The following is a 144,179-nucleotide window of genomic DNA, read 5'->3' on the forward strand; positions in this document are numbered from 1 at the left end:
GGAGGTTAGTGCTTTTATCTCGGACACTCTCCTAGCCGATGTGATGGCAACCAGGAATGCCACCTTCCACGACAAATACAGAAGGGAGGAAGTCACCAATGGTTCAAAAGGGGACCCCATTAGTCTGGAGAGGACCAGATTAAGGTCCCATTCAAGCACAGGTTGTCAAGTCTGTGGATATAACCTTTCCAGGCCCTTGAGGAAACACCGTACCACAGGGTTGGCAAACACGGAATGCCCCAACTCTCCCAGGTGGAAGGCCAAGATAACAGCAAGGTGTACCCTGATGGATGACCCTGCCAGGCCCTGTTGTTTCAGATGTAGGAGGTACTCCAGGATGAGTGGTATAGGCGCCTGGAGTGGAGGTGTGCAATGCTGGGCAAACCAGCAAGTGAACCTCTTCCACTTAGCTAGGTAAGTGACCCTGGAGGATGGTTTCCTGCTGCCAAGGAGAACCTGCCTTACCGGTTCTGAGAACAGGAGCCCCCAGTGGGTTTAACCATGAAGCTTCCAAGCTGTGAGATGGAGGGAATGGAGGTCTGGGTGGTGAAGGCGGCCATGGTCCTGGGTGATGAGATCTGGGTAAAGCAGTAGCAGGATAGGGGTGTCCACAGACAGCTCCAGAAATGTGGTGTACCAATGTTGGCATTGGGGCCAACAAAATTATTTCTGTCTTGTCTCTGCAGATATTGAGCAGTACATTGTGTATGTGTGGGACCGGTGGAAATGCATACACGAGGTGGTCCCCCAAGGGTAGCATGAACACATCTGAGATCAAGCCCAGGCTGTGTTTCTGGAAGGAGCAGAACATTGGGCACTTTCTGTTGCCCCATGTGGCAAACAGATCTACCTGGGGAAACCTCTACCTTTGGAAGATGGAATGTATGACATCCAGCCGGAGGTGATCCGCTAGTTCGTTCTGCACTCCCGGGAGATATGATGCCTCCAACTCCAGGTGAATGGAGTGGGCTATGCAGAACTCCCATAGTTGATGGCTTCCCGACATCGGGGGAGGAACGGGCTCCACCCTGTTTGTTGATGTAGAACATGGCAGTGGTGTTGTCGGTCATCACTGCCACGCACTGGCCTTGTAGTTGGGACTGGAAGGTCTGGCAGGCTAGTCACACCACTCTGGGCTCCTTGATATTTATATGGAGTGAGAGCTTATCCTGTGACCATAGGCCTTGTGTTTGGAGATCTCTCAGGTGAGTCCCCAACCCAGAGTTGACGTGTCCATTACTAGGGACAGAGAGGGCTGTGGGCTGTTGAAGGGGACTCCCTCACACACTGACCGAGGGTCAAGCCACCATTGGAGAGTACTTGCTCTGGCACAGTGACCACTGAGTCCAGGCTGTCGTGCCCTGGGTGGAGACCAACACAAGCCACGCTTGGAGGGGTTTGAGCCTCAGTCTGGCATGTCGGACCACGTAAGTGCAGGCTGCCAAGTGGCCGAGGAGACTCAGGCATCCCCTTGCTGTAGTGGTCGGTTATTGCCTGAGGTTTTGAATAATGTCTGTTATGGCGTGGAACCGGGTCTCCGGCAGGAACGCCCTTGCCTGTACTGAGTCCAGTACCGCCCAGATGAATTCTATTCTTTGGGTCGGTGATAAGGTCGATTTGTTCACATTGAGGAGGAGTCCCAGTCTCTCAAAAGTGAATCGGACTAATCGGACTTGAGACTCTACCTGTTCTCTGGAGCGCCCCCTTATTAACCAGTCATCGAGGTAGGGATATTCCTGCACCTGCCTCCTGCGGAGGAAGGCTGCTACAACTGACATACACTTGGTGAACACTCGGGGAGCCGTTGATAGACCGAATGGGAGGACCGTGAACTGATAATGTTTGTGGTTGACCACAAACCATAGGAACCATCTGTGCGCAGGCTGAATGGCTATGTGGAAGTATGCATCTTTCATGTCAAGGGCTGCCTTCCAGTCACCTGGATCCAGGGAAGGGAGACCATGTGGAACTTAAACTTCACCATGAACTGGTTGAGTCCTCGCATGTCTAAAATAGGTCTGAGACCTCCCTTTGCCTTGGGGATTAGGAAATAATGGGGAGTAGAATCCCCTGCCCCATAGCTCCCGAAGAACCTCCTCCACTGCCCCTTTGGTGAGGAGTGATTGCACCTCCTGGATAAGGAGTTGCTTGTGAGAGAGGTCCCTGAAGAGGGACAGGGAAGGGGGGTGGGAGGGAGGAGAGGAGCAGAATTGGAGAGAATATCCCACCTCTACCATGCGAAGGACCCAGCAGTCCGATGTTATTTGGGACCACGCACGGTAGAAGTAGGATAGACGATTCATAAAACAAGGGGAAGGATTAGGGTGACCAGATGTCCCGATTTTATAGGGACTGTCCTGATATTTGGGGCTTTTTTTTATATAGGCTCCTATTACCCCCCACCCTCTGTCCCGATTTTTCACACTTGCTGTCTGGTCACCCTAGGAAGGATCCGGTGCTGTGGCAGGTGCACAGTCCTCGGGCATCCCTTCAAAAGGCCTGCTTAGAGCCCAAGGAAGGTTTGGTCGGGCCCTCGCCCTGACCTGACTGGGGGTGCGATGATCTGCACCTGCCATTCCTACCCTTCATTCTATAGAAGTCCCGTCTGGGTCGAGGAGGGTAAGAACACTGCTGTTGAGGCTGTGGTTTGAAGTGTTCACGCTGGGTTGCAGGGGTGTGCATACGTAGTGACTTCATGGTAGCCCTGGGGGTCCATCAGGCTGTGCAGCTTGGAGTCCATCTACTCCGAAAATAACCCTGTGCCCTCAAACAGCAGGTCCTGAAGGGTTTGCTGCACTTTGGGGGGCAGCCCAGATGCCTGCAGCCATGAACCCCTTCTCATGGCTAACCCCAATGACAGGGTGTGGGCGGCAGAGTCCGCTGCATCAAGGGAGGCTTGAAGAGAGGTTCGTGCCACCACCTTCCCTTCGTCAACAATGGCTGTGATTCAGCCCTGGAGTCTGATGGAATTAGCTCCTTGAACTTCAACATGGAGGCCCACAAGTTGAAGTTGTATCTGCTGAGGACAGCTTGTTGGTTAGCTAAACTCAGCTGCAGGCCCCCCGTTGAGTAGACCTTTCTACCAAAAAGATCTCAACTTTTAGACTCATTGGATTTCAGAGTCAGTCCTTGCTGGCCCTGCCTCTGGCTGGCTGTCGGGGCTGTAGTTGTGGTTGTGTTGACAGTGTCCTGGACAGGCTGCGGGCCCTGTGCTGGCGTTGATTCTGATCCCCGAGGCACCGGGCAATCTTTATGTGGCCGGGGTGCTTGGGCATCAGAGGCTACTGACTGGGTGCCCCTGGAGAACGAGCCCTGGACCTGGTGATAAGCCCAGGGAGTCCAAAAGGGCCATTGAGGCTGTGGCTACCAATGTGGAGGCCAGGCTGCCGGTGCCTCAACTTTGCACCGATGCAACCTGCTGCGGCGTGACTAAAATGAGTCTGCGTCCAAGTCAGACGACACTGATCTAGATCGTGACGACCACGGCGGCGCCAAGTGATATTGAGCTGGGGACCGGTGCCGATGCTCCCGCGCCGGGGATCGGTGCCGAGGGGCCGATGATGGGGACTGGTGCCACTCCGCTGGTGCTGGAGACTGAGCCAGGGAACCATGCACTGGGTCCCGAGCTGGGGAACAGTGTCTCGGGAATGGTGAACCCGAGCAGTGCCAAGGTGAACGGTGCTGTGCCAGGGAAGGTGATTGCCGCATCATGGCTGGCTTGCCCCTAGATGGCCCCGGGCATGGTGGTACTGGGCGCTTGTCCCTGATAGCCAGAGACTGAGGAGCAGTCATTGCTATCAGGTCCCTGGCAGCTTTGAAAGTGTCCGGGCGGGCTGTGGACGGAGAGCAGATGCCATCAGAAGTTGTTTCAGACAGAAATCCCTCTCTTTCTTTGGAAAGACCAGCAGATTTTGCACCTGTCTGTTTGGTGCTCTTCCCCCAGACACTTCAGGTCCCGCAAGATTTAAACCCTTGGCCCCGAGGCATGCCCCAGAGCCGAGAGGAGGTAAGGGATATGGGATGACTCTGCACCCTAACCCAAACTACTATATACACTAAACTAAACTAACTACTAACTGAAATCTAGACTAGAAAACTACAAGCTAAAGAAGAAAACTAAGGGAAGCACTTGCAAGGCAAGCGAATGCAGTTCCAACGTCTGTCACGGATGGTAAGAAGGAACTGAAGGGGGATTGGGTCGGCACAGTTATATATTGAGCACCATGAAGGCGCCGCTCCAGGGGGCTCCACAGCTGACCCAATGGGAGCTACTAAGGGAAAACTTTCCTATGACTGCACGCGGCTCGTGCACACCTGATTGGAATCGACATGAACAATCACTTGAAGAAGAACTCTTGTTATAAAAACAAACACACCTTTTACCAAATAGTGCATTTATGTAGCTTTTTTCCCCCTTTCAAATTTTTTTCTGTATCAATTTTTGGCATCCTCCTCTCCAGTTATAACACATCCAGAAATCACTGGGAACGTCTCCATCCAATATTTTTAGTCCTAGCCCACTGAGACACTGGTCAGTAATCATCACTGCAGCTGATCACACTGCAGGTAAAATAATCATGAAGAAGTGCTAATAAAGATGTTAAGTGGAATGTACCAATATGATCACTGGCAAGAGGGGAGAGTGACACTAGTACAAATTACAATAAAAAGGAAAAATGACAAATCCTTCCCAGTGTAGGATGTTATTTGTCAATTTACTATTTGTGTTAGGAGGTAAAAGGCCAAATAAGCCACTTCACAGATGTAATAAAGAAATGTAATGGCAATAAGCAGAACAGGTATCTCAATGGGGGAACAGCTAACTTCCTGATGAGCTATTTCAATAACCACACAATATGACCAGCATTAAAGGATTACCACAAAGGAACACCACTGTTTTCAGTCCAAGTTACAAGCAGGCAGTATAATTTTAATTATACAAGGCCAATCAGTAATGTGGGCTACAGAACTGGGAGTCATGTCTAGTCCTGGCTCTGCCACTGATCTGCTGTGTGGCTTTGAACAAGTCACATCACCGCGGTTTCTTTTCCCACCCCTTATCTGTCTTGTCTATTGATTGTCAGTCTTTTGGAACAGGGAGTGTCTTTTATTATACTTATACAGAGCCTGCCTCAATGATGTCTTGATCTCAATTGGGTTTCCAGTCGCTACTGTAATATAAATAGATAATTTTGTATCATACACTCACATTATATATATATATACACACACACACATATATGGCCAGTAGTGAAATCAGCATCTAATTGAACAAGCACTAATATGTTACGGGTATATCTACATTACCGCTGCTATGGTGCTGCAGCTGTAGCCCCATAGCATAGAGGCTTCCTACATTGATGGAAGGTGATTTTCCAGCCATATAGTTAATCCACCTCTTTGAGAGGCGATAGCTAGGTCAATGGAATAATCCTTCCATCAACCTGGCCACGTCATCACCAGTGGTTAGGCTGACCTAACTACAGTGCTTGGCACAAAATTTTTCACAAACCCAAGTGCCATAGCTAGGGTGATCTAATTTTTAAGTGTAGACAGGCCTATATATTAGTCTGCAGCATGGGAAGGCATGTGTATAGTTTGGTGCTATGCCAACTCTTGCCACAAGCTGTATTTCTGGAAACAGTGACTAATATGCAGGGTATTTCTTTTTATTGTGTAAACCAGTCACATGAGCTGCTCCCTAAATGGTTTATCTTCTGTAAACTCAAGTGCAACTTACTACTATGTGTCCTGTTGCTCTTGTACATTCCACAGCCTCATAAGCATAGATATTGGTGACCCTTGCTACATACAGGCAAGAGCTCCTGCCAATAAGAGTTGTGGTGTCATTTTGATGGAATAAGTGGGCCCAGAGAGTCAAAGAGGTTATCACGACCTTGTCACTGTGCAACATTACACAGTTCAACATGGTTCAGGGTTTTAAATATAGAGACCTTGGCCTGCTTAGTCACATGGCAAATGCACTAGAAAATTCATGCCAAAGTTTGAAAATGTATTGATTAAGATACACAAGGATAAAAGAATAAAAAAACAAAACAATTCAATGCTTTTGAATGGTTATGCAAAGCCATCAAAACTTATCAAAATCCCCTTTTCAGAGGGAGGATATCAATTAGAGTCTCTTATTCTGTCAAACAGTCCTTCTTAGTGGGGAAGAAAGGGTTCTGTTGAATTTTGAGTTGACCACTGTGAACGGTCATTACTTTTCCTGCTTTTGACACTCACTTGACTCACAGTGGAACACTCCAGAATACCATTCCAACACTTTTTTTGGTTTTTGGCACTTGAATGGCTTTTTGGTACTTCTGCTTGTCCCAGGCCAGGCAGCTCCTTTCCCCTCCCTGGCTGCAGAGCATTCCCTGAACTAGGAGGGGGGGTTAGTGGTGGGTCAGTGTGGAAGGAGCTGGGGATGCTGCAGCTAGGACTAAGCAGAGGGATGTGAGGACTGCAGCTGCTGGGAGCCTGGGGCAGAGCTGGGCAATGTCAGGAGCTGGGTAGTGAGGCCACCTGGACAGTGGACCTGCCCCCTGGGGAGCAGAAGCCAGGCACAGATAGGGAGGCAGGGATGGGATGGGCTCTCTGTCAGGCTGGGTTGTAGCTGGCCAGCCTAGTGGCTGGAACCAGATGTCAGGAATTGGAATCCTGGGTCAATCCAGTCAGGAACCAAGGACCAGAGTCAGAAGCCAGAAATTAGAAGCGGGGGACAAAGCCAAGTCAGAAACCAGCCTTTGGAGCCAGGAGATAAAGCCAAAGTCAGGAACCAAGGATCAGAAGCAGAAGACAAGCTGCATCAGAAACTAGGTATTGGAGCCAGGAAGTAGAGCCAAGGTCAGGAACTAGGTATCAGAAGCAATGCAAGTAAGCAAGATCTGTAGTAGCAGCTAGCTGAGGTTCCACCTATGTGCACAGACAAGTTTCCTGTAGCATCCCTTGGCTTAAATAGTGTCTGGGCCAATCAGGAATGGCCTATCATTTGGGCCATCTGGGCGGTGGCATATCCTGCAATGTGTGGGGTTCTTAAGGCTCATGACCTGCCAAGTGTTTCTGCTACCAGGCCTTGTTAGATGGCAGTGTGGCAGTAGCTGCTGCCTAGGGAAGCTGCAGGCCTAGATTCTAGATCTGCTGCTCCTTGTCCTTTGCTGAGCCTCTCACTGCCCTGCATTCTAATACTTTTTTCCTTTAAGACCCCAGCACAGCTTTTGACAAACCAGAGGGGCAAAAAGGGAGAAGAAATAGGATAGTAAAGGTGGTGGAAATATGGATTTTGCCATTGCTCTCGGGCAGCTGGTCAGTCACGGATGGTTGGTCTGGGCTGGCAGATTGGCCATGACAGCTGCCGTTCTGGACCCTGGCTCACTTCCTAGGCTGGGACTCTATCAGGCTGGTCTGGTTAGGTCCCTCTCCTTCACTGGTCATTCTCGGTCTGAGCTGAGATGGATGGCCATTTTATCCCACTACATTGGAGACCTGTTGTGCAGTTGGTCTCAGGATCAGGTGAAAAGACAAGAAAGAGAGATGGACAGAAGGAAAACAGTGGGTGATGGAAAGGAACACATGAGGGAAGGGAAGACAGAGAAGCCTCTCACATATATTGGACTAGGGTCCTTGCTGGTCTAACAGTGATGGTCAGGCATCCTCATAAGTGTGCTGGTCTAGACATCCCACTGACCAAGGCTCAACAATATAGGACAAAGTCTTTGGAGCAAAGCAGAGGCCTATTGCTCTTTCTCCAGGGAATCCTCCAGGAGTTCAGTCCCTATCCCAGAGTCTCTCTAAGGACCCCAAAAGGTTGTTGTTAGTGGGTAGAATAGCCCATCCCCTCATTATTTTGTCCACCAGTTAGGCCTAATTTTTGACAGACCCAATTTTGGTCCATTAATTCCTGATCAATTCTTTTCTTGTTTGCTAATCATGATCTCAAAACAGTCCTTGGCTTCTATCATCAGACTTTTTGTTCAGACTATTCCAGTTTTCCTTTCTCCCTTTTAAATACCCTTTTCTATCATAATCTGGAGCATGAGAGCACAGTGAGATTGTAACATTTTATGAATTTCCACTCACTCTCCAACAGTTGAAGTAGGCACAAATCCTCCTAGGGTGCATGAGAGACATTCCTCCCCACCTCTCCCAGTTAGCTGTGTTGTGCTGGAGGGTGTTAATGGCTACTAACAAGTGAGTCTATGATCTATGGGCAATCATAGACCTCACTCGGTGTGCCTACCACTTTTCATTCAGGTTAAATGGAAGAAGCAATTAAGTTCCTTTATGGACTAAGATATCTGAAACCATCGCCCAAGGCGTTGGACTACATGGGAAAGCCTGAGCAAGAATTAACTCAAAGAATAAGGAAGGTTTCCCTGGGGACTGATTGTAAACGCAGGGCACTAATTGGTTGCTGTGTGGGTGTGGGTGTGTCAGAAGCAGCAAGCAAGCAGAAAGTGACCAGAAAGCCAGGAAAAGGCCGAAGAAGCACTGGTAGTATGACCATGAGAGGGAGCAGAGACAACTCCTCAGTGCACAGGACTGGGTGGAGAACAAGGCTTGGATTTCCGAACAAGGAACCTACCTCTTGTTTCTTTCTGTGTTCAGGGAAACAGGACTTTGTGTACATTCTTTGTAAACACAGGGTTGCACCAAAGAAAAACCTGTCTCCTTTCATCAGTTTCTCCCCTTAATGGAAACAAGCTGGCAACCACTTAGGTCAAACTGTATAATCAGTTCTACTATTCTGGGAACGTGCTACTACATACAGCAGTTATTCTGACTTGTTCCTTTATTCCTGACCACGCTCCCTCTTGACCATATTCAGCAGAGTGCCTCTATAGCAGGTGAGAGGGGAAAGAGATGGTTATAGGGTGGAGAAGAATTTAACACACAACCATCTTCCCCTCCACCACATACCCACAATCTCCCTTTATGGAGTTAGGGACCTTCCGTTTCCCCTCTACTGGCTGTACATCGAGAATGACATATGCCTTTGGTGAACAAGTTCCATTAAAGAAAAAAGTTTACTAGCTCACTGGTAACTTAATCCAAATAAGTAAAAATAAAATGAAAGAGCTTATAGAGAAAGGAATATTTTAGATTTCCGGAGCTGGACTGAGTTAATTTATCTGTAATAATTGGCTTTGTTTTCTGAGCATTTCGACACTCACCTAGTGTTCCTTTCCCAAGAATAATAATAAAAAAAAAAAAAAAAAGAAAAGAAAAGAAGAAAAAAAAAAAGAAAGCACCAAGTGCTCTTGTTCAATGGTTTCTTACTAACCACACAAACAAGTTTAGACACCCTTGGAAATTTGCCAGTGAAGATTGGGAAACATGCACAAAAGATACAAAGAAAACAAACAAATGGAGACTAAGTTTTAATTTGTAAAAACACAGCCTGAACAAATAGAAGTGATTGGCTGCAGGTGGTATTCCAAACCCTGATGAGTGCTAAATTATTACAACTATTTGATGCTGCAGTTTGGTTGATTGTGAGTTGTCACAATACATTTAATTAACACAGCTGATTAGTTATTCCTGGTTCTTAGCACCAAAGAATTAACACTACCCTTCCCACCAAGTACACAAATTCAATCAGCTGGATGATCAATGCTGACTGCTTCCAAGTTTCTCAAGTGTATGGCATAAAAAAATTGAACTCTAATTTTTCCTGAGAAGTACATAAGGCTAATTATGTGTTCTCCTAAAGATATCACTATAATGTTTTCCCTAAGATGACTTCTTGAGCCTGTTTCAAGGCCTGATTTCTGCTGTGCAGAAGACATTTCAAAAAGAGTTTTCAGTGTAAGTTGCTTATCTTGAATCTAGCACTGATTTTGTTAGTGACTGAGCTTGTAAGGAAGGGGTTTTCACCTGTAGCTCTGCCTTGTGTAAGACTCTTAACTGAACAGAGATCTGATATGTTTAAGCTACAAAGTGACCTTTTTTAAAAAAAGAAAGAAAAGGAAAAAGAATTTGAAATACAAATTGACTTGAGAGACTGTAAATGTAACATGTCTTGCTTACACATAGGCTATACCAGAAAACAGAAAATACCGCATGGAATTGGGAATCTTACTCACACACACAAGTTAGAGCAAATTCTTCTGCTAACATTGAGACAGAGAAGCCACTGATGAACTACAGAGACTTGAGAAGCGGGGCACAGATGATTAATTAAATTAAGATTATATTAAGCGAATTGGAAATTCAAAAAAAGACTTGAACTGAATATCAACACAGAGGTTAGCACTATAAGGACTTTCTCCAGTACTTTATGAAAATACATCTATTAAAGGCAGTTTGATTTATAGATGGAAACAACCCCTACTTGTGCATCTCAAACTGAAACTGATGTTTTAAGATTCTGGTTAATACACAATAGTATTACAGAAATATTAGATGCTTTAGCTGGGGTCTGGATGGCTATGAGTATTGGTAATGGGATAACAAGCTTTTAAGTTTAGGTCACTCGTTGAAATCCAGCTCAGGCCACTAGTCACTAACAGTTATCATCATCTGATGACTATTTGGTGACCTCTATGAACCGATTTGATGATTTCAATTCAATTCTCAGAGGACAGTTGTATGCATAATTAGGGTTGGCACCCTCATTGCTGGCAGTGTCAGAAGAGCAGAACATGGAAACGGAACTAAGATCTTACCCCAGAGATGGTCCATCCAATAAATCAGGGGTGAGACATTGCTGGGAAATTTGCTATACTGTTGTCTGAGCTGTAGATAAAAGATCTCATTGTCCAGTGCTGTTCATTTGGCACCTTGTATGAATGAAAACAATATGCCTATGTCCTTAAGAAGAGAGTGTGCTGGAGGTGGCAAATATACAATGTGATGATGAGCCGTGTCAGATTTGGTGTCTCCAGGATGGCAATGTGAAAAGACAGAGTTTTAGTTTGGAATTTGATTTTGATTTGGAGAATGGAAGTCTGGCTGTGAAGATGGTGTAAGGACTGGGAAATAAAACTATTCACTGGGTGAATGGCTGTTGCATCTCCTGACTGTGCCTTCACCTTGTGGCTAACAGTCACTGCATATTGATTTTATCCTTTGTTCATTTTCTCCATAAGCTATTGTAATTGCTATATGATAGGTTCAGGTGACACCCTCTTCTCACAGTTCCTCAGCCTGTCATTTTCTCCATAAAATCTTCAAGTGCATTCAACTTGCATATGCTTCGTACACAAATATTGTATCTAGTAGCAGAGGTGCCAACTTTCTAATTTCCCCGGGGGTGCTAGACTCCCGTTCCGCCCCAGGCCCTGCCCCCACTTCACCCCTTCCCCAAGGCCCCACCCCACCCCTTCCCATCCTGTTCTGCCCCCACAGCGCACCCTGCCCTTGCTGTGCCTCTTCCTGCCCCTGCTCCTCCCCCTACCACCTCCTGCACGCCACTGAGCAGCTGATCATGGCAGGCGGGAGGCGCTGGGGAAGATGGGAAGGAGCTGATTAGCAGGGCTGCCGGTGGGTGCTGAAGTGGGTGCTCCAGACCCAGAGCACCCATGGCGTCAGCGCCTATGTGACAAGGAGTTGGTAGGGGAACCCAGGCCTGCCCACTCCACTGGATTCCAGTTCAGGGCCCTCAAGCTAGACAAGAAGGACCAGGATTTGCCAACTCTGACAGTGACTTCCTTCCCCCGGGCCTCTGCAGCTCTCCAGCTTGTTGGTCTGTTTCTAGGGTGTTGTCCTTGGGCGGCTCCCTAGCAGTCTGCCAACAGGAGTTCCTTCCTCAAGCATGCCCACGCCTCTAGTAGCCACCTCACCCCTCTGCTTCTGAGCCCTTTTATCCTCCTGCTGTGAGGCTGTGAATCAGCAGTGGCCAGCAGTGCCTATATTAACCCTTTGGTTGCTGGGCTACCCCATGACAGGCATTTTTTGCCAAAAAGGTTTTGTCCAAAAATTCCTGACCAGCTTTAGTTTTTATCTGTCTGTCAGAGGCAATGAGCCTGAGGAACTTGGAATTATCCCAAGGATAATGGAGGAGGTGGTGCTGGAATTCTCCAGGGTTGTTTCTTCCAAAGGGTTCAGAGAAGATGCAGCTGCAAGTCTTGACTCACTAGTTCTTTCACATCCTTTCTTTGACACTGATTATTACAAACCATGCATCAGGAATAGTATGGGGAAAGGCCTGAGTTATGCTTTAAAATAGTTGTAGTAGATCAGCAGCATGTGAGATAGAATTGCACAATAACCACAACTCTGGGGGTAAGAGCTGATCCTGCAACAGGCTCAAGTTTGGAAAAAAGGGAACTAAAAGCAGATGTTACTAAGGCCTGGTCTACACTATGACTTTAATTCAGATTTAGCAGCGTTAAATCGAATTAACCCTGCACCCGTCCACACAGCGGAGCCATTTATTTCGAAATAAAGGGCTCTTAAAATCGATTTCTGTACTCCACCCCGACGAGCGGAGTAGCGCCAAAATCGATTTTGTCAATTCGAATTAGGATTAGTGTGGCCGCAATTCGATGGTATTGGCCTCCGGGAGCTGTCCCAGAGTGCACCATTGTGACCGCTCTGGACAGCAATCTGAACTCGCATGCACTGGCCAGGTAGACAGGAAAAGCCCCAGGAAAATTTGAATTTCATTTCCTGTTTGCCCAGCGTGGAGAGCACAGGTGACCACAGATACCACAGATACCTCAGCTCATCAGCACAGGTAACCATGCAGGCTGATAATCGAAAAAGAGCACCAGCATGGACCGCACGGGAGGTACTGGATCTGATCGCTATATGGGGAGAGGATTCAGTGCTAGCAGAACTTCGTTCGAAAAGACGAAATGCCAAAACTTTTGAAAAAATCTCCAAGGGCATGATGGAGAGAGGCCACAATAGGGACTCAGATCAGTGCCGCGTGAAAGTCAAGGAGCTCAGACAAGCCTATCAAAAAACAAAGGAGGCAAATGGTCGCTCCGGGTCAGAGCCGCGGACATGCCGCTTCTACGCCGAGCTGCATGCAATTCTGGGGGGGCCGCCACCACTACCCCACCTGTGACCGTGGATTCCGGGTCGGGGATAGTCTCATCAGCTACACCTGAGGATTCTGCGGATGGGGAGGAGGAGGAGGAGGACGAGCTTGCAGAGAGCACCCAGCACTCCGTTCTCCCCAACAGCCAGGATCTTTTTCTCAGCCTGACTGAAGTACCCTCCCAAGCCAGTAGCCAAGACCATGACCCCATGGAAGGGACCTCAGGTGAGTTTACCTTTTAAAATATAAAACATGGTTTAAAAGCAAGCGTTTTTTAATGATTAATTTGCCCTGAGGACTTGGGATGCATTCGCGGCCAGTACAGCTACTGGAAAAGTCTGTTAACGTGTCTGGGGATGGAGCGGAAATCCTCCAGGGACATCTCCATGAAGCTCTCCTGGAGGTACTCCAAAAGCCTTGCCACAAGGTTTCTGGGCAGTGCAGCCTTATTCCGTCCTCCATGGTAGGACACTTGACCACGCCATGCTTGCAGCAAGTAATCTGGTATCATTGCCTGACAAAGCCTGGCAGCGTATGGTCCTGGTGTTTGCTGGCATTCAAGCAACATCCGTTCTTTATCTTGCTGTGTAATCCTCAGGAGAGTGATATCGCTCATGGTAACCTGGTTGAAATACGGGAACTTAATTAAGGGGACAGAGGTGGCCGTTCCTACTGGGCTGTTTGCCTGTGGCTGAAAAGAAATCCTTCCCTGCAGTTAGCCAAGCACAGGGGGGGGGGGAATTGGCCCTGAGCTTTTCGCGTTTGGCTAGCAGGGATCTTCCCTGTTACCAGCCACGCGGTCGGGGGAGGGGTACATTGATCATCCCAGGGAATTCATGGCGGGAGGGTTAGTTTGGTTTCTGCAGGGATCTTCCCTGATACCTGCCACGCGGTGGGGGGAGGGGTACATTGATCATCCCAGGGAATTCATGGCGGGAGGGGGGGGCGGGGGGGTTAGTTTGGTTTCTGCAGGGATCTTCCCTGATACCTGCCATGCGGTGGGGGGAGGGATAAAGCGATCATCCCAGAGAATTGGATGGTGGTGGGGGGGTTAGTTTGTTTTCTGCTGCTGAAGGTTAACAGGAAAACCGCAGCAGTCAACAGGCTTTGCTTGGTATGTGGGAAAGGAGGGCGCAGAAGCCGAAAGACAATGGCTTACCATGGCTGCCTGCAAGCTGAATTCTGTTGCCTGGACCTGCGTCTGTGATCTCTAACACCAAAGCCACAGGCACTCAATATTAAGATGGAAAATGCGACCTTGTACTGAAATCACATGTGCTATGTAATGTGAATAGTGTTTTTCACCATGAAAGAGTATAAGCATTGTTCTGTAAAATGTATCAGTTTAAAAACTTCTCTCCTTTCTTTCAACCCTCCCTCCAGCAGCTGCAAATTTTTCAAGCCTCCCTCCTCCGTCCCGAAGGCTATCTCAGATAAGGCGGCGTAGAAAGAGGACGCGAGACGACATGTTCACAGAAATAATGGAATCCACCTGCAATGAAAGAGCTCATTTGAATGAGTGGAAGGACACTGTATCTAAATTTAGGAAAGATGCCAGTGAACGTGAGGTCTTGAGGGATGCTCGAGATGAGAGGTGGCAGGCTGCAACGCTGGGGCTGCTGCGTGAGCAAACGGACATGCTCTGGCGTCTGGTGGAGCTTCAGGAACGGCAGCAGGAGGATGACAGAGTGCCGCTGCAGCCGCTGTATAACCTCCCTCCCCCCTCACCATGTTCCATATCCCCCTCACCCAGACGTGTAAGAACGCGGGGGGGGGGGGGGGAGGCTCCGTGCACCCTCCCACTCCACCCCAGTGGACAGCCCAACCAAAAGGCTGTCATTATATTGAATTTATTCAGTGGCCTTTTACTTCCCTCCTATCCTCCTCCCAAACCTCACCCAGATTACCTTCTTGGTTCTCTCCCTATGTTTATAATCACTTAATAAAGAATACATGATTTTTAAACGATAGTGACTCTATTTCCTTTGAAAGAAAGCTGGGGGAAGGGGGAGGGTGGGTTGCTTACAGAGAATGAATGAGTCAATAAAGGGGGCTGGTTTTCATGAAGGGAGAAACAAACAGAAATTTCACACTGTAGCCTGGCCAGTCATGAAACTGGTTTTCAAAGCTTCTCTGATGCACAGCGCTTCCTGGTGTGTTCTTCTAATCGCCCTGGTGTCTGGCTGCGCGTAATCAGCAGCCAGGCGATTTGCCTCAGCCTCCCACCCTGCCATAAAGGTCTCCCCCTTACTTTCACAGAGATTGTGGAGCACACAGCAAGCAGAAATAACAATGGGGAGATTTCTTTGGCTGAGGTCAGAGCGAGTTAGTAGCGATCGCCAGCGACCTTTTAAACGGCCAAATGCACATTCTACCACCATTCTGCACTGCTCAGCCTGTAGTTAAACAGCTCCTGACTCCTGTCCAGGCTGCCTGTGTATGGCTTCATGAGCCATGGCATTAAGGGGTAGGCTGGGTCTCCAAGAATAACTATTGGCATTTCAACATCCCCAACGGTCATTTTCTGGTCCGGGAAGTAAGCCCCTTGCTGCAGCCCTTTAAACGGAGTAGTGTTCCTGAAGACGCGAGCATCATGAACCCTTCCTGGCCAGCCCGCGTTGATGTTGGTGAAACGTCCCTTGTGATCCACAAGTGCTTGCAGCACCATTGAAAAGTACCCCTTGCGGTTTATGTACTGGGTACCCTGGTGCTCCGGTGCCAAGATAGGGATGTGGTGGATCTATCGCCCCACCACAGTTAGGGAATCCCATTGCAGCAAAGCCATCCACTATGACCTGCACATCTCCCAGAGTCACTAGCTTGTGTAGCAGCACCTCAGTGATTGCTTTGGCTACTTGCATCACAGCAGCCCCCACAGTAGATTTGCCCACTCCAAATTGATTCCCGACTGACCGGTAGCTGTCTGGCGTTGCAAGCTTCCACAGGGCTATTGCCACTCGCTTCTCAACTGTGAGGGCTGCTCTCATCCTGGTATTCTGGCGCTTCAGGGCAGGGGAAAGCAAGTCACAAAGTTCCATGAAAGTGCCCTTACGCATGCGAAAGTTCCGCAGCCACTGGGAATCGTCCCACACCTGCAACACTATGCGGTCCCACCAGTCTGTGCTTGTTTCCCGGGCCCAGAATCGGCGTTCCATGCCTATAACCTGCCCCATTAACAGCATGATCTCCAAAGCACTGGGTCCCACGGTTCGATAGAATTCCATGTCCATATCCTCATCACTCTCGTCGCCGCGCTGCTGTAGCCTGCTCCTCGCCGCCTGGTTTTCCAGGTTCTTGTTCAGTATAAACTGCACGATAAGGCGCGAGGTATTTACAATGTTCATGACTGCTGTCTTGAGCTGAGCGGGCTCCATGCTTGCCGTGGTATGGCGTCTGCACTGTTCACCCAGGAAAAAGGCGCGAAACGGTTGTCTGCCGTTGCTTCCTGGAGAGGGGGGAGGATATACCCAGAACCACCCTCGACAATGTTTTTGGCCCCATCATGCATTGGGATCTCAACCCAGAATTCCAATGGGCGGAGGAGACTGCGGGAACTATGGGATAGCTATGGGATAGCTACCCACAGTGCAACGCTCCAGAAATCGACGCTAGCCCCGGTACATGGACGCACACCGCCGAATTAATGTGCTTAGTGTGGCCGCATACAATCGAATTTATACAATCTGTTTCCCAAATTCAAATTATATAAATTCGGATTAATCCCGTAGTGTAGACATACCCTTAGTAGTAACAAATCTGATCATATACTAGAGGGAAGCTGAGCTGTTGTCAAGGCTGCTTCCCCACTTTGAACTTTAGGGTACAAATGTGGGGGCCTGGATGAAAACTTCTAAGCTTAACTACCAGCTTAGATCTGGTCCGCTGCCACCATCCCAAAGCTAATTCCCTTCCCTGGGTAGCCTTGAGAGACCTTCACCAATTCCCTGGTGAATACAGATCCAAACCCCTTGGATCTTAAAACAAGGAGAAATTAACCATCCCCCTCCTTTCTCCCACCAACTCCTGGTGGATCAAGATCCAACCCCCTTGGATCTAAAAACAAGGAAAAATCAATCAGGTTCTTAAAAAGAAGGCTTTTAATTAAAGAAAAAGGTAAAAATCCTCTCTGTAAAATCAGGATGGGAAAATAACTTTACAGGGTAATCAAACTTAAAGAGCTCAGAGGACCCCCCTCTAGCCTCAGGTTCAAAGTACAGCAAACAGAGATAAACACTCTAGTAAAAGGTACATTTACAAGTTGAGAAAACAAAGATAAACTAACACGCCTTGCCTGGCTGTTTACTTACAAGTTTGAAATATGAGAGACTTGTTCAGAAAGATTTGGAGAACCTGGATTGATGTCTGGTCCCTCTCAGTCCCAAGAGCGAACAACTCCCAAACAAAGAGCACAAACAAAAGCCTTCCCCCCCCCAAGATTTGAAAGTATCTTGTCCCCTTATTGGTCCTTTGGGTCAGGTGTCAGCCAGGTTACCTGAGCTTCTTAACCCTTTACAGGGAAAAAGATTTTGGAGTCTCTGGCCAGGAGGGATTTTATAGTACTGTACACAGGAGAGCTGTTACCCTTCCCTTTATAGTTATGACAGCTGTGGAACAAGTTCTCCCACATATTATGTTCCCCTAGGGAGCCAGTAAAATTTCTGAGTAAAAATTTGCATGCAGATATCCAGCTTTAACTGTCCTGGTGGCAGTAGGGCATAGACATGTGTCTTGTGAGAGAGTTGCACGATAGAGCCAGTTCTCTTAATGGATGTCCTGCAAGGTTTAAAGCCATAACTCCTTCTCATCCCTGCAAGACTTCAGGGAGAATTTCTTGGAAACTGGCAGCTCAGTCTTGGTTTTTGAGAACTCTCTCCCATGTTGGTTGTTTTATGGAAGGGAAACATTTTATCTTCTTCTTCACATGATGGTTAGCAATAAAGATGGTTAGCAACCAAGCGCAGAATGGAACTGGCTGTTACAAACTATGACCTTATGGTCTAGGACAATGTCTGTCAACTGCTTCTGGTTGGTGACCCCTTATTTGAAGTAAAAAATGTTCACGATCCTCTTACATTTACTATAAAAGTAGAAGTCAAGAATATAGCAATGATAACAATAAGCCTATATATGAGTGTTTCCAGTGGTTGACAGAGAATACTTGGCCTTTAAGAATAAGTGTGTGTGGGCAGTGGAGAAGCGAGATTTTCTTTACTTTAGATTGTATTAAAATGTTCAATACCTTGCGACCTCTCTGATCACCTTTTGGGACCCCCCCTCCCCCTTGGAGGTTTTGACCCACTGGTTGAGAAACACCAATCTAGGAAGTCAGTGAAGTCTTGTTTTCCATGGTAAATGTATTTTGAGAAAATAAGGAGGCAGATTTATTAATTGAAAAGGGACCAAGATAAGAAATCGTAATTGTGTTCCAGAGCCTTAAGAGCCCCTCACAATTCCAAACACGTAATAAACTGTGTCAGCTGCCTTCTTGGTTGAACCACGTGTGTCTCAAATAAAAGATGGGTTAGGTCCTATCCCCCCAATACTCCACAAAGGGGGCATGCAATTGCCTTAACCCTGCAAATGGTTTTACCTGGTGTTGGGGAATCCCTTGGTGGTGGCATAACCAGCTCTAACCCCCTCTCTCTCCATCTCTCTGGCAGAGAGGACATGTGTGCCCAGGGGTGCTGGCATGTGTAGAATGCAGCAGTGCTCCCATGATCCTTGAGTAACATAATGGCCTATGAGGGCCATTAGTTGCTGGCATAACTATAGGCATTTTGAGGCAGTTCTGATTTACATTGGTCAGCCCTTGGGAATATCAGGGATGTTTTCCCTTCTGCTCCCTTTTAGGGCTTTGTGCTGAGTGCAGTGTGGCCCTATGGTTCAGAAATGGTAACCTTAATTAAACTTCTCCACTAGGATAGCACAACCTCAGTACTGCCAATGAATAGTGCTTTCACTTGCAAAAGAATGAAGTATATCTGGGAGAAAAAGACCCTAGGGACAGTGATAAAGGATTATATAGCTTTCTAAGCCATTGTGGTATGTGATTCCTCATGTGTACTGAAAAATAGCCACACTGAAGATGGAAAAAAGATGGAATGAGGACATACTTGGAAAACTGTGGAAAGACATTAGACACTTTTATTTTTTCAAGAGAGTCTGAAACCGCAAACTATGAATACATTCTACACTACGACTTCTAAAGATGTTCAGCTACTACCCAGTAAGGGCACCAGACACAGAACACCATAAATGTTTGTAAGAGTTCCATGGACAAAGCAGAACTACCCCTTAATTGGGTACATGAAGAAATTTTAACAGTGGGAAACTTTGTCTGTAGAAGTATGTATTTTTAGTGTGACTTTTAAGATTTTGCTAGTTTGATTTTAAGATCTTTTTAATAGTCTTCTCTTCCCCTTATTTATATGGGGCTCATCTACAAAACATAGATCCAATACTTGGTAATTTTTCAATTGTAGCAAAATCCTCTTGTACCTCGAAAAGTTTTCCCTCTTCATACCTTTCAACATGCAGCCTTATTTTGGAGGTTTTTTTAGCATATAAGAAATCAAATTATGTTCCAGGTGAGCCAAAGCTTCAGCAATAGCAGGTGCGTTGCACCGTAAAGTCACCTCCTGGAACTAGCATCAGAAGGATGAATGACTAATTTAGGACCTGGTCCTGCAAGCTGCCTGTTTTAAAAGCATGTTTCAATGTGGTTGAAATGAGGTTACTACAAAACCAACTTAGAACATGATTTGTCCAGCCTTGTATGGAGGGAAGTTCAAGCCATGTAATAAACCAGCTTTTCTCCAACTGTATTTGAAACATATTTAATTACCGGGGTCTACCCATTCCAGAGGAACCTGCAGGATTGAAAACACTTTTGATTATTTTCCTCAGATCTCTATGTTTTCCTTTACTTTTGCTCGTAAGTGCAAGAGGCAGAGCAGTTTGATTTTGTGGTTGGGCATTCAAGATTAAGATCTAAATCTGGTTCTGATCTAGGAAACCTGGTGCAGTAGACAGTGTAGTTCAAGGGCTACATGTCCAGTATAAAGGGCATCCTTCCAGTGCAGGGGAGAATGGATCAATGTGGGCCATTGTAGTACAGGCGAGTCTCATCTTACGCGGGGATTCCGTTCCGCGGTTAGCACGTAAAGCGAAAACCACGTATAGTCAAAATTACATTGAGTTGAATGGCGGGCAAAATCACCCGCACTACAGGTACAGTATTAAAATTGTTATTTTTCTCTCTCTTTTTTTTTTTTTTTTTTTTTTTGCCTACTGCGTAAAGCTGAAATCGCGCATGTTAAATACGCGTAAGATGCGACAGACCTGTACATTGCAATATGCTGGTCACGGGGTGACCACTCACCGTTGGACTGGCTTCTCCTCCTGGTACTCCGAGGATTACTCAAGGCTGATGCCCTGTCTGCAATTTGCATACCATCACTCTGTCACTGCTATCCACCTGTGGCCCCTCTTGCAGCCTCAGAAACAACAGTGATCTTTTTGTGGCTCAGCCCTCTGGCCATGTCACTGTCTGCATTCCCCCCTTGCAGAAGAGGTTTAGCTCCTCGACAGCCCTAGGCAGTCTTCCCACCCACTGCCTCGGTACCGTTTGCCCAGTGGCTGGCAGGGGAACCTCTCCGGGTTCCAGCCCAAGGACCCTCAGCTCAACAGTCTGGGCCTTCTCTCTCTGACCTCATTGCTCTATCCCTGGGCTGCTTCCTGCCACTAGTTCCCCTTTTCTGGGCCTACTAGTTCCCTAAAGCCTTCTCCCTCTTCCCAAGGAGCAATTGCAGTTTCTACTCACTCCTTCCTTTTCCCAACAGCCCCTTTTTCTTTCAGCTCCTGGACTTTATAGACCACGCACATTCCTGCCCAGCTGAGTCTCCTTAATCTGCTGCCAAATGGATTAATTGGACTAGCTGGTCTGTATTAAACCCTGCAGGGTGAGTGTGGGGTAGTCCCCCCATCACAATGCATATGGCTGCTCCTCTAAGCCTATCTATATTCAGGTTAGTGCAAAGCATAAGGCAATCAATATCAAGGTTCCAACATTTCAGAAATGACTTGTCTACTATGAAGGCACAATTAGAATGCTCCAGTGTTGTGGGAGTAGTAAGCTTGGAGTTGTAGGACTCTTCTATAGCAATAAAAAACAAGTATAGCGGATAAACTGCAACCTTTAGTTTGGACTTTTCCCACAGACAATGCTGAGCCTTCATATGAGCAAAGATATCACGCCAGAGCCATCGCGTCTTCCAAAACTATGGAAGATGGGAAATCCCTATTGACCTGTGTTCAGCCTTAAGGAAAAGAAACAAAGTACAAAGGGACCTTGGTCTGTAGTTCCTAAGGCTCCCACCTTTGCTGGCTATTCAACCATCTGTGATGCCATGTGCTCTCCACACTTGCCCTGAATGGGGCTAATGTAGGCCAGATGGACCAATTAATGTAATAGACTGAGAGGAAAGCCCTAATCAAGGGAGGCTCACCTGGGCAGGAACAGACATGGCTTCTATAAAGTCAAGGAGCTGGTAGTAGAAAGAGGGCTGCAGTTACTCTTCTTGGGATGAAGGCAAGAAAAGGATTTAGACTGTGAGGAAGGGTTTGGCTAGAAGAGTGGGGAATGTGAGCCTGTGATAGGCAGGGTAGGAAGCACTCCATGGGAGTGGCAGGAAGGTTTGTGGTAGTATAGACCTTAGCTGCTGGCAATAGGGCCCTGGACTGGAACTCCGAGTAGAGGGTGGGCCTCGGTTTCCCTACCAGCCACTGAATGAGTGGCACAATCTGGGCAGTGAACTTGAAGACTGTCTGGGTTTGTTTGCTCTAGTCACTGAGGGAGTGGCTCAGCCAGGGCAGAGGACTTAAGGATTTCCTGGGATGGTGAGGAAGACTGTGATAAGACCCTGGAAGAGGAGGCCTATTGTGACTTGGCCGGAAGACTAAGCCATGAAGACAAGGTGTGGCAGCTCCTGAAGAGCAAGTGGGGGGCCAGAGAGTGAGGTGACAGGCTGAGGAACTGTGAGAAGAGGGTGTCGGGGTGCCAGAGCTAATCCCTAGATATGGCCAGAGAGAGGTGCTCCTGTGGTGAATAAAGGATTCTGTGACACCATCTTTAAACGTGGTTCAACAGCAGTTGCAGCAAAACTGGTCTAGCAGCAATCTGGGTCCAGCTCATAGAAGGCTGGCAGAACCATATTCTAAACTGGTTTTGCTGCAACCTAATTTCAGCCATGCAGAAATGTGATTTTTAAAACACATTTCCGCAGCCACAGAAGAGAGCAACCTAGTGAAATCCTAGGTAATCTAACTTACTTTTTTAGGTATTATAGTATGTTCGCTACTATGGTAACTGAAGACTTTTGAATGAGCATTCATTCCCCCAAATACCAGAATTTTTTTTTTTTTTTTTTTACATCAGGCTATATGAGGATAGTTGCACAAACATCATTTTACACATGAACATTTTTTTTTCTTTAAACAATCATGACTCCAGTTAAAACATCCTGCACAATATAGTGGAAAGGTGGAACTCTGCATGTGGGGGTAAATATATTACTGGGTGGGGGCAACGGACGAAATACTTAGGCAGATTGGAGTGCATCTTATTTTCAAAAGAAAACGTTTTTTGAGAGGAGTCAGTCTTTGGTTCTACAAATCTATTGTAAGTGTAAGAATACGTTGAATGTAAACTATGTTACAGTATGTAAATGCATTTGACCATATTGTATTTTGGTTGGTAAATATTCCATACGTGTATACATTCATTCCCAGATCCCTGCACTGGGCCAAACTCTCCTCTGAGTGATACTGCTGCAACACCCAAATAGTTATATTGGTGTAACCGACAGGAGAACTTGTCCAAGTCATTTTACCCATTAAATAAATAAAACCAGTTGTGCCTGCCTCCTCAGACATTTCTTGGCAGCTAATAATCAATTGTGTTAACCTTAAATACTCCATCTCGTCATTATTTTCCAGGAAAACTCAGGCCACAATGACCTCTTGGGGTTGGAGTAATTACTGGTTCATTTATTATCTTATATACAGTATTCTCAAATGAACAATATGTTCCCAGTCAAAAGAGAGAGATTGTAAACTTCTTGTCTTTTTATTTATTTACTGCACTGTTATTACTAGCTTTCATTGCCAAAGAGGTCATGATAGTTCCTGGTGAGATTGCTTCTGAGAATAACATTCAGTGCTTTCTCAGACCATGTTCTGGATGTTTTCACATTCAATGTTTGGCTTACTTCTAACTGTATAATTACCAGAACCTCATGGAAACGCATCAAAATACCATTTCAAAAATGTATATGACCCTGATTCAGGAAAGCACCTACGTAAGTCCATCTCTATTCAGGGAAGAACTTAAGCATATGCTTAATTTAAAGCATGTGCTTTGCATTTACATCCTGAAATGAGATGCTTTCCTGATTTGTGGACCACCAGAAAAGAAAAATGATCTTTTGGGGAAAAAGCATACAGTATGAAAATGTCAATTGGCTGAGGTCGCCTGGCTAGCATACAAAACACTGTACATTATTATAGTGAGGATGTGTGATACAGTGCTATTATAGAGACTAACAAATTTATTTGAGCATAAGCTTTCGTGGGCTAAAACCCACTTCATCGGATGCATGGAGTGGAAAATACAGTAGGAAGATATATATACACAGAGGACATGAAAAAATGGGTGTCGCCATACTAACTATAATGAGAGAAAGCTTATGCTCAAATAAATTTGTTAGTCTCTAAGGTGCCACAAATACTCCTCGTTCCTTTTGCTGATACAGACTAACACGACTACCACTCTGAAACCTGATTGTTATTATAGTGAGCAATGGTGCTTCCAGCTTCAAATTACTCCTACTTGAATTCTACATAGTTTGGATTTTATGTGGTCTTTGGAAGAAAGTATTTTCTTTGATCTAGACCTCTTTTCAGCTGAAAATGGCTGGCAACATTAGTTCATTACTCAGCTTTGTCTGTGCAAGACTGATAAAACCTTTATGGACAGGTACATTTGTTACCTGATACTTTATTTTCTGGGAATGACCCGACCCCTAGCCCAAGCTTGGTCGTGCTGTCTCACTCTTCTTAGAATATTGGAGGCAGTTCAGACTTGTCCAGGGGTCTATTGGCTGTGCCCCTGATCCACATGAGTACTCCCAAAGCTGTAAGGAAACATTCCATTCTTATTAGTAGATTATATATAATGTTTTAGGTAGTAATGCTTTTTAATCTGAAGAGATCACTTCACAGATACCTGAAGAACTTGTCTTAGGTGGGGAAGGCTAAGCAAGTGGTTAGTCCAGAAAAGAAACAATACTACTTTATTCACATTTACAGGTAATACATTTTCCATTCTGGATCCTGACCTCTCTCCCAGTCTCTAGATTAAGGCGATCCAGGGCCCTAGAGACACCATTATATGGGGCTGCTGTGACCTTGCCCCCACGTGGAATCGTAGAGAAAAACTACATAACAGCTACCTGCTGGACTGGTAGGCGGCCAGACACCACTTCTCTATGGGCAGCCTAGGGTTCTCCTACTCCCTGGACAGGCAGTGGCAACAGCTGGGAGGAGACACTTCCCCCTGGAGTAGGAGCTGAGTCCCCATTCTTCGCAAGAGCAGCAGGGGCAGTGGCAGAAGGATTCCCCTTGCTTTCCAGAGAGGCAAAGGCCTTGGCATGGGGCTCCTTCTCTCCTGGGAGAAGGAGTAGAGTCCCTCTCCCTGCAAGCCAATAGGCATCTGCTTCTTTCATCCTGCAAAGGACAAGAGTGGCAACAGGGGGTCATTAAGTACTTACCCAAAGAGCCGGGCTGTATCTGCTTCAGTGAATGTTTGGTGGGCCAGGCCACACACAGTGCCCCTTTCAGGCTGGCCTTAGAGTTCACACCCCATTGAGAGGCAGGGGCAGTTCACATGTCTCAGAGCTATTGTTTCAGGCAGCGTGCATACAGAGGCAGACATCACTCTGGTAACACTTGGATCACCTTCTCAAACTTTCTGTGCAACTACGAGGGCTAGAAACTTACTTTTTTCATGAAAGCTTAGGTTCTGATGTAATAACATCGCTCCAGGAGAGTGGGTCTTGACACTGTCATGTTCACATCTGTAGAGCTTTATACACATTCATAGATGACCAAGTGGTAGGTTTGCAGATTTCCTCTGTAGTGGCTGCCACCCTTTTTGCCCAGGAGGCTGTTGTGCAATGCATTGAGTGGGCTCTGCATCCTTGTGGGACTGGTTTATCATTGACTGAGTGTGCTTCAGTGATACAGCTTTTTATCCACCTAGCTACAGAGGATTTGGATGCTTTCAGGCCCATGCATTTAGGGCCTGATATTTGGATCAGGTGCTTAGGTGCAAGCACAGGAATCAGGAACCCATTTATGTGAGTTCTTTCCCCTCTACTTTCCAAGAACAGTTCTTGACTGTTAAGTGTCCTGAGACAAAAAACTGCTGTGCTGGATTTGGCCTCTACTGTGAGGCAATTAAGAAAGAATCATGTAGCTAATAAAACATGTATCTAGAACTACTTGGGAGTGCTTATTCCATTCTCATTGGCAGAGTGGGATTTGGAGCTAATCAACCCACGTATTTGACTGGAAATGGAGAAGTAGATTGTTAGCTGAAGACTATAATATGGGAAAGTAATGAGATGAGCACCCTGAAGCAATCATATCCTGACTAACTCTGTCAGCCTCCAATGAAGTACAGTGTTAATAAATGTTTTGCAGAAGACCATAGAGCATGCCCCCATATAATGCAACTCAAATTACTGTTGATTAAAAGGCTTTCAGTTTTGATTTTTTTTAATTTGTAGATCAGAAGGATTAAATTGATGAAATAACAGCTAATAACACCAATCTGATTGAATTATCCTTGTTATATGAAAATAATACAGTGTCTTGTTATTGAAGAATATAAAGTATTAAGTAAATCAGATACATAAATTAATCTGTGCAATCAGCAAACATTTTGAAAGGCCCGTGGTATGTCCCTGTCTGTCCTGCAAAGATTTGTTTTTTGTATTACATTTTTTTTGGCATGTGGAGATCACAAAAATCACAAATTCACAGTGTAGAAAATGTGTTAGAAATAAATTGGAAAATAACAGCTGATTTACCAAAACTGATGTTTCTTTAGAGTTCAGAATTTTAGTTTAAAAAAAAATTGGTTTTCAGCATCAGAGCCTTTGCTTTGTGAACTACAGTAAAACCTCACAAACTTATGTTTCACTTATCCAAACACCTTATGACTCTCACACAAATCCTGGCATTCTAGCCCTACTTCTCAGCAAAGATTTAATAGCACAGTGCTGTAGTGGGGTTGTATATTAGGGTCTCCTTTCACAAAATATACTACAGTATATTTACTACTTACTATCAAATTAATAATAAATTAAAATGACACTAAAAATGTCAAAACAATGTACAAAATACTGTGTGTGATGCAGTATCCTTGCTTTTTAAATTGTTTAATCATTAACAGTCTAGTTCACATCAGCTTTCATTAGTGTGAATTAGTGAGGTTCTACTGTATAGTAATCTTGTAATAAAAAGCTTAGAAATATTTCCATCTATGTGTTTGAGGCCAGCAAGATGAGCTAATTTTCACTGTCTGATTTGCTGGAAGATTTCTTAAAGTATTCCACTGTGAGAGTGGACCCCTTCTGGCTCGGGATAGCAGGCAGGACACGGCTTGTTCTGAGAGAGTCCCCTGATAGAACAGGTAAGAAGGAATGCAGTGAATGACTTTGAGAAAGTCCTCCTCTCTGGGATTTGGAGGTAAGTGCTGGTGGGAGTATAGATGTGCCAGTCCTTAAGGAGTTTAAAGACAGAGACTTTGACTTCTTGACACCCTGAGAAACTTCAGTAGGTGGTAGCTGGACTGAGGAAAAAAGAGAAAAAGAGTGCCCAGAAAGTCAGAAACAAATTCTATAATTTGTCAGTTTGTCACTTTCTTATTCTTGTACGTTTATCTTGTATCATGTGCATTTAAATTGAACCCATGAAACTTAGAAACAGTATAAAAAATGAGCAAAGAATTACTAAAGTAATTTAAAGCATATCCTGGCAGAACTAATCATGTGTGGAAATACTTTTCTTTGTGATAACCAAGCAAACAATGCCAATGACAGATGATTTACAAGGAGTTTTCCATGCTCTGTGAGCCTGCATAGCTTCACTTTTGATAATCACTGAAACACATGGATACATATCCAAAACTTATCTGAACATGAATCTTCATGACTCCCTCCCTTCCTTTGACAGTTCTTCAATTCTTTGCTCCTTCCTCGCAACCCACCTGATTGGGATTTTCTTTGCACAAGTTTAAAATAAATTCTACAAGCCAACAAGGAGGAGATTCTCCTCTCTTAATCTGATGTAAATCTGGTGTAATACCACTGAAAACAATAGAATTAATCCAGATGTAGATTGATTGACTGGGGTCACCAAATGAAATTAATAGGCAGCAGGTTTAAAACAAACAAAAGGAAGTATTTCTTCACACAACGCACAGTCAACTTGTGGAACTCTTTGCCAGAGGATGTTGTGAAGGCCAAGACTATAACAGGGTTCAAAAAAGAACTAGATAAATTCATGGAGGATGGGTCCATCAATGGCTATTAGCCATGATGGGCAGGAATGGTGTCTCTAGCCTCTGTTTGCCAGAAGCTGGAAATGTGCAACAGGACATGCATCACTTGATGATTACCTGTTCTGTTCATTCCCTCTGGGGCACCTGGCATTGACCACTGTCGGAAGACAGGATACTGGGCTTCGTGGACCTTTGGTCTGATCTAGTATTGCCATTCTTATGATTTAATAGAGGAGAATTTGGAGCAATTGTTGTTAGAATCAACAGGTCACATCCTTAGCTGGTGTCAGTTGAGTATCTTCACTGAAGTCAATGGAGCTATGGCAATTTATATCCACTGAGGATCTTGTACTACAAGTCCACTTTAAACAATCTTTGAATTTACCTGTTAAGAGTAGATTTGCTATATATGAAACACTGTAGAATCCATATTTACTGATTAATTGTACCTTTAGAAAGAACAGCAGATCAAAAAATGTGCAGACAAAAGAGTGGCCTGTTTGTTACACATCTAAATCTATTGCACTTTTTAAAAAAATGTTTATTTAGGATATTTTAATAGGTTTACAAATCCTAGCCATATAAATATTAGAGACAATACAATAAATGTTACGACAGTGAGCTTTGGTTTGGCAAAACATGTTATTGTTGGATCTCTCTACTTAACATGCATCACACACACGGAGTGAGCATCTTTACACTATCCATGACATATTGTTTCTAGTGATTTACTGAATTATATTTAACAAACAAGGCATGTCTACTGAATGTTAATAAAAAAATTATCTGGTGTGCTTTTTTTGTAGAGGTGAATGTACTTTGAGTATTGAATAAATGGTAACCAATACCATGGGAAAGTGAGCCAGTTAAAGCTAGTTTTGAGCTGTAATTACATTAGAAAAGCTTTTTTGATGAATAGCTGGTCAACTGTTTGTACTCCATGGCCTTTTCAGTCTTTAGACTTTCTGATTCATAATTTGGGTTAAAATCTGGAATGTTTGCAATGGGGGAAAGGGATTTATTTTACCTTTAGCTCTATCCCAACCTATAGAGGAGTCTTCACTTAAGGATGAGTATAAATTTCTGGAGGGCGTGTTTTTGTTTTTTAATTGGTCCATGGTAGCCTAGCAATGTTTATACTGCTCCAATTTTCTTGTTAAATAAAAGACCCGGTGTTTGGCTGGGTTAGAGTGCTCTCAATCCACTACTGCTTTGAGCGGGCTGGCTTGGTAGTGCCACAGAATATTTGTAATAGCTAACACACCTTGTTCAATGGGTTTAAAGAAAGTATCTGCACTCACATTTGATCTTTTCTTAGTCCATATAAATTCTAACACCATCCTCTGTATTTCTGCTAGGCTTTTTATCCAGGATGATTACAGGAAGACTTTGAAAAAAGAAAGATATCTTTGGCAAAATGTTCATTTTGACTGTGACTACTTCTCCCAACCAAGAAATGGCATACTTCCCCCAGCACTCCAGATCTCTTTTCATTTGCTGAAGTAGAGATTTGATATTTAAATTATAAAGCTCTTCTAGGTTGTTTGAGATGTGAATTCCCAGATATCTTTGTGAGTCTTTCTTTGAGTGCCCAAAATCATAAGCCACTGTTACCCCACTACTTCTATGAGCGAGAGCTTTACTGGAGCTTAAACTGCATGTGTCCACTCCTTGCCACACCATTCTGCCTGTCTCACCAGCAAACTCCTTGAGACTCTGCCAGTCTTACTCTTGTGTGATAGGTGGCGCTCACTGGCAGTGTCGCTAAGTGGTTAGGATGATAGGTCTCTACTTGCCCCACTTCCAATGTCTCCCACTGGCTACGGTCATGTCCTCTGGTGGGTGTCCACTCGACCCTCTGGTCAGGTCATCCATAGCTGCAGATCATCCAGGGGACTGGGCTTGGCATTCAGTACCCCAGAGGGCATCCCCCTCGCTGGGCCCATAGATCTGCAGTCTGTGATACTCTGGAATGAGCATATTGAGGCCTCAGTGTTCCAGTGGCCAGGCATGTGGTCACCATATAATTTTCTGACAGCCTTATTGCATCAGTCGATGTCTCAGGCCTATGTCACAACACTCACCCATGTCTGCCAGCTGGGAGAATCTGCGTGAATTGCTTGAGCATGACCTGCTCAACTGGAGCCACAGCCAACAATGTTCTTTAAGGCTCTGAGCTACTGCTTGAGGCTGGGATCCCGGTGGAAAGTGCTGCTGGTGGGTCTCAGCCATGATATCAAAGATGTCTAAAATGGCTGCCTTGACCCATGCACAGTCTTGCACATCCATGGCATCGAGGCTCTGATATGCTGCTTGAGCTGTCCTGGTAAGATAAGGTGCCGGCGAAACAGCCCAGAGTTCAGATGGCCATTGAGCTGCTGCCACGATCTTCTCAAAACTAGTAAGGAAAGCATCAGAGTTGTCCCCAAACACCTTACCAGAAGATTTGGGGTTGGGGCAGGGTTTGGGGTCCTGGACGCAAGATTTGCGCTTGCCCCTGGTGGTTGTGAAAGGGTCACCACCTGCTGGACCAGGTGTTGTTGCTGCTCTAACTGTTGTGCCATCAGCTCCTGGTTGAGCTGCTGCTGCTGTCATTGTGGTGCTTACTGCTGTTGCTGGGTAGCCATTTAAGTTGGAACATCTGGTTCTGTTAATGCTGGCTGTCCATCAGCCACCTCAACAGTTTGTCTATATCCATGATTTTTTTCTTTCTTTCAAGGCTTTACTGCAGAGCTGTGATGAGTGCCCGCCTTTTCCACCAAGTTGTGAAGGATGACTCACTGGTGATGTTGCCTAGTGGTTAAGATACTAGGCCTTTACTTACCTCACCTCCAAAGTCTCCCACTGGCTACTGTCATGTCCTGGGGAGGCCTGCCTTTTGGTGGGTGTTAACCTGACCTTCTGGCCAGGTCACCAATTAGCCATATCCTCTGTGGGGAAACAGAGTCTCAAGAAAGATATTGGGCCCCACACCCCCATGAAGGGGTGGCAGGGAGATGACCTTCAGTCTGTTAAGGGACCCCTGGGGGTGTTGAATTCCAGCCAGGCAGTTTGCAAAGTCTTTACCCTCTCTGGCTTTCCTCAAGGGAGAAGAGAAGAGAAGGTTTTCGTGCCCTCCATAACAAGGTGGTTGGTAGGGGAGCATGGACCCTCCCACTCCACTGGGCTCTGGCACCCAGGAGTGCCTTAAGGCTGCCTCCCGGGGCCACTTCTTATCACTCGCTTACTCTGCAAAGTCTTACAGTTTGTCACAGTAGCAAAGGAAAGGAGAATAATTGAAATTTCTGCCCCTCTGGGCTCAGCAGGCAGGGTCTTTCCCCCAGGGAAAGGTTTTTGTAGCATCCTTCAGGACCTTTTAGGCTAGGTCTCTCTCCCTGTCCTGTCAGGCATCTTCTGAACTGTCTGGCTCCCTTTTAAACTCCACCTCCAGCTGGAGTATGCTCTGCAGGTGGAGATGGGTAAGGCTGCCTGAGTCCAGGGTTACTCCTTAATCCCTTCAGTTCTGGCGCGGGATAAGTACATCCCATCACACTTTGCCTTGCAGGTAACATTCAGTAAACCCTAGTTCCTGAACCTCTGGAAGAACATTCATTTGCAGTATCCAGCCCTTCCAACTGGACAATCCCAGAAATTACCAAGTCAGCTGTATCCAAAGAGACAGAATACACCCCAGCCTGTGGTCTCAACTGAGAATGCACCCCTCACTTTAGTATAACAGTACTGAGATAAATTAATAAAACAAGAATAAGTTTATTAATAAAGAACAGATGTAAGTGATGCTAAGCAGAGCTAATACAGGCAGAAAATACTTACAAATAAAACACGTTTTCTAGAGTCTAAAATTTAGATTACAATCCTGATGTCAGGAAATTTCTCACCTACAGTCAGTTCTGTATCCTCAACCCACCACATGGGAGGGGGAACCACTTTTCACAGATTCCAGGAGTGCTGGCCCCTTTTGTCCCTTAAGTGATAGGTAACAAAGGAGTCCCCTTTCTTACCTTTTATAGTCCAGAAAACCTTTGAATTGTATTTTTTGAACAGTAAGCCCAGATAAAGTTCCTCTCCCCTGCTGCTTGTTCTTTGGGGTGTAGGTACCAAGTCTTTTTATCATCCTCCAGTCAATTTGCTCTTTTGATTGGCTTGAGTACATTGTTTGTAACCAAGCCATGCTGTTTTTTCATCTGCCTGTGAACTGGGTCCATGCAGACAGGTAAATCCACATTTCTTTTTCTAGGGCAGGCTTGTTTATCAGCTGCCTCCACACCATACTTTAACAACTTATTTCCAGCATGCTCACATATCTCTGTATACACAAAGTGCACATACATCACACAATGATATTCCTGATCAGTGTGACACCAGTTTTCATGAGATACCTTACAAGACACTGTTTGGTAAAATATTCTGACAACTGTGTGTTGGGTGTACATTTTTCCCGTTGGCATAAATGGTTCTTCAATCCCCAACTAAATCATCCCAGCCAGGACTTTGTCAAGCCTGACCTTAAAAACCTCTAAGGAAGGAGATTCCACCACCTCCCTAGGTAACCCATTCCAGTGCTTCACCACCCTCCTAGTGAAAAAGTTTTTCCTAATATCCAACCTAAACCTCCCCAACTGCAACTTGAGACCATTACTCCTTGTTCTGTCATCTGCTACCACTGAGAACAGTCTAGATCCATCCTCTTTGGAACCCCCTTTCAGGTAGATGAAAGCAGCTATCAAATCCCCCCTCATTCTTCTCTTCTGCAGACTAAATAATCCCAGTTCCCTCAGCCTCTCCTCATAAGTCATGTGCACCAGCCCCCTAATCATGTTTGTTGCCCTCCGTTCAACTCTTTCCAATTTTTCCACATCCTTCTTGTAGTGTGGGGCCCAAAACTGGACACAGTACTCCAGATGAGACCTCACCAATGCCAAATAGAGGGGAATGCGCTGGCAATGCTCCTACTTATACAACCCAAAATGCCGTTAGCCTTTTTGGCAATAAGGGCGCACTGTTGACTCATATCCAGCTTCTCGTGCACTGTAATCCCCAGGTCCTGTTCTGCAGAACTGCTGCCTAGCCATTCGGTCCCTAGTCTGTAGCAGTGCATGGGATTCTTCCTTCCTAAGTGCAAGACTCTGCACTTGTCCTGGTTGAACTTCATCAGATTTCTTTTGGCCCAATCCTCTAATTTGTCTAGGTCCCTCTGTATCCTATCCCTACCCTCCAGCGTATCTACCACTCCTCCCAGTTTAGTGTCATCTGCAAACTTGCTGATGGTGCAATCAACGCCATCCTCCAGATCATTAATGAAGATATTGAACAAAACCGGCCCCAGGACTGACCCTTGGGGCACTCCACTTGATACCAGCTGCCAACTAGACATGGAGCCATTGATCACTACCCTTTGAGCCCAATGATCTAGCCAGCTTTCTATCCACCTTATAGTCCATTCATCCAGTCCATACTTCTTTAACTTGCTGGCAAGAATACTGTGGAGGACTGTATCAAAAACTTTGCTAAAGTCAAGGAATAACAGGTCCACTGCTTTCCCCTCATCCACAGAGCCAGTTATCTCATCATAGAAGGCAATTAGGTTAGTCAGACATCCTCTGTCACTAGGTTGCCTCTCCCATTCAGTAAGGGGCCCACACTTTCCCTGACCTTCTTCTTGTTGCAAACATACCTGTAGAAACCCTTCTTGTTACTCTTAACATTCCTTGCTCGCTGCAACTCCAATTGTGATTTGGCCTTCCTGATTTCACTCCTGCATGCCTGAGCAATATTTTTATACTACTCCCGGGTCATTTGTCCAAGCTTCAACTTCTTGTAAGCTTCTTTTTGGTGTTTAAGATCAGCAAGGATTTCACTGTTAAGCCAAGCTGGTCGCCTGCCATATTTACTATTCTTTCTACACATAGGGATGGTTTGTTCTTGCAACCTCAGTAAGGATTCTTTAAAATACAGCCAGCACTCCTGGACTCCTTTCCCCTTCATGTTATTCTCCCAGGAGATCCTGCCCATCAGTTCCCTGAAGGAATCAAAGTCTGCTTTTCTGAAGTCCAGGGTCTGTATTCTGCTGCTCTCATTTCTTCCTTTTGTCAGGATCCTGAACTCGACGATCTCATGGTCACTGCCTCCCAGGTTCCCATCCACTTTTGATTCCCCTACTAATTCTTCCCTGTTTGTGAGCAGCAGGTCAAGAAGAGCTCTGCCCCTAGTTGGTTCCTCCAGCACTTGCACGAGGAAATTGTCCCCTACACTTTCCAAAAACGTCCTGGATTGTCTGTGCACTGCTGTATTGCTCTCCCAGCAGATATTGCAGTGATTGAAATCCATGAGAACCAGGGCCTGTGATCTAGTAACTTCTGTTAGTTGCCTGAAGGAAGCCTCATCCACCTCATCCCCCTGGTCTGGTGGTCTATAGCAGACTCCCACCATGACATCACCCTTGTTGCTCACACTTCTAAACTTAACCAGAGAGATACCCCAACTAGTTGAGGATTCACTGCCTCCATGCCTATTCTTCTTCAGCCAATCTCCTGACTTCCTTCCAAGCTGATGTCTAGGGAAGCTCTGTGATTTGCAGAACCCTACGTGGAATCCCTGAATCCCACCTGCCCCTGCAGAGTGGAATCAGACCAGTATTGTCATGCTCAGGGCCCTCTATGCCTGCAGAATTACACAGGGGGTAGGGAAGCAGAATTTTCCCTTGTGCATCAAGGACCTGATTCAACTCCTATTGAAGTCAATGGTAGTTTTCCTGTTGACTTCAATGGACACTGGAACAGCTCCCCTCCCCATACATAGATAGATTTTTTTTTTTTTTTTTTGCTGTATGCATTATACAACAAAGGCTGAAGTTCTCCCAACCATCCCCTTGCAAAGCCACATCCCTATCTAATAATTCTTCATTTGCCATGAACAATAAGTCCAGAATGGCCACAGGGGTCCTGTTTGTTGCAAAGCAGATTCTTATAGAAAGGATTTAAAAGTACTGGAGGTCTTTTTTTTTTTTTTTTTTTTTTAATTTTTACTAGCTTCTAAACACACAAGTCTATTCCAAACTCAAGCTTGATCAAAGCACACAAACCATGGTGTGTAATAGGCAGTATTGTAAGCTAGCTGCCTGGTCTTTTGCAGTTTAACGTGATTCATAGCTCAGATTCATGGTTCATTAATATTTAATACTGTAATTCAAGAAACATTTTTAAAAGAAAAAAATGCACCGATTATGGTTTGAATCACTTTGTACAGAATTTGCCTGGATGACTCCTGGGACACATGCATTGTGATGTTCTAAAAAGGAAAGGGTCAGGATTGCTGTTTTATGGTATGTGGTAGAATTGGTTTAGTGGAGACTTTTGCACCAAACACATCCAGAGGAGCATTCACTCATTTCTTAAGAGGACAGCACTAATCTCAACATTTGCAGATTGTTATTCACCTAAGTGAAATTCACACCAGTGCAAAGGGTCTGCAGAAGGCCCTAAACACCAAGAAAGACCCACTTAAGCCCTTAACTAAAAGTGTAAGTGGTTTAGAGAACCTTGCACAGGCCTGCTGCGCTGTGGTGATTTCACCACCAAGCATCAGAAGCCACTATATAGTAACATTCTTTCAAACAGGCAAGATGAGGTGGCCAGAAGTCAAGCCCTGTTTGTCTGTCAGATCCTGAATAATGCAAACCTCCCTCTAGGACAGTGGATTTCAAACTTTTTTTCTGGGGACCCAGTTGAAGAAAATTGTTGATGCCCGTGACCCAACGGACCTGGTGATGAGGGGTTTGGAGTGTGGGAGGGGCTCAGGGCTAGGGCAGAGGATTGGGGTGAGGGCTGCAGGGTGGAGCCGGGAATGAGGGGTTCAGGGTGTGGGAGGGGGCTCTGGGCTGGGGCAGGGAGTTGGGGTGTGGGAGGGGGTCAGGGCTCTGGGCTGGGGCCCAGGATGAGGAGTTTGGGGTGCAGGAGGGGGCTCTGGGTTGGGGGGGCTCAGAGCAGGGGATTAGGGTGTGGGACGGGGTCAGGGCTCTGGGCTGGGGGTGCAGGCTCTGGGGTGGGGCCAGGGATGAGAGGTTTGGGGTGCAGGAAGGGGTTCCGGGTTGGGGAATGCTCAGGGCTGGGGCAGGGAATTGGGATGCGGGGTTGGGGCACAGGCTTACCTCTGGTGGCTCCTGATCAGTGGTGTAGCCAGGGTGCAGAGACAGGCTTCCTGCCTGTCCCCTGGCACCGCGGACGATGCTGCACCCCGGAAGCGGCTAGCAGCAGGTCCGGCTCCATGGCGGGGGCACGCAAGCGGCTCTTGCCCGCAGGCACTGCCCCCACTGGCTAAAGGGAGTGTGGAGATGGTGCTTGGGGTGGGGGCAGCGTGTGGAGCCCCATGGCCCCCTGCCTAGAAGCCGGACCTGCTGCTGGCCACTTCTGGGGCACAGTGCAGTGTCGGAACAGGTAGGCACTAGCCTGCCTTAGCTGGGCAGCACCCCTGGAGGGACAGGGCAGGGTCAGTTCTCTGGAGAAGAAAAAGACTCCAGCAGCAACTCTATGCCTGTCCAGCCCTGCGTTCCTCAATACTCAGGTATGACTATTGTGAACTGCTCATGTCTGCAGAGACAAGAGGAAGATTGTCAGAGAGGTGGTGCCCAGGGGATGCTAGAAGAAAAACTGTGGAGTGAGGACAAAGGCATCATAGGTAAGATTTGGAAGGAGAATGTATCAGGATTAGTCATGACAAAATGAAATAATACTGGTTGGAAAGGCAAGGGTTGGGGAAATATTTGGAACAGTGACTGGCACTTCCATAACTTAAAGGTTGAGATTTTCACTTAAAGCGGAGATTCAACCACTTTGTTACACATGAAGAAAGTGAGAGTAGAGGGCTAACCTTTCAAAGATACCCTTTTTCAAAATGGCCATTGACTCCCATTTTTCTCAATGAGAGTGATGCCAACCTGCCCTCAAAGAAGATGGCGGCCTGAGTCCACAACTTCCCTGAGTGCAGCTTGGCTTCACTCTCATTGAGAAAAATGGGAGGCAGTGGTCATTTTGAAGGAGGGTTTCTTTGCAAAGGGCATTTTTAGCCTCCTCCCACTGAGACCAATAGGAGATGGCAGCCATTCTGAAAGAGGAGAATTCTTTGTGAAATTCTCTATAGTAGAGCATTATTCTTCAGCCCATGTTGATGAAGAAACTTTCAGTTATAAAGAATAATGGCAAAAATCACCATTATTCCTATTTTCAAAATTGACCTGTTGAACCAGATCTACTCATATTTATATTTAAGAGGTGAGAATTTCACCACAGTTCTAGCCCCTTTATGCCACATGAAAGGGCAGAGCAGTATAAGGGGGCCTTAAAAGCCCAATATTTTGCCAGGGGAGAACTCCTCCATTGCAGGAGCTGTGAAAGTCAGCCCTACGGCTGTCTTCTGAGGACCCTTTTGCAAGCCTTGGTTTAGGAGGTATATACCAGGGGCAGGAAGGGTGTGTTGGGGGTGGGACAGCAGCACTGAACACTGCAGAGATTTCAGGCCAACAGGGCAGCCATAGGAGGTTAAAAGAATGAGGAGTACTTGTGGCACCTTAGAGACTAACCTCTCCAGCTCCCAGAAGAAGCCCAAGATTGGGAGGTCAAAATGATGGCTTAAAGCCAGCCTAGTACCTCCTCCCACCATATGTTTTTCTTTTCTTATGTTCTTGCTTCAGTGCTACTTATAAACTTTTTTCTAAAAGGTATTTTTAAAGTTGTTTTAAGGCAAATACATCTTCCTTTTTTTGCTTCACTTCCTTTTTTTGAGGGGATGTACTTTTTTTCTGTTTACATTCATAGAGGTTTCAGTTCTCTAATTATTTTTATACTTTTATTGTGTTTTCTTTCACCTTTTTATTCTATGTATTTAGCACTTGTTTCAATTTAATTAAAAAATCATGGAATCTTGTCTTTTCTATTTGAATCCTAACATTCTTACTCAGGTAAACTTCCCTGGGAGTAAAACTTCAGGAGTGGAAACCTAGATCTATTGAAATCAATTTGATTTCAGTAGATCTATGTTTCCACTCTTGAAGTTTTACTCCCAGGGAAGTTTACCTGAGTAAGATAAACCCCAACAGTGTTGGATTTCACCCATCATATTTAAGTTTTTCTCTGCTGTTTTCTACAGCAAGTGAAACATGTAATCAGTTTTGCAAACAGCTTTTCTTTTTATTATTTGTATCTGCCCTAAGAAAGATGATACCCTGTATATGGCACTGCTGCTAAACATTAATACCTCACACCTCTATCTGTCAAGTATCAGAGGGGTAGCCGCGTTAGTCTGGATCTGTAAAAGCAGCAAAGAGTCCTGTGGCACCTTATAGACTAACAGACGTATTGGAGCATGAGCTTTCGTGGGTGAATACCTACATGACATGCATCCGACGAAGTGGGTATTCACCCACGAAAGCTCATGCTCCTATACGTCTGTTAGTCTATAAGGTGCCACAGGACTCTTTGCTACCTCTATCTGTGATGCTTAACAGTAATATGCTGCTTGTAGCTGAAAATACCCTGGTTGCTTGTGTGAATTAAGTGTACATAAATACCGATGACTATGAAATCCACCGTTGAAAGTTATACCTAACAACAGTATGCTAATTGGGGATGAGCAGAGAATATTTAAACATCAGAGTTTAAAATTAAAGAGACAACTTGAAGCTCTGGTTCTGCAAGTAGCTAAAGAATTTTTCCTTGACGACATGTAGTGTCAATTAAGCATTCTTCATGTCCTCACTTCAAAAGAGAAGAGGTGAACATTAGTTTCTCTTTTACTTTCTAGACAACAGCAGAGTTTAGGGTTCTGTTTTCCTATCACCCTGGCTGGAACCATCATTAATGTGCAGAGCAGTGTAAGGAGTCCAGCTTCCTTTATTTTGTTATTGTTAGCAATGTGGTCAACTTCAGCTGCAGACACATAGATTCCGGAGTGGTAGAACTCAGGTCCTAATGGGCAAGAAGCCTTTTGCTTAGCTCTAAAACGTTGGTGTTGTAGGAGCTGGCTGATTTGTGCTTTTGTAAATGGCAAACCCACAAATCCTCATTCAAAACAGATGTATGGACTTGGAGCTTAATGGAGCACAGAAATGTGAGACCATGCTACTGTGCTGAGAGTGGGGCTGGCATTGGTTGCGTCACACACCAAGTGTCTCACCGTGTCTGGCTCCAGCTAAAGCTCTGACACTGGCCTATGGTCTTCCTCCTCTGTCCTGACTTTTTAAACATTCTCTCCCCTGCTGGTGCTGATAACTGGGGCAGGGACAGGCTCTCTTTGCTCTTGCAGCAGCTTTCTTGGGGTTGTCATGGGAATGAAGAGGAACTGGCTGGCAGTCTACAGCAAGAGAGGCCCTCACTATCTTCCTGCTCCCCTTGATTACAGCAGAAGCTACCAAGACAGCCATAATTGCAAGCACCGAGCCGTAGAGAATGGGTGAAGGCAACTGCCACCAGCTTCCTGTGAAGGAGGAGACAGCCTCAAGTTCCACCCCCCGTCCTTTCACTTGCCGATAGGATTGTGAGTCTTTGGCCCATAAACTGTACACATTTGTAGCTGTCTATGATGAAATAGTGACCCAAATTACCTAGCAGCTCCGACACCCTGGTAATGTACACACTGTCAAAACCTTGACACCTAGGTTACTGTAGACAAACTAATGCTTTGAAAGGTCTGTTGTAGCAATATATAATACAGCACATTAGACTGACTGAGGATATAAAGTTATATGCTCTTGCTTAAGATCAAGTCTAAGCACCAAACCATAATACAGAGTAAAAGATCAGCACAGACCACCTTCTCACTTGTGCACCGTCTTTCTCTCAAGAAAACGACTTGGTGTGTGGTTGGCACCCAAAGTTCGAGATCTAATTCTCTTTCCTGCCATGATCACAGACAAGGACATATGGGAGATGATGGATTTTTTTCATATTATCTATAGTAGAGCCATTGTGTATCCATGTTTTTATCGCACACATCAAGCATTGCTCCAAAATGCACCAAGCGGGATACATTTTCACTTTTCAGTGGCACTGTACCTATCATAAGGGTCTACAGCACATTGTATATACATCCCTGCGCTTCAGTAGTAAAACATTGCTTTGGAGTATCTAGGAAGGGCTGCTACCAGAGTGGTACAAGGCACTTTCACTTCTACTGGAGGATGCGCATACTACATCTGCAACATATTTCAGCCCCTGCTATCCTAGAATTAAATTCTCCTATATGATAATGCTGATAACTGCTGCTAGACCAATTATATCAAACACATCTGGGATAAAATAAAACAATCCCAATGCAAATGCTTTACAGATTCACATAGGAGTGCTACAGTAATTTAGATGCTCTACTTACTTTTCTGAACACAGTGGTCTGGTATGGGAGCTAGATTGTTCCGTACAGGAGTAAGGTCTTTTACTTTGGGTCGGTCTAGGGACATCTGTTGAAAACTTTTCCCTGTGATAGAAAAATATATACATACTATATGTACTTGGAAATAATATGGAGCATGACAGTACTCTACTTGCTGGTAGACTAACAACTTCTGTGTTAATATTCAGAAATGGGTACCTTCATGTCTACAGAAAACCAACTGAAAATGGCTAGACAGAAGGTCAGTGGTGATTGCTGATATTTATTTATTTACATTCATTTATAAAAATGAGTTCACATCATTAAGTTGTGCACGTAGAAAGTCTACATAACAACATGACCTTGTTACTGTCACTCTGGTTCCCATTCTCTCATATTGTGCGTAACACTCATTTGTACTGTCTTGTTTAAAACTGGCCCAAAATTGTGTAACTAGATCCACATAGGAAGCCAATAGGGCTGAACACTTCCGTGTGCGTCCATCCGTAGTATAGACAGTTTGCTGTTCTCACTTCTGAAATGAGGCATTGAAGTCTGTGTTTCTTAGTTACTCTCCTCTATGTAGACAAGTGTAATTCATCTCACCAGTCCTGGACCAAAGGCCTGATTCAAAGCCCACTGAAAGCAATGGGGATCTGTCCACTGGCTTCTATGGGCTTTGGATCAGGCCAAAATAGCTTTGCTAAAATATGAAGAACACCTGTGGAAATCAGAGATTTTGCCCCATCACTAGAGTCTAAATGCCGGTGAACTCCCTAGACCTGCTTTTCCTTTGGTTGGCATTCTGTTTAGTCCCTAATACTTATGCCAAACGGCTGTAAAATGCTGTCACTATCTTACATCCACTTTGCACTAGGATAAATGACTACATAAGCTTCAAGGTAGCAGAGAATGTCCATCTGCTTCCATTACTATAGTCAAGTTGTGTTTGCTGTGTTGCGATGCTTTAAATTGGAAACTGTTGATTTTGCTTAATTTGTATGTATGCGTATGAGATTGACTGTTGGATTTTGTTATTTCTCGAAAGAAAAGGACTTATTTCATAAATGGGGCAGTGTGGTGACATAATGGCAATAGAGTATAATTATATGCTTTGATATGAATGACTGGGATACAATGGATGTGTTATTCCTTGACTTTAGCAAGGCTTTTGATACAGTCTCCTACAGTATTCTTGCCAGCAAGTTAAACAAGTATGTGCTGGATGAATGGACTATAAGGTGGATAGAAAGCTGGCTAGCTCATCGGGCTCAACAGGTAGTGATCAATGGCTCCATGTCTAGTTGGCAGCCGATATCAAACGGAATGCCCCAAAGGTCAGTCCTGGGGCCGGTTTTGTTCAATATCTTCATTAATGATCTGGAGGATGGCGTGGATTGCACTCTCAGCAAGTTTGCAGATGACACTAAATTGGGAGGACTGGTAGATACGCTGGAGGGTAGGGATAGGATACAGAGGGACCTAGACAAATTAGAGGATTGGGACAAAAGAAATCTGATGAAGTTCAACAAGGACAAGTGCAGAGTCCTGCACTTAGGATGGAAGAATCCCATGCACTGCTACAGATTAGGGACCGAGTGGCTAGGCAGCAATTCTGCAGAAAAGGACCTAGGGGTTACAGTGGATAAGAAGCTGGATATGGGTCAACAGTGTGCCCTTGTTACCAAGAAGGCTAATGGCATTTGGGGCTGTATAAGTAGGAGCATTGCCAGCAGTTCGAGGGACGTGATCATTCCCCTCTATTTGGCATTGGTGAGACCTCATCTGGAGTACTGTGTCCAATTTTGGGCCCCACACTACAAGAAGGATGTGGAAAAATTGGAAAGAGTTGAGCGGAAGGCAACAAAAATGATTAGGGGGCTGGTGCACATGATTTATGAGGAGAGACTGAGGGAACTGGGATTATTTAGTCTGCAGATGAGAAGAATGAGTGGGGATTTGATAGCTGCTTTCAACTACCTGAAAGGGGGTTCCAAAGAGGATGGATCTAGACTGTTCTCAGTGGTAGCAGATGACAGAACAAGGAGTAATGGTCTCAAGTTGCAGTGGGGGAGGTTTAGGTTGGATATTAGGAAAAACTTTTTCACTAGGAGGGTGGTAAAGCACTGGAATGGGTTACCTAGGGAGGTGGTGGAATCTCCTTCCTTAGAGGTTTTTAAGGTCAGGCTTGACAAAGCTCTGGCTGGGATGATTTAGTTGGGGATTGGTCCTGCTGTGAGCAGGGGGTTGGACTAGGTGACCTCCTGAGGTCCCTTCCAACCCTAATATTCTAATCCTTGTTGTTGGTTAAAAGGTCTGGAATAAAGTGGATGTATATCGGTATGCAGAGAGAATTTCTCTTCCCCCAAATATTTTCTTTGGGCCCAAAGTACATTGATGGCATTTGTTTTTGTATGGGGTAGTAAGGATATGCTGTTTTGATTGCAAAATGTTGTAATCTTTGCTGGCATTTTATTACATCGTGAGTTTTTTGATAGCTGGCACTGCTGCTGTGTTGTTGCTATTTGCACCCCATTTACAAATGGGCACATGATCCCTCCAGTGGGGTTTCAGGTGGCACAGAAATAACTTCTGATGCATAGGATATCATAAGTTACCCCTTAGCTTTGAAAAGGGGAGCAGGTCATACAGATCAGCTATTGCCAGTTCCTTGCCCTCTCTGCCAAAACATGCTCCCTTTTTAATTATTAGCCCATTTTTTAGATTACCTATCATAGCACTCAAGATGTACTGGGTGCTGTACAAACACATAACAAGGTATAGTCTTGTGCCTGATGGCTTAGCAATTACACAACAAATAAATGAACGATAAAGAAGGGCGGGAGGTGGTTACATGGTGGTGGTGGGAAACATCTTGTGCACCTGCCTTTCCATCCCATACAGGGGTTCCCTTTCCGTAATTTATCTCCTTTCTGTTCCACAGAGTGGATGACGGGTTGTGTCTGTTTTACAAAGGGATATACTGGCAAGGCTCATTTAAGCAAAATGTTCTGTATTGTTGATGCCAACTCAATGCTACAGTTGACAGGAGTTTCTGCTGCAATATTGCCAATGCTTTTTGGGATAGTTGATCATCCTTGTTCTACCAAGGTCACACACTGATGGAGACAATCCAAGATAAAGTGTTTTTTCTCCAAATTTGCGCCAGTGGTAAGATGGTAAGGCTCAAAATGCCCAATGCTACCAACACCAAACTCACCTGACATTTATTCAAAGGGCAATCAGTAGATAGATCAGCTGAGCTTTCATTTCCAAGAGTATAAAAAAACACACAAAAAACCCCCAGTTTCATGACAGATGTCTCAGTAACATTAGCATAAAATATAGTTCTAAATTTTAGCAAAGATAACTCCATATAAGGGCTTAAATGCTGAATTTCAGCTGAGATAATGACTTGCAAATTAACTTGTTACTAAAAAAAAAACCCCAAATGACTGATAACCATAATTCTGTCCTATATTTTCAGTGAATAGGAAGTTATATGTAGCAACCATTGTCAGTACTGAAAATGGAGGAAAAGAATATTAACATTTAATTACTATAAAGAGCCAAATGTCTCTCTCTCTCTAATCCCTACCCCCTGTGCAAGATGAAGTAAATGGGCTTTATGAAAGGGCCTCCCCTATATCAAGCCCAGCTGTCTGGTGGGGAACCTTAATTTACTTCCAAACCTCTACCATTCTGCAGGCAGGGAAATGCTGTGAAAGCTACAGAGGACTAAAAAGCCAGAGCTAAAGTAAGAGCCATGAGTCTCTGAATTCATAAAGTAAATGGAGTGTTAATAACAGGGATTCAGGTGTCCCTAATTACAGCAGCAGACAGATTTTAGACAACACACACAGCTCTTTTCTATCATGATATTTTAAGACAATACCTGGGCTATGCAATATATTCCCATCAACTAGCGAGCTGCCCTTGTTTTATTCCTTTCAATGGATGTCCTCTATTCTAGCTTATGGGAATCTTCTTATTGTTGGAAAATTTTCCTTGTTAAAGAGCAGCTGAGCCTGTACACAGACTACTGAACTCTCACAGCGCTCCAGCTTTATTTAGTAAGTTAATTTTCTAACTGTAATTTGTAAATTGCAAACCATTAGAGATACGGGGATACATTCTTCCCTTCGATACACAAAGAGAGCTCCCACCATAATGAGTTAACTGTTTCCTGTAGGTTCCATACTTGGGCCATGATCCTGCAAGCAGACCCATGCAGGCAGACCTTTACACCTGGAAGTTAATGGGGTCTCTATGTGGATACAAGTGTCCACTTGTGCAGATTCATTTGCAGGATTGGGGTTTTAAGACACAGAAAACTCTTGGAAAGATAGCAATTAGATGATCCTGTCTGTGCCTCCATCTCTCCCTCCCTCCAGCATAGTAGGATTGACTCTTACCATATTACGCCTTCTTAAGAAAAGCCAACAATATAGATTTAAATTACTTAAGTGATAGGGCTTTCATCATTTCCCCAGTGAAAGTACTCCACAGTCAACAGACAATTCCTTTGGGGAATGTTTCCAAATATTCAGCCTCCGTTTTCCTTTATTCAGTTTTATCCCATTTCTCTTAGTGAAAACCTCTTGCATGATCCTAAACGATTCCTCAGCCTCCTTGGTAGCTATTTACGCTTGGGTTGCAAAAAAGTCCGACAGGATTTGTTTCATAGGGGTTGTGTGAGGTGAACCCTGATGAATTCAATCTAGAGGTGATTGCATCACATCAATCACGGCTAGTTCCCTGGAGTCTTGGGTGCATTTAGTGAGAAGGATGGCAAAGGGGAAGGTGGGGAAAAAACATCTAGGCAGAGATCTGGGGTCCCAGACTGTGTGAACTTAATCAGCCAAGGTCTGTCAAACTTTTAGGGACCTGGCTCTACTTAACCCCCTACAAATAATTTCTAGCCCTTATTTTCACAGCATCAGTTATTCTGAAATTATCTTGTCTACAGAATCTCTATTACAAATGTAATGAAAGTTCAACTACTGTGCAGTAAGTAGCTTAGTGGATTGTTCAGTTTTCACTGCTATGCAGGAGGCAGCCACGGCTCAATAGTGATGCATCTGACCCGTTAGGAGTTAGTGTCAGAAAGGAGTCCTTGCCAGTCCTCCTTGAACTGAAGAGTAGTGGGCTCTGACATGGTCCCTCAGCAGCAGTGGTGGTAGATACAAATACTTAAATTACATCTATTCTTGGAATTGGTGTACAAATGGGGGGGGGGTTGTTTAATTTTCAGTTAGCATCTAGATATTATGATGCTTGGTGCACTACAAGATCCCACTTTGGGAAGGTACATAAGCATGTGCTGAAATTGAAGCATGCGAGAAGTACAATTGGGAATGAAGTTAAAATTGCTCGTATGCTTAAATTATTTCCTGAACCAGGGCCTGATAGACAGATTCATGAAGAGACAGACGTGAATCAAAACATGGGATCCCAAACTGCCAAACATCAGCTCCAAATTCACTTCAGAACCTGTAGCTCAGACTCATCTTTCGTTTCATTATGATTACAGAACAGCTTACAAAATACTAGGTAAAAGCATTTACTCTCTCAGTAAATTTAGCAACTTTAATTCAGCACTGAAGACAACATAAACTTGAACACAGCACATATAACTGAAGTGCTGAAAAGACAATATATTAACTAAAAATCTCTTAAGATGCTGTTTTGGGAATCCTACTGCATACAGGAAGAATAAACTAAAAAAATTAGAAATATCAGCACTCAGACTTACCTATATTTCCAACATGCCCCTATCCAACCTGCCATGTCTGTAGAGATTAGATGATACGGGGGATATTGAACAAAGAAATTACCTGATGGAGAACTAGGCAGATAGGGAAGGTGGGGAGGGCACAAAAGCACATGGCTGGATCTTTCAGAGAGCAAACCATCTATCAGTTTATCTGAAGAAGTTGCAGTACAGACTTTATACGAGAGTATTTGGTTAGCATCTGTGTTCCAAGGATTGTCTGATAAAGTCTGGCAGCTACTTCTGTGATCTAACAAGTCATGTTCACTTCTACTTTTCTGAGATCTGTGTGCAAAATGGTAGGCATTAGTACCCAAGGAGACACTTGAAGTTGCACTCTGGGAAGTTGTTAGAAAAGAATTGCCTATAGTAATGGGGGGGAGACTTTGTGTTCTTATTGGAGGAAGTCCATTACACTCTGGCTGCTTCTTTTCTGATATGAGATACTTCTGGGTGTCTGTGCTCCTTCTTTTAAAGTCAACAGTGGTCATACATTCCTCGGAGTTGTCTTTACAGTTTGTGTCCATAATGCAATCAAACGTAGTGATAATGTCATCAACTTCCGAGGTCTCTTCCCTTTGATATCTGTCTCTGCCTCTATCTTTCTGGTTTGTTTTCTGATCATCTTTCTTCTTTTTGCAGGAGAAGATTTGGTTAAGCATACTGAATCTTGCTTCCTTCTTTAGGATTTTATTGTTCTGTGAAGGAGGGTGATGGACTGGCTCCGATCTACTAGAAAATAATAAACAAATAAATATGAGAACAGAAAGTGGAAATCCTTCAGAGTTTTTGTACAAATGTACTGAATCTTAAAAGAAATCTTGCCTGTCTTAGCACACAAAATGAAGACTGTCATATCCAGAAGAAACTGCAGGAGTAATTTAAGTAGGTTGAATGGTATTGCCAAAACTGGAATGTAAAGGACACTTATGATCAAAAAAGAAACTAAGACTGGTGCCTTCTGACTCAACTGATCTGCTTTTTGTGTGTATTAAGAGTACATTAGATGGTGATGCATTAGCCAAAAATAACAGAGCTTAACTCAAATGCAAGGCTGAATTTGCAGGGCAATTTGCAGGAAATTTGGTCTGGAATCTTTGAGACACTAATAGATTTGGAACCTGGGATGCCAATTTTGTGGGCAGTTTTCAGAATATAAATGCACTTTATGCCAGTACACTGGGACTCCTTTTAACACGCAAAAATGCATTGAGATCTTGAAAGACAAAGCGGCCTTTGTTTTATGTCAAATTTGAAAGCTGGTATTTCCAACTGCACAGCGATCACTAGCACCACGTGAGGGGCAATGGTTCAGCATCGACCAGAGAGAAAAAAAGCGACCATTAAATCAATACCATTTTACTGTACCCCAGTTCTTTCCTTGGAGGTCGCTCATCCAAGTGCCGAGCAGACCTCACACAGTTTTGGGAGCTCTATCAAGATCATAGTATGCAGTGGTCTGGCCTCAGCAGGTTTTACAGGAGGCTGCTGCTGCCTAAATATCAACTTCTAGAGGCTGCTCAGGAAGTAGAGTTTGCAGCCGCCTCAAAGATCATTTGAAGTTCATCTTACCCTTTGTAACACAGGAAATAATACTGACTGTTGACTGGAAAGAAAGGGGCAGGATAAAGAAATGTAACAAAAGTCTAAAAAAAAAAAAAAAAAAAAAAAAAAGCAGCATGATAGCTTTCACTCTTTACAAGTGAGTTTTCTACCAGTGAAGGAGAACCTAAATGAACAAAATTGGGGCCATTGATAAAAGGAAAAATAATTCGTAAAGAGTCAAATAATAAAGCCTCTTTAATAGAAGAGGTTTAGAAAAGTGAAAACATGTACACAGCAAGGCACAGAACTAATCATAGACAAAAACATTACATCAAGGGTGAAAACTATTTTAAAGTTATGGGTATGAAAGCTTATATTATTAGCCGTTTATTGAACACGACTATTATATTTAGTGGGGCAAATTCTGCCGTAGTTACATGAACCAATGGTGGTTACATGAACACATAGCTAACCTCCATGAGCTTCAACAGAAGACAGATATTTGAGGGTAAAAATTGTCCCATCACATGTATTTTGTGCAGGAGACATTGCTGTATTGATTTACAACTAAATTCATGTTTGATTTGTTCTGAACCCTACATTTATTGTTCTGAACCCTACCTGAGACAGGTCATTCATTAGTTGACTGACTTTACCATTGCTATTTATAGTGAAGAATTTGAACCAAGCATTGTATAGGAACTGCAGATTAATTTCAGTAGTTTCGTGGCTCTTGCACTCTTCAGTAGCATTCAGAGAGAAGGAAATGCCATTTCTTTCCTACTGATATACTGTTCTAGCAAGTGACCTGCTGGCAAAAGCAAGAGCTTCTTTGATTTCTTGTTCCTTTACCTGTTCTCCTGAGAGAGCAGCTTGATGCATGCTGTGTGCCCACAGTACATTGCATATGTCAGAGGAGTGTTTTCATTGATGTCCCGAGAGCTGCTATCTATCCCCAGCTGCAGCAGCGTCTGTACACAGTCAGCTTTCCCTGCTGCTGCAGCCCAGTGCAGAGGCGTCCTAGGGAAAATATGGAACAAATTAATGACCCAATGAGAACCATTGCAGTACTACCTAGCCTGCATCTACACAGAGTGTATCATCTAGCGCTCTCAATGATGTGGTGGTAAAAATGCCTCTGCTTGATCTACATTAACACTCCATGATTGCTAGCACTGGTGGATCTGAACTAGGGAAAGAATTGCCTAAAATTCCCAGTGCAGAGTTCGAAGAAAAGCTTTCTAGTCTCCATTGTCGGGTGGCAACTCCTTCCCACCTCTGCACCGGACCCAGCTGTGAGGGTGTAGGGGAAAGGATGCTCTCTCTAGCCACAGAGCAGTAGTGGAGCTACTCTGCAACTGCTACTTCATCCATCAGACTACAGTAGCTTCTTTTGCTGCTGTGTTCCATTACATAGTGGACGATGACCAGCAGGAGACCCATATAGAGGCAGATCCATTTTCTAAATCAAGCTGTCCTGATCCTTTCTTGTGTAGGGGAACCTATTTGATTTTCTGCAACCAGACACCTCTGAAGTCACAGTGGAAGAAGCATTATTTGGGCCTAGTGTATAGAAAATAATATTTGGCCTCAAAATTTTAACATTACACAGAAAAACTACTGCTTATATTTCTGAAATTGAAATAAGCTGCAAGGTACAGAACATGCCAGATAAGAAAGATTGTGAATGACAATAGGTGAATAAAAGAGGAAGTGTGTGAACATGGTGCAACCCATTGATTTCAGATGAGTGTAACAGGGAACAGAATTGAAAGGACAGCTAATGAGGGCTTATAAGGTATTGTCCAGTCTCCAACATGATATCTCTTAAAGGAAAACGTGAGGGAATTTAATAGAAAAATGTTTTCCCATTTGCATATTGAAGATTTTTAGGGTAAAATCTATAGAACCCTGTTGGTTTAATCTCTATTAAGTTTTATAGGACTTTTCCATAAAGGATTAAATGTGTAAATCCTAAAGGAGCAATCCTGCTCCCATTGAAGCTAGTGAGGCTTTTGACATTGACTTCATGGGGAATAGGATAGGCCCATAATTGGATTAAGTCTGAGAGCTGTTACTGACAGCCCTCAGGTTCTACTCTTACTGAACTCAATGCCAAAACTCCCATAGACTTTGATGGATGCAGGATTGGGATCCTAAACAGTAAAGAGGAGGAATCTTCTACATGTACAATACAATGGTGCAAAGTGCTTCCTGTGAGAATGGGAGATGAGGTTCTCAGCATCTTGAAAATCAGGCTCTAACATCTTAGCATACTAAGGGTGAAAGCCTGCACCCAGTAAAGTCAATGGGAGTTTTGTCATTGACTTCAATGGGGCCAGGGCTTCACCCCAAAGTTGTAGGTTCTTGTTCTGGTATTTTGGAAGGAATGCCTAATTTTAGTGAATCAAATAGTAACAAGCCCGTGTGTATAATCACCTTCTTTTCCTTCCAGAAATATAGTGTAAAAAACCATTTACATGAGTCAGCAGTTGTATAAATATCATGGCCTGATTTCCAGAGTCACTAAGCGCACATAAGTCTCAGAAAATTCAGTTAAATTAAATAGGTCATGGCCTGTAGAACAGGAAACATGATTATTAAACAGACATTCTTAGCCTCAGGTAACACAATGGGACTTAGAGCAGGGGGTTTCCAGCACTTTCAGTACATTTCCATGGGTACCTGTCATCCACATCAAGGGCCTGCAGATTGCACTCCGGGACTCTAGCCAGCTCGCTGATAATGTCACTGTAACCTGCAGCAGCAGCAATGTGCATACATGTCTTCCCATTCTCATCGTCATAGTTTATTATCGATGAACCCTGGTGATGGTTCAGAATGATGGAACACAGAATCCTGTTTCCACTCTGGAAAACAAGCAAGGGGAAGAGAAACATTTAACAATGAAGCACATGTTTTGCTGCACTGTCTATCCTTGGGAGGAATAAATACAACAATGGCATTTTCTGTTTATTTCAGATTTGAGAATTCCTGCCCCTCCCAAAATTGTTTGGGCTGTTTCCTAGAATGCTTCTGGGCATTGTAGAAATAACAAATAAGGTACCACAATAGAAAAATCCGAAGAAAGACAGCATATAAACGTACATGAATACTTTCTCAGAAATGTTTCGATTTTTATGAAACACAGAATTTAGAGGGATACAAGCATATATATGCATGTGTCCCTTTGAAGAGCATTTACATTCTCCTCTATGTTTTTAATCAAGACTATACAAAGTAGTATAAGTCCCCAGACTGGCTTAGGCTCTGTTATTCCCTTCTCTCTGTTCCACACTGGGGATCTTAACTTGGGACTGAATTCTGCACCCCTTCATCATGGTGAGTTGTACTTATGCAAATAGTTCCACTGACTTCAATGGGATTACAATTGTAAGTACTGCTCAGCAAGAGTAAGGGACAGAGAGTTGGACCTTTGATGGTTACTCTGTTTTACAACCTTGTTTGTGTTCCATGCAATGGTACTTTATAAGCTTCTAAATAAACTGGAAAAATGCCAATTGATAATGTGGTAATAAACTGATGGCCACATTGAAATCCAAATATACAATATCCACTGGCTTCCTGTTATCTGCCAAATCAGTAACTGCATCAAAGATAACAAACCTGAGCAGTGTGTTGATTGGAATCTTTTCTCCCTTAAAATATTTCTGAACATTTAATCCAATTGGCCAGTGGTTTTCCAATTTTTCCTCCTTAAAAGTAGAGGGGTGCTGGGGCTCAGGGCTTTAGCTATAAGGGGAGTGCCGGTTTCAGCCCGAGTGCTCCCCCCGTAGCTAAAGCCCCGAGCCCTGGTGTGGGTCTTCCCCCTCCCTGGTGAAGCAGGGAGCGGAGCCGTGGAGAGCCCTGAGCCCTTGCGCCGCCGAGGGGCTGAAGCCGGGATTGGAGCCACGGGGCTGAAGCCCCAACCACGGCGCTCCCCCCAGGTCTAAAGTGCTGAGCCCCAGTGCTCCAACAGGGCAGAAGCCCTGAGCCTCCGCCCTGAGAGTCAGAAGCCCCGACTTCCCCTCCCTGCCCTGAGCCCTGACTCCCCCCACCCGGCGGCTGCAGCACCAACCCCCCATGTGACTGAAGTCCATAACCTCTTCTTCAGAGTTACGGAACATTTCAGAGTTATGGAAAACTTCCATTCTGGAAGTGTCCATAACTCAGGCTAGGTCTACACTACAGCGGGGGTCCGACCTAAGATACGCAACTTCAGCTACGTGAATACCGTAGCTGAAGTTGCGTATTTTAGGTCGGCTTACCTAGCGGTGAGGACGCGGGAAAGTCGACCGCTGCCGCGCTGCCGCCGACTCCGCTGCCGCCTCCTGCCGAGGTGGATTTCCGGAGTCGACGGCAGAGCGATCAGGGATCGATTTTACCGCGTCTTCACTAGACGCGGTAAGCCGATCCCCGATAAACCGATTGCTACCCGCCGGATCGGCGGGTAGTGAAGACAAAGCCTGAGGTTCTACTGTATATCCTTTGTGCTTTCCAAAGACTACCAAATGACCAAGGACTCCTTGAGGAAAAGCTGTTTGGCTGAAGTGTTGGTTTGTCCCTGTCTTTGTTGTAAGTATTGTTCAAATAAAAGTTGTATGACTGACATTGTCTATTTGACACCTTATATGTATATGGAAATTTCTGTAAAGAGTGCACAGGGTTTATCAAGTACTATGATTATGACTAAAACTAGTTGCGATCTTTCCCCCTTTTAGCACAGTATTGTATCAACTGGTTTCTGTGGATGAGTTACTGATGTGGTTTTAATGAACGAGCTTGCGCCTGCAGGTTCTTTATTCTGTACTAGAAGAAGCAGAATTTTCCATTATTTTTGTTGTTGAGGATTCATTTGTTGGTACCCTAGGAAAAGATGAATCATGGATGCTGCATTTTGATAAGATATAGAAAATTAAAACATATGTGGGCATGCAAAAGGTGTGGGGGCATGCCTCTTACTCGTGTTTTGGCATTCAGCGAGGGGGTTACACACAGATCATCTGCTAGGAAGATGTCTGTTAATCATCTGTTATTCACCTGTTGTTTCTATCACATGGCCCCATCCCATTACAACTGAACACCCTGGCATACCTTAAATTGTCAGTGGCTCATCTAAGGGTTAGATTACAGCTGGCCCTGCGTGTGTACTCTCTGGATTACTGTTACCATCGGTAGTGCTAGACATATTGCAGGGAACATGGAGGTGTCATGACCCCATTCCTCTTCCACAGTAGCTGGTGGACTGGAAAAGCGACATGGCATGTCTTCCGTTGAAGGACTTGCATTTAGGGGGGAAATCATCTAAGCTCTGGTTAGTTGTTTTGATGATCTGATTATGCTAGTGAATATTAGCATCCAAAGCAGTGGACAAGCCCTTTTGTTTATTATAAATTGAAATAAATAAGTGTGTATATGCAAAGGTAGAGGCCAATTTTTGAAAAGTCCCTGTACGAACAGATGTAAATAACTTTTATTTACTTAAATCCTCCTTATTTGCAATTCTTTATTATTCACTTTTTGAATATCAACAGCCCAACCGTCCAGCCCTCACTTCTGTGGAAAAAACCTATCCATGTCAGAAGTCCCTTTCACTTCAATGGGAGGACCCTATTTGCATGAGGAAAGATTACTGATGTGAGTACGTTGAAGAAGGAGGGACTGGAGGGTGAGGCTTGATTCCAATTTTTTTAAAATAGAAATTTTCTTTGAAGTTTCACAAAGTTAAATAGTCACCACCCCCTCCTTAGGCATTCCTGGGAAAACACATGAAACCAGCAGAGAGCAAATAAAGTTTAAAAATGAGAAAGCTGTCTGAAACCACAAGCAAACTCTACCTAGCAAAGAGTTACTGGTTATACACCTTATCCAAACCTAATCCACCAACACACACAGGGCTAGACCATGGCCCTAAAGGAAACACCCACTGTGAACTAGGAAACTGTTTTCTTTAGTATACCTTTGGAGGGAGGGAGGGATCGCCTCTCCCCAAAGAAACCAGGGGTCTCCAAGATCCTCCTGAATCATGGGATTAAGGAGGGACTCAGGGCCATCCATATGCAGATCCTGCACTTCTGCATTGCCACGGGTGGCTTTGCCTCCAGTCTGTGCTGCCAGCTATTCCCCCTGAAGGGGTTCCCCAGCACATAGGGGGCTCATCAGGCCATATTAACTTTCCTCAAGGGCAGTCTGTGGGAGATGGAGGGTGGGGAGAATGATATTTTCTCTGCCTAGTGCTCCCACCTCCCAGAGCCTGCCTATTCCCTCCACCTTCTCTATATGGAAATCCCCCAAGCCAAGGGAGAGTCTTCTGTGGAGCCTAGTGGGAGAGAAAAGAATACTGCTGAAGAGGCACCCAAGATCCTTCCACAAACAAAGGGCGCCCTCTACACGCAGCTCCAAAGGGTACAGTCTTGTTCTCAGAGAGCCTGAACTTCAATTAACATCTCAGTAAGTAGGACTAAGAAAAGCGGTCAAGTCTTTCCATATAAATCCAAACAAATAATCTACGATTTCATCATACAACATGTACTAATGAAAGTTTAATTGTTGCCAAGAGCAAATGTTTCTGGGCACAAGTTTGATAAACTTAGCATCATTCAAATAACATGAACTTGCGCTGCACTAGATCAGGAGTGGTTTTGTTTTTTAAACGTGAATTCTTTTTATTTCCCTTCTGATTTTTGAGTCTTTAGAGTTCATGTTTTCCAACTTCTCTCTGCAACCCTGTAGCCTAGAAACTTTTTTTTTAAAAATGGAAGCTGAGATTTTTATATAATTACCTGTCTCCAGGAGCTGGAGCTTTAAGAAAAAGACCAAATACTGTGAAGCTGTTTGTAAAAGTCATGAGAATTGGCAACACAGCACAGTGAGGAAACCTTTTTAAAGTGTTTCTAGAACCTTTGTCACTGCAGTATTTAAGTGGCAGCATTATCTGGGATTTAGAACATTTTAAAGAAATTACATTTGGTCTCAACTTTAGTAAACAGGCTTTCATGATGCAACTAAGTTTCCTTCTGGTTACAAAGATTATTGCTTGTTTGACTGAAAGGGGAAAAACAGCTTCTGAGACCTTGTTTAAATAGAGCAAGTGAAACTACAGGTCTGACAGGACAGGGTGTTCACTCACGTACAGACATTCTCCTGTGTTTGTGCTGAAATCACATGCAAAGCTCCTAGTGAAGCCAAGGAGAAGAGTGTACACATATGCAAGGGAAGTATTTGACTCTAAGTAGGTACACAGTTTGGCACCTGATTGACTGTTCCACTACATGGAAGTAGCCGTGCTAACATGTTAGAATGGTAGGCCCAGTTCAACACCACTTGTTCAGCGGTATGAACTGGAGTATTTTCATGTGTGAAAGCTGGAGTTGTGTTGTATGAGAGAGATGAGAGGTGGGGGGGGGGGGGGGCAGCAGGGATCTCTAGAGCAATTTTGGCTATCTCAGGGGGAGTGCATGCTGGAGCAGGGGCTCTCACCACCCTTTATGGTGCAGCGAGCATTACCCTACTGAATTGGGCCAGGTGCATGGAGGTGTGTGGAGGTACCATGGTTCCGCCTCACCCCACCAGGTCGTCAGAATTCAACAGACTGTAGCTGGTGCCTTGTGTCCTGTATTGCTCCCATGCAGGACCAGATACAGCCTGCCCCCAGCTTCCTGACTTTCAGTTTCTAGGTACTTTTGTTGCATAAATGAAAATACTTTGGGCCTGATTAACTACTGTGGCCTGCCTCCATTAGAGCTGTATACACTGATGCAGCAACACTGATGGAGCTGAACCAGTGCAAACCCCTAGCGCACATCTGCTGCACAGGTTTAAACTGTGACTTGCTCTAACGTCTTACTCTAGTTTCAAATGAGTTGTTTTTTTACTCTGATGCAGCATGTCTACAATAGGGGCTTACACTAGGGCAGCTACATCACTGTTGCTCTTCCAGTACAACCAACTACTGTTTGAGGCAAGTCCTGTCTGGTTCTCTAGTGTCACACGGGCCTGTGGGGAAATCATCAGATGCACAAACTCTTTTTGTTTGCACCTTGCCGAGTACTAAACATGTAGTCTTTGAAACTGTAGGCAGAGGAAGTGTATTTATCTCCCACCCACACACAATAACTGTAATGGGGCATGATGCTGTAATGGTGTATATTTTAGCAATATCTACCCACGCTGCCTCTTTTCTGTGCCTTCTGGCACAGGTTTCTTTACCATGCCTCATGTTTCATCTGCTGCTTTCCCAGGAAAGAAAGCACAAGGCCCTATTCAGCTGAAAACAGCTCCTGCAGCTGCTGGCTTTGGGAGTTCTCTAGGCCTCTTGTGCTCCGCAGATGTTTAGCGCAGCTCTTACGGGAAAAATATCCCTGCTTCAGCAGCTCCAGAAGTGGTTACTAGACATCCCTTGCCACTGCTGCCTCCACAGCACAGTCCTGGGACTCCACCTCTGGACTCTTGTGAAAAAGTTTGGGGGTATTTTCAGAGTTCCCCAGATCTCAGACTGTGGCAATGAGTCTAAGCACGTGTCTGTAAGCTTGGCAGGAGCTTTAGACAGGCCAAAGCCTTATCCTGCCTGACAGCAGTTATTAGCCGCTATCTGCCCTTATATTGACAGGGAGGTAGAGAGAAACAGTTGTCAGATACTTTTCCTTGGCTAAGCTCAAATCAGAGAAGAACACTAAGGCCTGGTTTACACTACAGTTAGGTGGATGTAAGCAGGGCCGGCTTTAGCAGGTGTGGGGCCCCACGCTGGGACACAAATTGTCTCGCGCCCCCCCCCCCCGCCCCAACCCCGCCCCAGCCCCACCCCAAATCTGCCCCCTCCCTGCCCCATTGGATTCCTCCCCAAATCCCGATCCTGGCCCCACCCCCAACCCCTCACTGCCCCATTGGATCCCTCCCCAAATCCCCACCCTGGCCCCACCCCCAGCCCCGCCCCCTCACTGCCCCATTGGATCCCTCCCCAAATCCCCGCCCTGGCCCCGTGTCTTCCTCAAGCACGCCACATTCCTCCTCCTCACCCCTCCCTCCCAGGCTTGCGCTGATCAGCTGTATGGCGGCGCAAGCGCTGGAGGGAAGGGGGAGAAGCAGGACGCGGCTTTTTTTTTCCCCCCGCTCCGCCGGCAGCCCCAGACGTTGCGGGGCCCTCTTAGGCACGGGGCCCCATTCCGGGGAATTGGCTGAATCGGCTTAAAGCCGGCCCTGGATGCAAGGCAGCTTATGTTGACTTAATTATGTCAGTGTCTACACTACAGCCTTGTCCCGCTGAGGTAATTGCCCTACTACACCGACAAACATACATGACATACACAAGAAGTGTAGGGCTTATGTCAGTGTAGTTAGGGTGATTCAGTGTCTACCTTACATCAGGTGTCTTGTCAATTTCATGGCTCCATACTGCTGCCGGGAGGCTCCCCACTCAGGGAGGTGAGAAGCCTGGGCAGCTGTCCCCCTCCCCCGCTCCCGCCAAGAGCTGGGTGGGGCAACTGAGCGCCAGGCGGGAGGGTTCTTAGCCCACCAAACTGCCCTCTTCCGTCAGAGGAAGTGCTCCTAGTGAGGACATGCATCACTGACAGAAGGAGGGAAGTATGGACATCAGCCACTGCAGTAATTACTGTGCTGACTTTAAGTCGACCTAACATAGGTCAATTTAGGGCTGTAGTGCAGCCATGTCTAAGAGCCTATGCCTGGTCCAGATATTTAAACCTGCCCATCCCTCTCCACTCCACACCCCCAAGAAGTAAAGACTGCGAACCAGCCGGGTTCACTAACAGAAATTTCACAGAACAAATCACAGCAGTGAAACACCACTTATTCCCTCTGCTCTCAGGCAGGCAGAAAAGTAATCCAGCTGTGAGTGGGTGACTTGAAAGGAGCAAGAGCAGGGATTTGTTAACCACAGGAAACTGAGGGCTTATTTGCACCATTCAACCTCCCATGTTTTCCCAAAACATGCATTGCACATTTGTTGTTCTGAGAGGAAGGTGTGGGGGGATATGGACTGAGTAGGTATGTCTACACTGCACACTAAGCTGGGGCATCCACACACAAATCAATCTGACTTGGGTCAGCAATTGCTCAGGACAAGTATCAGGGGGTAGCCGTGGTAGTCTGTATCTACAAAAACAACAAGGAGTCTGGTGGCACCGTAAAGACTAACAGATTTATTTGGGCATAAGCTTTTGTGGGTAAAAACCTTCAGATGCATCTGAAGAAGTGAGGTTTTTACCCACGAAAGCTTATGCCCAAAAAAATCTGTTAGTCTTTACGGTGCCACCAGACTCCTTGTTGCTCAGGACACAGGTCCTAGGACCCTGCAAATGGGGTGGTTCAAAGCCCACGTCCCAGTGAGACTTAGGTCCAACCCCTGTCATTTTGCAGAGTACACACAGGTCAAGCTGCAGACCGAAGCCAGGTCTGGGTAGCGCAGTATGAATACATTAGCATGGCTCAGAGACCTGGGTTCATCAATTGTAAACCCACGTTTAGAATGCAGTGTGGACGATCAAGCATGGGCTTGGAAACACCAAGTCCACAAACCTGGGTCCCACAGACCCATGCTTAGTGTGCAGTGTAGACATACCCAATAAGGCTTCCACTTTGCCGTTCTTTTGGCTAGCTTGGCCCTTGACCCTCCAGAGCTTGCATGGTACAGAATTTCAGAAATTTTCAGCTGGATGGAACCTACACTGGAGCAAATGTACAAGAATTATTTAATAACTATTAGAAGAGATCCCTTTGAAATACCAAGGCAAAATCTATATGACACAATATAGTTTTGAAATGATCAGAAAAATATGAAATCAGAGAGGAAATGTAGTTGAAAGTAATGATACGTATGGAGGCCACACCTGAATTCTATTCCAGACAAAAACGTTTTGATATATTTTAAGCATGGTAGAGTTAAGACCAAAAATGTGAGAATGGGGATGTTTAGTCACAGTGTATCTTCTCCTTGCAATTTGTGTTTTCTGTTTATAGGGTGACCAGATGTCCCGATTTTATAAGGACAGTCCCGAGTTTTGGGTCTTTCTTATATAGGCTCCTATTACCCCCCACCCTCTGTCCCGATTCGTCACACTTGCTGTCTGGTCACCCTATCTGTTTATATGATACAGAGATGTTTTGAATACTTACTATAACTGTCACTGTAAATCAATAAAAACGTACAGTAAAAGCTTTGTCATCAGGCATGTTGGGGAATGGGGGGGTGCCAGTTGGTCAAAAATTCTGGTTAAGTTATACTTACCAATGGAGGGAGTTCGGGTGTGGGAGAGGGCTCGGGGCTGGGGCACAGAAGGGGGTGTGGGGCACGGACTCTGGGATGGAGTTTGGGTGTGGGAAGGGGGCTCGGGGCAGGGGTATGGAAGGGGTTTCAGGGTGCCGGATCCAGGCAGTGCTCACCTCAGGTTGCTCCCTGCAAATGACGACATGTCCCTGCTGCTCCTAGGTGGAGGCCTGGTCAGGGAGCTCTGCGCGCTGCCTCAGCCCGCAGGCGCCGCCCCCACAGCTCCTATTGGCCATGGTTCCTGGGCAATGGGAGCTGCGGAGCCAGCACTTGTGGCAGGGGCAGCCGCAGTGCACAGATACCCAGTGGCTGTTCCTCTGCCTAGGAGCAGCAGGGACATATTGCCGCTTCCAGGGAGCCACGCGGAGCTAGGAAGGGAGCCTGCTGGCCCTGCACCAAGCGGACTTTTAATGGCCCGGTCAGTGGTGCTGACCGGAGCCATCAGGGTCCCTTTTCGACCAGGGCTTCCAGTCAAAAACTGGACACCTGGCAACCCTATGAAGATTTGTATTGGGAGATATCAAATGCCAATTTCTAGAGCTTTCCGACTGGTAAAGTGCTGGATAACACAGCTTTTATTGTACTTGGATAATTGTAATGTAACCTACAGACAGAACTCATATTTAGCATTAAAAAGTTATCTGAAGCAAAGTACATGCAGGACACTTACTTAAACAGTATTATAGATGATACCGTATCAATTGCTTAACATGATGCATCCTAAGGAAACCATTCACTGTTCTATAGGCTATTATTAATTATTATTTTAAGTATTACTATAGTGCCTAGTCATGTCTGATATTTTCTATCTTTAATGAGTCCCTCAGTAATTTCTTAGCTGTTGTACATTTGGGGGAGCATTTGTGATGGGTAGTAGAGACCCTATGAGGTCCCAAAAGAGGCTCCCTGATTGCCCCATGTAGCAATGATTTGTTTATAACTTGATAGGAAGAGTGTTTAACGTTACACTCTACTTAATGAAGTTAGGATTTCCACAGGATGAGAGCTTCAAGCCTTGTTACTGTCCTGTAACAACAACATTTGCCATTTTATACTACATGTATGTTATTTTATCCTCAGTGGTCTGGAGTCACTGGTTTACAGCCCAGTTCTGACAGGTGTGGAGAACTCTGGCCCTGATCCATCAAAAACAGGCATATCCTTAACGCTCAGCACGGGACTAGTTCCAGGGACATAAATGCTTTGCTGGATCAGGGCAAGAGAGCTCAGCACCTTGCAGCATCAAGCCCGTATTTAATATTTGTTAATAAAAATGGTGTTTTGCCATAGGAAACATGGGCTGGATCCTCAGCCAGTATAAATTGGCACAGCTCCACTGGCTTTGAGCAATGCAGGCCAGTTTACACAGCTGGGGATACCTGCCCTAGGTCTTTCCAACTTTCAAACTGAAATTCTTCTTCAGTTCTGATGTCCCATGACTTAGAATTGCAAACAAACAATCATTGTAATGCACATGGCGTATTGTTAAAATATTGGTAGAGGGCCCTCACCTGTACTGCCCAGTGAAGAGCTGTTTTAAAGTCTTTGTCCACCAGAGTTGGATCTGCTCCTTTCTGCAGCAGGGTTTGCACATGCTGGGGCCGATTGTGGAAAGCAGCCCAGTGAAGTGCAGTCATTCCCTTAAAAAATAAATAAATAAATAAAAATCACAATCCAAGACAGTAAAGAATTATCATTCACAGGAAGATTTAAAACTTCAAAGGATTTAATTTTCCTTTTAATTAGAGATGAGTTGGACAATTTGGAGATCAGTCTGGAGTGGGGAAATCCACCTTCTCAAGATTGAATAATTTGAAGCAGTTTCTGGCTTAATGGGGTTGTATCAAAAAAAGAAGTAGCCAATAAAAAAAATTGACTACTATAGAAGACTGATATAAAAGAGGCATGTATCTAATATTTGTAAATGTTTATAGCCTGCTTATATTATAAGTAATACATCAGTCAGAAGTATAATAGGTTACTCACAGGTTAAGGTTTCTATACAGTTTCCAGTAGAAAGCCCTCTTTTAAGCTTGTATTTTATCACAATGCAACAGCCTTATCTCTAACTCACAATAATTACTATGGGCTAGATTCTCAGCTGGTGTAAAGCAGTCTAGCCCCACTGATTTCAGTTTGTGCCAGCTGAGAAAGTGGGCCAATTATTTTAATAGTAATCTCAAAATAAAAACACATCACAGGCACCATTTTGAAAGAGAACAAAAAAACAAAACGAACGGAGAACTTGATTCTCTGCTCTATCCAAGCTGTCCTTATACAGTGCAAACTGGTCTTAGCAGACCAAGAAACCACCTTATATGTGCACATTAATCAGCATCAAAAGCAAGTCCACATGCACACTTTAAATCTCTGTTACACACTTTTCCTATCAAGTTGCACAGGCATCAATGACTACACAATGTGTGGAAATCAGTTCCATTGTTTCTCTTAGTTTCCAAGAGGGTAAAAACCCAAATCATGTAGAATGGAAGCGAAATTAAAACTTCAAATAAAACTCCACAAATTAGAATACAAGCTCCCTGGGGAAAAGACCTGTCATTTGTTTTGCCTGTATGATGCCATTCGTGTGTACAGAAACGGTTGCCAATAAAGTCCAAATTCCTTAACATTAGTTTCTCTCGGCTCATCGGGTATGGGCAGGGGTTGGGAAGTCCAAATACAAATAGGGAGGAGACAGCAGTCAAACCAGGTTTTGGTTATTTTGGTTTTGCAAGACTTCTTCATTGGGGTTTTGTTTTTTGTAAAAATAAAAACAAGGGTTAAATCCAGCCCCATTTAAGTTAATGGGAGTTTTCCCATAGACTTCAATGGTGCCAGGAGTTCACCCCAGGGACCTGACACTGCTGATGGACACTGAAAATCCTGGGACTCTTGACCTGAGCAGTGTTTTCCACCCTGAGAAGTGGGTATGAAGCTAGTTCCGGGGAACAATGAGTCAGTGTAACCAGGGCAAGCTCCTGGACTCCAGATCAGTCTCCTCTCATCCATCTGCTGATAAAAAGTGGTGAGTGTCCCCTTGAAAAGTTACCCACCTCCCAGCTCCCATTTTGGCCCCTAATGAGCAGGCCTGCAGGCAGCAGTTCACATACCTAAACTTCTTTGCTGCCGTCTGTGTCCCCTCCAAAGGTGGCATGTAATGTATTATTAGAAAACTAATAACTCCCTGATCATTAATATTTGCATGTGATGTACATACAATAAACCCACCAAGGAATTTACAGATATGTGCTGGAAATATGTTCTGAAAATGTATTTGTCGACCAGTGCCAGTTCCAGACAAAGAAATGCACTTGAATGAGTCTCCAGTATAAATTAAGCAAGGTGTGATCAAAGACAAAGAAAAGCACATTGCCACGCAAGTTAAACAAAGCCATCAAGAGAGCAAGTGGGGACAGATAATCACTTTATAACCTTGACAGGGGTTGGAAACTGCACCCTCAGGAAGGCTTCCTGAGGAATTGTGTGCCTCTGATTTTTGTTCAGCTGCCCTGCTTCTGGGGGGATTTTCGATACACATCATCTCCTGGTAGCCTCCACTGAAAGTCCTTAGAGATAGCCACAGTCATAGAAACAGTGCAGCTGCCAGCTGTATTTCTTACTATTTAATGTGGTTTTTTTTTTGGGAAGTGGTTTTATAAAGTTACCGAAAAACTTGAGTGTTTTCCTTTAAATTGGGCAATAGCTAGGAGAAGAGCTTGCTTAGTGCAAACAAACTCTGAGCACATTTCCAAGCAAACATGAATAACCAGGGGTCTAGCACAGAGCCTTCAACCAAATATTGATGCCAAGTGGTGTTTAATATACTTCTGACCCTGGAGATTTTAGGTTGAACGTGGTAACACATACAGAGAAAGTGTTGAGGATTCCAAGTGTCCTTCATGGTTCACATTGGACAGTTTTAATTCTGTGCAACTTGCTGACAATATAACCCCACATTTTCAACATAGGGCCAAATCCTAGGTCCTGTTCAGGCTGTTGTAAGTCCCATATAGCCAAGTAAATAGGCTCTGCAAACCACAGTGCAAATGGGCACGAAGTACAAGGCAGGAAGGAAATTTGCAAGTTAGTGCCCTTCAGCAATGTCCTCAAGCTGCTGCCGGGCTGGAAGACACACAGTTGAAACAATGCACCGGATTCTCTGTTGTGTTCTGGCTCCTTTGTGCTGAATGGATGGAGCAAGTAAGCAGCCAGATGTGGCAAACTGCGAGTTCCTCTGGTGTGGGATGTGGAGCCAGCATATCTAATCCATCTCCCTGGCACAGGGGTATATTTAGTTGGTGTATGATTAAGGACCATAGCAATCTGGCATAAAATGGTTGCTGTAACCTACAACAGGGCTTCAGGCAGATCTCCCAAGAACCATCTGCCTGATAGTGAGATGCTCAGTGAAGCAGAGAATCTGTCTAACTTGAAAATAAGCAAAGAAATCCCTATCTTGGCAAGTGAGGTAGGAAGGATGTACAGGGAAACATAACTGGTGGCATGTGGAGGGAGTGGGTTTATCAGCCCAGATTCCATTTGCATCTGCCAGCTCCATTTGAGAGTAGTCAGCCAGGAGATCCATGGTGAGGCAATCCACCATGTATATAAACGGTGAAAAATGAAACCGGCTTCTGTAAAGTGCTCTGAGGCCATTAGATGAGAGGTGCTAGATCAGTGCAAAATATTATAATTAGGGCTGTCAAGCGATTAAAAAAAATTAATTGCAGTTAATCGCAGTTTTAATCGCACTGTTAAAGAATAGAATACCCATTTATTTAAATATTTTTGGATGTTTTCTATATTTTCAAATATATTGATTTCAATTACAACACAGAATACAAAGTGTACAGTGCTCCCTTTATATTATTTTTATTACAAATATTTGCACTGTAAAAAAGATAAATAGTATTTTTCAGTTCAACTCATACAAGTACTGTAGTGCAATCTCTATCATGAAAGTTGAACTTACAAATGTAGAATTATTATTTTTACATAAAACTCCCTTCAGCAGAGTGAGCCCTCGTTTGCAAGGGAGGGTGGATTTTACCTCGACTTGGTATGCAGTGGGGCCGGGGATGGAGGGAGGGGCGGGGAAGGTTGATGCAGGTAGCGTGGGCTTGCCAGGCCACTACTCTCTATGACAGCATTTTATCAAACTTTTTGTGGTGGCGACCCTGTTTGGACAAAAAATATATATATATATATTTTTTGACCCTCCCCACTAGAAAAAATTGTGACCCCCCCTATCTTCAAACCCCCCCCCCCCCTCAGGGCACGGGGCTTCCCCACTTCAGGGTGCGGGGCTCTGGGCTTCAGTTGCTCTTGGGGCTCCAGCATCTCTCGGATGCGGGGCTCCAGCTCAGCTTGGGGCTTCAGCCCCCTTCACTGCCCCCAAGCTGTGGGCTGGAGCGTCAGGCCCCCTCCTGCAGTGGATGCCTCCCTCCCCACCCAGAGGAATGTGATTAACGCTTTAATTTTGTTTTCAGTTAATCGCAGGCATTAATTGCGATTGACAACCCTAATTATAATTTACTATAATAAAATCAGTAGTTCTGTGGACCCATTTTAGGTGACAGGGAAGCATATTACCTGCTACACGGGACCATTACAGCTGGTGCATGTTTACTCACCTCATTGTCCCGATGATTAATGTCACTTAGATGCGATTGCTGCAGCAGCACTGTTAGAAGCCTGTGGAAGCAAAGATATATTTAAAATGCTACATTCAAGGCTAAAACTGGATGAGAGGTTTTTAGAGAAAACAGAACCCCCAATTGAAAGCAAAATTAATAGCAGTGATGGATGTGAACCAGAACCCCAGATCTGGTACGTGTTCATGTTTGAAAGCCAAACCCAGATCCAGTTCTGAAGTTCGTGGCTTACTCTATGTCTAACTAAAACCAAAACACAAACTCAACACTTGGAATCAGAGATCACCTCTACACAAGTGCAAAAGCGGATACAATCAGGAATAATTCCAGTGCTAGTTTCCAAAATAGTAAATGGGCATTAATATATCAGAATGTAGTGAATGCCTGAGCCATTTTTATAGCCTAGAAATCAAAAGAACTATTCATTGTGATCCTGTTTTAAAGTTTTAAACAAACATAAATGCAAATTTATTACCTTCCTATTACACTTTTGTATTCTTTGATTAAGAAGCCCCTATACGCACGCACACACAGAGACAGGGTTAGATTACGGGTCACAGTCTCTCTGGTGGGAGTAAGGCAATTATTATGCCATAAACGGGAGTTTATGGAGCACTACATCTGTTTACTATAAACACTCCCATGTTGTGTAATAGTTCTAACTATTCTCTCCACATGAGATGTTGGTTTTTCACGTTATGGAGCCCTGAAATTGACAAGACAGCCAACAGCTGACGTAAGTAACATAGGGTACGTCTACACTACCCGCTGGATCGGCGGGTAGCGATCGATCTATTGGGGATCGATTTATCGAGTATAGTGTAGACGCGATAAATCGATCCCCGATCGCTCTCCTGTTGACTGCTGAACTCCAGCTCGGCGAGAGGCAGAAGCAAAGTCGACGGGGGAGCCACGGCAATCGACCCTGCACCATGAGGATGCGAGATAAGTCGAACTAAGATACATCGACTTCAGCTACGCTATTCTTGTAGCTGAAGTTGCGTATCTTAGCTCGATCCCCTCCCCCCAGTGTAGACCAGGCCATAGTGTCTACACAGACACTGCGTCGCCCTAACTACACCGACATAAGCCCTACGCTTCTCATGGAGGTGGAGTTATTATGTTTATATAGTAGGGCACTTACATCAGCAGGACCAGGCAGTAGTGTGTACACTGACATAATCGGGTTGACATAAGCTGCCTTACATTGACCTAACTGTATAGTGTAGACCAGGCTGTAGGTGGAGCAATGTTTTATAACCTGAAAGATTTTGCCCCAGGATTTTTATAATCACCTATCAATTACTGCAGTTAACTCTGAAAATAGTCTGAAGTCACTGGATTTGGAGGAGGCAGAATTATGTTTTATAGAAGGGCGCTGAGCATTCATTAAAGTGTGGAGATGGCAGGGTTATCCAGACAATCTTGTCACAACCTCATATCTTGTATCGGAATCAGCCAACATAGACCCTTATACCAGAGTAGAATCCATGTGACACTGGCAGACGGAAGGGTCTGTGCTAGCAGAAGCCCATTGTCAGATTGGGACCATAATGCTCACCCAAGTCATGGTGAGTTATGTGAGAGTACTTGCTCCCCCTTCAAACAAAATACAAGAGAAAGGCTCTTCTCTCCTTTGAAATCTTTTACTCCACTTCTTAGCTGGGCAATCCTGAATTGCTTACAGTATATTTTCTGCATCAAGTTGTCCTAGAATGTGTTCTATCAGTCTTAGGTTTAACAGAAGACAGGCTATGTAACTAAAGCAATAAATACATGTCCAAAATTAGAACATTAGTTATTTCATACCATTCTATAAACACCATTTGATAAATTCAAAGCCTATCATTCTTCTACAGTATTCCTGTGGTATACCTCATGCTCATCTGAAAACAGGTAAAGCTCAGGTGGATGTATGATTAACTTTAGCAGTGTGGATTGCAAAAATATAGCCAACTGTGACCCTGCAGCATCATCCCACTCCTGTCTCTTTTCTAGCCACAAACCACCCAGAGACCTTCTTCTGGTCAAACACCTTGTGCAATTCATTCACAGTCTTCTTCTCACCACCCTTATAAATGTTTGCAGGTCTATATTTACAATAGCATACACACCTCCAGTCAGTCAGTTCCAGACTCAGACCCTAATGGGCCCGCCAGTCTCTTCCTTCCCCCTGAGCACATCCTTCTTGTGCCTTTTCTACCTCTTGGGTAATGGGCTAATTAGCCTTTGGGGCTCTTCTCAGCCCATCCCAATCTGTCAATTACTAGGCACAGCTTTTCCTCTCAGGTTTACTCCATGGCAATGTAATTGGTGATCCAGTGATCAGAGACCTGGTACAGATGCTGTCGCCCAGAGCTCTGCCACACAAACCTATAATGAAATGCAGTCCTGCCATTTATTTAGCTGTTTGTGCATTAAGCCTGAAAAAAATCATTCTGCAGTCATGGATTGCAAGCTATTAGACAGTACAACTGTTTTAAAGATGCTGCATTTGAAACTGCTTAGTGATCATTTGCAGAAGTTACAATTCTCCAAGGGGGCAAAAAAATGATTTGCTCGGAAGTGACGTACCAACGTGGCAGAACTAGGGTGTAACACCCCCAGATTCTTTTCTAACCAGATACTCTCTTCAAAAGTATTAAATCAATTAAAAATATTCTGCCAATGCAACACCAGGGCCTGGACTCAGACTGGTATGATCACTAAAAAGCAAACGGGTGTTACAGCCCTTTCCTGAGGCATGCAGCCAATTGCATAGTCAGCCCATGTTATAATGGACTTAAAAGTCAGGTCATTTTGAGATTGCTGCAGGCCTGAATCTTACCTGTTCTGGGCGTTAAAGGGTGTAGATTTTTTTTTTTTGGTGGGAAGCAGAAGAAACATTTTTGCAGTAAACTGATATAAGTAATAAAACCCCAGACTGACAGCTCAGAAGTTTGGTATATTAAAATAAGTCCAGGTGGAAATGGATTAGTGGGTAGAAAGAAGGAGAGGTGATCAAAAGGTGCTTGATAAATTCATCTATCACATGGCTCTGTAATTTGTTACATAGTTCCACAAATTAACATGGGATGTAATCGATGAAATTAGTATGTATGTGTGTGTAAATATACATACAACCCCCCCCCAACGCTGAAATTCTGCAACCACACAGATGAGCGGTGCTAATTTTAACTACACATGTAGCATGTGGAGAGTCAGCAGGGTCCTTTTATTCCATTTCTCACTGAAGGCTCAGCCACTCTACGAAACACATATTGAAGTTTAAAAATTTGCCAGCCCTTGTGCCTGAAGTGTTTAAATGGACTGATTACAGCCTGTCGATTTCAGTGTGGTCTGTGTGCTGCTAACTATTCCTCCAGCGCATTGACTCATAACAATGGGCTGCCAGTTCTTAAACTCAGATGAGGAAGCACTTCATAATTAGCCACTGCATTTTGTCTTCCTTTCAAATCTAAATAGTTGGCAGAGAGCAAAAATGAGTACAAAGGAAAATTTCACTAATGGGTATGGCACTCCAACTGTGCCTTCTGGTAACAGGGCAATCATATCCAGAACTAATTTTGTTGACTTGGGCTAATAAGACAGAAGAAAAAGAGCTGAGCAGCTGGCACACTCCTGTGTGGAACAAAGGTCTGCTTGTTTCCATGGGGACTGTGAAAAAACTTCAGGGAACTCTGTGTGCTGCTGTTAAAGTAAATTACTGTTTCCTTTCTAATATCTGCATGTGCAGCGTTGCACAAACATAGCCTTTTCTCTTCGGAGGCTTTGTGTGATGATAATGCACTCTTGCTCTGAAACCTTCCAACTGTACCATCCAAGTGATGCATGAAAAACAATTATGAAGGTGCAAAATTAATACATACGGAGATATTATAGACTGTCACAATACTCACCTGTAACTTGAACATCAAGTTACAGCTTTGCTGCTTCAGATGTGTCAAACCGCCACTAAGTTCTATGGGTTTCTTGCAACTTACATTTTCAACCAGCCTTTTTCAGCTACCCATAAATGATTTACTCAGGAGAGATTTTGCATGAATTTAATCAGCTTATATAAATCAGGACTTGAAAGGCTTTAAGAAGCATTCCTGTTCACAAAGGAAACTATGATACAAATAGCACATTTGCTTGTGACTTGCTTTGGAGAACTGCCCTTCAGACTTTTTGATACATCTTTAGTAACAGTTGTCAAAAATCAACTGTATTACATCTTACCTGATCCTTTAAAACTACTTTCCATAGAATGAACCAAATCTTAACAAAGTTGGTCTTTTGGACAACTTTCCTCCCATTCATAATCCCACAGGTTGCCTCCCCTCCCAATAATAAACTATTATATTCAAAACAATAAATTATATATACACGTTATATAACAGAAACATGTTCTATGACTGGGGCTCCAGGGCACTATAATACTAATAAATTCTAATACAAATATTTATTATTTAATGCCATTAACATCATCCATATAATATTGTGGCAGCTGTAGCAATTACTTACACGAGAAAGTAACATTAGGAAGATATTTAATTCATTTTTAACTGTCTTTTAATGCAGCTGGAAACGAGGAGCCAGAACCATGTGACCAGCCACCACTCCATTAACCACGAGCAAGAACCACATTTTGGGAACCTCTGCTTTAGCATATAACCTATAACATTTAATTTATATAATATGCAGTGGACATAGCGGGCAGGGCAACTGCTTTTGTGACTCCTGTTGGGAGACCTGCATTTGTAAATCATGCTGAAGCTTGAGTTAAAGAAGAACACCCTGAACACTGGCACCAAGTTAGCTAGGGAAAATACAGCATTGAACTATCATGGGAACAAATTTCCTGTGGTATTTCTAGTATAGAGGACGGCTTGATCACGTTGGTGGTGATTGTTCACTGTGGGAAATCTGGAGCTTCAGCCTCCATTCTGAGTTCCATTGCTTTTGTGAGGTTTAAATCAGATTCTTCACCCTGCCTGAACATGTTCCTGTAAAACAAGTGCAGCACAAAGAGCCCTAGACTTAGGTCTAAAGTCCCAATAGCCTCTTCATTTAAATGTATGATAATCACCAGATGAAATAGCAAATCACAAGAGTAATTGCCACAGCTAGCTTGCCTGCCTACGCTGCCTCCAATCAGTCAATCTCCATGGTCTTTTGGTGACTATGTACCGGACCAAGGAGATGTTTTACTCAAATAAGCAAACGCCCTTTTAATATGGGGGCTTACCTCACATTAGGCTCTGCAGTAGCAGCATGCAGTGGCAGTCTCCCATTTTTATCAGGTATGTTCTGCTTGGCACCATTTCGGAGCAGACTGACACAGCCTTCAAGCCACCCCTAGGAAAGAAAGTACTGAAGGTCAAAGAGGAACAGAGAAGATTTGGGGCCAGATCCTCAGCTGGTGTAATTCTGTTTACACCAGCTGAGGATGTGTCCCTTGGTTTCAGAAAAACATCCTGTTAGGGCTTCAAAGATGGTTCATGTTTGGTTCAAGTCCTGGATTGGTCCATCCATCCACTGTTGTAATTTTTAGTTCCACTGCATTTTGGCCTTTCTTTGGCTGTGGTGGGGCTGGAGGGCTGTTTTAAGATTTGCAGTAAACATGGCACTGAAAATGTTGCTAATTGCTGTTGTACTAGAAAGTCTTATGTACATTCCTGCATATGGATTTTAATTAAATGGGAGTCAGCCAAGAGCCTGAGCATTTGATCTCATTTTCTTTATAAGAGGTTACCACAGGTAGTAAATCGATATGAAAAGCCTGAGAATTGGAGTTATTTTAGGTTTTGCTTTCAGCAATTCCTTCTTGTTTTAGCAAGTGGCTTTTTATAGAGTTGAAATAGAAGTGTTATACTGAAAATGGCACCATCATTTATGGGGACTGGTCACTGACGGGAGTAAAATGCTGTACTGTCACCTTCAAAAACAAACCAAAACAAATGAACACTCTGGTTCTCACTGAGCAAAGTATTTTGGCATGTGCTTGAGTCCAAAGGAAGTCAAACGTGCTTAAGTGCTTTTCTCAAACTGGGGCCTCTGCAGGGTCACTCCCCTGCAGCTCAAGTCATCTGCCTGCCAAGCATGAGCAGTATTTCCTGGGGAGAGATGGAATGAGGGAATTAAAGCACCCTTGTGTTGCCCACTGATCAAAGTTTTGTTGCAGGGAAGTTTGCAAACTGGGCTAATTCCAGCACTCAGTTGCATTCATGCACACATGCTAGGGTTACCATTCGTCCGGATTCCCCCGGACATGTCCGGCTTTTTGAGCTAAAAATAGCGTCCGGGGGGAATTTGTAAATGTCCGGACTCCCCCCCCATGCAGAGCGCGCTCGGCTAACAGGGCAGCCGGACGGATGGTGCCACTTACATGGGGCTCCGACAGCCAGAGAGTGCCCCTCCTCCCCCCTGCAGCTGAGATCCCTCCCTCCCTGCAGTCCCAGATTGCCTCTGGCAGTCTGGAGCTCCTCCCCCGCTCCCCAGCGTGCCGGGAGGAACGGCTCAGGCAGTTCCTGAGCAAGCTCACAGAGACATTAGGCGAAGGCCAACAACAAGGGAGCCAGGGGGTCGGAGAAGGGACAGGGAGGTTCTGGAGGGGGCAGTCAAGAGATGGGGGGGGTCGGGAGTGGCTTTCTGGGGGTGGGGGTGTGGATAAGGTTTTGGGCAGTCAGGGTAAAGGTAGGGGGTAGGGTGCTGGGGGGCATTTGGGGGGGGTCTTAGGAGGGGGCAGTTAGGGGACAAGGAACAGAGAGGCTTAGGTAGGGGGTGAGGTTCTGGAGGGCAGTTAGGAGCAGGGGTCCCAGGAGGGGGCAGTCAGGGGACAAGGAACGGGGGGGGGGGTGTTTGGGAGTTCTGGAGGGGCTGTCAGGTGGCAGGGGTGGGGAGAGGGATCAGAGCAGTCAGGGGACAGGGAGCAGAGGGGTTTAGATGGGTCGGGAGTTCTGGGGGGGGCTGTCAGGGGGTGGAGAGTGGTTGGATGGGGCATGGGAGTCCCAGGGGTCTGTCTGGGGGTGGGGCGTGTGGATAAGGGTTGGGGCAGTCAGGGTACAGGTAGGGGGTAGAGTCCTAGGGGGCCAGTTAGGATGGGGGGAGGGTCTCAGGAGGGGGCAGTCAGGGGACAAGAGGCAGGGAGGCTTAGGTAGGGGGTGGAGTCCTGGGGGGCAGTTAGGGGCAGGGGTCCCAGGAGGGGGCAGTCAGGGGACAAGGAGCGGGGGGAGGGTTGGGGGTTCTGAGGGGGGGAAGTGGGAGGGGCAGGGGCGGGGCTAGGGCAGGACAGGGGCGGGGCTAGGGCGGGGCTCCTCCCATCCTCTTTTTTGCTTGCTGAAATATGGTAACCCTAACACATGCAATCCCATTGAAGTCAATCCTCTGGGCAGACATCACACCCAGATTCTCACTAGGTCTCATACTACATACAGCATAGAAACCACCACCCACAAATTTAAATCACATGTAGCACACTCACATAAGGCTCATGGATCTGAAATTTCCCCATGCATCCAAGTCTTACTCTCGTTGTCTCTTTAACGCTAACCACGGAAGTATATTACAATGATTCACTCTCCCTACCTCAGACACCTGATTAAATTGCAAAGGATCATGAGCCTAATCCTTAGGACATCCATGGGGGTTTTAGCCTATGTAAATTTTGTGGCACTGGTCACGCTATAACTTAATTAACCTTTTGGGGTGGGAAAGCAAATTGTCATCCTATCTTATGCCTCCTGTTTAGCCTTAGAGACCGTAAGGATAAGAAGTTCAGCTAAAACGGGGGAACTCTGAAGCCATGAGGCCAGCCTGAGTGACTGGAATGTTTTCCAGTCATTTATTTTTTTCAACAGATGTTTTTTCCCCCTTCAGGAAAAGAGGAAGGGAAAACACAGCATGTTACTAATCACAGGATTTTTTGAAAATATCTGGCAAAGGAAATGTCTATTCTTGAAAACAACACGCATATTTAATATGTTTGAACCGATTGCCCATTCTGATACTTTAGACACATTTTCTAGCTGAAAATGTCTCAGTGAAGCACTGTTCTTTGCACAGCTCTCTAGGACCACACAAGTCTTATTCTCAAAATTAGTCTATTACTTCACCCTCTTGCCCTCCCAAAGTGCTCTGTAACAGACAGAAGTCTTGGTACCATATATGTTGCAAGAGATAAACTGGTGCGTCCACAGGCATCTTGAGTATTAATATTTGCTCCCATCTTCAACAGCAATTTCACTGTATCGACTTGGCGTCCCGAAACAGCATGCATCAAGGGGGTACAACCTTGGGGGGGAAATAGATACTAATTAATTAAATAGATTTCACAATCTAAGCCTAATGTACTAGTTAGGATTTGAATTACGCAGTGTCTCATCCAGTTAGATAGTGCAAGCAGGTTAGCTTTTGCATATACCTTCCTTCTTTCCTGCCTGGGACCAGTATTTCTTCAGTATTTAAATGATTGGGAACCCTGCAATTTTCATGCTAATCCTGGGAAAATGCCACTGTGGTAAAAACTAGACTCTTGATTGAACACAAAATACTTCAAGGGACAAGCTTTCAAAGTTCTCTGGTTCAGATTCACTTGGAAAATACATGCCTGTAAAGACAACCAAGTAACTCAGATGGCACCATGTCAGGCATGGCACGAGAACCTGAATAGAAAAAAAGTATGCAGCTTCAAGCATAAAACAGGTAATTATACATGCAATTGCTCTTTTGGCAAGGAACTGCATATGTTACCATTTTATTAATTGTCTGTTTGTACCTATGCCCATATTCAGCAAGCACAAATAACTGCTGGTGTCCACTTTTTAAAATTTGGCCAAATGAGTCTTTAAGATGTCCACAAATATATATAATTTGGATTTGACTAGAATAAATGATTTCTCCATCCTCCCCTGAAATTTCAGCAACTTTCCAGTATTTCTCTTCCTATGACAAACAATATAAATTCATGGCAGAGGACTTTGTGTCTCATGTCCACTGTCTAATACACGGGATATTTTTATTTATAGGTAAATAAATAAACTTGTAAGGAGGAAGAACAATATTATTTTATGGCCATCCAGGGACATCCAAAAATGCATATTCCCAACGGATATCCCAAAGAAAATACCAATTTCCCGTTCTACTGCTCATAAAGGGGAAAACTAGATATAATTCTACTTACGATGTTTCACTAATTTTTAAAGTCAATATTAAAAATGGAAAAAAGATGATAGCTCAATCACATATTGTATTGATTAACCCATTGGGAACAATCTAAACAGTTTTACCCTCGCTGTCGCAGCATTCTAATATTGAAGGATCTTCACGAATCACTGCAGTCAGCGTGTTGACGTCGCCATTAGCAGCTGCTTGGTAAACCACAGTCAGGTCAATTTCTTCTGCCGAATCACCTAGAGACAGACACATTTAAGTAAGTATGTGGGGAAACTCTACAAATGATGAATGGTGAAAATAATCCCATTTATTTTCATGAGGCTGGGTTGACCACATAGCTCATGAGAGGTCCAACCAAAAATAGATCCAACCAATATGATGTTGCATTTGGTCATCTGAATCATGTTCTTCAGTATCAACAGCCTCCTACGAGTTCTCAGACAGAGTCACTGAGAAGTATGCACAAGCAATTTCCTGACGGGGCTAGGTTTCTGACTCAACTCATGAACGCCATATTAATTGCACAGAATCAAGTCTGGAGTGAGAAACACTAAGTTGTAAAAAAAGAAACCCATCAATTAAGTTATGACAAATTTCTCAAAAGATTAGCAGCCACGTATGTATGTATGAATGATATAATGTAAGTTAAGGATACAGGTATTTTCAGTTTCTTTATTACCTCACCACAAAACATGAAGTGGAGACTATGCTCTTGTTTCCTCTGAAGTATTCTGATCCTCCTCCAGGAAATATAAGTGTTTGCAATTTCGACGTTGGTTTTAAAGGCAAATAGTGTTTAAAACAAGGAAGTGTAAACTGGCTGGTGAAGATCAATGAGAATTGTATAATCCTCATTTTCTCTTTGCATTCTATAGTGCCAGGTGGTACAAAAATGCTGATTTAAAACTGAAGTAACATATTCCGACAGGTGATCCTGATGATAGTTTGCAAACTGACATGGACATTGGTCCAATTTAAAATAAGCTTCCCTGAGGGGTGAAGGTGGGGTGGCTGGTGAAGAAAGCATTGGAGCCATCTCTGCCAGAATGCCATCAGTGCAAAGTTCGCCTGTGCAGGGGCTATGACACTGGCGATCGCCAGCTGCTTTAAGGCCACTTTGGACCATGGCCATGCAGAGTGGTCTTAGTTTGCTGGAGAATCCAGCCAAGTACCATACAGTACTTCTGTAACTCCCAGGGATGTGAGACTTAGGGTATGTCTACACTGCGAAATTAGGTCGAATTAATAGAAGCCGGTTTTATAGAAATCGGTTGTATACAGCCGATTGTGTGTGTCCCCACATAAAATGCTCTAAGTGCTCTAGTCGGCGGACCGCGTCCACGTACCGAGGCTAGCGTCGACTTCCGGAGCATTGCACTATGGGTAGCTATCCCAGAGTTCCCGCAGTCTCCGCCGCCCATTGGAATTCTGGGTTGAGATCCCAATGCCCGAATGATGCAAAACAGTGTCGCGGGGGTTCTGGGTACATGTCGTCAGGCCCCTCCCCCTCCGTCAGAGCAACGGCAGACAATAGATTTGCGCCTTTTTACCTGGGTTACCTGTGCAGACAACATACCACGGCAAGCATGGAGCCCGCTCAGCTCAGCTCACCGTCACCATATGTCATCTGGGTGCCGGCAGACGTGGGACTGCATTGCTACACAGCAGCAGCAGCTAACTGCCTTTTGGCGGTAGACGGTGCAGCATGACTGGTAGTCTTCATCGGCGATCTGGGTGCTGGCAGCCGTAGGGCTGCATTGCACCAGCCCTTGCCTTTTGCCTTTTGGCAGTAGATGGTTTATTACGACTGGTAACCGTCATCGTCGTACAGCAGTGGCTGGAACTCCGTATGTCCCCCAGTCCCCCCAGTCATATTCTGCTGCTTTCACAATGACGATGATGGCTATCAGTCGTAGTATGCCATTTTCTGCCAAGCGCCCTGTTGGATCATTGCACGTTAGCAGAGTCTTCCCTGAGCAGCAGATCGTGCAATAGGCCTGAAGGCCATCGTCATCATACAGGAAAAATGTGGCTATAACTGCCAAGCGCCCAGTATTTGCTGCCAAGCACCCAGAAGATGCCGAGGGCTATCAGTCATGCTGCACCGTCGTCTTAAGATGTAAAAAATAGATTTGTTCTGTATTCATTTGCTTCCCCCTCCCTCCGTCAAATCAACGGCCTGCTAAACCCAGGCTTTTGAGTTCAATCTTTGGGGGGGGCCATTCTGTGTGACAGTTGTTTGTGTTTCTCCCTGATGCACAGCCACCTCTGTTGATTTTAATTCCCTGTACCTGTACGCCATGTCGTCACTCGCCCCTCCCTCCCTCCCTCCCTCCCTCCTTCCCCTGGTCCGTCAGATACTAGTTTCGCGCCTTTTTTCAGACCAGACGCCATAGCTAGCACTGGGATCATGGAGCCCGCTCAGATCACCACGGCAATTATGAGCACTATGAACAGCACGCGCATTGTCCTGGAGTATATGCAGAGCCAGAACATGCCAAAGCAAAACCAGGACCAGCCAAGGAGGCGATTGCAGCGCGGCCACGAGAGTGATGAGGAAATTGACATGGACATAGACCTCTCACAAGGCATAGGCCCCAGCAATGTGGAAATCATGGTGTTCCTGGGGCAGGTTCATGCCATGGAACGCCGATTCTGGGCCCGGGAAACAAGCACAGACTGGTGGGACCGCATCGTGCTGCAGGTGTGGGACGATTCCCAGTGGCTGCGAAACTTTCGCATGCGTAAGGGCACTTTCATGGAACTTTGTGACTTGCTTTCCCCTGCCCTGAAGCGCCAGAATACCAGGATGAGAGCAGCCCTCACAGTTGAGAAGCGAGTGGCGATAGCCCTGTGGAAGCTTGCAACGCCAGACAGCTACCGGTCAGTCGGGAATCAATTTGGAGTGGGCAAATCTACTGTGGGGGCTGCTGTGATCCAAGTTGCCAGGGCAATGAAAGACCTGGTGATATCAAGGGTAGTGACTCTGGGAAACGTGCAGGCCATAGTGGATGGCTTTGCTGCAATGGGATTCCCAAACTGTGGTGGGGCGATAGACGGAACCCATATCCCTATCTTGTCACCGGAGCACCAAGCCACCGAGTACATAAACCGCAAGGGGTACTTTTCAATGTTGCTGCAAGCCCTGGTGGATCACAAGGGACGTTTCACCAACATCAACGTGGGATGGCCGGGAAAGGTACATGATGCTCGCGTCTTTAGGCACTCTGCTCTGTTTCGAAAGCTGGAGGAAGGGACTTTCTTCCCGGACCAGAAAATAACCGTTGGGGATGTTGAAATGCCTATCGTGATCCTTGGGGACCCAGCCTACCCCTTAATGCCATGGCTCATGAAGACGTACACAGGCAGCCTGGACAGGAGTCAGGACCTGTGCAACTACAGGCTGAGCAAGTGCCGAATGGTGGTGGAATGTGCATTTGGACGTTTAAAAGCGCGCTGGCGCAGCTTACTGACTCGCTCAGACCTTAGCGAAAAGAATATCCCCATTGTTATTGCTGCTTGCTGTGCGCTCCACAATATCTGTGAGAGTAAGGGGGAGACATTTATGGCGGGGTGGGAGGTCGAGGCAAATCGCCTGGCCGCTGATTACGCGCAGCCAGACACCAGGGTGGTTAGAGGTTCACAGCAGGGCGCGGTGCGCATCAGAGAAGCTTTGAAAACGAGTTTTGTGACTGGCCAGGCTACGGTGTGAAACTTCTGTTTGTTTCTCCTTGATGAACCCTCCGCCCCCCCCCCACCCGGTTAACTCTACTTCCCTGTAAACCAACCACCCCACCCTCCCCTACCCTCCCCCCTTCGAGCACCACTTGCAGAGGCAATAAAGTCATTGTTACTTCACATTCATGCATTCTTTATTAATTCATCACACAACTAGGGGGATAATTGCAAAGGTAGCCCGGGATGGGTGGGGGAGGAGGGAAGGAAAAGGACACACTGCAGTTTAAAACTTTAACTCTTATTGAAGGCCAGTCTTCTGATGCTAGGGCAATCATCTGGGGTGGAGTGACTGGGTGGCCGGAGGCCCCCCCACCGTGTTCTTGGGCGTCTGGGTGAGGAGGCTATGGAACTTTGGGAGGAGGGCTGTTGGTTACACAGGGGCTGTAGCGGCGGTCTCTGCTCCTGCTGCCTTTCCTACAGCTCAACCATACGCTGGAGCATATCAGTTTGATGCTCCAGCAGCCGGAGCATCGACTCTTGCCTTCTGTGTGCAAGCTGACGCCACCTATCATCTTCAGCCCGCAACTTGCTCTGTTCATCCCGCGATTCAGCACGCCACCTCTCCTCTCGTTCATATTGTGCTTTTCTGAAATCAGTCATTGACTGCCTCCATTCTGCTGTGCTCTGTCAGCGTGGGAGGACATCTGTAGTTCTGTAAACATGTCATCACGCGTCCTACGCTTTTTCTTTCTAATCTTCACTAGCCTCTGTGAAGGAGAAACATTTGCAGCTGGTGGAGGAGAAGGGAGAGGTGGTTAAAAAAGACACATTTTAGAGAACAATGGGTACACTCTTTCACGTTAAATTTTGCTGTTCACATTACACAGCACATGTGCTTTCGTTACAAGGTCACATTTTTCCTCTTATACTGAGGGCCTGCCGGTTTGGTGTGAGAGATCACGCACGCAGTGCCAGGCCACAGATTTCAGCTTGCAGGCAGCCATGGTAAGACACAGTCTTTTGGCTTTTTTAACCTTCTTAACATGTGGGAATGGTTTCAAACAGTAGTGCTCTCATTTCCCATACCAAGCACCCGTTGGGTTGGCCATTTAAAATGGGTTTGCAATGTAAAAGGAGGGGCTGCGGTTTCAGTGTTAACATGCAGCACAAACACAACTAACTCCCCTCCCCCACACACCCAATTCTCTGGGATGATCACTTCACCCCTCCCCCCCCACCGCGTGGCTAACAGCGGGGAATATTTCTGTTCAGCAGAGCAGGAACGGGCACCTCTGAATGTCCCTTCCCCTTAATAAAATTGCCCCATTTCAACCAGGTGACCGTGAATGATATCACTCTCCTGAGGATAACAAAGAGCGATAAGGAATGGATGTTGTCTGCATGCCAGCAAACACCGGGACCATACGCTGCCATGCTTTGTTATGCAATGATTCCAGACTACGTGCTACTGGCCTGGCGTGGTAAAGTGTCCTACCATGGCGGACGGGATAAGGCAGCCCTCCCCAGAAACCTTTTGCAAAGGCTTTGGGAGTACATGAAGGAGAGCTTTCTGGAGATGTCCCTGGAGGATTTCCGCTCCATCCCCATACACGTTAACAGACTTTTCCAGTAGCTGTACTGGCCGCGATTGCCAGGGCAAATTAATCATTAATCATTAAACACGCTTGCTTTTAAACCATGTGTAATATTCACAAAGGTACACTCACCAGAGGTCCCCTGTGTGCCCTCAGGGTCTTCGGTGAGTTCGGGGGTTACTGGTTCCAGGTCCAGGGTGACAAACATATCCTGGCTGTTGGGGAAACCGGTTTCTCCGCTTCCTTGCGGCTGTGAGCTATCTACATTTTCTCCATCCTCCTCTTCCGAACCCTCTTCCCTGTGTGTTTCTCCAGTGAGGGAGTCATAGCACACGGTTGGGGTAGTGGTGGCTGCACCCCCTAGAATGGCATGCAGCTCCGCGTAGAAGCGGCATGTTTGCGGCTCAGCCCCGGACCTTCCGTTTGCTTCTCTGGCTTTGTGGTAGGCTTGCCTTAGCTCCTTAATTTTCACGCGGCACTGCTGTGCGTCCCTGTTATGGCCTCTGTCCTTCATGGCCTTGGAGACCTTTTCTAATATTTTGCCATTTCGTTTACTGCTTCAGAGTTCAGCCAGCACTGATTCATCTCCCCATATGGCGAGCAGATCCCGTACCTCCCGTTCTGTCCATGCTGGAGCTCTTTTGCGATCCTGGGACTCCATCACGGTTACCTGTGCTGATGAGCTCTGCGTGGTCACCTGTGCTCTCCACGCTGAGCAAACAGGAAATGAAATTCAAACGTTCGCGGGGCTTTTCCTGTCTACCTGGCCAGTGCATCTGAGTTGAGAGTGCTGTCCAGAGCGGTCACAATGAAGCACTGTGGGATAGCTCCCGGAGGCCAATAACGTCGAATTCCGTCCACACTACCCCAATTCCGACCCCCTAAGGCCGATTTTATCGCTAATCCCCTCGTCGGAGGTGGAGTAAAGAAACCGGTTTAAAGGGCCCTTTAAGTCGAAAGAAAGGGCTTCGTCGTGTGAACGTGTCCAGGCTTAATTCGATTTAACGCGGCTAAAGTCGACCTAAACTCGTAGTGTAGACCAGGCCTTAGTTGTTTGTAAAACACCTCTGTTACAACACTCTGCACTATTTAACTGCACTTAAAAATGAAAGAATAAAAAGTATGGATTAACATATCTTCCTTGCACAATCTAATACTGAAGAATGAAATCCTGTTTGCTCCAAAACTTTACTTTGCAGATTACCACAAGTGATGTAGTTACACTGGAAGCGAACCACAAGCAGGGCTTTGCACCTAATATTTTCAAATAATCAGACCATTTGTCTGTTATATCTGTGACAAGATGGTCAATATAGTATAGTGGGTCCTGCGCTTTTCTTGGTGGTGAGGGGGGGCTAAAATACCACCCCTTACCCCTGCTCTTGGGGCACCGAGGGCCCCACTAGTGGCCCAGGAAGGTGGTAAAGGAGGGAAGCGGGGGAGGGGTCTGGGTTTGCTCCTCACTCTGAGTCCCAGCCCCTCTCAACCCTTGCAGGTTCTTACCCTCTTCCCCCTAGGATAGGAGTACCTTCAGTCCTTAAACGCTGGGGCAGGGTCTCCCTTATTCCGGTTTTCTGTTCCTCCAAGTCTCACGGCACACCTCCAAGCTCCAGTCCTCTTTCCTTCCCCCTGACTGCCTGAAGCAGGGAGTTTTATTAGGTTTCTAACAGGGCCTTAATTGATTACAGGTGCTCCAATTAACCTGTAGCAACCCTCCCTAGCCTACAGGGAACCACGCCTTAATTAACCTAGGGTTTATATACTTCCCTTCTACCACTTCCCACTGCTCCCTGGCCCTCCTGTATCACATATCATAAGTAACCAGCTGTAGTCTTCAAACAAAAATTTTTGCTTCCAGGGTTCTCTTGATTGTGCTCCATGTGTCATTTTATTCTAGCAGCTGGGTTTTTAATTCTGTTTCCGAAAGGCTGGTAAATAGAGTCTACCCTTACCAAAGTGAATGGTTGGTCATTACTTTGCCTATGCCTGCATTTGGATTTCATGCAACCGTAAGTCCTGCTTACATATTACTGCCATGCATAGATTAGAGTCCTAAAAGGATTGTGTGCCTGGCAAGGAAAAAGTAAAAAGCAAAAAACAATCATGGGTTGACTAGAGAAATTACTTAATTTAGCCAAGTGCAATCCTTCAGAAAAAAATACGTTTAAAATTAATCATCAACATCAACTCATAGAGAAGGCAAACAAAAAGGCCTCTATGGTTACTCAGGGATAACAGCTTGGTCAGAGGAAAAGTCTAGGAGTCTCATTTCAGAGGAGGTTACACTAGTTTCATGAACAGTTACAGAAGACCAAGTGCAAAGCAGTTGCTTATTAGCAATAGTTGAGTTCTGCTTCAATTACAACGAACTTCACCAGTCAAAATGTTTTGAAAATGCAGGTGAAAGTCTCTTTTCATCTAATTTACTCCTTCATTTCTGGGAATCTTATTTGTTTTCATGTTGGGATTCTTTTGGAATTTATCTATAATTTCACTGGTGGCCCTTATTCCAAAAGGCAGCTTTGTCTCATTAGACAGAGGTTGCAGTCTCTGTGACATCTATTACTGAACTATGAGCACACTCTTCTGTACCAGTGATGAGGAAAAATAATGTCCAAGTAAATTTCAATAACAATGAAAACAAAGTAAAAAAATTCATGTTTTTAATACAGTATTATATAAGCTTAAAACTAAAAAGACTCCTAATTCATCATACCATGATGAGATTTTCAAGTGTGTTATAATCCAAAAGTGTAGCGACATAGTTGAAAGTCACTGAATCTGTGACATTCTCACTCCACTCCCAGAAATAGTTAAAAAAATTCAGCTATCTGTACAAGAGAAAAAGTAAATGATCGATAGGCATAGTCAGTCTCTCTCTCTCTCTCTCTCTCTCTCTCTCTCTCTCTCTCTCTCTCTCTCTCACACACACACACACACACACACACACACACACACACACACACACACACACACACACATTCATTTTGGTGAGAATGTGGCCTGTTATCTGAATAAATAAAAATTATGATTAACTCCCGTATTATTATACGTTACATTTTCAAGGTTAGGCGTGGGTGTCTAACATGGCATATTAGTATGTGCTTTATTTATATACACAAACAAGTTCTTTTCATGCCCACATAGCCAGTAGGTGCCTATCTGTCCATGTGCATGTGCAAATACCTTATTTGTGTATTCACACTGAATATTTGCAAATGAGTTGAAGGGTACATGTACGATTGCTTGGTCCTAACTTTGAAAATCCCACCCAATATCTTCCCTCAGCCACCTGCCAAATCTACACTTCATGAGATGGCACAAACACCAGTTGGAGCCTGAAGTTGTGAAGAGTATTCCCAGTTTACATACGTTGCATATATGTTGTTTATAGGGCAAATTACTAGAATACTTCCAAGGTGTGAACATGTAACTCGTTTCATCAGCAAAAACAACACCATTTAAGTAACATGCCAACGAGTCAATTTTAAGTCTTTTTTTAAGGAAAGAAGTAGTTTAAGAGCAAAATTGCTTCATGATAAAGCTAAATTAAAAAGCTAAATAAGTGAGTTCCTCACTGAAAGTTATTTCACTTAACACTGACATGAATTCATCTGAGCCTTCTGTCATTTTGGTAACTTCTTTTCTTCTCCCATTATCTCTGGTATTCAGCCTGTACGCATGAGAGAGGGAGAATGAGAACAGACTGGCTAGACTATATAGTGCATGTGATATTGCCTGATTTGAGGGCTATAAAACAGCCATTGTTCTTTCTTGAACTCAGACTCAGACTTTAAGGCGACAAGGAACCATCATGAGCCTGACCTCCTAAACATTGCACAGATCTTCACCTACCCACTCCTGTAATAGACCTATAACCTCTGGCTGTGTTACTGAAGTCCTTAGATATTGAGTTAAAGACTTAAAGTTACATAAAATCCACCATTACCCTAGTTCAAACCAGCAAGTGCTTGTGCCCCACGCTGCAGAGGAAGGAAAAAAAAAAACAGGGTCTCTGCCATTCTGACCTGGGGAAAATTCCTTCTCGACCCCAAATATGGTGATCAGTTGCACCATGAGATCCACCAACCAGACACCTGGGAAAGAATTCTCTGTAGTAATTCAGAGCCCTCCCCATCTTCAGACATTGGAGGTATTTGCTAATAGTTGTGGAGGGACAATATGCCATTGTAGGCAACCTCATCATACTATCGCCTCCAGAAACTTATCAAGCTCAGTCTGAAAACAAGTTAGGTTTTTTGCCCCCACTACTCCCCTTGGACAGCTCCAGAAGGTTCCAGAAGGTCCCCTTGGAAGGTTCCAGAACTTCTCTCTTCTGATAGTTACAATCCTTTTTCTAATTTCAAGCCTAAATTTATTAATGGCCAATTTATATTCATTTGTTCTTGTGTCAACATTGGCCCTTAACTTAAAAAATTCCTCTCCCTTCTCCCCAGTGTTTATCCCATTGATGAATTTATACATCCTCTCAGTCTTTGTTTGGTTAGGCTAAATATGCCAAGAACCGTAAATCGCCTCTCATAAGGTAGATTCTCCATTACTTTGATCAGCCTAGTAGCCCTTCTCTGCACCTGTCCCTGTTTGAATTAATCTTTCTTAAACATAGGAGACCAGAACTGCACACAGTATTCCAGATGAGATTTCACCAGTGCCTCATATAAGGATAATAATACTTCTATATCTCTACTGGAAGTACCTTGCCAGATGCATCCTAGTATTGCATTAGTCTTTTTCACAGTCGCATCACATTGGCAGCTCATAGTCATCCTGTCATTGACCAATACACCCAGGTCTTTCTCCTCTTCAGTCGCTTCCAACTTATACATCCTCAGTTTATAGCAGAAATTCTTGTTGTTAGTTCCTTGTACCTGCAGGGATCAGGTGTTACTGGCCCTGTGGCAGCCTCTTTGGCCCTACTCCTATGGACCTGCTCTCTCATTCACCAGCTGGGAGTGCTGGAGCTGTCCCCAGGCAAGAGCCATTCAGCAGCACAATGGCCTCCCCAATTGCTAGGGGCTTGCCCTCCTCCTCACAGTACTAACCGGGGGTGTCTTCTCTCCCCCGCCAGGTCCTCAGCCTTCCCTGAACCTTGTGCCTGCAGGGTTCAGGTGTCAGTCACCCCGTGGCCATGCAGGGAGCCCTCTGCAGCTCCGTTGTCATGGCTCTGCTTACTCGTTCATCAGCTAGGAGTATGGGCAAGAAAAGTTCAGAAGGGGATGATCTCTCCGATAGCTGGGAGCTTGTCCTCCTCCTTGCAGTCCTGACAGAGATCTTTGGTCTGCTGGGCCAGGACCGTAGCCTCCCCTCACCCTGTGCCTGGGTATCTTGGGCCCCTTGGCCATGCAGGGAGCCCCTGCAGCCCTGCCCTAACCCTAACTCCAGCCCTATCCTCCTTAATTTCTAGCACCTGTAAAAATAAAGATAGTTAAAAACTGAAACCAAATCTATATTGATCGTCAAAATTGAAAAACAAAACAAAAAAAACCCAACCCCAAACCCAACCTCCCCCAAATTCTGCCAACCCTACTTATAATGTAATAAATGTTGCTAGGTAACACTTTACGTCTTCACAGTACAACACCCCTCAAAGCCTCACAACACCTCTGTGAAGTAGATAATTATTATTATTTCTATTTTACAGAAGGGGGCACTAAGGCAAAGGGGGCCGGGATATTTATGCTTAGAAAGGATTTCAGGATGGGTCCAGAGAAACCAGGTTGTTTGCCCAAGCCCACAGATGGCATTGGTTCCAATTCTAATGAAAAATAAGCATGTCCTCCACTGGCCATGAGTAATTCTTACAGACAAATTATATCTTTGTGCATTTCAGAGGTTTTACTGGGTGTCTATTAAAGAGCCACATGGGGTATATTTCCTAGTAGTTAGAGTTTCTTTCACTTCAACTAATCTGCTTTTGAAAGTGTACTAGATCTAATTATTATTACCCAAACTTCTGACATATCTAAGTAATCTTTCATGCGGCACAGTGAATGGCAATTTCATTTTGCACGTTAGCAAAATTGCTGGGAAATGAAGATGAGCATTTATGAAGCTCTAGCATTAAGATGTTAAATTGGACTCTGAATGTATTTTCAATTTTAATCTCCTTCTTCAGCGCTCAGTAGCATCAACATGTCTCAGGCCATTTCAGAATTTCCTTTGCAGTCCCCTATCATTTATTGACACAATGATTAAGGATGTTTCTGTATTTTCTTTATGATCTCATACTGAGTTTTTAAATAAACTTTAAAAGAGTGTAAGCCTGAGAGTGAACTGCTTTTACAATACCAAAAAAGTGCATGTGAACATGTCTTTCTGAACCTGCTCTCCAACACAGTTCAAATATTAAATAAAAATATTATATACAGTCCAAACTCATCCCCTTAATGCAGTCTATTTTTATTAACATAGAAGTTAATAATAAGATAAAGTTCAGCTCAAACTTTCTCTCTCCTTCTAGGGTTCCTCCATTCAACCTGTGTAGCTCCCACCCTAGAGCTTCTATGTCTAGAAAGCCCTCCCCCCCTTCCCTTATATCTGGTAGGGTAAGGAGCCATCTTTCTCAGTAAGTCAACAGAACTCTCCTACCCTTTCTCCACAGGCTCACACCTGCTATTATGGTGTGATGTTTTAGGTAAATGCTGCTGGCCTGTTACAGTCTGGTCTTTAAGGTGTGTCTACACTACAGCTGGAAACAAGCCTCCCAGACTAGGTAGACAGACTCACGCTAGCAGGGCTTGAGCTAGCATGCTAAAAATAGCAGTGTGGACATTGAGGTTTGGGCTCTCAAGCCCACCTGACCCCTTAGGCTTCAGAGCCTGAGCTCCAGCCCGAGTCACAATGTTCACACTTGCATCTGAAGAAGTGAGGTTCTTACCCACGAAAGCTTATGCTCCCAATACTTCTGTTAGTCTTAAAGGTGCCACAGGACCCTCTGTTGCTTTTTACAGATTCAGACTAACACGGCTACCCCTCTGATACTTGACTGCTATTTTTGATGCACTAGCTCAAGCCAAGCCAGTGTAAGTCTCTCTATCTGGGCTCGGAGGCTTGCTTCCAACAGCAACGTAGACATACCCCTGGCACAACAAAGTAGCCGCTTCAGTTATGCAATAGATCTCAGGCCTGATGCTCAGTTACAATACCAGAGTGACATAAGCTGACCAGCTACCTTAAGGCCCATTAGTGTAACTGAGGGTCAGGCCCTTAGTTCTTTAGAGTGAAGTTTGACAGGCCACTGGACTACAATGTGAGCAAAGGAAGGTAACAGAAAAGTGATGTTTAAGTAACGTGAATGGGAGGAGTTGACCAATGGAAAGGGAATCTAAGTTAAGGGTGGCACGGCCTTATGCACATAATTTTCTGTGCTAACATAATTACATTTGAAAATTGTTTGTAGGCTAAAAAAGTCCAAGCAGCTTTAAAGAAGCCCGTTCAAACCATTTACTAATATACAAACAAACGATTATTATTATTTCCTGGATGGATACATGATAAAACGTCTTTAAAATATTTTAAAATTATTTGACATACAAGTACAATCCATGATCCTATGTGGTCTCGGCTCCGTTCCCATTAGCTCCACATTATAATTTCCCATCCAGCATAATTCCGCACACATGACCTTCTCTCCTTAGGAAACAATCATCATTCTTACTTTTAAAACTTGGCTACCATGGAGACTGAATCAACCCTCACCCTGAGAAAAGTTAGTCTGTCACACTCAGGGTTAGTGCTTATAGTCTTGGTAGGTTTAGACAGCTGACATGAAATCTGCCTCCAAAAATACAGACCCTCCCATTCCATTACTGTTAAACTGAGACTGAAGCCCAGGCTGTTTTTCTTTCAGTTAGTCTCTTAAATTGCACATTTTAAACAACTTATAAATAAAAATTGATAATTTTACTTTAAAATCCCGTTAGTAGTGGAAGAGGAATGTTCTGGGGTTGGTAAGTAGATATTGAGCCTTTGATCTGTAGGTCACAGCTTTCAAGATAGCTGGGATCAGAAGTGACTAAGAGCCATTACTGTTTGATGGATGCTCAGCAGCCTACCAGTATGTGAAATAATGGCAGTGGTTTCAGTTCAGTGTCCAATAATAGACAGATTTCCACATTACGCAAACCACTATCACAACTGGTAATCTTGGCAGAGAGGCCAAGACTTGATTGTGTCGTGGAGATTAGTTCTAATCTCTTACTCCAAGAGGAGTATCCGTTGCATTAGGTTTGAGGCAAATTGGCAGGGCAGAGAGGTGACGCTTATGTTACTGGTACCCCTGCTGTATCTATTCTGCAGCTAGTCGGGGAATTCCGTCTTGAGTGCTGTCAGTGGGAGTCTTTCACAGTTATAAATGGTTGGAAACTTTATGGGGGTGGCAAGGGGAAGAAACTGATGGAACAAAGGAGCAGGATCAATTTTTTTTGTGAGGATAACTAATGAAATTGGAGTATTTGTAGCCTGGGTGCTCACCTGGGATTTTAAAATTGCATACACTTTGCATACGCAAGTTTTATGCAAAAATCCTCAAGCTTTATACAATGTAGGCAGGCCTACTCTTGGCAGAGACATGGAGTGATCCATCTAGAAAAGGAAGCCAAATTCTCTAGTCCTTGAGTATGTGAGGCACTTACTCTGCCACAGAGCAATAAAATGAAAGCAATAGAACATTAATATTTAAGTTACAGCAGGTGGCTCTTAGATGCACTTTCCCACATAAGAAAAACAAAAACAAACCTTCCTATCCACAATAACCTAACCTTGCCATCCCAATCCCCATAGCAACATCATAGCAACCTCCTTCCCACCCCAGGAGAGCCAGAGAAATATTCAGTGACACTCTCTCCCCTTTTTCCCCCTCCAAAAAATATTGACTCTACTGCTGTCAGTGGCATAGGGCTCTTCATAAGATTTACATAGCCCAAAGCTAGTAAATCCTAGCACAAGGCTTGGGGATAGGTGGGGAATCCTTAACCAATAACAGGAATGACTAAATGAGCATATTATGTATTCCTAACTGCATCGAAGCCATAATATATCATTTGACATACATTTTAATGAATGCTAATTCCATTGATTTGATTTCAGAAACTTTTGCATCACAGACAAGTTGAACTATAAATGCTCTCTTTGCTAAGCTCACCTAATTTTTTTTTGCATACATGTCACCGGGGCCGGCTCCAGGGTTTTGGCCGCCCCAAGCAGCCAAACAACAACAACAAAAAAGCTGCGATCGCAATCTGCGGCGGCAATCCGGTGGAAGGTCCTTCGCTTCGAGCAGGAGTGAGGGACCGTCAGCCGAATTGCCGCCGAATAGCTGGACGTGCCGCCCCTCTCCGAAGTGGCCGCCCCAAGCACCTGCTTGGTAAGCTGGTGCCTGGAGCCGGCCCTGCATGTCACTAGGAGGTAACTGACAGACTAAGAAATTGTGTCAAAACGGGGACTAATACTGCAGTCAGGTAACATATCACCCTTTTCATCTCCTTTTGTAAGTTGTTTACAGTACCAGCTTGTGGATTTTTATTGTACGTTTGGGGTCACATCCTCAGCTGGAGTAAACAGACTGTGATGGCGCAACACCAATTTACCCCAGCAGCGGAGCAGGTCCTCAGCATTCAAGTGTCTTTACCTAACTTAATTTGCTTTCTCACTATTCTGTTAAAAACACCAATAAATGCCACATTTGTTTCATCTAAGCTGACTGTTAGGCTGTTTTATCTGGGAAATTACTGTCTGGCACTGCTGAATGGAAGCTGTCCCTCATCTTCTGGGAAGCACAAAAGGTACGTATGGGTCAAGTGGTAGGAGAAGCCTGTAGTGTGGCTATACATAGCACTGCCACAGAAAGAGCTGCAGGTACCATTGTGGGCAAAGAGCCAAATGATGTATGGCTACAGGATGCTGTCATAATTACAAATCTGTGTTTAGTTTAAAAAAACCCACTTCTAGTGTATCTTTAATGTTCAGGAAAAAGGAATGTTAAAAGTTGACATTTCTGTTCAGCATTTCTGAAATATGTAGTAGTGTTCCACAAGGATATAATTTCTTTCAAGACATTAAATACTAGCAGTTTGTTCTGAAAGGAGGTATATAAAATACATACAATATGATCTTAATGTAGTGTTTTACAAGGAATGTGTTATGTGCATGTGATCTTTTTGTTAGACTAGACTTTAGTTGTTAACATCCACAAAGAATTGCTGGAGCTAAATGTATATGATCTTACTGACAACAAGACATTTATACATTATTAATTACAGTATTATTATTAGCGATTGTAAAACAGGAAAGTTGAAAATCCAGGTGTTACATGTTCAATGTTGTGAAGAATTATGTATTTTTATTATTTGCTTTCCCCACCATCAATAAGATGCTGCTTGGTCTCCTCATAAAGACCACCAGTGTCTGGCAGATAGTGAAGTATGTCATATCAGGCTCACTTCACAGCAATTCAACATGAACAACAGTGCTTAGCAACAAGCGTCCATCTCCCCCAGCCCTTTGATGCTTGAAGTAATGGGACATGCTTTCCTTTCTGGCTGTACTGTGATAACCTGTTTCATGAATGTTAGTATTCTCTTTGGCCCTCCAGCAACAGCTAATTAATACTCAAGTAACAGCATGTAGTGTATGAATACAGAATTCGGAAATCACTTAATTCTCTTATTTTATGGATTTGATTATTTAAAACATCCTTGTGTTATTCAGACCTGTGAGTTAGCAACATAAGAAAGAACAACTTATTAATGTAGAGACCAATTGTATGGATCCAGAAAAAATTGGACTTTGTCTCGATACATTTGGATAAAGAATGCCAAGATAGGTCAAATAATACCTCTCTGCTTTTCCCCTCCCTCTTCCTATCCCCTCTCCCCCAGTTCCCTTCTCTCCTTCCCTGCTTATTTTTTTTTTTTTGGTATTATTGTTACCACCACCCTAACATGTTATGTCTGTGTAACATTTTCCAATTTTATATTGACTGGTCTCACAACTTTGACAAGTTGCATAATTTTATTGATATCCTGTGAAATGTGGGGCATTTGGTAACATATACAAGTTGTGGGCCTTTTTGTTATTGTTGTATTTTTTGTTGTTTGTTTCTTTATGAAAATAAATAAAAACACACCCCAACAAAACCATCACTGTTTGTGCCAGAATAGGGACATGACAATTTCAATCCAGAAAGATAAAATTCTTGTTGCAGAGTCCTGAAACTACATGTTGTTCTTTGGGATTGTCATTTTGAAAGTGAATTATACCTAGAAGACAGGAGTGCAATATTTGATTCTGTGCTCCATTAGAGAACCCCCCAAAGTCCTGAACCTAAACATGATGTTTATTCACCGTCACATTGTTCATGCAGTTTCTGTGTTCAGTCTTTTCCCCTCCTCTCCCAAGTTTCTGTTTTTCTTATTTAGACTAGAAGCTCTTTGAGACTGGTGCTCACTCGCTTGTACTGTATCTACAGCAATGGGACTCTGATCTTGGTTGGTTAATGGTGCTGCCATAATACAAATAAATTATAATAAGCATTACTATCTGAGGGAAAGACAGCAGGATTTTCAAAGCCCAAATATTTTGTGCTTAAACCTGTAGTTACATGCAACAATATGTCATTCTGAGACAATCTAACAGAGTGTACTGTTAATGGAGTATCAGGTTCTTTTTGGTTGACAGCCCCACTGGCCCATTACCAGGTAGTGCCCCCTCCATCCCACATGGATAACCCATAGATCATCTTAGGAGCTGCAGGAGCTTAAACAACACTTAACCTAATGGTTCACAGACTTTTAATGGGACACTTTCCCTCCTATGCTTGGTAAATAAACTGGAAATGTCAATCTGTCTATTTCAGTGTTATCCCTGCCTCCCCCTCCATTTCCTTCCCTCCTTCACCCTGCCCCCCATGTGTTTTATCTTCTCTCCTCTTCATGCTCTTGGACTAGCTTAGTACCCATCCACCCTGGGAGCACCCCCAACAGGGGGTAGAATCATAGAATATTAGGGTTGGAAGAGACCTCAAAGCAGGACCAACACCAACTAAATCATCCCAGATACCAGGTGAACCATAGTGATCAGAAAGAGGCGGTAGCATACTTTGCAGAGGACATGGAATGAAGAACAGGAAGTGTGTGAGAGAGAAGTATTTGTCAGCAGGAACCTGGATACAGCAGTTGAGTATCTAGTTCAAAAAAGAACTAGATAAGTTCATGGAAGATAGGTCCATCAATGGCTATTAGCCAGGATGGGCAGGGATGGTGTCCCTAGCCTTTGTTTGCCAGAAGCTGGGAATGGGTGACAGAGGATGGATCACTTGATGATTACCTGTTCTGTTCATTCCCTCTGAGGCACCTGGCACTGGCCACTGTTGGAAGACAGGATACTAGACTAGATGGACCTTTTTGGTCTGACCAGTATGGCCGTTCTTATGTTTGCTGTAGATCAAGCAGTAGGTCCTGATAGCTGTCCAGAGTAGAACTGGACCATGAGAAGCAGTCATGAAAGGCTGACTGATACAGCCATGAACCAGCATAGAACAAGGTTGAGAACAGAAGAGCAGATAACAGAGTAGGCTGCTGTGCAACCCCATCATGGAGCTGGGAGAGGGCTTGGAGAGCTACAGTTGTGACAGGAGAGCTGGGTTCTGGGCAAAGGCAGCCCAGCCCATGGGCACTAGGGGGCATAGTAAACTCAAACAAACAAACTTCCCAAGTTGTGAGGAACCCAGGCACTAGTGGCTATGGAAAGAATCACCTGAGTATCTACTGCTCTTGCCTTCAAAACTGTAGCTTACTGGATATGCCATTAAGGGCTTGTCTACACTTAAAATGCTACAGTGGCACAATGACTGAAGCTGCGCTGCTGTAGTGCTTTAGTGTAGATGCTACCTATGCTGATGTGAGGGGTTCTCCCGTTGGCGTAGGTAACCCACCTCCCTGACAGGCAGTAGCTAGGTCAACAGAAGAATTCTTCCATCAACCCAGTGCTGTCTACATAGGGATTTAAGTCGGCTTAACGATGCTGCTCCGGGGTGTGGATTTTTCACACTCCCGAGCAATGTAGTTAAACTGACCAAATTTTCTAGCGCAGACCGGGCCTACCTCTGTGAAAGGGTGTGGTGTCCCACAATGACATGCTGCAGGGAGGGAAGGGTGCCATTACACTAGCATTAGCATAGCTCCCTGGTGTTAATGGAAGTGTATTTATTCCCTAAACAATGGGCTGTGCGTTCAAGGCAAGTTGCATGGGCCCTTGTATAATGGATGTTTACATAATCCTAGTAGGTTGCGACTCCATGGGTAATCACTTGTTTTAGAATTCAGCTTTGGATACTGCCACTGGCTGGTTTCTTGACACTTGGAGTACCTAGGTGTGTTATCGATGTGTTCATAGAATATTAGGGTTGGAAGAGACCTCAGGAGGTCATCTAGTCCAATCCCCTGCTCAAAGCAGGACCAACACCAACTAAATCATCCCAGCCAGGGCTTTGTCGAGCCGGGCCTTAAAAACCTCTAAGGATGGAGATTCCACCACCTCCCTAGGTAACCCATTCCAGTGCTTCACCACCCTCCTAGTGAAATTGTGTTTCCTAATATCCAACCTAGACCTCCCCCATGACAGTGTTGGGGTAGCCTCTGAGACTTTGTTCACTCGGTTCCCAAGAACTCAGCTCAACTCCAAACTCATCAGTGAGGTTTCTTTATTGGCATACAATCAAACTACATTTGAACTGATCAGGCTCAAGTGTAGGAGGTGCATATAGGGTGTACCAGACATCCAAAGCTACACAGCAAACCTCTTCCTTTATATACATTTATACATTACATTGCCTCAAATGTTTTGGGACTGGCTTGGTTATTTTGTAGGACCCAATCCCTGTACCATATGCTCTGTGTCGCTACACCCCATATTCGTCATATAAATATTATGATATAAATATAGCATAAGTAAAATATGTTTTATGCAAGATGGGTCATGTAAGGTATCATTGGAAAGGTTATGTTTTACTTAATATGATTATCCTATTTGTATACATGTATCATTTCTGTATCTGAAGTTAGGAATATTGACTATGTAACAATTACAACTGTGGTTACACCTGGGAAACACCCACCAGACAGTATGGAATCAGCCTGAATGAGCCATTAGGAAAGACAATAGGTCTATGAAGATGCTGATCTCTCATCTTCATGGAGTTCCTTCCTGTGGTCATTACAAATAAACCTTGTCTCATAGTTGCTTTAACACTGTAAGGTCATGTGATAATGTCACCTAGTACGGGAGTACCACCTTGGACACTGCTGGTATTTTCCCACTGGAAACAAAGAATTCCCACCTTATGTAAATCCTATTTAAGGCTGGGAAGTGAGTCAATCAAGGCTTTTCTCCATTGCCTCCCCGCCCAAGAAGAAAAACTGCTGAAAGCACCTGAAGAGACAAAGGAACTAAGCTGGGGAAAGGCAAGGGCTGAGTCCAGGCTGAGACTAGACTGTAAAGAGAAATAACTGGAACTCTAAGCTGCAGAAACTCTGCAACCTGCCTAAAACAACATTTAGGGTGAGAAATTACTATTTGTAACCGGTTTCTTTAGTAAATTAAGCTTAGGTTGTGTGTTTGTTTTATGTCAGTAATCTGCTTTGTTCTGTTTGTTATCCTTTATAATCACTTAAAATTTACCTTTTGTAGTTAATAAACTTGTTTTTGTTTACTCCAAAACCCAGTTTGTGCAATTCATATCTGGGGGATGGAGGGACAAAATGCTGTGCATATCTTCCTCCACATTGAGGGAGGGGTCAATTTTTATGAGCTTGCGCGGTACAGATCTCTCTATACAGTGTAAGACAATATTATTTTGGGTTTACTCCCCAAAGGAGGTGTGCACGTGAGTGCTGGGTAAATCCCTGAGATGAATCCTCCCACACAGAGCTGATTTCAGTCTGTGTCTGCAGCTGGGTGTGGCCTTACTTGAGCGTGTGCTAGAGAAGGCTTGAGGGCCTGGCTCAGCAAGGACAGGGGGAGGAAGCCCAGGCTGGTTGAACGGGCGGGCTCAGTAGTACCCCAGCACATCAGGTGGCACCCCGGACAGGGGGGGTCCAACCTGTCACATGCACGCCTTACTCTTTATCTCATTTTACATTCCAGGCTTGTCTTATTCATTGTTAATGGTGTCCAAGGTGTTCCCCTTATTTTAGCTAGTACCAACATTCTGTTTCCAGCCTGCTGATTTATTTACCTCCCTAATCATCTCCCTCAAGAAATGAGGCCCCACCCATGTCCAATTACTCATGTCAAGCCAGGCTTACATTCCACTGCTTTTCTTTTTTTTATATTAGCATTCGTTTCATTTACATTATATTCCTGTCTTTCTGGGCTTTCTTTTTTAAGTTCACTACCCAGCGACACGTTCCCAAGACTGGTACCTGTAATCATTTGAACCACCATTGATACCAGGCTCAAAATACAAACTAGGTGGTGCTAGCTCACCTCCTCCAGTATAGTTCTCCAGGGTGTAATCCCACATTATAAACTTGCTCTGCCTTTAAAGCATCCTTCTGTAATTTGCTTTCATTATAATATAAAAAACGGGTACAAAATGTAAAAAAATCTTTCCATTTATTACCACAGGAGATTTGGGTGTGAAATAGAATATAGGCCAATTAAAATAGCATTCCCTGGGTCTGTACCAGAAGTGGCCCTCTTTAGGCACCACATAAAACTTATCACCAGCATAGGCAGTTTTTACTTTACCAACCTCTCAGCATCTCAACTGTACTGTGAAATTTGGAGACTGTTGCCCCAGAGTGAATCCACATGCCAGCAACTCTGTTTGTAAGACATTACACCTGCACATGCAAGTGTCCTCCAGGTGCAAACAGCAGTACAAGCCTGGCACTTTCCAGACCTTGCATTGTCTTACAACAGTAGCTGAGGAGGGAAAACAAATTTCTTCCACATTGTTACAGTGATTTCACATTTAACTTCATAGTATTGGGCCCTCATTAATTTTCTTACCCGGCACCAACTTGTATCACCTCTTGTGGCAAATGTTTAGCTTTTCTGTTGGGATAAAAGAGCGCATGTTTTCTTGCTCCCATAGCATTTAAGGCTGCTTTTACCTTGTATAGCACAGTGGTTCTCAACCTGTTTATCATTGTGGGCCGCAGGCTGAGAACCACTGCATGCCCACCCCTCCACAATCCCTGCGGGGCTAAAGCAGAGCCCCGGGCGCTGGGTCGGGCAGTCGAGACCCAGACCCCCGCGTGGGACTGGGCAGCTGAACCCTGTGCCCTGCAGCAGGGCCAGACGCCGGACTCCCACGTGGAGCTGGGCATCCGGAATGCAGGACACCCCTCCCCTGCGCGGGGCCGGACCCGGACCCTGCAGCTTGGGGCCAGACAGCTGGAGCCCGGGACCTCGCTGTGCAGGGCCCAGGGGCCAGCAGCCAGACCCTGGGACCCCGAGGCGTGGGGCTGGACAGACTGGACCTGGACCCTGCAGCGCAGGGCCGGGTGGCTGTACCATGGGACCGCCCCCACGTGGGGCCTGGCGGCCAGGCCGGGTAACTGGCAGCTGTAGCCTGACCCTGGAGCTGATTGCCCAGCCTGGGCCCCCTGTGTTCAGTTTTATACCCTCAGTCCATGTGCTTGGAAAACACAAGTCCAGGCATGTCTGGGTGGGCATTGCTGAGTCTCCAGGCAAGGTTAAGCAATTCCTCTGGTGTGGCCTCATGCAGGTGAGTCATTGCATTGTAGCTCCCTTGCTGGACAATGGTTGTTGATGGGCTGATTGACACCCCAACCGGGTGTTGGTTACTTTCCTTGCTATTGCCTCCGGGGAGCTAAAATGTGGCTGATTCCCCAACTTACAGCATTTTTAGTGACAACCATACAACACAATTCTCATAACTTCATATGCATTAATGATATACATATATGGATAGAGAAATGACTTTCAGCAGATCATAACCTTTTCCTTACAAGGCATGCTTTAGATGTAAGATCACAATCAAGGAGTCATGGCACCAGTATGTTGGGGTAGCCTCTGAGACCTTTTCCATTCAGGAGTCTGTTGGGGTGAATTCTGAAAACTGATGCACTCAGTAGCCTCCCAGACCTAGTCACCGAGGTTTGTTTATTAGCATACAATCAAACTACACTTGAGTTAATCAGGCTAAGTGTAGGGGGTAAGTACAGGGCATACCAATCCTCCAAAGTTACAAAACAAACTTCTTCCACACTTCCACATTACACTGCATTTACTATACCTTGCATTACACGTTTTGGGACTGGCTTGGTTACTTTGTAGGAACCAATCCCTGTACAGGGTGTTCTGTCCATGCACAATTTACTCTTTACCTCATTTATATTCCAGGCTTATTTTATCCATTGTTATCTTGTCCATTGTAAATGATGTTCCCTCTTATCTTAGCTACTACAGATATTCTGTGTCCAGCCTCCTGAGCTCTCAAAACTAGGTGACTGGGCAACAAAATGGCAGATGAAATTTAGTGTTGATAAATGCAAAGTAATGCACATTGGAAAACATAATCCCAACTATACTATAAAATGATGGGATCTAAATTAGCTGTTACCACTCAAGAAAGATCTTGGCGTCATTGTGGATAGTTCTCTGAAAACAGCCACTGAATGTGCAGCAGCAGTCAAAAAAGCAAACAGAATGTTGGGAATCATCAAGAAAGCGATAGATGATCAGACAGAAAATATCATATTGCCTCTATATAAATCCATGGTACTTGAATACTGCGTGCAGATGTGGTCACCCCATCTCACAAAAGATATATTGGAATCGGAAAAGGTTCAGAAAAGGACAACAAAAATTATTAGGGGTATGGAACGGCTGCCGTATGAGGAGAGAGATTAATAAGACTGGGATTTTTCAGCTTGGAAAAGAGACGACTAAGGGGGGATATGATCGAGGTCTATAAAATCGTGACTGGTGTGGAGAAAGTAAATAAAGAATTGCTATTTACTCATTCTCATAACACAAGAACTAGGGGTCATCAAATGAAATTAATAGGCAGCAGGTTTAAAACAAACAAAAGGAAGTATTTCTTAACACAACGCACAGTCAACCTGTTGAACTGTTTGCCAGAGGATGTTGTGAAGGCCAAGGCTATAACAGAGTTCAAAAAAGAACTAGATAAATTCATGGAGGATAGGTCTATCAATGGCTATTAGCCATGATGGGCAGGGATGGTGTCCCTACCCTCAGTTTGCCAGAAGCTGGGAATGATGACAGGGAAAGGATCACTCGATGATTACCTGTTCATTCCCTCTGGGGCACCTGGTATTGGCCACTGTCGGAATACAAGATACTGAGCTAGATTGACCTTTGGTCTGACCGAGTATGGCCGTTCTTATGCTCTAATCCTACAGAACACTTTAAGAGAAAAACTCAAATCAAAATGGATCCAGAAAATGACCGTGACAAAACTGGGTTTTGCACAGTCACCGATTCCCATTGCAACTTGATGCATATGTATCTGATTTATATCAATTTATTCACAAATACCAGAATGGGATGCTGATGTGTTAAAGAGACTAAACAAGCAGTATTCTTGGTGTACCACTTGCATTTTGAAGAATTTTGATGTTAGCCTTTTCACATACGCAGCAAGCCACAACCTTTTGTTTTAGGGCCAACTCTGCTTTATCAGCATGTACACCTTGCAGGTGCATACTGGTGACTGGGAAGATTGCACATAAGTCATTTTGGGGCTTTGTAAATGGACAGAGATTTGATGTAACAGTTTAAACAATGAAAATTTCCTGCTTTTTGAATAAAGGGGAATATAGAGAATATAGAATTTTAGTGAATTAAGCAAGAAAGGATGTAAATTATATTAGATACATCATAGCCCCCACCCCAACAAATAACATTCAAATAATCTAACTACAAAATAGATAACTAAGATCCATCTATATTTCCATAGCAACCTATTCCTGTAGAAAATGTATCATTGCGTTAGGGCTTATTTTAGATATCTTATGTTAAGACACCGTAATATTTGTGCAGTACATCTAAAGATTTCCTGAAGATAAATCACTTGTCAGTGTGTATTTCTTTTACTATATATGGCTTATAATTCAAAAATTCATTAATTTAATTAGGAAAATGGGCACTTAGTTTTGTACAAGTCAAATACATTAAACTAGAACCAGTTAAAAATGTGGTAACAACTGTTGTATATACAAATCTCATAGCTGACCTTAAAAAAAATGCTGTCATTCTTCCTGATGAATTCATTGCTTTATTTTTAAAGCAATACTAGTAGGCAGAAATATCTGTCCTTAACACTGATGGAAGAAGGTCCCTTTTGTACAGACACAGTGAAGCAACATATGATAAACATATAAGAAATTCACATTAGACCAGACCTCCACCATAAAATATGAGGCATTGATTTACCAGCCAAAACCATACAATTTCAACAGGCATGCTGGGACCAATGGCTTTTGAAATTAGTAGCAAGTGACTTACCTTTGTGCTGATCAAACACCGATGAGGTACTAAAATCCATTGTGGTCTATCTCATTATTTACTGTTAGACCAGGCAAATACCATCTCCGTGGTTTCCAGGGAAGAATCCCATATATTATAGTAAACAATATATGCAATGATAGCTGTCACCAATCTTCTTGTTTGATAATTAAATTTGCTTTACGGCTGCAGATTGTTGTCAAGGCAAAGACATTGGTATATTCTGTTAGTTAAGGACCCTGTTAAAAAGACGTCTCCAGAAATGATCTAATTGAGCTTTTAGGTCTTGAAAAAATACTAGCTTAAGAGGGCAAGCTGTCTATGATCAGGCCTGAGAAAGACACTGCAGATCACCCAGCATCAGCAACAAGAATGCTGGCTTTAAACAAACAGAAATCTCAATGAGTGAATGAGGATTCACTATGGCAAACAGAGCATGTGCAAAACTGCCAATGCAATTTGGATGCTGGATGTACTCACTTTAGAAGCCAAACGGCATATGCTGTGTTCACAGACAATGCTGTCTTAATTGACTATTATATAAATATTGTAGTAGGCATACATTTTGTAGTTTATTAATTAATCAGCCACCCACCTATTTAACTGAGTGAGTTTTGAATAGCATGAAGAACATAAATAAAAGGGAGTGACGTTTATTGCTGTATTTAATAGATAAGGTTTAAAAGTTCAATATAACTGTTCTCAGTAACTACAGTCAGTTGCAATAGAAATCCTTTTTAATGTAAACATGTTTGGTGTGTTTTAGGCAGTGTTTTAATGAGATATTCCAATGCAACTTGTAATATACACATTTTATATTTACTCTCCTAGTCCTATGTCCAAGCCAAAGGAGAGGGAGTCCAGTTGTAGGCCTGTTAGTCTGACATCAATTCTGGGCAAGATAATGGAGAGGCTGATATGGGACTTGATTAATAAAGAATTTAAATGAGGCTAATATAATTAGTACTAATACACAAGGACTATGGAAAGTAGACCCCATCAAACTAACTTGATACTTTCTTTGAAGAGATTACAATGTAAACGTGTTGATATAATATATTTAGACTTCTGTAAGATATTTGACTTGATACTACACATTTTGATTAAAAAAATCTAGATAGATATAAAATTAACATGGCACATATTAAATAGATTAAAATCTGGAAAGGTCTCAAAATGTAATTGTAAACATGGAATCATCACTGAACAGTGTTTCTAGTGGAATCCCACTGGGATTTGTTCTTGGTCTTACATTATTTAACCTTTTTATTAATGACTTGGAAGAAAACACAAAATCATCACTGACAAAAATTGGGGGAATGGTAAATAATGAAGAGGACAAGGCACTCATACAGAGTGTTCTGGATGACGCAGTAAGATGGCCACAAACAAACTATGCATTTTAATATGGCTAAATATAAAGGTATATATTTAGGTACAAAGAATGTAGGCCCTACTTACAGGATGGGGGACTCTATTCTGGGAAGCAGTGACTTAAAAGGTTTGGAGGTTGTGGGGGATGAACATGAGCTCCCAGTGTGATTCTTTGGTCAAAAGGGCTAATGCGATCTTGGGAGGCATAAACAAGGGGAATCTCAAGTAGGAGGAGAGAGGTTATTTTACCTCTGTATTTGGCACAGGTGCAACCACTGCTGGAATACTGTGTTCAGTTCTGGTGTCCACAATTCAAGAAGGATATTAATAAATTTGAGAGGGTTCAGAGAAGAGCCCTGAGCATGTGTAAAGGATTAGAAAACAAGTCTATTACTAAAAGGTTTAAGGAGCTCAATCTATTTAGCTTAACAAAGAGAAGGGGTGACTTGATTATAGTCTATAAATATCTCCATGGGGAACAAATATTTAATAAATATTCTCTAGAAGAGAAAGGTATAACATGCTCAAATGGCTGGAAGTTGAAGCTAGACAATTCAGACTGGAAATAAGGCATATTTTTTTTTTAAGTGTGTTGCGGGTCATACATGCCCCGTCCATTTTTGGGATGGGGCGCGGGGTCATTAGAGGCCCGTGGACAAGTCTGCGCAACCCCTCTTGTCTCAGAGTGATGTGTTCTAACAGCCAAAGTCACTCTATCTGCCCTCTCTATCAGGGCTGTGCGGCCTAGCAGCCAGGGTGGGCGGCGGCCAGGATAGGGGGTGCCAAGCCAGGGCCCTGTCGGTGGTGGGGTTGCCCGCCACCAGCTCGGTGGGGATCCAGCCAAAATACACCAAGCTGGTTTCCAACCACCTCCCTGCAAAGCCTCCCTGGATTACTTCCTATCCACTTCTCTGCAGCTTGTGGTCTCATGGTCCCCTTGGGCTCTCCTCCCTCTGTGGCATCTGGAGCCTGGACGTCCTGGGTCGCTGCAATCTGGCTGGCCTCTGCGTCGTGGAGTGTGAGCGATCCTTCAGCAGGAGTCTACAGCACACCTCCTTCCTCTCTGGTGGTCAGCCCCAAATGAACTGGGTGGCTCCCTTTTATACCTGGCCTCCAGCCAGAGCATACCCAGCAGGGTCGAAGGGACGGAGCCTCCTTGGCCCAAAGAGAGGAATTAACCCCTGCAGTCCCAGTGTGTTCCCCGTCACACAGTGAGGCTATGGCTACATGGCGCTTTACAGCACTGCAACTTTCTAGCTCAGGGGTGTGAAAAAACACCTCCCTGAGCGCAGCAAGTTACAGCGCTGTAAAGCTCCAGTGTAAACAGTGCCCCAGTGCTGTAAGCTAATCTCCTTGGGGAGGTGGAGTACCTGCAGCGCTGGGAGAGCTCTCTCTCCCAGCGCTGGCGCTGCAACCACACTCGCACTTCAAAGCGCTGCTGCAGGAGCGCTCCCGCAGCAGCGCTTTGGAGTTTCGAGTGTAGCCATGCCCTAAGGGTAATTAGAATAGCTTACCAAGGGTCATGGGAATCTGCCATCACTGACCATATTTAAACCAAGAGTGGATGTTTTTTCTAAACGATATGCCCTAGGAATTCTTTTGTGGAAGTTCTAAGGCCTGTGTTATATATTTTTCTGCAGGACCTGTGCCTGGCTGCCTCCTTCAGTGTGCAGGTTGGTCTCTGTGCAATGTATGAGACAAAAGCCCTTCAGATCATTGCATTACACTGGTCAATGTCTAGTGGCAATTACCATTGTGTAAGTATGATCAAATGGATTTACTTTGAATTTACTTTGGCCTCATGAGAACACAATTGGGCCAGCAAAGGACAGAGAGTTGTGGATGATGCAGGAGCCTGCTCAGTGAACAGCAAGGGCAAAAATAAGTTCACTGAGCACCGTCTAACCTGTACAATGAATGAGTTAGGGTCCTACTCAATTAAAAAGCTGAGCAGTGCTGACACAGGGGATGGGGAAAAGCTGTCAGAAAGCCAAATCTAGTTCCCTGATTCTCCATCAACCCCGTTCTGGTATTTCTCAGAGCAGAGGTGGAAAAAGGGTTTTTGTTTTTGCCGGTGGGTGCTTTTGAAGAGGTGTGTATATTTGAGAGGGATACTCTGCCCGTTTGGGGGTGGTGGTGGTGGCTATTTTCAGCATATTTATACACTTCTTTCATATTCTAGTTATTAAATGTCTATCATTGATATCTTTACTATTTTAATGATTAAATTGTTATGAACTACATAATTACATTATCATGAATTACAGTATATTAAAATCATTGCAATCACCTACAAGGTGTCTTCACTAACATCCCAGTTTAAAGACATTATGTCTCACTGTAGCTTTCTGGATGATACTGTCAGCAATCTTATTTACATCCAGTTCCCTGGTATTATCTTGATGCATGTTAAGGACAGCTACATTATTCAGTTGCGTCTGTCCCATCGATGACTGGAGATAATTTTTACATCTTCTGAAGTTGGAGGATGAGTTCAGGATGATATGGGCACAATGAGAAGGATTCTTATAAATTTGCAGTATCTTGGAAGCATCGTGCTTCCAGAGTACTGCAAGTGACTCCAAGATCTCTTTCTTGATGGATAACAGCTAATTTAGGCCCCATCATTTTGTATATATAGTTGGAATTATATTTTGCCATGTGCATTTCTTTGCATTTAACATTGAATTTTATCTGTCATTTTGTTACCAGGTCACCCAGTTTTGTGAGATCCCTTTGTAACTCTTTGCAGTCTGTTTTGGATTTAACTATCTTGAGTAATTTTGTATAATCTGCAAACTTTGCCACCTCATTGTTAACCCCTTTTTCCAGATCATTTATGAATATGTTGAAGAGCACTGGTCCCTGTACAAGCCCCTCCTGGGACACCACTATTTATTTCTCTCCATTCTAAAAATGGACCATTTATTCCTACCCTTTGTTTCCTATCTTTTAACTAGAGTGCCTGGGAGTGCTTTCAGGATCATCTAATGATCCTTAATTTAATGTAATGACAAACCTTTTGTTATCTTAAGCACCCTGACTCTCTTTATAAACAAACTCCCTGCCCCAAGGATGGAAGTTGGTAGCAGCACAGAACTCACCACATTCCACACTCAAGGTCTGACTCCTGGGTGCTGAGCACCCATTATTTTTTAACTTGGGTGCTTGAGCCACAGAGCACCCACAGAGCCAGTGTCTATGAGTCAGAGAAGCCTAGAGAAACTCACATTAGTGGTGGATCAATGAGGCATAACTCTGCTCTGCCTGACCTTGATTGCTCTATATCCCTATCATGCCCAGCTTTCCATCAGAGTTTTCTCCTCCACAAGAAGATTCTGTGCTGGCTGGCTAAGTGGTGAAAAGGAGCTGGATCACACCAGAGACTCTGGTGCAAAGACTGGATCATTATGCTCACTCACAGGGCAGAGTTAAGACTGTGTAGGGCAGCCTTAACACTGGTGTTTCCTAACTTGATTGCTTCCTTTGCATTTTTAACAATGTAGTTTTATTATTTAATAGTTGCAAACATTGCTTCGCTGCGAAGAACCTACTGTGGATGTAATAAGACTTGTCAAACATTCAGAAACTCCAATGTTAAAATTTGAGTCTGAATCCAAACTACTTAAAATTCAGGGCTGTTAAGCTACAACAAGCAATTTGAGAGACAGAATACGCCCCAAAATTCCAGGCCACTTCTGAAGTTCTCTCACATTTGAAGGTGTTCAGATCCAGAGCACTGGTTTGCATAAAGAAACCTTGTTGTGGTATTTTGATGTCAAAGTTTCGACTTATTTATACTGCTTTCTTTCCTTGACTGCCAATGTATTCATACAGGGAATTTTCACTCTATTTTCTTTGAATAAGCTGAGGCTTATTTATATTGCAGTAGCTTTCCCTATGCACTAGGCATTGCATCTAGACACAAGAACAGAGTCTATTCTGTATAGATTCTTATATTGCCCTCATCACTGTAGTATCTGAGTCCCTTCCAGTAGTCATGCCCTGAGGAGCTTACAGTCCCAACAGACAAACCACAATATAAAAAGAACAGGAGTGCTTTTGGCACCCTAGAGACTAACAAATTTATTTGAGCATAGGGGGCTGCCCGAAGCCCGAGCGCTACCGGCTTCATGGTTTGCCAGGCATCCTCCAGACCCTGCGCCCCTGGCTGGGCGCTTCCCCTCCCGGGCTCCAGCTGCGGTGGGGAAGCGCCGGCTGGGGGCGCAGTGTCTGGAGGCTGCCCGGCAAACTGTAAAGCCGGTAGCGCTCGGGCAGCCCTTTTCGCGTGGCTGGGAGGGAGGAAGGGGAGTTAGGGCGGGGCCTTTGGGGAAGGGGCGGGGAAAGGGCGGAGTTGGGGCGGGGCCGGGAAAGGGGGCGGGGCCAGGGCCCGTGGAGTGTCCTCTTTTTTAATTTTTTAAATATGATAACCCTACCCAACAGTCACTAGGAGTCTTTCCCTCCCACCCATCCTCTTCCCTGAATGGATGGTTTGGAGGGCATCTATATATTCCTAATTTTAATAGTTACCCTGAGGACAAGAGACACGGTAGAGCATATGGCCATTGACTGACTGACAACATTCCCTTGAAGTAGGGAGATAAACCTATATAAGCCTTTGAGAGAAAAAATTAGTTTTGGGATCCTGTAAAAGGCACAAGAAAGATTCCTTATAGCAGCATAGGATTTTACTTGGTGATTAAAACCAGCATGTAGGGATTGGGATTGACCTGGGCCCTGCCGCATTCTCCACCCCCCCGAACGTTCCTGTGTGCCCCACAGTTTAGGGACCATGGCAACAGATGGTAACTAATAGGGAGAGGTTTCTGTACAGTTTTCCATAGCTTTGTAGTTTGAATCCAAGTTTTAAAACGGACTGTGAATGAAGGATGCAGTGTCGAAGAAAGACCATTAACTTCACATACAAATTCTACATATGAACATTCAACTACATGCTTCTGAAACCTAAATTAGTTTCTGTTTGAGTATAGAGCCAGGAGACAATCACTTTGTGCTTCTGGCTGGACAAATCAGTCATTATTAGAGCAGGACAATATTTTGTGTTCTAAACTATTAACAAAGGGACTTTTGGGGGGAAATTTTTCTCTTTCAGTATTCTGATTTAAAAACAAAAACAAAAACAAAAAAAACTTACCACCTCAATTTTTTCCCCTTTTCCTCCTCCCACCATTTCTTCCACTGTGCCACTAGAAAAGGGGGGGAGAAGACCACCACAAAGTTCAGTGTATTCTTTTTGTTAAAAAGTCTCAACACTTGGTAATTTTTCATGAAAACTGTTTGAAATACAAGATTTTTTTGTGCAGCTTTAGCCACTATGTTGCCTTCTAAAGCTGTAGAGGCAGAGGAGTTGATGGTTGATACAGAACAAGGAGTGAAAGAGTAGCAATTGGTGCAAGACAGCTGGCAATCAGAGAACATGAGGGGTCCATGGTTAAGCACGCAAGTCAGGAAGTGACAAAGGTAACAGTAATCTCCCACGTGTGGAGAAGTATTACGATAGGGCTTGATTACTGACTCAATCCAAATGGGCCTTGTGGCTCCCTGATCTGAATATTTAGCTGAGGCTCAGAAGAAAGTCTCAAAGTATGTCTACACTGCACCTGCGAGTGCGCCTCCCAGCCTGGGAAGACAGACTTGTGCTAGGTTGACTCAAGCTAGTGTGCTAAAAATAGCAGCGTGGACATTGCGGCACCTTGGACTTGTGACCAAAACTTGGACCGAAGGGGATCAAGTGGGCTTGAGAGCCCACGCTGCCACCTGAGTCACAACATCCACGTGGCTATTTTTAGCCCACTAGCTTGAGCGGAACTAGTACGAGTCTGTTTTAGGGTTGCTAACCCTCTGGGATTGTCCTGGAATCTCCAAGATTAATCTTTTTAATTAAAGATGGTCACGTGATATAACCTCCAGGAATACATCCAACCAAAATTGGCAACCCTAGTCTGTCTACCCAGGCTGGCTCCTAGTTGCCGCACGGACACATCCAAAGAGCTTGGCTTGTTTAGTCTAGCAAAACAAAGGCTGAGAGGGGATATGATTGCTCTGTAGAAATACATCAGAGGGTTAAATACCTGAAAGGGAGAAGAGCTATTTAAGCTAAAGGACAATCTTGGCACAAGAACAAATGGATATAAACTGGCCATGAATAAGTTCAGACTGGAAATTAGAAGAGGGTTTCTAACCATCAGAGGAGTGACATTCTGTAATCAACAGGAGCAGTGGGGGCCATCAGTTAGTTTTCAGATGGAGCTTGATACATTTATGAATGGGATTATATAATGGGGCTGCCTGCAATAGCAAGTGCCTGGACTTGATGACCCAGGAGGACCCTTCCAGTGTGGTAAAGCACCAAGCTTTGAGGAGACAGAAGTGAAATTGTAAAAAGCCGGAAAGCAAGTGATGGTGAGTTACATGTGTTGGATGGTTTGGGAAAAGGAGATCTATCCTAAAGATTGGAGAAGAGGTATCATCTATCGATTCCCTAAAAAGGGGGAGCAGTTTATCTGTGATACCTGGAGAGAGGTGACACACCTATTTGTACCTGGCACTAAAAAGTGTTTTGCATTATCATTTTGAATAGGATGAAAACTGCTGTTGACGAAGTACTCAGAGAAGCAGCAGCTGGATTTTGATCTGGTAGGTTATATTCAGACCAGATTTTCACCTTGAGAAGACTTAATGAGAACTGCTGGTATTCAGGGCCTAAGATGGTTTTTAACTTCCTTGATTTTAGAAAAGCATTTAATATAGTGTCCACAGAGAAACCCTCTGGAAGATCCCCTGAGACACTGTGGAATTCCAGCAAAAAGATTTTTAATTTAGTATAAAATTTCTAGGACAAATCTGCAGGTTGAAGCAGGACAGAGTGGAGACACAGAACGTTTAAATTGTTAGTGGCATAAGGCAAGGTTGCATACTATCCCCACTTCTCTTCTGCATTGCCATAGACTGCAGCTGCCGAGGACACTGGTATTGTTTGGGCGAGAGAGAAGCTGAGAGACTTGATTTTGAGATGACACAAACATATTGGATACTAACTTGGATAGCATGAAAGGCTTTTTAGGACCATAAAAACAGAAGCTGCTAAAGTGGGACTTCATATGAATGTGCAGAAGACCCAAGACCATGGAGACAGAGAATGCTGTCAACACTGGTGGATGTGTGATTAATGGAGATTAGGAAAAAGCTGATGACTTTGTCTATCTTGGAAGTACAATAGCGGACAGTGGCCAGCTCACTAAAGTGAAGGTAAGAACTGGTAAAGCCTCTTGATATTTTCTCATTTGTCAAATATCTGGAAGAGTAAGGAGATAGATCTACACGCTAAAATTAGATTGTATAATTCTACTGTCCTTCCAACACTACTGTATGACTAAAAAAGTAGAAGTAGCCAACAAGAAGCTGAATGCATTCCACTAGCATTGTTTAAGAAAAATCTTCGGAATTCATTGGAGAAAAAAGTATAACCAATGTGGAAGTGCTGCACTACATGGGTCAGCAGTAGGGTTGCCAGGCATCTGTATTTTGACCAGAACGCCTGGTCAAAAAAAGGGACCCTGGCAGCTCCAGTCGGCACCACCGACTGGGCCATTAAAAGCCCAGGGCTAAGGCAGGCTCCCTGCGGCTCCCAGAAGCAGCCGCCGTGTCCCTGCGGCCCCTAAACACACGGGCAGCCAGGGAGGCTCCATACACTGCCCCCGCCCTGAGTGCCAGCTCCACAGCTCCCATTGGCCAGGAACTTAGACCAACTGGAGCTGCAGAGGCAGTGCTTGTGAGTGCGAGGGCAGTGCGCTGAGGCTCCCTGGCCGCCCATATACCTAGGGGCCGTAGGGACCTGGCGGCCAATTCCTGGGAGCCGCGGTAAGCACCACCCAGACCCCACACACACCCCAACCCCCTGCTCCAGCCTGGAGCCCCCTCCTACACCCCAAACCCCTTATCCCTTGCCCCATCCCAGAGCCCGCATCCCCGGCCCAAGCCCTCACCCGCTCCTGCACCCCAACCCCCTGCCCCAACCTGGAGCCCTCTCCTGCACCCAAACCCCTCATCCCCAACCCCACCCCAGAGCAAGCCCTCACCCCCTCCAGCACCCCAACCCCCCTGCCTGGTGAAAGTAGGTGAGAGCGTGGGAGAGCGAGCGATGGGGGGGGGGGGAAGAAGCAAGCACGGGGTGGGGCCTCAGAGAAGGGGCACGATGTTTGGTTTTGTGCGATTGGAAAGTTGGCAACCCTAGTCAGCAGACTGGACTCAATAATTAGACAAAGACAGCTGTAGTGTTTTGGCCATGTCATCAGGCAATCCTGTGACAGCAGCACAAGGTATGACTTAGACAGGATTCTACCTGGAGGACAAAGAATGACCTATTGCAGGATGATCAAAAACGATGCTCCCATCATGGAGACAACTCACAATGGAGTCAAACATCTTGCTCTGGATAGACAGCAGTGGGAAAATGGATTGCTTCATGTACCACTAGGAGATTCTAAGTTCCAGTCCTATGTATGCTCCTCTACTAAACAGTTAATGATAAAAAAAAAAGTGGCCCGAGAAGTAAAGAATGAAGCCAATTTTGGATCTTGAGATATAGCAGATGAAATATAAAATAATCAGACTAGAGCTGAAAGAAATTTTTCAGTCAAACGGTTTATTTGCCAAATAAGGCAGTTTCTGGACAACCAAAACTATTCACTAAATTTTATTCGAGAACAGTTTAGGATGAATTAAAAAATGTTTTTTTAAAGAGTCAAAACACAGATCATTTTGACCATTTGGAAACAAAACGTTTTTACTCTGTTTTGAAGTGATAGGGGTTAGAAATTTAGCTAGATTTCTTTAATTTTTTTTAAAAAACCACTTGACAATGTAACAACCATAGCAGCAGTAGCAACAAAACATGAAAAAAATTCATTTTGAATCAAATGGAATTTTGTTGGACTCAAATGATTTGGGGGGGGGGGCGGTGTTCACATTTTGTCATGTGAAACAAGAGTTCAGTTTTGGTTTGAACTAAAAATGGTGTTTTTCCCCCCCCAGATTTTTCATTTGGCCACCGATATACAGGGCCACATCCTGGTCCTATGGATCAGTCTGAATTGTGCCATTGACTTCAGCGGGACTAGGATTTGGCACAGTATGTTTGTTACATTGCCAAGATTCTATTAGACAGTAACACATCACAGTCAACACTGCAATTCCTCTCAACGATTTATAGCTTTAGTGTAATGCTGCCAAATTCCACTAGATGGTGAACTTTGATCACTTTGCCTCTTCTCATTGTGGAATGGGACACTTAGATGGTTTAACCTGGGAAGTGTGCAAATCTAAATGGGCAAAACTAAACAGAGAACAGGGAGCGCTAGGTTGAAAGAAATTGTCAGAAGAAACCTAGGAATGGGTTTTACCATCACTGTAATTAATCCATCTCTCCAAGAGGCTTTTGCCAGGGTGATGGAAGAATTCTCCTGTTGACCTAGCTGCATCTACATCGGAGGTTAGATCTCTAACTACAGTGCTCAGGACAGAAAATTTCTCACTGCCTTGAGTGATGTAGCTAGTTTGATAAGAACATAAAGAATGGCCATACTGGGTCAGACCAAAGGTCCATCTAGCCCAGTATCCTGTCTTCCAACAGTGGCCAATGCCAGGTGCCCCAGAGGGAATGAACAGAACAGGTAATCATCAAGTGATCCATTCCCTGTTGCTCATTCCCAGCTTCTGGCTAAGAGGCTAGGGACATCATCCCTGCCCATCCTGGCTAATAGCCATTGACGGACCTATCTTCCATGAATTTATCTAGTTCTTTTTTAATGATGCCCAACATTCTGTTCACATTTTTGACTGCCACTGCATATTGAGTGGATGTTTTCAGAGAACTATCCACAATGATGCCAAGATCTCTTTCTTGAGTGGTAACAGCTAATTTAGACCCCATAATTTTATATGTATAGTTGGGATTAAGTTTTCCAATGTGCATTACTTTGCATTTATCAACATTGAATTTCATCTGCCATTTTGTTGCCCAGTCACCTAGTTTTGAGAGATCCTTTTGTAGCTCTTTGCAGTCTGCCTGGGACTTAACTACCTTGAGTAGTTTTGTATCATCTGCAAATTTTGCCACCTCACTGTTTACCCACTTTTCCAGATCATTTATGAATATGTTGAACAGCACTGGTCCCAGTACAGACCCTGGGGGACACCACTATTTACCTCTCTCCATTCTGAAAACCGACTATTTATTCCTACCTTTTAACCAGTTACCAACTCCATGAAAGGACCTTCCCTCTTATCCCATTACTTTGTTTAAAAGCCTTTGGTGAGGGACCTTGACAAAGGCTCTCTGAAAATCTAAGTACATTATATCCACTGGATCCCTCTTGTCCGCATGCTTGTTGACCCCCTCAAAGAATTCTAGTAGATTGGTGAGGTATGATTTCCCTTTACCAAAACCATATTGACTCTTCCCCAACAAATTATGTTTATCTATGTGTCTGACAATTTTGTTCTTCACTATAGTTTCAACCAGTTTGCCCGGTACTGAAGTCAGGCTTACTGGCCTGTAATTGCTGGGATCATGTCTGGAGTCCTTTTTAAAAATTGGCATCACATTACTATCCTCTACTCATGTGGAACTGAAGCTGATTTAAACAATTGGTTACAGACTACAGTTGTTAGTTCTGCAATTTTACATTTGAGTTCCTTCAAAACTCTTGGGTGAATACCATCTGGTCTTGGTGACGTATTACTGTTTAATTTATCAATTTGTTCCAAAACGCTAATGGAACTCTAATGACACCTCAATCTGGGACCGTTCCTCAGATTTGTCATCTAAAAAGAATGGATCAGGTTTGGGAATCTCCCTCACATCTTGAGCCATGAAGACCGATGCAAAGAATTCATTTTGTTTCTCCGCAGTGGCCTTATCGTCCTTGAGTGCTCCTTTAACATCTCAATCATCCAGTGGCTCCACTGGTAGCTTAGCAGGCTTCCTGCTTCTGAGGTACTTAAATCCTAGTGAGGAAAATAGAAAGGAGCATAAACTCTGGCAAATGAAGTGTAAAAATTATAATTAGGAAGGCCAAGAAAGAATCTGAGGTACAGCTAGCCAAAGACTCAAAGTAATAGCAACATATTTTTAACTTCCACCTTTTAAAGGATGCCTTTTTGCCTCTCACTGTTTCTTTTACTTTGTTGTTTAGCTACAGTGTCACTTTTTTGGTTCTCTATGTTTTTTTTAATTTGGGGTATACATTTAAGTTGAGCCTCTATTATGGGGTCTTTAAAAAGTTTCCATGCAGCTTGCAGGGATTTCATTTTTGGCGCTGTACCTTTTAATTTCTGTTTCACTAACTTCCTCGTATTTGTGTAGTCCCCCTTTCTAAAATTAAATGCTACAGTGTTGGGCTGGCGTGGTGTTTCCCCTGCAACAGGGATGTTATAATTTAAATTATATTATGGTCACTATTACCAAGCGGTCCAGCTATATTCACCTCTTGGACCAGATCCTGTGCTCCACCAAGGACTAAATCAAGAATTGCCTCTCCTCTTGTGGGTTCCAGGACTAGCTGCTCCAAGAAGCAGTCATTTAAGATGTCAAGAAACTTCATCTCTGCATCCCGTCTGAGGTGACGTGTACCCAGTCAATATGGGGATAGTTGAAATCTCCCATTATTCCTGAGTTTTTTTTTATTTTAATAGCCTCTCTAATCTCCCTGACCATATCACAGTCACTATCCCCATCCTGGTCAGGTGATCGGTAATATATCTCTACTTCTATATTCTTATTATTAGAGCATGGAATTACTATCCATAGAAATTCTATAGTACAGCTTGGTTCATTTCGGATTTTTACTTAATTTAACTCTATGCTTGCCCCCCCCCACAAATCACGATGTAATTTTTAAGTGTAGACCAGGCCTAGGTGTTCATCTAAGTCTGCTCCTAGGCAGCTTTGCTTATATGACTGGCAAATAGTGATCAAATCCATTCAGACATTGGCCTCGGCAGTAAACTAGGTCTACACTACAGCGGGGGTCCGACCTAAGATACGCAACTTCAGCTACGTGAATACCGTAGCTGAAGTTGCGTATTTTAGGTCGGCTTACCTAGCGGTGAGGACGCGGGAAAGTCGACCGCTGCCGCGCTGCCGCCGACTCCGCTGCCGCCTCCTGCCGAGGTGGATTTCCGGAGTCGACGGCAGAGCGATCAGGGATCGATTTTACCGCGTCTTCACTAGACGCGGTAAGTCGATCCCCGAAAAACCGATTGCTACCCGCCGGATCGACGGGTAGTGAAGACAAAGCCGCAGAAATATAATTATACGCAAATGCAAACATTAGCTCTAGCCATCAACTGCTACACTATATTGGGTACAAATAAGTTTTCCTAGAATACCAGTCATGAAGGCTCATGTTTTTAAACAACATGTGTAGTAAAGATTTCTGTTTCATGCTACTGTGGTTATGTTAGAACTCCAGTAGTTCCAGGCCTTTGGAATGAATTTTTTCCCTCTGCCTGACACATGACGATCTAGAGAGTGCCTTCTACCCTTGTCTAGCAGTGCTCCTAGCACCAGTAATTGGGAATGTGCCAGGGTCTTCATCTCTATCTTATGAAGCCAGTTTGAATGGAGTGGAAGATACTGGGATACTGCTAAAACCAGTGAGAATTTAGGTTTATTTACATAAAAGGTAAAACAATTTTTGCAAAATTAAAAAGAAAAACCTGTTTAGATTGGGATATGTTTGCAACTGCAAATATAATTAAAAATTAAGAATGGAACTTCACACAGTTCTAAAACAAAACCAAAACCAAAAGGGTTTTGTACAGTATACAGAGACTGTATACAACGACCAGGCAGCAGCATCTATTTGTTAGTATAAACCATAACAAATTAGTTTGACTTTTCAGTATTTGATCCCTATCCCATAGTTCATAAACTCAAACATAAAAACCTGTGTGGAAGCAGATGAAAGTCAAATGATATAAGCCTAATAATTTCTTGTTTAACTTTGCTTTTTACATGGTTAGTCCATGTTTAACTAGGTAAATATCAGATTTATAAGGCATATATAAATATATATAAAAAATAAACACTCTCCCATACATGGATGTTTCTTAATCCATGTTAAATTTGTGATCAAATATATTTTACATTTCAAAGCAAGTGCTTCCCTAAGCCCCAAATATGAGAACAAGTAAGCTGATTAGAAACTGCGGCCTGACTACATCACAAAGGGCTTAGCACTGCATTCCTTGCACACCCAGAACTCTGACTGAGCTCAGACCTTAGTTCATTAACTTGTCTTTTGATCAGTTGCCTTCTGTTCCTATCTTCTCATATAAATGGCTCTGACACCTCTGGTTTGTCACAACCACAGCGCACTTTGTGTTTTATTAATCATCCTCTTACAGCCCCATGCAGCAATTCTATTTACAGTGTTATATAATCATAAGAGGGGGGCAGAGATCTCCCTTTGCCCTGGCTATGCTGACCTTTCTCCCTCTCACTGTGCGCTTCCTTCCTGTACTTCTTTTCTACTCTTGCAATTAACAGGCTAATTAGCTTCTTAGCCCTTCCCAGTCTAGTAATTAGCCACTCCCATCCCTCAATCAGATCCTCTCCAGGGAACTAACTGGATTTACAGTGACCAGAGTGCTGGTTCAACTGCTGGTTCTCAGCACTGTCCATCAGAAAGGCATTACGTGTACTACCAGTAACTGGGCACAGTAGATCTGCACATTTTATTATTGCATTTATATTGTAGTGTTCGATTTAATCCTGTGCATGTATCCACAAAACTCAAACCACAAGGAGAATATTTAACCCTGATGACTGAACAGAATCAACATGGGCACACACAGGAGGAACTAAAAGATGAAGCATTTGAAGTAGTTTCAGAACAAACAAAATGGAAGAAAAGTAAAATGTGACTGATCAGCCACTAAGTATCCCAAATTGCTATTATACCTGTAGCAGTGCTTTGTGATGCAGTTATCAAGAGTTGATGCAATTCCAGATGCTGAGTGCACATGAAGTCCACACTTAATATGGCTCTGAAAGAGGCAATTAATTATGGTGATTTTAGGTATTACTTTGATGTAGCACAAATCATATAGACAGTTCCCCAAGGGCTTTGTTATCTACGTATGAACTCACCTGTCCAGCTGTATCACTGGAATTATTATTTATATGACTATAGCACCTAGAGGCCCAAGCTAAGACCAGGACTCTACTGTACAAACACTGAGGTGAAGTGACTTGCCTATAGTCACACAGCAGGCCAGTGGGAAAACTGAGACTAGAACCTACATCTGCCTGAGTGCCAGGCCAGTGCTATCCATTAGACTTATCTCGCAAGGGGTTAACACCTTTACTCATCTGACTTTGTTTACTGCGAATACAGGCAGACAATTCACAATAAACAGTTTATTTGGTGAATTTGTCTTTTTGTGTTAGCTGTCCAAGACTGCTTCAATGGGTAAATATTCATCTGCAGATTCTCAAATGGAGACTCAGTCTGTTCTGCTCTGTGTGGATTAGTTACACATCACATGGAATTGTTTCTCCCGTCAATGGAGAACTTGAATTATTAACCAACAGAGGACATGTAAGATTCCCAGTTTGAAATTTGCACACTTGGTGGTTAGTTGCACAATTCAGAGTGTGTGCGCTCAGTGAAAATGCAAGCATACAAGCTTAAAGTGTGCTTCTCAAGAAAATCTACACTAGGGCTGATGGTAGAGAGAAGAATGATGGTCTTTGGGTGAGGTGCTGGACTGGGAACTTAGGAGATCTAGGTTTAATAAATAAATGTATGGAGATATGCCTCTCTCATAGAACTGGAAGGGACCCTGAAAGATCAAGTCCAGCCCCCTGCCTTCACTAGCAGGACCAAGTACTGATTTTTGCCCCAGATTCCTAAGTGGCCCCCTCAAGGATTGAATTCACAGCCCTGGGTTTACCAGGCCAATGCACAAACCACTGAGCTATCCCTCCCACCTCTGCCACTAGCCTTGTGTGTGACCTTGGGAAAGTCACATAGGCCCTGTTCCTGCAGTTTACCAGGAGCGGGCAGACCAGTGTGTGTGTGTGCGCGCGTGTGCAGCCTGTTGATGTCAGGATCAAGGCCTTAATCGCTGTGAGCTTTTTGGGTCAGGACCCCTACAATTACACCACCATGAAATTTCAGATTTAATTAGCTGAAATCATGAAATTTATGATTTTTAAATTCCTATGACCGTGAAATGGACCGTGAATTTGGTAGGTCCCTAAGTACAAGTCATGGACTGGTCACAGGCCTTGAATTTTTGTTTATTGCCCGTGACCTGTCCATGACTTTTACTAAAAATATTCATGACTAAATTGTAGCCTGAATCATGATGAAATACCATGTAAACGGTGTGAGAGAGAGATATTTGGAATATTCAGGTCACCTTGTACTTACTAAAGTCAGATTCTGCAGGACTCTTATATGGGTATCCAAGAGTTGGGGAGTGCGAGAGCAGCCTCAACCCCTTGTGCAATGTTTATAAGGGCAGAGAGACCTGGAGTACCCGTGTTAAGAAGAAGAAGAAGAAAGAAAAAAAAAAAAAAGCAGGGACAGCTCCCTCTTTATTCTCATAGGCACTTCAGAAAGTATGGGAGTGTGTGGCCATGACTCCGCTCACCTCAGCATTTGGCCACAGAGGGAGTAGGAATCTAAACCTTGTGAGCATAGCAGAAGAATGCTGCCTCTGTATAATGGGGAGCTCTCAAAGGCATTGTTCCTTCTAGAGTACTGTGGCTCTGCACAGCCCCACATACAGGACTATGTCCATATGACATAACCAACCCCTAAGCTAGGGCTTTGGAACTCTGCAGTTTGAACTGAGGCAATAATTAGCTTGGCATTTTATGGAGCCAGAGTACCTGATCAGAATAGCAGCGCTGCATGGCCCAGTGCAATATTTAAGTGGAAAGTACGTCGCATTGGATTAAGTTTTATGTGGCACACTAGGTGACACATGAAACTGCAAATCTTCCTCCCAAATCCAGAGTCTGCATTAGCAGTGATGCTCAAGATATATCACACTAACACATCCTTTTCTGGCAAAACTGCCATTCTTCTGTTTTCAATAGAAAGAGAAACATTTCTCACTTTGATCAACAAAAATTAAAGTAAAGCATGTACTGGACAGGATGAGAGAGAAAACAAGTGTTAGGAAAGATAACAGTGAGATTTTACTCCCTTAGGAACAATGCAAAACAAACATGTACTTTTCTGCAAGTGTCTTGTTCAGGGAAATACTCTTGCAATGTTTATTCAATTAAAGCAGCATTAAGGACAGAAAGGCCCAGTAACTAAAACATAATATTCACTGCTCAATAGAACTGTGTGCCTGAGATCCTCAGATGCAGGACACTCTAGTGGCCAGCTGGTGTCAGAGATGCTCCTTGTCTGACTAAGAAAAGTCACTGTGACTTGCTCATTTTGCCAAGTGTAGATCCATCCTAAGAGCTAAATTCTGCTGACAAGACACCCAGGCTGTTCTCCCCAATTGGCTGCTGATCTGTGTGTGAGCGAGGCAGTGGGAACATGAATCTCAGTAAATACATCAGACTGTCAGAGGGGTTCTCATTTGCTTGGAGAACACATGGTTAATATTCTGTCAAAAGCTGACCCCATATTTTTTGGGTAAGATTTAAAGCATATGTTGGCTTGTTCTGGCTGCCAGATACAGAACAGGCTCTTGAGCGATATTCCATCCTAGAACCACACAAAGTATCTTCCTAATTAGGAGACATTCTGAAGCACATTTATGTTTATGATGGAAAATCAGAGAGATAAGAGATCAATGCTGGTTCCCCCCCCCCCCCCCCAGTTGATTATCTCAGACAATTCTGCGATATCCCCTATTCTGGATACTTAATCTAGTCACATTTATGATCACCTGTTGAGTTTCTCACTAAATAGTAGCTGTGATACAGATAGCATCAGAGCACATCCCAAGCATGTCTGCTTGTAGCTCAGCTGCCAAGCACACCCTTCTTCCTACACACTATTTGAAGCACCTGCTGTGTGCAAGTCACATGACTTCCTGAGCGGAGCAAAACAAGAGTCTCAAATAACACCGATCATTTAACTCTTTAGGAGAGAAGACCATGAAGAGTAGGTGCCAAAGGAAAGCTTTTTAATCACACGCTAAACATGTATTACTGAAGTGTCAGGCACGCTCCACCTGCTTTTTGATTGTACTATGCTACTGCTAGTCATGCAGGCATTTCTGCTTCATCTTTGTTTTAAAGGGAACAAAGCAAGGAGTGATCTGGCCCTTCACTCTCCCCCTCTCCATGTAGGTCAAGCTATGTAACATGTGTCTCAATCTTTCAGAGTATTGATGTAGTGTTAAGGTATAACAGGAATTAACAGAAAGGCAGTGAAAGCAGAAAGAGAAGAATCTGAGTGTAGCCTGGTATGAAGGAAGGCATGGCTGTCATCTCACTAGCTCACTGACTCTGAAAAACCACCACAAAAAGAGATGACTTTGCAAGACAAGCCTTTGGACAGCACTGAAAGAAACATACAAGATAGCGTGAATGTCTATTTAAATGGTAGTGTCACTTACTAGTCCTAGTAGTATTTAAAGTTTCTTAAGCAGGTTTTTAATCTTCACTTTGTGGAACAATTGCATTCCTACAGAATAGTAGCTCATTCTTTTCTTTAACTGGGTAACAATTATGAAGATTATAATCCCAAATTATTAATTACCACATTATCTGGGGGAGGAATGAGGCTGTGTGTATGGGAGAAAACATGAGAGACTAACTTTATTACTAACAGTTCAAGTTATAAACTCAAGGCTGATTTTTATGGATTAGATCTGGTGGTTTTTTTTTTTTAATTCTAAGAAAAAGATGCTTGGATTTGAGGTGCATCAACATTAGGGGTGCTGTCCAGAAGTAGTAAAGAAACTGATTTGTACATACTTTTGATGTTTAAAGCCTTTAGTCTGGTTTGATGAGATTGTGGAGTCATTAGTTATTCACAAGTATTCTGGCAGCCATGTGACCAGATAATCTTGTTTGTGAATCATGAAACTTTCATGATTCACAAACTAATCTTAACATGAATATTTAGTTATCTTAATTTTGAATTGGCAATGTGTTATTTGTTGTCCACTACCTTTTCCTGTCATACTTTACTGCTTTCAGAGTGAAACTATGCCAGAAAAAAAATGCCCACATATTCTGAAATCAGAGTGTCCACATGGGAAGTTATACCAGCATAGCTAGAGTGGTATAATATACTGGTATACTTCTGCCAGTAAATTTCCCATGTTGACAATCCCTTAGATGAGCAATCAAGCAATTTAAAGAGAATTTTTCATGAATAGTTATTTGTAGGTTTAGAAGGAATACCTGTCAGCCTAGTAAAGGAGAGGGTAGTAAAATTAGGATCAGCCAAAAATATTTTCATTAATTAGAAGAGGGCTAATTTTGCAATGAATATTATTTGTAATCTAGTGTTGAATCAACTCTAACTCGTATTACTTACAAACACGCACACAGTCTTTAGCTAGATGTTAAGTTTGATTATAGGAAAGTTTATGAAAAGAAAGATTGCAATGAACGTAGAAACTCAAACAAATGCCTTTTATTAAACAAAGATAATAGAGAGCCATATACTGAACTTTCTTACATCACAGCAGATTTATAACTTATAATCAGGATGGAGCAGCTTGCAACAACTCTAGCAGAATTCTACCTCCGAGAGAAGTTGTAGAAAGGATGATGGGAGGCACTTGGCCAAGTGCCTCCCAACTTCTGTGGTGGAAAGCAACAGTTTAAATCTGACCTCTTTCACTCTGGTCTCTCAATGGCCATCTTCCCCTTCTAACACCAAGGATTCTTTCCTCAGAACTGTAAATTTTTAACAGTGAGGCTGATTATTCACTGGAACAATTTACCAAGGGTCATGGTGGATTCTCTATCATGGGTGATTTTAAAATCAAAATTGGATGTTTAAGGGTACGTCTTCACTTACATCCGGGTCCGGATGTAAGCAATCGGTTTTCTGAGTTCGATTTATCGCGTCTGGTTAAGACGCGATAAATCGATCCCGGAAGTGCCCCGGATCGATCCCGGAAGTGCTCGCCTTCGACGCTGGTACTCCAGCTCGGCGAGCGGAGTACGCAGCATCGACGGGGGAGCCTTCCTGCCGCGTCTGGACCGCGGTAACTTCGGACTAAGGTACTTCGAATTCAGCTATGTTATTAACGTAGCTGAATTTGCGTACCTTAGTCCGAAGTGGGGGGGTTAGTGTAGACCTGGCCTAATTCTGAGAGCAAGTCTTTTAGCAATTCTGAGGAAGTTCTATGGCCTGTGTTATACTAGAGGTCAGACTAGTTTATACAGTCTTGGCACAGTCACATAAATCCCCCGCAATACGCTTTCCTTAAAGAGCTGAGGATCACACTAGGGGCACCGGAACATGCACAAGCACCGCAGTGACCACTGCACCATTATGTAGCCAGATACTATTTGTTGATGTGAATTTGGTTCTTGGAAAGAGGCTGGACTAATTGTTTTCAGTACTGACGTGCTCAGCTGTCTCTACAGAACTAGTACAGTGCAGATAATAGCAATATAAGCTACTCATCTCCTTACAGGGACAGGGTTCAATCTCTTCCCCAACAAGTCCTGGTCTTCTTTGCGGAGATTGGCTGTCAGGATACAAATTAATATCAATTAGTGATGTGGACATTTGTCCAGTAGGAACAACAGTGACACCAACTCATTTCTCATAGGCCACCAAAAGTTATCAGATAGCAATGACTTGCAGTCACTACCGAGCTTGTTTAGATTTGATCTGGTGACCTAGAGGTGAAAGGTTCTGTATGCCATTACCAGTCCCCCAATGCATTCCAGTTCCCCACATGCTTTTTAAAACCATCTGTTGTCAGTGCTTTTTTAAAGAATTCAAAGAATGAGAAATAAAGGCTGTTCCATATTCATCAGGAACTCAGTTACGTCATGAAACTGACATGCGTCTTAAGATGCACATAGTCTAAGGTATACTACTTTGAAGTTTAGATTTAATGGAACACGCTGAGAAATGAAGTTCTACATCAGGTTTGGTGCAGTTGCATTTTCTCTGCCAAACTTTTACAAATGAGAATCAGAAGTGAGGAAAACTACAAAGAGACCCTCGAAAGGAATAATTCTCGGATTAGGGAATAGAAAACAGATGTTTCATCAGTGCTTTGATAGGTGACTGAAAGGTCAGTATAGCTCTCAGCCAGGGCTTGTACAAGAGCTGCTTAAATACAGTGGACAAATCCATCCTGGCAGAAATTCATGGATAGTGGAGTTCACTGGGGGTGAATTTAGTCCAACAACTAACAAATCATCTGAAAAGGCAGTAACAAAATATTGCACACAATAGCTGTCAGTGCTATGATCAGATGTCTCAGCAGGTTTACTCTTCTTGCAGTAGAAGGGTACTCAAGCGAAGGGAGAAGATAAGGTTCTCCGACTTGGAAAGCAGATAGAAAGCTCAGCATACATAAGACTGCTTGGCAAAGATCAGCAAACAGCAGCTTACAGGAAGGCCATTTCCTTTGCAACCTTGCTGCCATGGTTTGGTGCAAGGATGATTAGCATGTCACTGTCCTGGTGTTCAGGAGGGGGAAGAGGTGGGGGCCAAAGACCAGTGGAAATTCTATCAGAAGCACAGGAAATGAGGATGAGGACCAAAGTTTCAATATGCCAAAGGGGTGTGCCTGAAGTTCCACTCAGAGTTTCTCCCCTATATAGCCTGCTTGATTTTGCTTCACCGAAAGAAGTCCAGCCCAGAACAGCCCTCCCTATACAGAATGGTTCTTGCTCTACATTTGTTGCTGAGATGTCAGCAATGCAAGAAGGCACCATTCCTCTCCTGCTTTGACTTGGGGCTATAGACAAATCCTCCCCAACATAGGGGTGAAGATTCAAAGAACATTAACTTCTCTTCCCCTGAGCCAGCAACTGTCAGAGTAGTGAAGGGAAAGCTCCAACCTCCAAGAGAGCGCAGCCAGAAGCAGAGCAAGTGGTGACCGGATGTCACTGTGCCAAACACTGAGCTGTAAAGCACCTCTTTAGGATACATTGCAGAGCAAAGCGAGAACAGCCTCAGCTGCAAAGAGTAGAAAGAGATGTAGCATGAGTGCATTAAGGGATACTCCACTGGCAGAGTTGTCATTTTAGTTGTTCTACAGAAGTAGGCAATGTGGTGATATACCTAGCATCCCAGGCAATATTCCTCTCTCTACAAAATAAGCAGGTCCAATAACCAAGGTGATAGGCATATAAATATAATAGCTAGATTAGATACAATAATGTACCAACTGTCGAAGGCTGTGTATAAAATACTACTGAAGACCGTAGGCACTGTAGTTGCCTGAATAGCCACTGCATAACCGGTCTCTAAATGATTATTATTTTTAGAGTGCTAACTTTTAAGATCCCTTGAATGTAAAAGGCACTATTTTACGGTCTGAGAATGACAACTAAAAATTGCAGTCCTGTGAAACTGTTTTAGCCACACACTGTCATTTGTTGTTGGCTGCACATTTTAATCAGGATTATGAAGTCTAATGAGATTATCTAGATAATACTGCTAGTTAATTAGGGTGGCCTATCCACTGGACTCTTTCTGAAGGGGATGGTGGCGGAGCAGAATGATTTCGAAGAAAAAAAGAGGCTCTATCAGAATAGGGTTAAAGGCTATGGGCTTGAATGCAAACATGGAACATACATGGCAATGTTTTTTTTTTTTTTTAAAGCAATGGATTAAAAATAGATGGAAGGATGAAAAAAGTAATATTTACAGGAAAAATTCTATCCACTGAATTTTGAAGCAGAGGTGGGTTGTATGGGCAGTAAGTGGAATAATAGGAAGAAAGCTTATTCATAGAAGAAACATAAAATGTCAATAATTTGTTGTTTTAAGTTTGAGGCAGATCCACGCTGCATAGCTCCAAAATATTTAGTAATGTTCTACCTATTGTGTCCCGCTTATACTTCCTATCTATTTTAGGATTTTCCATAGCACCTAACTCCAGAATTATTTCACACTTCCCAAGAAGCCAAAACCTAAAGGGATCCAGGTCCTTTACTTACCAGTAAAAGCAAAGACAACAATTAGAAATAGTGGGATGAAACTGAACAAAGTAAAATTTAGGCGATCTGGAATTTTTTCCTAGCAATGATCTATGAGACTACAAAATAGTCTGATGGAAGCCTGAAGGTCACTTAAAACTAAACAGGAAAAGATACTCTGAAATATATTGTAGAGAACATTCCTGAACTGACAGAGGGAGGGACAAGATGATAGAAAATAAAAGATGGAAAAATATCTAGTTTCTATAATCTGTGATAAGACATCGGAAAACATGCTGTATGGAGCGAGGCCAGTATTTATAGGCACAGGCACTAACAGTTTGGATCAAGTTTAAAGCAATATACATAATCAATCATAGGGAGCTGTTCCAGAGCTCTGAGAGATGATGCAAAAGAGTTTAGGAAATTATTTTGTTGAATAGACAAGTCGTGGGTTAGGGGCAGGGACTATCTACTACTCTGTGTTTGTACAGAGCCTAGCATAATGGGGTCCAATCTCAGTTGGTTCCTAGACAATATTGTAATAAACCATTACTGATCCTAGTGAGTGCCCACCCCTTCCTGGCTACCCACAGGCCTGCTGTGAGAGGAGTTGAAGCCTCTGCCACTCTGGATCCCTGGGGTGTTTCAAGCTCCTGGAGCCTGGATGGAGTCCAGCCAGTGCCCCACTCTCAGGATCACTAGGCACCCCTCCGCAGACCTAATGTCTGGCACTCCCCACCTCAGCATTGGAACCCACTGTCCAGCCACCAAGCCCCTTGTGCACACTTAAACACACCCCAGCACTCCATCCAAAGCTGTGAAGCTTCTGGTAACTTCACATTACTCCTAACCCCCATCCCTTCAGACAAGAGGAGGAAGTGTCTTCTCCCAGCTAGAGCAAACCCATTGTCCCAAGGTGTGCTACTTTGACTAGATCATTATTGACTGCTGATCACTCACCACTGTCTCTGGCCTGGCAGAGACATGACACAACCTTGCTAATCCCCTTTCAAGAACAAACCCTAGTGTACTTGTGTACTCCTGCTCTGATGTTCTGGTACCCCACTTCTAGACTGAACATTTTAGTACTCTGCATTGGTAGCTGCAACCCAGTTTAAAAGACTGATGTCTATGAGAGCCCTAGGTTGGATTTGGGGATGACCTTTGGTACACTTTTAGCATACATGGAGGTTCTTTTATATGTTTTCTCTGTAAATGCTTTTGCCCTAAGATTAAATGGTTTGCTTTGTGAAAGTTGGCTGGTAATTGGCATATACTGTATTATCCCCTGAAGAAAGAGTTAAACACAGGTGCCAGACACTGATCAGACCTGCTGGGAAATTGTAGTGAGGTGTAGAAGGACTCCAAGCCTAAAACCCCCCATCTGAAGGGAGGGACACATGAATCTCCACCCTTAGAGAAACAGGTGGAAAGTCTAAAATCTTAAGTGGGTGCTCTCAAGGAAGACTACGTGTCAAAGGTGCAGTTAATCCTGAAACTGTGACAAACATGATTAATAATAAATAATGGAGTACTATTACCCACCTATTGATAGGAGAGTCCCAAACTGTACTGAACCTGCATTTGGATCATAGAAAACTCTGTGTAGACACGTCATTTAAAATCAGAATCTGTGAAAAAAATTGGGCAAGATATAAAAGATTCACAATGGAGACATGCATTATCTCCTCAGCACCACAAGATAACATGATTGTGTTATCACGTCATGGGAATTAACACTTTCAGCTGCCAAGGAAAAAATATGGCTTCTGGCTACTGAATGCTGGCATTCCATGACCTGCAAAATTGCAGGCTATGACGTGCTAGGCTGGAAGTTAATACATACGCTCATTATACTTTTGCTTCCAGCTGCAGTGCAGAAACAACCATAGTGGGAGAACTGAACCACCCACTCAGCCTGGATAGACAGACTTGAGCTAGTATGCTAAAAAATAGCAGTGTGGCTCTGGATTGAAAGCTGGGGGACCTGAGAGCCCGAGCCACAACGTCCACACTGCTATTGTTAGCATGCTAGCTCAAGCCCCACTGGCACAGTATTTTCTCCTAGGCACTATGAATGCTGCAATTACGAATATCCAGGCTAATTTGTATCACAACATTCTGTAGCCCAAGTTTTTTGAAAGATCTTTTTATTAATTCTTTTCCTCTACAAAAATGTTAACATACATAAGAGAAAAACAGAATCAAGGAGAAAATATTTCAATACAGTCACCTCTATGAAAGCGATCAAGAAATATTGATGAATTGGTGATTAGCCACAGCATAGTAACTAAATTAATACAGGCTTCCAGGCTATATATTTACATTGGAAGGAGATTCTGCATTTATAGGGTAAGATTTTTAAAAGCAGCCTAACTCTGCTCCCATTGACATTAGAGAGAGCACAGTTAGGCCAATACGGAGGACTTTTGAATATCCCACCCATAGTCTATGGCAGTAAGGTAACGTAATGGGCTTCCCAACCTTTCTCTGAAACATCAAGTTTTGACCATTGCAGGAAGCAGCATTAAGGACTAAGAGTCTCAACTGGCATGACATTCATTGGGTGTCCTGATACCTGTCTCCTTGTTACATCTTCTGCTTCAAGATTCAGCATCAGGAGTCACAAGTTAGTTATTGAAACAGGCGCCCAGTTCTTAACTGTTTCTGGGTATTTAGTTTGGGTCACAGTGCCCTATTTCAAACCTTGTGAGCCAGAAGAGTATTTCACTTCCTGCTCATGTCCATTTATCTAACATACATTACTACAAATAATTCATGGAGGAGTACAGAGGGCCCTGGCTTCTGATAAGTGTTTGAAGTATGATCCTCAGGGCCGGCTCCAGGCACCAGCCCTCCAAGCATGTGCTTGGGGCGGCGGCGCTCACCCAGGGAGAGCGGGGCTGCGGCCGGGCTCGCCGCCCTCTTCCCGGCGCTCCGGCCAGGCTCGTCGCCCTGCTGGGGGGGGGGGGGGGGGCAGCGGGAGGCTTTTTTGCCTGGGGTGGCAAAAAAGCCAGAGCCGGCCCTGATGATCCTACCTTTACATTTATATTTCAATAACAGTGAATTTTAGGTTTCTTAATGACTATCCATTGTCTAGTTCTTATTTTTCGAGTAAGAACAATTGCAGAATCAAATACATTTCTGCAGTAATGAGATTTATGAGCATTTTCCCCAACTTTGCTATTGCGATGTAGCCTACAGCAGTGGTTTTCAAGCTTTTTTCCCTGGGGACCCAGTTGAAGAAAATTGTTGATACCCATGACGCAACGGAGCTGGTCATGAGGGGTTTGGGAGGGGCTTAGGGTTGGGGTGCAGGGGTGAGGGCTGCAGGGTAGGGCCAGGAATGAGGGGTTCAGAGTGTGGGAGGGGGCTCGGGTGCAGGAGGGGCTCAGGGTTGACGTGTGTGTGTGTGTCTGTCTCTGTGTAGCTGCTGCACAGACATCCCGCAGCTGCCACATTTTAGAGTGAGAGGGAGAGTCCTTAAGTTCACTCAAAAGCTGCAGCTGGTGCAGAATGCAGGTTATTTAGTGATGCCACTCCCACAGGCTTGTCAAGAGAAGTATGGGGCCCTGTTACATCATGTTTGTTGGGACCGTACCTCTCCCATTTCTTTATTTACATAGATTGTATGTGTTTTGGGGAGCCCCCTGAACTCAGGGTCTCATTACAATTGTCTCTCCTCCCCAGCTGTCCCCACCCCATCAGTCCTGGGCCAGTTGTCATGAGTCCCCTATTGCTGAAGTTTTTAAGATCTGAAGTCTCTACTGATTTCCAGTCATTTTCTGGCTGCAATACAGGACACTGATTGTGACCGTGAATTTTAAGTGATGGTTGTGTTTCAGGGCATGGTGTATGGCCCATCTATTTTATCAGCCTTATGTCGGAGTTAAGTGAAGGGAAAATATTTTAACTGAACTCAGGCAGGGGACCCTTTGTTCATTTATTTGTTGGTGTGTTTTGCATTGATTTTGTAACCTGGCACATGCCCAAACAGTTCTGAGCCAGAGCAAATTTAAAATTTCATGATACATAAATAAAAGTTATTGCACAAAGAATGCGAGCTGGTCACTAGCATTAACATTTCCTTATGATTAATGGAACCACCACCACCACCACCACCTTACTAGCCTCCATAACAGTCTCCATGCTTGAGCCAGGGCTTCTGCTCTCCTTTCCCCCTGTCCTGACTTTGATTTACTACTAGCTACTATCAGAGCTCTACCCTTCTGTGCAATTGCAGAGGAGATTGTTTTGGCTGGAATTAGACCGGCCCAGATGGTACTAGAATGCTCAACACCTGCTGCAAATCTTTTAGTTATTATCTCTGCAACAGCTTTATGTCTGTCTTTTAGCAGTTTGTTCAGTGGAGGAGGGGAAGATTCCCTGCCCAGCTCCAAGTGAATAGAAGTTTGGGCTATTTTTCCTGTGCTTCACAGACATACTATATTCAGCTCAATAAATCACACATGATTGGAAACCATAGGCCTGTTGTAACTCCACTGAGTTACTTCTTTTATACATTAGTGTTAGCAAGATCAAAGTCATGCCCCTGGTCCCACCAGAAATATTCCACTCAGCTCCTTATCTTCCAAAGTCTAAAATATATTTAGATGGGTTATTTTTCCTTTCTTCCTCCATTGCTAAGACTAGTGGAGCTCATGTGAGTAGCTATCCCTCAGATAAAAGTTCTCTAAAATAAAATCCCCCCCATGTAAATTAGCTTAAATAATAAAAAATACTTCCCTTACATCCTTCCTAGAACAGTTTTTGGTTCTTTGGGCTCGGTTTGGCCTGAACTTTTCTACTAGCTGCCATGAACACAATCAATACTGCTATGTCTCAGGCAGAGGTGAACTGAAATGTCTGCCAGGCGGCCATGCTGGGATGTCAGACACAGATCAGCTAAGTAGCAGAGGCTTGTGTTCTGAGGCAAAGGAAATCCCCTATTTCAGACTCCCCATTATGCCAGCTCCTCTAGGGCTGATACAGACTTATAGTCAAAACAAATAGAACTCAAAATGTCTGCTTTGCCCAAGGTCTCCAGACACAGCAGGTTTGGTGGCACCTGGAGTTATTCTATTTGAAGGACATAGATAAGATTCCTTCTTTCCAAAAATATATATATTGAGCAGGTCAGATCCTCAGCTGGTGTAAATCAGCATAGCTCCACTGAAGTCAATTGTGCAGTGACAATTTACACCAAACAAAAATCTGGCTCAGCATGTCTAGGCACCTAAGGTTTTATGCAAAATAATTATGCAAGACACATCTGGACTGAATAACTAGTCCAAAAGGAACAGGCTGTCTCCCATCCATTTCAACCTCATTCTGTACACATTTGCTGATTACTGGCCTTTTGCTAATTTAGAAACAAATTCACATTACTAACTAGCAAAAGAAAGGGGCACAAGATTAGGAGAGCAGGACGTGCTTTCAGGGCATCTGTTACATGTTACAGTACACTGTCTGATCCCTGGCTAGCTGATCCAAATGTCTAATTGCTGGAGACAGCACAAACAAGTTTTAATCAATAAATATAGAAAAGCATTAACAGAACCTTTGGCGCAAACAGAACTCCAATTCCATCAGAAGATAGTTATTGTCTGGATTTTGCAACACAGACCCACCACATAAAATACTGTGTGAAATGGTGGAAAACCTTGTACATTTGGAGTGATGATAATACATTGACTAAGAAACACTAAAATAAGCTGGAGGTAAGTTATTGACCATGAAATTATTATTTTTGATAATGTTACAAATATTTTCTGGGGAAAATATATTCTCTATTGTACTTTTGATAGATTAATATTCTGTTATAAGTGTATATTTATAAATAGTGCAATGCTATCGCAGGTGCCATGTAGGTGGCGCTGTTACATATAGTCTTCCTAGTTCTCAGTGTGCAAGCAAATGTTCAGACATGCTGTGTTGTTCGTTTTGGATGTGGAAGGGTCTGTGTTGAGATGGTGGTGTTGCCCTTGAAGAGGGAGCTGTGCGAGCAGCAGGAGAGTATGCTGCCTGTGGTGGTCTCTGACTGGAGAACATTCTTAAGGCAGTTCTGCTTTCTGGGAACAGGACACCAATTAGGCTGAAATTCCCAATTGCCTTGCAAGCTCTCTGCTCCAGAATGGATGGATATGTGTAAATAAAACATGTTGCACTCAGAATGTACCCAGACTTCACATCACTGATTTCTCCTCCATTCGGAAGCCAACCAGCAAAGCCTCAAACATCTGCTACTGCTGGTTAGATGAGTGACACTGGTGTAAGCAGGGCCGGCTCTAGGATTTTTGCCGCCCCAAGCTAAAACAATTTTGGCCGCCCTCCCCCATTTTTTAATTACCCCACCCCCGGCCCCGCCTCAACTCCGCCCCTTCCCCAAATCCCCAGCCCTGCCTCCTCCCCCCAGGCTCTCAAGCCTAGGAGGGAGGGAGGGAGAGGGAGAAGCGGCGCGTGCTCCGCGGCCACTCGGAGTCTCCCCCTCCCTCCCAGGTTTGAGAGCCTGAGAGGGAGATCCCGAGCGGCCGCGGCACGCGAAACAGCTGATTCGCGCGCCGCTGCTCCCCCTCCCTCCCAGGTTTGAGAGCCTGGGAGGGAGGGCGAGTAGCGGCGCGCGAATCAGCTGTTTCGCACGCCGTGGCGCGCAAGCGGCAGCAGCAGCGGAGGTGAGCTAGGGCGGCCGGGGCACATTTTTAGGGGCGGCATTCTGGCTCCAGCCATGCCGCCCCTAAAAATGTGCAGCCCCAAGCACCAGCTTGTTTTGCTGGTGCCTAGAGCCGGCCCTGGGTGTAAGCAAAAGGGGAACCATGCTACAACACTGCCCATTTTGCTGATATTTTAATGGGATACAGTGTGCTATATTTTAAGTTAGTTTAGTTAAGGGTGCTGGAGCAATACTTTTGTCACACTATATTTCTATCGAAACAGGACTCATGTAAAAAATACATCCCTATGTGAAATCAAACCAGATCCTACTGAAATGTCACCATTAAAATACATACAGGACTGTAATGGTCCCTCCCTCTCGGGTCTGGAGGGAGTAGGATTGCCACCTGTCTGCTTTTTACCCAGACAGTCTGGTTTTTGGCTTCTGTGTCCAGGTGCCATTTAGGGTTTCCAGGGGTGCCTGATTTTTGGGGACCCAGCAACCTTAAATGGCACCCAAACCCAAAGTCCGGTTACTGCAGGGTGGATGTGGCGCCGGGTCACTGACCCGCGCCCCCTGCTCACCCAGGGCCACCTCCTACCTGCAGGCAGGCTTCTTGAGACAATCCAGCAAGCAACGGGGGGAGGGAGGAGAGGAGTGAGTGACGGGGCCGAGCTTTGGGGGGGAGGGAGGGGGGGGCGTGGCATCCTCTCCAGCAACTCCTTGAAGCCTTCCGGCTTCCCAGTTAGTAGGGCACTGATCTGTTTGGCTGCTGGTCTGGGATCCGCCAAAGGGGTTGGCTCCCTAAAGGAAATGTCCACCTCCTTCCCTGGTCCAGCCCCAACTGAGTTACAGAGCCCTCCCTTTACATGCTGTCCCACCTCGGTACTTCTGGTGAGCGGGGCAGGGCGTGTTACTGTGGACTTCAATGGGAGATTGCTTGAGTCAGGACCGAGTAAAGACTGAATACATACTCATTGTGGATATTAAATTTTTACCACTCTAAAGGCATGATCCAGCTCCAGTCAATGGAAAGACCCCCATACACAGCTCCAACTCATTAAGTCAAAGTCATCAATAAAAAAAAATTGAAAAGGCAACAAACTTGGAACTGAACCCTGAGGTAATTCTAGTGATTGTTAAATGCTCTAGTGACATCAGGGAATTCTCTCCACATTGCATCATGCTAGTGACTTACCTCTTGTGACCTGTTGCCATTTACAGGCACTTTTGCTTACACATATTTTAATCTATTGGTGCTATTGTTTCAGTCTGACGAACGCCCATCAAGACACGATTTAGGCTCCATGAAGACTTGTTAGCTGAATGGATTTATGGCTTAACAACTGAAAACCCAGTGAACTGTTGCAGGCTGACAAGTTTGAAGCTTGTTAGCGAACCATATTAAGACAGTCCACTGGAAGGGTACTGGTGACTTTCCAGAACAGCTTGTAAAGAGTTACTTTGCATTTAGCAAAGTCCTGAGCACATGGTCAAAACTAAGCCAGCCCAGACTGTATGGAAGATTGTTTTTTCTAACCACCAACACACAGGCTTACCTTTTCTTTGGTTATGTCTACACTTGCAGAGTTTTTGTGCTGGCAGTTTCACTGGTAATAGGGAACCGGTAAAAAGAAAAGAGCTGGTTTGTGTTCACTTACTTCCACAGGCATCATTTGCAGCATTTCTATCGCCACTGAGGGCAGCTATCCACAGGGCAGCTCTCTCCATTTTGAGGATAGGTCTTGTGGAGGGGGAGGGAGGGGTGATCATGGGGCATCCTGGGTCCCTGCACAGCCTCCTCTCCCCAAACACAGATCAGCTCCAGTAGCTCAGCATTGCTCCAAGCAGGGGATCATGTGGAGCAGGCATTGTCACCTGGCCAGATAAGTGAGCACTTGCCAAGAAAACAGGAAGGGGAGTTTCAAAGTTCCCAGGGCTTTACAGGGGGAGGGGCGGATGTCTGTTTACCTGGCATCAGAGCAGCAGAGCTGCTGGCCAGAGTGGTCATCGAGGCACTGTGGGATATCCTCTGGAGGCTAAAAGCTGTGTAAACAGGAAGAACGTGTCTTCACTTGCACATCACCACAAAAGTATCACTGGTAAGAGCTAAGTATCAGAGGGGTAGCCGTGTTAGTCTGAATCTGTAAAAAGCAACAGAGGGTCCTGTAGCACCTTTAAGACTAAACAGAAGTATTGGGAGCATAAGCTTTCGTGGGTAAGAACCTCACTTCTTCAGATGCAAGTGAGGTTCTTACCCACGAAAGCTTATGCTCCCAATACTTCTGTTAGTCTTAAAGGTGCCACAGGACCCTCTGTTGCTTGGTAAGAGCTAGACACCTCTCGTGGAGGTGGTTTTCTGTTTGTGGTGAAACTTCTGAGTTTCACCGCAAAAAGTCATTGGCAAGTGCAGACGCTCCCATGGTTTTTGCGCAAAAAAGGGACTTTTTGCACTTTAAATGGAAAGTGTAGACATGCCCTTTGTCATAAGGGGATTACACTGTAAAAAGACCACAATCTGAACAGTCCCTGTAGCCTGACTTGTGCCTGACCCACCCTGAAAGCCACCTGTTTCTTAAGGTTCAGAAGAAAATGACATTTAGCTGCCATTGGGATAGGCACCCCAGATTAGATTAGAAAGAGAGAAAGAAACTGTTTGCCATAGTCACTATATTGGGCTTCTGCTTAGTGGAACTCGTATGCAGTGAATACAAAGAGGGGCAGATTTAGTTAACAGCAATTCTTGATGTAGCCTGATGTGTTCTAGTCACTATAGTACGAACATGCATCAGAAATGTCTGATTTTAATTAGTTTTAAGTTGAGGTCCTTTAGGTGAAAGGACAATACAACATACATAGTCTGTAAGCTGAATAGATAAAGAAAAAAACCCACTAAAATGTTTTTTTTTGGGGGGGGGGGAGGGGGGAAATGTGTAGCCAATGCACCTAGTGATTACAAATATTTCTCTCTCTCATGCAGTTGCTAAATTGGTAACACCATGAACGCGTTCTTGTAGATCACAAAAAAGCACTACCACAATAAGTTATTATATACACACTATTCACAGAACTTGGCTGATACTTAGGTGCTTCATTCCAGCTCAGGATCTATCCTCTTCAGCTTAAAGAGTTATTACAACTCTGTTTATTTAAAAAAAATAGATTAATGGTACCCCTCCTGTTTTCTCAGCAACAGACTTCATTCTGTCTAGTGTGAGTCATTAAAAGTGCAGGCCTAGTTGCCCTAGCTGCAAGATCAAAGATGTAAAATTATTCACGTTTGATATAAACCAGCTGCCACATTTTAGCCAAAAGGTCCATTTGATATAGTGTTTTTTTTTCTTCTTCAATCTACATAGCAATACTGATAAAAATACAGAATGCTGTAGATGAGAGAAAAATCAAAAGGCTGTGGTTTTTGTTCAAGCAGTACTCTGCTCTGGTTTGTTACAACAAGAAAACAGCCGTAGAGACACAGGAAGAAACACTGGTTCCCAGCTGGCTTTTAGACTGCTTTTCATCTTCTGTCAATTACAATGGATTAAATATAAGCATATCCCTTAAGACAGTGGTTTGTAACTTCTTTTCTGCCACCACTACACACTGAGACAGCCTCCCACCTCCGTGTGCCGAACATTCTCCTTCCCCTCCCCTTCAAATACCTACTTAAAAAAACAAACAAACAAACAAAAAAACACATTTCATTCAGGAAGCCCAACCATGGGCTCATTTCAGTGGGCCATTTGTCTGCTTTGCTCTGGTGGTACAGAGAAAGTGCTAGAGTAGTGTGTGCATGTAGGGCTAAAGCTGCCCCTTCACAGTGGGTATGCATGAGAGAGTGAGATGGCCTGGGCAGGGGCTCTCAAACTTTTTTGGCTGGGCCCTCCTTTGAAAATATTTTAGGCTGTGATGACCCCGTGCACATAAAAAGTGACAACCCTCCCATATTATGCCACCCTTACTTCTGCACTGCTGCTGACAGCAATGCTGCCTTCAGAGCTGGGTGCCTGGCCAGCAGCCACTGCTCTCCAGCCACCCAGCTCTGACAGCAGTGCAGAAGTAAGGGTAAAAATACTGCAACCCCCTCCCCTCACCCCAATACACACACAATAGTCTTGTGACTGACTCCCTTTTGGGCCAGGACCCCTAGAGAAACAGGGGTTTACAAGATGGGATTGAGGCTGGTTGGTTGGGCTGTGTGAGGAAGCTTGCATCTCTATTTGAATAGTGTACCCATTCCATGGATAAACAAAGGCTTCAGGCTATCCCTCCAACCCTTTTCCATCAACACTCATGCTTTTAAAAATGCAGAAGAAACCAGTTTACCAGCATGTCTACTATCAGCATTTCTTAATTCATCTGACTTAAAAAAAAAAAAAAAAATCTAAACAGTATTGAACCTGCTTTTGGCATGACTAAACTACCGGGGTAGGAAAGGAACCTAAAGATTAACTCTTTTAATGTTCTCCATGTGGCTGTGGGTCATACATTGCCCTAGATCTATGTTTAACTCCCTTTGACCTTATGCAAAGGTCAAGGGTAGAGTTTAGCCAACAGTGCAGACAGGCAGCACTCTCAGGCCCTGAGGTATATACTATATTAGTCTGAGTTTGTATTCAAGTGGACACCCTGTGCATCACAGGGTTTATGTTGTTTTATCCTGTTCCACATGCCTGAAAAAAATGCAATAGATGAGACCCTGCATATATATGAAATATATACTAAATATGCATTTCAGAAAGAATATGCGTTTAATTTGAGATGGGGCAGACCCCAAAGAGGATCCAAGCATTAATGGGGAAGAGGGAGGAGAATGGATTGACATCTGTATGCAAATATTGCAGCTGCCTCTGAACTCTGTGATAAGCAAACCGACACCCCTGCTCTTAACACGGTCAGTCTTAAAAGACATCCTAAATCCAGAACCAGTGTTTCACTCTGGGGTATTAGTTCAGGCCCTCGTGTAGTACTGTACATAACGTACCTCCTAGAAGCCAGAACTCATTCTACGGTGAGGAGTAAAGATATGGTCAAAACCACGCTGAAAGGTAGCTTTTGTTCTGCATCACTATGGGCAGGCTTGGACAGATTCAATCTTTATTGGCAAATGTCAGTAAACAATGTGTGCATATGGTGATTTCATTGCACACAAACCTATGAAAAAAATATTTCCAGATAGGGAGAGTACAAAAATTCTGCATAAGAACTTTGATTTAAGGATATTTACTTTGTATATTTTGTCTGGTGATGTTGACAAATTTGTGTTTTAACAGTTATAGACCTTTAAATTTCTGAACTTCAACATCTACTGTCATTAAACAATTATTGTCTGACACCCCCTCCCCATAATTTCCCTCAACTGTTAAAGTTAAACAAAAAACAGATTTTTTTTTTTTAAAAAGGTTGAAAATAAATGGATATCTGTTGAAATTATAAAATAAAAATTGAATTCTGCCAAGCCAAACTATGGGCTAGCCAGACACTTGGATTACATGCCTGTGCAAGAGAACAAGAGGGAGTAAGAATTCCCCCCCGTGCACAGACACCCTCTTGTACACTTTATGAGCTACCCAGATCTTGCATCCAGGTGCACAGGAGTAAGTGGGGCTACTTGCTTGATAACTCTTCCAGGAGCAAGTAGATGGGGAATGGGTAGAGCCTGGCTCCACTTCCCTCATACTCACTCACCAGAGTAGCTAAGGCAGCACAAAGGAGGTGGGTAGTAAGTTACTGCTAATATCAGCAAGCAGTAATCAGGGGTTGTCAATAGGTGGACCGTGGGCCAAATCCAGACCACCAGACTCTTTTGAACAGACCCTGAAATCTTTTGACTTACTTATCATTGTTATCTTTGGAGTCTGGACCTTGACCAAGAAATTTGGACTACCGTTGCAGTAAATGAATACTTTCTGTGAGCAAGGAGGAAGTAGGGGAGGAAATGCAACTCAGGATGTGTTTGTCAGTCACAGTGCTTCCCAATGCTATTTATGAGGGGATGCACTTTATGTGCTACCCCTTGCTTAGTGCTTTGCCTAGAATCACAATCTGCCCTTTATGATTTCCATTGCAAACACATCAGGTTCTGCACATTAACAGCATGAATCACTCTTCAATAGTATGATGGGGTGGAAAGCACCTACAGATCCTATTAAAAAGTTAGATATCAGCCTTTATAGGGCAGTATCAATTAATAAAATTGGATCTTGACAGGGAAACTGGAAGAAATACAGTAAAGAAGATATACTGATCTTCATTTACTTTCTTGGGATTCCCGTATGTCTGATTTTAATGTGCTGTTTTGGTGCCACAAGTTGTTAGAAATTTAATTGTGGATTCCCTCTTCTCAACCTCATCCACAGTGTGTCAGGCATATATAAACCCCTGACGTGAGGCTTCCTGGCAGGCACACTCCCATGGGCTATGATGATTTGCACACAAAGACTAATCTACAAGCAAGACAATCCAAGGTCTTCACAACAGGGATGTCAGAGAGACTCACCAATTCTCCTCCACTTGCTACTGGCCAGCTCCTTTTTGCTCTCTCTAAACCTTATCTTTTGTTTGGATCTCTTCAATTTGGATTCAGGCCTGTTTTAGGCGGTTTTTGACAGATTCCTTACATGTGATGTTTTGTAGCTCTTCCATAACTGTCCCATGTGGCAAAATAATGAGTGCTCCATATATTTATGGTCTCAAAATGCTTTGCTTATTTTTAAAACATTTGAAACTATGTAATATATTTCAGTAATTTAAGGCTATTTAGAATATACTACCAGGGTTGAAACCTCCTTGCAAGTTTGTCCCTGTTAAATACTACTTTTTAAAAAGGTCAACTGCCTTCAGTCTGGGTGAACATAATTTATTGACACTGACAAGAGCTCTGCTATGGATCAAAGACTGTGTTGTTCATAATTTTCTTAGGCAGACCGTTATTAGTTCATAGACTTCAAGGCCAGAAGAGACCATCATGATCATCTAGTCTGATCTCCTGCATATCGTCACAGAACCTCACCTACCCACCCCTGTAATAGGCCCCTAAACCTCTGGCTGAATTACTGAAGTCCTCAAATCATGATTTAAAGTCTTCAAGTTACAGAGAATCCACTGTTTACTCTAGTTTAAACCTGCAAGTGACCTGTGCTGCAGGCTGTAGATGAAGGCGAAACCCCCTCATTGTCTCAGCCAATCTGACCAGATGGAGAATTCCTTCCTAACACCAAATATGGCAATCAGTTGAACCCTAAGCACGTTGGCAAGACCCACTAACCAGACACCCGGGAAAGTATTCTCTGTAGTAACTCAGAGCCCTCCCCATCTAGAGTCCCATCTCTAGTGGTTGGGGATATTTGCTACTAGCAGTTGCAGATGAGCCACAGGCAGTTTCAACATACCATTCCCTCTATAAACGTATCAAGCTCAGTCTTGAAGCCAGTTAGGTTTTTTGGCCCCACTTTTCCCCTTGGAAGGCTGTTCCAGAACTTCACTCCAATGGTTAGAAACATTTGTCTAATTTCAAGCCTAAACTTGTTGATGGCCAGTTTATATCCATTTGTTCTTGTGTCAACATTGGTGGAAACTTAAATAACTCCTCTTTCCTCCTTGATATTTATCCCTCTGATGTATTTATAGAGAGCAATCACATCTCCCCTCAGCCTTCCTTTGGTTAGGCTAAACAAGGCAAGCTCTTTGAGTCTCCTCTCAGAAGGTAGGTTTTCCTTCCCTCTGATCATCTTAGTAGCACTTTTCTGCACCTTTTTCAGTTTGAATTCATCTTTCTTAAACATGGGAAACCAGAATTGCACACACTATTCCAGATGAGGTCTCACCAGTGCCTTGCATAATGGTACTAACACTTCCCTGGCTTTACTGGAAATACCTCACCTGATGCATCCTAGGACTGCATTAGCCTTTTTCATGGCCTCATCACACTGGAGGCTCAGTCATCCTGTGATCAACCAATACACTCAGGTCTTTCTTCTCTTCTGTCATTTCCAACTGATAAGTCCCCATCTTGTATCAAAAATGCTTTTTGTTAGTCCCTACGTGCATGACCTTAGACTTTGCACTATTACATTTCATCCCATTTCTATTACTCCAGTTTTCAAATCATCCATATCTTTTTGTAGGATATTCTGGTCCTCTTCCGTATTGGCAATACCTCCCAACTTTGTATCATCGACAACTTTTATTAGCACACTCCCACTTTTTGAGCCAAGGTCATTAATAAAAATGTTAAATAAGATTAGTCCCAAGACTGATCCCTGAGGAACTCCACTAGTAACCTCCCTCCAGCCTGACAGTTCACCTTTTAGTATGACGCACTGTAATCTCCCCTTTAACCAGTTCCTTATCCACCTTTCAATTCTCAAACTGGAGCAGATGGGGATTAACATAGTTCCAAATGAGAAATTATTAGTTATCAAATTCCTTACTGAAATCCAGGTAAATTAGATCTACTGCATCTCCTTTGTCTAAAATAAATAAATAAAAATCAGTTATCTTCTTAAAGAAGGAGATCAGGTTGGTCTGGCATGATACCCTTTGTAAAACCATGTTGTATTTTAGCCCAATTACTATTCACCTCTATGTCCTTAACTACTTTCTTTTTCAAAATTTGTTCCAAGACCTTGCATAAAATTGAGGTCAAACTAACAGGCCAGTAGTTTCCCAGATCACCTCCCCCCTCCCACCCCCTTCTTAAAAATAGGTACTATATTAGAAATTCTCCAGTCATAGGGTATGACCACAGAGTTTATGGATTCATTAAAAATCCTTGCTATTGGGCTTGCAATTTCATGTGCCAGTTCCTTTAATATTCTTGGATGGAGATTATCCAGGTCCCTGATTTAGTCCCATTAAGCTGTTTGAGTTTGACTCCCACCTCAGATTTGGTACTTTCCATTTTCATAGCCTGATTTCCAATAACCATTCTGCCACTACCCCCAAGTTCTTCATTACTCTTATTAAAAACGGAGGCAAAACATTCATGTAGGGCCATGCCTAGATTATCTTGAATCTCCTCTCCATCCTCAGTGTTTAGCAGTCCCTTTTTTTCTTTCCTTGTTTTCTTTTTATTTATATGGCTATAGAACCTTTTACTACTGGTTTTCCAATTCCGCCCCTCCCCCCCCCGCACATTCTGATTTTCAAGAGGTAGCTTTCCTTGCTGATCCTTCCCATCTTCCATTCCTTGTAGGCTCTCTCTCTTAATAACCTGTTTGAGATGCTTGCTCATCCAGTTTGGTCTGCAACCCTACTCATTTTCTCCCCCTTTTTGGGTGGAAGAGTCATATAGCTTCTGCAACTTTGACTTTAAATTAATTTAAGCCTCCTCCACCTTCAAATCCTCGAGTTCTTCAGTCCAGTCCACTTCCCTCACTAATTCCCTTAATTTTTTTAAGGTTTGCCCTTTTAAAATCAAGGACCCTAGTTGCAGATCTATTTTTGTTTATCCTTCCCTTTAGTTTAAATTGAATTAGCTCATGAGCACTTGAACCAAGGTTGTCCCCTACAACCAATTCTTCTGAGGACATCAATATTAAATCTAAAATGGCATCACCTCTTGTTGGGTTGGTGACTATTTGGTGAAGAAATCTGTCAGCTATCACATCGAGGAAGGTCTGTGCCCTACCATTATTAGTAACACTTGTCCTCCAATCTATAGCCGGGAAATTAAAGTCTCCCATAATCACACAATTCCTAGTAGTATTTATTTCATTAAAAATATTAAAGAGGTTTCTATCCATACAGGGTAGCTCTGGTCTGGTCTTTCATAGCACACCCAATCTACCTGAAACACAGCAGTACTGGGAAATCCTTACTTTGTGGGCCATCCACAGAAAGTGGTTGCCAGCTCTTGAATAAGGCCTTTGTCTCCATGTCAGATTGCCCTGATTGTGCCAACATTGGTTTGGTGATTAAGCCTTACCAGAAAAATTGTTTCAGAGGTGGTTAAGATCACAGCATGGAATACATATGAACTTTGCAATATAAAATAAAAAATAAATTAGGAGCACCTCCACTTTCCTCACATCCATTGGCTTAAGTGGACTTTGGATCAGACCCTGTATCTTTCATTTTCTATCTGCATAGTGTTTTTGCTCTTTCTTAACACATACACAATACAGACACAACAGTGTCTGTACATTTCACTGGCTGAATCACATAATACTTTGATGATAGCTACAGTGAGAATAGTTTGTGATGCAAGCAGAAGAGAAATTCCAATTTGCAAACTGTACATGCTCCCCACAATTTTTTTTTTATATAATTAAAAAGGATGGTGTTGAGTCCTAAAAACAAGAATTAAATCTTCCCACAGTGCCCTTATCTCAGTCTACATTGAATTAAAGTTGCATAGGCAACCTTAATTCTGGCATTTCTTAACTTTTGTTAACTTTGCAATTTAATTGTGTTCTCTTAACATCTTTGTCTGTGTGAGAGATATTCTTAGCTTGTAAAAATACCACTTATAGACTTGCACAGGAAATATGGATGCCAAGTGTTTTTCCAAATGGAGAAGTTTTTGTGGAAGGTGATCTTTATTTTTCTTCTTTATATTTACTTGTTTTTCTTTGAGATCTGTGCATTTCCATCTAATTCTGCAGTGATAAATAATGGTCAAAAGCCCCCATAAGAATTTCTAAATGCACTTTGTTTCCACCTCTCATGAGAGTCTGTGCTCTTCCTTCTATATTGCTTCCCCAACTCTGCCTATACTGTTTATAATAAAACATAGCTGCTAGAAATGATGATGATGAAGGAAGATAAAGGGGTTCTACAAAGGACTGTTTATATTTCTTGTCAGATCATTTTTCAAAAGGAAAAAGACCTACATTAAGCTATAAAATGAAGTGTTGTTCACTGCTTGGTGGGGCCTGTAAGTTCAAAAACAATCGACTTGGTTTTAACCCCTTCACTTCTGAATTTAGATTTCCTTGGGAGCTCCACATTTGAGATTATTTCAATTGGATATTAAAGCTGTACCAGGCATCAGCTATGCTAGAGAAGTTTGGTTATAAACTTGCCATATCATGCCCATATCCTGCCCATTCTGGAGCCATGGAGTCCTTTACCAAAAGGACAACAAAAACATACACAAAACCAGACCTTCAGCCTCCTCAGCCAGCAGCCACCTCATCATAAGCCTACTTCTGCTGCTTTACACTGTGCCTCAATCCACCTCATGATCAAGGATCTGGGACCCTCCTTCCCTTATTCAGAGGGGTTCAGGTAGGCTCCAGTTCATCAAGTCCCCCCCATCTCAGTCAGGCTTCCAGCTTCCAGCTTTCCCCTGCCAAAGTCCATCTAGTCTTCTTCCCTTGTACCTTCTTAGCCTGCTTCTCATCTCCTCTCTTCTAGGTTGCCTACCTCCGACAGCACTCACCCAACTCTTTATGGAAAGAAGGCTGGCTCTCCCACAACTGGGCTTTGTTTCACCCTCAAGGCAGGTTATTTGGCCTCTCAGGCCCATATTAACCCTCTCACAGCATGTTTGTGTGGGTTAAACATCCCATCACAGAGTAGCGAATATTCTGGTTTCTCTTCATAGTAGTGTGGTTTAGTGGATAGAGCACCAGAGTGGGTCTCAAGGGAGATGGGCTCTATTACTGGCTTTGCTTTTACTTGGGCAAGTCACTTCACTCTCCATTCCTCAGTTTCCCCATCTGTGAAATGGCGATAGTGATTCCTATCTCCTTTCTAAAGTGCTCTGAGATGTACTAATGAAAAGTGATATAGGAGAACTACGTGTTATATCCATTGTGCCTGCATTCTTCATGAGGATTATGCTTCACCCCTGCACAGGGTGTATGTGGTGGTGCATAAACATCTGTGAAAGGCTCCTTGCACCTTCCCCAGCTATTGCACCAACCCAGAGAAGGCAGCACTTGGTCTAGAACAGCAACAGTTGTGCTATTTGCTACTCAGATGAAACATGCTGAAAGTAATGAGTTTCACGTACACCTTAGTATTTTGAAGAGGTTCATCATTTTTAAGAATTATGTCCATGATGCGATCCTTGCCGCCTGAACATCAGGCTTTCCAACTGCCAATAGCAGAGAAGAAAGAAACCTAGTGCGAGTCAGAAGGAAACCTCACATTTCTCCACCACCAGGTTAGTTATACCTGAGACTGCAATGTGGCCCAGAGAGTGCTAGATTCTTTCCACACACTGGTAGTTGAATAATTTATATATTCAAAGCAGTATATATTGGCTCCTGATCTTTAGCTGCCCTCAACCCTACCTATGTATTGCATGCATTAGTTAACACTCATAATTAAACGCAGGTGAAAGATTGCTGTGTTCTTGAAAATTTGTGTCTATCAGTATGCTTCAAAAATATTCTGCAAACGAACACTTAAGGGTTGCAGAATGATAAAACCAGGGATGAACCCCAAACACAAACCCTGGATCTGTACACCATTGTACTTTGACATAACTTGGGCATGTACAAGTGTGTGGCTCTAGTGAGGCCAAATCTTGCTATCTACTCATTAAAGGATAAAATGTATATAGATTCTTGCTTCAGAAATGAACTGATGCACTAAACACTGGTTGAACTGATTTTAAGCATAAATGGCAAATAAATTGCTTGCGTCAAAGAACTTACACACAAGTCTATTTGCATGGCGTTGTTCAAAGTTCATTGAAAATACAGAGGGGTGAGCGTCTGTGTGCAAATGATAGATTAGATGCAATTCACCTAGATAGGTGCAACTGGTGCCACTAGAATTTGCTGGACACTTGCCACAAAAGGCAAATTGTTTTTTGATTAGATTCTAGAGCAACTGTAAGTATGAGAAATGAGCTGGTACAGTATAAATCCTAGGAATAGAGCTATGGAATGCAGACATCTAATTAACTTAACTCATCATCGAGAATTACTTCTGCTTTGTGCAAACAGCCCAGAAAGAGCATTTGTCCTGGCAGTAAAACCCTGAGTTTTGTAGAAGCACTTAGTCAACTGCCATCTTCTGGGGTTTTCTCCCCCTGCCCCCCCCGAGGAAAAAACCCTGTGAGCTTCCAAAGAAAATAATAATGGCCATTTAAAATAGTGTGTTTTTATTTATAATCTTTTAACCATTATTGAGGAAGCCTACAAAAGATTCTCAAAGAACAAGGGTTATTTATTGCACTTGGCAAATGCCTAGGCACATACATGGTGTTTACTGATGATTATGCAGTTGCTTTGCAATGAAGGATTCCAACATCACCACACAAGAAAGGAATGTTTAATTTTTTAGGCTGGTCATAATTAGTTTTATGATCTAAATCTTACTTGGTTGTGGTAAGTGCGTCTAAAAATGCTTTTACTCCTTTATCAATTTTCAAAGTATTTACAAAACAGAGAAATTAGCACTCCGATAGCATCACAGTGGCATTTGCATTATACGCAGAGAGACAATAACTTTCACTGGATATTCCTTTCTGCATTCATGCCCTTAAATCACAACCCCATCTCAAAAACAGAGCCATGAAAGATTGTTTTGTTTTGTTTAGGAAAGAAAAAGAGTGTTGCACTAAACTGCCATAATGGCACCTTTTAGTGGAAGTTTAGATATTCACTAGAGACTCATCATACATTGCTTCTCTTTGATATTTGTGAGTGCTCTTTCATTTTGTTTGGAACTTTCTGATTTTTGAAGTGTTTATGCACAACCCTGAGCAATTTTTCTGGGGAAGGGAAGGGGATAGTTATTAGCAGAACCATTAAAAAAAAATAGTTGACAAAAAGTTTTGTACAGTGGTTTGTTGAAAACTGGGGTTTTCACAAAAAAGATTTTAATAACAAAATATTAAGGTTTTTGTTGGCACGGAAAAATGTTTGGTCCTTTGGGTTCTTGGCTTTCTGATGAAAAGCTGAAGTTTTTTTTGCAAAAAATTTAGATTAAAATGAAGAGTTCAATTTTCACTGAAATTTTTATGGGGAAAAATTACAGCTGACAGGATGTTATAACGAGTAATAATGCTATTTGATCTTTAAGGCATAGAGGCAACTAGTGAAAAGACAAAGGCAATACAAAGAGCCAGTGGACTTTAAAGGGAAACCGTATTCCTTTTGTTCAGACCGGTTGAAGTTTCAAAAGATTAGAAGCCCCACTTGGCATGAATGAACTTAGAAACACATGTGCATGTTCAATTGGCATCACATTTTGAATTTCCAGACAGCAGTGATGAGAAAAGTGGGCCATATCCTGTCAGGGTTTTTTGGAATCTTTACCTCATTGTCACTGTTTATTCAATATCTGAGAAGAGGCTCCAGCCTCAACACATACAGGATGCATCCTATTTCTTTCAATTCACTGCACTACACAATGCTGCAGTCCCTGTTGATTTTCTTGGCACAATGCTGCTTGGAGACATTAAGGCCCAACGTGTGGCGTGGGTGGAGGACGAGGGTGTTCTATGATGGACTTCTACCCCCACCCCAGCCCTTTCTCCTAGCCATGTAGTGGTACTGGAGCTGTTCTAGGGAAGCTACAGTGTCCCCTATGTGCAGAGGCATTGAGGGCTGTTGCCCAAACTATGTGGTGGAATCCTGCCTTGCTGCTCCCCCCCCCGATGAAAGCTTCCACCTGCTCTACTCCCTTCTTCCCTTCTGGGGGGGGGGAACCCCTCATGCTCCCTAACAACTTCTGCTTGGCCAAGGACCCCACTACCAGATTGCTGAGCCTTCCTACTGGGCCAAGGATCCTCTTCCTTCCATTTAATGGTGTGCCCATAGCTGGCAGACATGGTGGAAGGTCGGCCAATGGACCCAGGTAGTTGTGGATCTCTGGCTCACTCCCATCCTACTCACAGAGTTAGACTGCAGCATGGCCCAGATAGTGGTAGATGCTTTCCACATAGAGATAGTCCCTACCCCAAGCTTTCATATACAGTTTGCACAGGAGCATACTACACTGTCCAACCGTATATGTACAATACACCTGAGCAGTGCAAAACTCAGCAGGATCATTTCTAAAGATTCAGGTGCTGAGTTTCAGACACTTATCCAAGATAACCAGACCTTATTCAACTGTCTCTGCAGCTCCTTGGTTTAGAAATGTCACAGCATGCTTTCCTGTGAGGTTTCCACGACTGAGTGGTGTTAGCAATGCTGGTAACAGTAGCCCCCCTCTCACAATATATTGCTGCAGCCACTTTCCATTCTTGCAATAAGGTGGAAGCAGGGAAACTTGAACTTGCTGTAATCTCAAGAGTTGTGTTTCATTAGATTTTTGGGTGAAGGTTCCCTTGTATTCCTTATTTCTCAACCCTTTTGTCCACCCCTACTGCTTATACTTTTTATTGACAAACCAATCCATAAAGCTTCGTAATAAAAATATGCCAGGGGAGACTATGGGCCATTTTACAGGTAGAACACAGAGGAAAATGAGGCCCCAGGAACTTTCTGGTCTGTTATGAATGGCCAATTCCACTGGTCTGTCTTGAGCATGGTGAGATCTCTAAGGTATCTTGGTAATTATGTTCAAGGCACTCAGAGAGCCTGGGCCCAGGCTCTCTAAGAGATCTCCTAAAGTTGCAGGATGAAGATGGAGGGTGGAAACTCTCTATCATAAGGACAAAACTCTTCTGTGCGAGAGACAGAACTATCTCAGAGGTGATCTGAGATAGGGAACGAACTCCTGCAAAAACTAAAGAGCATCACAAAGCTCACCACCTTCTGCTCCAAGTGTAAGGCATGTTTCTTGGACCTTGCCTTCTCCAACAGGCATACATTGCAACATGCATATTAACCACCTTCCCCCAAAATAAAAAACAAAGATCCCTACCAAAACAAGAGACACCACTACACACACTCCCCACTGGAGGGGAGGGGAGGGGGAAGGA

The 144,179-nt window shown here is 43.9% G+C and overlaps 1 protein-coding gene across 1 annotated transcript; it reads right to left on the bottom strand.

Annotated features, from left to right (window-relative positions):
- Positions 1-26,622: 26,622 nt before the first annotated feature.
- Positions 26,623-98,217, bottom strand: ANKRD55 (ankyrin repeat domain 55). Its single transcript, XM_065406672.1, has 11 exons — positions 98,178-98,217; positions 73,497-73,619; positions 72,371-72,501; positions 69,458-69,567; positions 64,207-64,267; positions 60,085-60,213; positions 49,978-50,162; positions 48,145-48,312; positions 45,812-46,479; positions 39,978-40,079; positions 26,623-26,906 (listed from the first exon to the last, which is right to left on the bottom strand). The coding sequence occupies exons 1-11, from the start codon at positions 98,215-98,217 to the stop codon at positions 26,623-26,625; spliced, it is 2,001 nt and encodes a 666-aa protein (XP_065262744.1).
- Between the last annotated feature and the right edge of the window lie 45,962 nt (positions 98,218-144,179).

This window comes from Emys orbicularis, chromosome 6 (genome assembly GCF_028017835.1).
Source record: "Emys orbicularis isolate rEmyOrb1 chromosome 6, rEmyOrb1.hap1, whole genome shotgun sequence".
In the NCBI taxonomy this organism is placed as follows: Eukaryota; Metazoa; Chordata; order Testudines; family Emydidae; genus Emys; species Emys orbicularis.

Bases quoted from the DNA above. Each gene is read 5' to 3' on its own strand.
- ANKRD55 (XM_065406672.1), bottom strand. From the start codon at position 98,217: ATGGATTTTAGTACCTCATCGGTGTTTGATCAGCACAAAG. The intron at 72,502-73,496 runs GTAAAACTGTTT...TTCCCCCCCAAG, and splicing joins AGAATGCTGCGACAGCGAGG to GTTGTACCCCCTTGATGCAT. The intron at 50,163-60,084 runs GTGAGGGCCCTC...CTTGTTTTCCAG, and splicing joins CTCTTCACTGGGCAGTACAG to AGTGGAAACAGGATTCTGTG.